General features: G+C 38.4%; 3 protein-coding genes across 8 annotated transcripts in view; 1 reads left to right on the top strand and 2 right to left on the bottom strand.

Moving 5' to 3' along the window:
• Positions 1-44966: 44966 nt before the first annotated feature.
• On the bottom strand, positions 44967-105619 carry LOC145987097 (uncharacterized). Of its 3 annotated transcripts, XM_083121573.1 has the most exons (10): positions 96674-96764; positions 93897-93991; positions 89841-89945; positions 82365-82524; positions 75726-75868; positions 71869-72054; positions 68952-69068; positions 68360-68458; positions 64351-64477; positions 44967-45389 (listed from the first exon to the last, which is right to left on the bottom strand). In XM_083121573.1, the coding sequence occupies exons 3-10, from the start codon at positions 89934-89936 to the stop codon at positions 45307-45309; spliced, it is 1011 nt and encodes a 336-aa protein (XP_082977699.1). In that variant the 5' UTR covers positions 89937-89945; positions 93897-93991; positions 96674-96764; the 3' UTR covers positions 44967-45306. The 3 variants fall into 3 exon arrangements, with proteins under 3 accessions (XP_082977699.1, XP_082977698.1, XP_082977697.1); XM_083121572.1 differs by lacking the exons at positions 93897-93991; positions 96674-96764 and adding an exon at positions 105504-105619; XM_083121571.1 differs by lacking the exon at positions 93897-93991 and having other exon boundaries at positions 96674-96765.
• Positions 105620-105908: 289 nt separating this feature from the next.
• On the top strand, positions 105909-121745 carry Coa8 (Cytochrome c oxidase assembly factor 8). 4 transcript variants are annotated; one of them, XM_083121568.1, is made up of 5 exons: positions 105963-105988; positions 109827-110014; positions 113811-113889; positions 120176-120415; positions 121473-121745. In XM_083121568.1, the coding sequence occupies exons 3-5, from the start codon at positions 113824-113826 to the stop codon at positions 121698-121700; spliced, it is 534 nt and encodes a 177-aa protein (XP_082977694.1). In that variant the 5' UTR covers positions 105963-105988; positions 109827-110014; positions 113811-113823; the 3' UTR covers positions 121701-121745. The 4 variants fall into 4 exon arrangements, with proteins under 4 accessions (XP_082977693.1, XP_082977694.1, XP_082977696.1 ...); XM_083121567.1 differs by lacking the exon at positions 109827-110014 and having other exon boundaries at positions 105909-105988; XM_083121570.1 differs by lacking the exons at positions 105963-105988; positions 109827-110014 and adding an exon at positions 106040-106146.
• A 12498-nt stretch (positions 121746-134243) lies between these two features.
• LOC145986386 (ATP-dependent translocase ABCB1-like) overlaps positions 134244-144179 on the bottom strand; it is a 91053-nt gene continuing 81117 nt past the window's right edge. Inside the window, exons 22-26 of the mRNA XM_083120332.1 lie at positions 143012-143168; positions 140793-140987; positions 138771-138977; positions 135455-135601; positions 134244-134781 (exon numbers count right to left, since the gene is read on the bottom strand). Coding sequence (XP_082976458.1) covers positions 134581-134781; positions 135455-135601; positions 138771-138977; positions 140793-140987; positions 143012-143168 — 907 coding nt within the window. The 3' untranslated portion in view covers positions 134244-134580. The remainder of the gene's footprint in view (positions 134782-135454; positions 135602-138770; positions 138978-140792; positions 140988-143011; positions 143169-144179) is intronic.

Here is a 144179-nt window from a genome sequence, read left to right as displayed (position 1 = left end):
AGTAAGTGGAACAGGAAGTAGGTGTACACTATTTTTAGGTACGAAAAATATAAGTGGAAAAGAAAGTAGGTGTACACCATTTTAAGGTACGACAAAAGTAAGTGGGACAGGAAGTGGGAGTACACCATTTTTAGGTACGACAAATGTAAGTGGGACAGGAAGTAAGTGTACACCATTTTTAGGTACGACAAAAATAAGTGGAAAAGAAAGTAGGTGTACACCATTTTCAGGTACGACAAAAGTAAGTGGGACAGGAAGTGGGAGTACACCATTTTTACGTACGACAAACGTAAGTGGGACAGGAAGTAGGTGTACACCATTTTTAGGTACGACAAACGTAAGTGGGACAGGAAGTAGGTGTACACTATTTTTAGGTACGACAAACGTAAGTGGGACAGGAAGTAGGTGTACATTATTTTTAGGTTCGACAAACGTAAGTGGGACAGGAAGTAGTAGGCGTACACTATTTTTAGGTACAACAAAAATAAGTGGAAAAGAAAGTAGGTGTGCACCATTTTTACGTACGACAAACGTAAGTGGGACAGGAAGTAGGTGTACACTATTTTTAAATACGACAAACGTAAATGTGACAGGAAGTAGGTTTACACTATTTTTAGGTACGACAAACGTAAGTGGGACAGGAAGTAGGTGTACACTATTTTTAGGTACGACAAACTTAAGTGGCACAGGAAGTAGGTGTACACTATTTTTAGGTACGACAAACGTAAGTGGGACAGGAAGTAGGTGTACACCATTTTTAGGTACGACAAACGTAAGTGGGACAGGAAGTAGGTGTACACTATTTTCAGGTACGACAAACGTAAGTGGGACAGGAAGTAGTAGGCGTACACTATTTTTAGGTACAACAAAAATAAGTGGAAAAGAAAATAGGTGTGCATCATTTTTAGGTACGACAAACGTAAGTGGGACAGGAAGTAGGTGTACACTATTTTTAGGTACGACAAAAGTAAATGGGACAGGAAGTAGGTGTACACTATTTTTAGGTACGACAAAAATAAGTGGAAAAGAAAGTAGGTGTACACCATTTTTAGGTACGACAAAAGTAAGTGGGACAGGAAGTGGGAGTACACCATTTTTAGGTACGACAAACGTAAGTGGGACAGGAAGTAGGTGTACACCATTTTTAGGTACGACAAACGTAAGTGGGACAGGAAGTAGGTGTACACTATTTTTAGGTACGACAAACGTAAGTGGGACAGGAAGTAGGTGTACACTATTTTTAGGTACGACAAACGTAAGTGGCACAGGAAGTGGTAGGCGTACACTATTTTTAGGTACAACAAAAATAAGTGGAAAAGAAAGTAGGTGTGCACCATTTTTACGTACGACAAACGTAAGTGGGACAGGAAGCAGGTGTACACTATTTTTAGGTACGACAAACGTAAATGGGACAGGAAGTAGGTGTACACTATTTTCAGGTACGACAAACGTAAGTGGGACAGGAAGTAGTAGGCGTATACTATTTTTAGGTACAACAAAAATAAGTGGAAAAGAAAGTAGGTGTGCACCATTTTTAGGTACGACAAACGTAAGTGGGACAGGAAGTAGGTGTACACTATTTTTAGGTACGACAAACGTAAATGGGACAGGAAGTAGGTGTACACTATTTTTAGGTACGACAAACGTAAATGGGACAGGAAGTAGGGGTACACTATTTTTAGGTACGACAAACGTAAGTGGCACAGGAAGTAGGTGTACACTATTTTTAGGTACGACAAACGTAAGTGGGACAGGAAGTAGGTGTACACCATTTTAAGGTACGACAAACGTAAGTGGGACAGGAAGTAGGTGTACACTATTTTTAGGTACGAAAAAAGTAAGTGCGACAGGAAGTAGGTGTACACCATTTTTAGGTACGACAAAAATAAGTGAAAAAGATATTAGATGTACACCATTTTTAGGTACGACAAAAGTAAGTGGGACAGGAAGTGGGAGTACACCATTTTTAGGTACGACAAACGTAAGTGGGACAGGAGGTAGGTGAACACCATTTTTAGGTACGACAAAAGTAAGTGGGACAGCAAGTAGGTGTACACTATTTTTAGGTACGACAAACGTAAGTGGGGCAGGAAGTAGGTGTACACTATTCTTAGGTACGACAAACGTAAGTGGGACAGGAAGTAGTAGGCGTACACTATTTTTAGGTAAAACAAAAATAAGTGGAAAACAAAGTAGGTGTGCACCATTTTTAGGTACGACAAACGTAAGTGGGACAGGAAGTAGGTGTACACTATTTTTAGGTACGACAAACGTAAATGGGACAGGAAGTAGGTGTACACTATTTTTAGGTACGACAAACGTAAGTGGAACAGGAAGTAGGTGTACACTATTTTTAGGTACGACAAACGTAAGTGGCACAGGAAGTAGGTGTACACTATTTTTAGGTACGATAAACGTAAGTGGGACAGGAAGTAGGTGTACACCATTTTTAGGTACGACAAACGTAAGTGGGACAGGAAGTAGGTGTACACCATTTTTAGGTACGACAAACGTAAGTGGGACAGGAAGTAGGTGTACACTATTTTTAGGTACGAAAAAAGTAAGTGCGACAGGAAGTAGGGGTACACTATTTTTAGGTACGACAAAAATAAGTGGAAAAGAAAGTAGGTGTACACAATTTTCGGTACGACAAAAGTAAGTGGGACAGGAAGTGGGAGTACATCATTTTTAGGTACGACAAACGTAAGTGGAACAGGAAGTAGTTTTACACCATTTTAGGTACGACAAACGTAAGTGGGACAGAAAGTAGGTGTACACTATTTTTAGGCACGACAAAAGTAAGTGGAACAGGAAGTAGGCGTACACCATTTTTAGTTACGACAAAGGTAAGTGGGAAACGAAGTAGGTGTACACCATTTTTAGGTATGCGAAAAGTAAGTGGGAAAGGAAGTAGGTGTACACTATTTTTAGGCACGACAAAAGTAAGTGGAACAGGAAGTAGGCGTACACCATTTTTAGGTACGACAAACGTGGGACAGGAAGTAGGTGTACACTATTTTAGGTACGACAAACGTAGGTGGGACAGGAAGTAGTAGGCGTACAATATTTTTAGGTACGCGAAAAGTAAGTGGGACAGGAAGTAGGTGTACACTATTTTTAGGTTCGACAAACGTAAGTGGGACAGGAAGTAGGTGTACACTATTTTAGGTACGACAAACGTAAGTGGGACAGGAAGTAGGCGTACACTATTTTTAGGTACGACAAAAATAAGTGGGACAGGAAGTAGGTGTACACTATTTTTAGGTACGCCGAAAATATGTGGGACAGGAAGTAGGTGTACACTATTTTTAGGTACGACAAACGTAAGTGGGACAGGAAGTAGGTGTACACTATTTTTAGTTACGACAAAGTAAGTGGGAATGGAAGTTGTCGTACACCATTTTTAGGTACGCGAAAAGTAAGTGGGACAGAAAGTAGGTGTACACTATTTTTAGGCACGAGAAAAGTAAGTGGAACAGGAAGTAGGCGTACACCATTTTTAGTTACGAGAAAAGTAAGTGGGACAAGAAGTAGGTGTACACTATTTTTAGGTACGACAAACGTAAGTGGGACAGGAAGTAGGTGTAAACTATTTTTAGGTACGACAAACGTAAGTGGGACAGGAATTAGTAGGCTTACACTATTTTTAGGTACAACAAAAATAAGTGGAAAAGAAGGTAGGTGTGCACCATTTTTAGGTACGACAAACGTAAGTGGGACAGGAAGTAGGTGTACACTATTTTTAGGTACGACAAATGTAAATGGGACAGGAAACAGGTGTACACTATTTTTAGGTACTACAAACGTAAGTGGGACAGGAAGTAGGTGTACACTATTTTTAGGTACGACAAAAGTAAGTGGGACAGTTAGTAGGTGTACACTATTTTTAGGTACGACAAACGTAAGTGGGACAGGAAGTAGGTGTACACCATTTTTAGATACGACAAACGTAAGTGGGACAGGAAGTAGGTGTACACTATTTTTAGGTACGAAAAAAGTAAGTGCGACAGGAAGTAGGTGTACACCATTTTTAGGTACGACAAAAATAAGTGAAACAGATATTAGATGTACACCATTTTTAGGTACGACAAAAGTAAGTGGGACAGGAAGTGGGAGTACACCATTTTTAGGTACGACAAACGTAAGTGGGACAGGAGGTAGGTGTACACCATTTTTAGGTACGACAAAAGTAAGTGGGACAGCAAGTAGGTGTACACTATTTTTAGGTACGACAAACGTAAGTGGGGCAGGATGTAGGTGTACACTATTCTTAGGTACGACAAACGTAAGTGGGACAGGAAGTAGTAGGCGTACACTATTTTTAGGTAAAACAAAAATAAGTGGAAAACAAAGTAGGTTTGCACCATTTTTAGGTACGACAAACGTAAGTGGGACAGGAAGTAGGTGTACACTATTTTTAGGTACGACAAACGTAAATGGGACAGGAAGTAGGTGTACACTATTTTTAGGTACGACAAACGTAAGTGGGACAGGAAGTAGGTGTACACTATTTTTAGGTACGACAAACGTAAGTGGCACAGGAAGTAGGTGTACACTAATTTTAGGTACGATAAACGTAAGTGGGACAGGAAGTAGGTGTACACCATTTTTAGGTACGACAAACGTAAGTGGGACAGGAAGTAGGTGTACACCATTTTTAGGTACGACAAACGTAAGTGGGACAGGAAGTAGGTGTACACTATTTTTAGGTACGAAAAAAGTAAGTGCGACAGGAAATAGGTGTACACTATTTTTAGGTACGACAAAAATAAGTGGAAAAGAAAGTAGGTGTACACCATTTTTAGGTACGACAAAAGTAAGTGGGACAGGAAGTGGGAGTACATCAATTTTAGGTACGACAAACGTAAGTGGAACAGGAACTAGTTTTACACCATTTTAGGTACGACAAACGTAAGTGGGACAGAAAGTAGGTGTACACTATTTTTAGGCACGACAAAAGTAAGTGGAACAGGAAGTAGGCGTACACCATTTTTAGTTACGACAAAAGTAAGTGGGAAACGAAGTAGGTGTACACCATTTTTAGGTACGCGAAAAGTAAGTGGGAAAGGAAGTAGGTGTACACTATTTTTAGGCACGACAAAAGTAAGTGGAACAGGAAGTAGGCGTACACCATTTTTAGGTACGACAAACGTGGGACAGGAAGTAGGTGTACTCTATTTTAGGTACGACAAACGTAGGTGGGACAGGAAGTAGTAGGCGTACACCATTTTTAGGTAGGCGAAAAGTAAGTGGGACAGGAAGTAGGTGTACACTATTTTTAGGTTCGACAAACGTAAGTGGGACAGGAAGTAGGTGTACACTATTTTTAGGTACGACAAACGTAAGTGGGACAGGAAGTAGGCGTACACTATTTTTAGGTACGACAAAAATAAGTGGGACAGAAGTAGGTGTACACTATTTTTAGGTACGCCGAAAATAAGTGGGACAGGAAGTAGGTGTACACTATTTTTAGGTACGACAAACGTAAGTGGGACAGGAAGTAGGTGTACACTATTTTTAGTTACGACAAAGTAAGTGGGAATGGAAGTTGTCGTACACCATTTTTAGGTACGCGAAAAGTAAGTGGGACAGAAAGTAGGTGTACACTATTTTTAGGCACGACAAAAGTAAGTGGAACAGGAAGTAGGCGTACACCACTTTTAGTTACGAGAAAAGTAAGTGGGACAAGAAGTAGGTGTACACTATTTTTAGGTACGACAAACGTAAGTGGGACAGGAAGTAGGTGTACACTATTTTTAGGTACGACAAACGGAAGTGGGACAGGAATTAGTAGGCTTACACTATTTTTAGGTAAAACAAAAATAAGTGGAAAAGAAGGTAGGTGTGCACCATTTTTAGGTACGACAAACGTAAGTGGGACAGGAAGTAGGTGTACACTATTTTTAGGTACGACAAATGTAAATGGGACAGGAAACAGGTGTACACTATTTTAGGTACTACAAACGTAAGTGGGACAAGAAGTAGGTGTACACTATTTTTAGGTACGACAAAAGTAAGTGGGACAGCAAGTAGGTGTACACTATTTTTAGGTACGACAAACGTAAGTGGGACAGGAAGTAGGTGTACACCATTTTTAGGTACGACAAACGTAAGTGGGACAGGAAGTAGGTGTACACTATTTTTAGGTACGAAAAAGTAAGTGCGACAGGAAGTAGGTGTACACCATTTTTATGTACGACAAAAATAAGTGAAAAAGATATTAGATGTACACCATTTTTAGGTACGACAAAAGTAAGTGGGACAGGAAGTGGGAGTACACCATTTTTAGGTACGACAAACGTAAGTGGGACAGGAGGTAGGTGTACACCATTTTTAGGTACGACAAAAGTAAGTGGGACATCAAGTAGGTGTACACTATTTTTAGGTACGACAAACGTAACTTTGGCAGGAAGTAGGTGTACACTATTCTTAGGTACGACAAACGTAAGTGGGACAGGAAGTAGTAGGCGTACACTATTTTTAGGTAAAACAAAAATAAGTGGAAAACAAAGTAGGTGTGCACCATTTTTAGGTACGACAAACGTAAGTGGGACAGGAAGTAGGTGTACACTATTTTTAGGTACGACAAACGTAAATGGGACAGGAAGTAGGTGTACACTATTTTTAGGTACGACAAACGTAAGTGGGACAGGAAGTAGGTGTACACTATTTTTAGGTACGACAAACGTTGTAAGTGGCACAGGAAGTAGGTGTACACTAATTTTAGGTACGATAAACGTATGTGGGACAGGAAGTAGGTGTACACCATTTTTAGGTACGACAAACGTAAGTGGGACAGGAAGAAGGTGTACACTATTTTTAGGCACGACAAAAGTAAGTGGAACAGGAAGTAGGCGTACACCATTTTTAGTTACGACAAAAGTAAGTGGGAAACGAAGTAGGTGTACACCATTTTTAGGTACGCGAAAAGTAAGTGGGAAAGGAAGTAGGTGTACACTATTTTTAGGCACGACAAAAGTAAGTGGAACAGGAAGTAGGCGTACACCATTTTTAGGTACGACAAACGTGGGACAGGAAGTAGGTGTACTCTATTTTTGGTACGACAAACGTAGGTGGGACAGGAAGTAGTAGGCGTACACCATTTTTAGGTACGCGAAAAGTAAGTGGGACAGGAAGTAGGTGTACACTATTTTTAGGTTCGACAAACGTAAGTGGGACAGGAAGTAGGTGTACACTATTTTTAGGTACGACAAACGTAAGTGGGACAGGAAGTAGGCGTACACTATTTTTAGGTACGACAAAAATAAGTGGGACAGGAAGTAGGTGTACACTATTTTTAGGTACGCCGAAAATAAGTGGGACAGGAAGTAGGTGTACACTATTTTTAGGTACGACAAACGTAAGTGGGACAGGAAGTAGGTGTACACTATTTTTAGTTACGACAAAATAAGTGGGAATGGAAGTTGTCGTACACCATTTTTAGGTACGCGAAAAGTAAGTGGGACAGAAAGTAGGTGTACACTATTTTTAGGCGCGACAAAAGTAAGTGGAACAGGAAGTAGGCGTACACCACTTTTAGTTACGAGAAAAGTAAGTGGGACAAGAAGTAGGTGTACACTATTTTTAGGTACGACAAACGTAAGTGGGACAGGAAGTAGGTGTACACTATTTTTAGGTACGACAAACGGAAGTGGGACAGGAATTAGTAGGCTTACACTATTTTTAGGTACAACAAAAATAAGTGGAAAAGAAGGTAGGTGTGCACCATTTTTAGGTACGACAAACGTAAGTGGGACAGGAAGTAGGTGTACACTATTTTTAACTACGACAAATGTAAATGGGACAGGAAACAGGTGTACACTATTTTTAGGTACTACAAACGTAAGTGGGACAGGAAGTAGGTGTACACTATTTTTAGGTACGACAAAAGTAAGTGGGACAGCAAGTAGGTGTACACTATTTTTAGGTACGACAAACGTAAGTGGGACAGGAAGTAGGTGTACACCATTTTTAGGTACGACAAACGTAATTGGGACAGGAAGTAGGTGTACACTATTTTTAGGTACGAAAAAAGTAAGTGCGACAGGAAGTAGGTGTACACCATTTTTAGGTACGACAAAAATAAGTGAAAAAGATATTAGATGTACACCATTTTAAGGTACGACAAAAGTAAGTGGGACAGGAAGTGGGAGTACACCATTTTTAGGTACGACAAACGTAAGTGGGACAGGAGGTAGGTGTACACCATTTTTAGGTACGACAAAAGTAAGTGGGACAGCAAGTAGGTGTACACTATTTTTAGGTACGACAAACGTAAGTTTGGCAGGAAGTAGGTGTACACTATTCTTAGGTACGACAAACGTAAGTGGGACAGGAAGTAGCAGGCGTACACTATTTTTAGGTAAAACAAAAATAAGTGGAAAACAAAGTAGGTGTGCACCATTTTTAGGTACGACAAACGTAAGTGGGACAGGAAGTAGGTGTACACTATTTTTAGGTACGACAAACGTAAATGGGACAGGAAGTAGGTGTACACTATTTTTAGGTACGACAAACGTTGTAAGTGGCACAGGAAGTAGGTGTACACTAATTTTAGGTACGATAAACGTATGTGGGACAGGAAGTAGGTGTACACCATTTTTAGGTACGACAAACGTAAGTGGGACAGGAAGAAGGTGTACACCATTTTTAGGTACGACAAACGTAAGTGGGACAGGAAGTAGGTGTACACTATTTTTAGGTACGAAAAAAGTAAGTGCGACAGGAAGTAGGTGTACACTATTTTTAGGTACGACAAAAATAAGTGGAAAAGAAAGTAGGTGTACACCATTTTTAGGTACGACAAAAGTAAGTGGGACAGGAAGTGGGAGTACATCATTTTTAGGTACGACAAACGTAAGTGGAACAGGAAGTAGTTTTACACCATTTTACGTACGACAAACGTAAGTGGGACAGAAAGTAGGTGTACACTATTTTTAGGCACGACAAAAGTAAGTGGAACAGGAAGTAGGCGTACACCATTTTTAGTTACGACAAAAGTAAGTGGGAAACGAAGTAGGTGTACACCTTTTTTAGGTACGCGAAAAGTAAGTGGGAAAGGAAGTAGGTGTACACCATTTTTAGGTACGACAAACGTAAGTGGGACAGGAAGTAGGTATACACTATTTTTAGGTACGACAAACGTAACTTTGGCAGGAAGTAGGTGTACACTATTCTTAGGTACGACAAACGTAAGTGGGACAGGAAGTAGTAGGCGTACACTATTTTTAGGTAAAACAAAAATAAGTGGAAAACAAAGTAGGTGTGCACCATTTTTAGGTACGACAAACGTAAGTGGGACAGGAAGTAGGTGTACACTATTTTTAGGTACGACAAACGTAAATGGGACAGGAAGTAGGTGTACACTATTTTTAGGTACGACAAACGTAAGTGGGACAGGAAGTAGGTGTACACTATTTTTAGGTACGACAAACGTTGTAAGTGGCACAGGAAGTAGGTGTACACTAATTTTAGGTACGATAAACGTATGTGGGACAGGAAGTAGGTGTACACCATTTTTAGGTACGACAAACGTAAGTGGGACAGGAAGAAGGTGTACACCATTTTTAGGTACGACAAACGTAAGTGGGACAGGAAGTAGGTATACACTATTTTTAGGAACGAAAAAAGTAAGTGCGACAGGAAATAGGTGTACACTATTTTTAGGTACGACAAAAATAAGTGGAAAAGAAAGTAGGTGTACACCATTTTTAGGTACGATAAAAGTAAGTGGGACAGGAAGTGGGAGTACATCATTTTTAGGTACGAGAAACGTAAGTGGAACAGGAAGTAGGTGTACACCATTTTAGGTACGACAAACGTAAGTGGGACAGAAAGTAGGTGTACACTATTTTTAGGCACGACAAAAGTAAGTGGAACAGGAAGTAGGCGTACACCATTTTTAGTTACGACAAAAGTAAGTGGGAAACGAAGTAGGTGTACACCATTTTTAGGTACGCGAAAAGTAAGTGGGAAAGGAAGTAGGTGTACACTATTTTTAGGCACGACAAAAGTAAGTGGAACAGGAAGTAGGCGTACACCATTTTTAGGTACGACAAACGTGGGACAGGAAGAAGGTGTACTCTATTTTTGGTACGACAAACGTAGGTGGGACAGGAAGTAGTAGGCGTACACCATTTTTAGGTACGCGAAAAGTAAGTGGGACAGGAAGTAGGTGTACACTATTTTTAGGTTCGACAAACGTAAGTGGGACAGGAAGTAGGTGTACACTATTTTTAGGTACGACAAACGTAAGTGGGACAGGAAGTAGGCGTACACTATTTTTAGGTACGACAAAAATAAGTGGGACAGGAAGTAGGTGTACACTATTTTTAGGTACGCCGAAAATAAGTGGGACAGGAAGTAGGTGTACACTATTTTTAGGTACGACAAACGTAAGTGGGACAGGAAGTAGGTGTACACTATTTTTAGTTACGACAAAATAAGTGGGAATGGAAGTTGTCGTACACCATTTTTAGGTACGCGAAAAGTAAGTGGGACAGAAAGTAGGTGTACACTATTTTTAGGCACGACAAAAGTAAGTGGAACAGGAAGTAGGCGTACACCACTTTTAGTTACGAGAAAAGTAAGTGGGACAAGAAGTAGGTGTACACTATTTTTAGGTACGACAAACGTAAGTGGGACAGGAAGTAGGTGTACACTATTTTTAGGTACGACAAACGGAAGTGGGACAGGAATTAGTAGGCTTACACTATTTTTAGGTACAACAAAAATAAGTGGAAAAGAAGGTAGGTGTGCACCATTTTTAGGTACGACAAACGTAAGTGGGACAGGAAGTAGGTGTACACTATTTTTAACTACGACAAATGTAAATGGGACAGGAAACAGGTGTACACTATTTTTAGGTACTACAAACGTAAGTGGGACAGGAAGTAGGTGTACACTATTTTTAGGTACGACAAAAGTAAGTGGGACAGCAAGTAGGTGTACACTATTTTTAGGTACGACAAACGTAAGTGGGACAGGAAGTAGGTGTACACCATTTTTAGGTACGACAAACGTAATTGGGACAGGAAGTAGGTGTACACTATTTTTAGGTACGAAAAAAGTAAGTGCGACAGGAAGTAGGTGTACACCATTTTTAGGTACGACAAAAATAAGTGAAAAAGATATTAGATGTACACCATTTTTAGGTACGACAAAAGTAAGTGGGACAGGAAGTGGGAGTACACCATTTTTAGGTACGACAAACGTAAGTGGGACAGGAGGTAGGTGTACACCATTTTTAGGTACGACAAAAGTAAGTGGGACAGCAAGTAGGTGTACACTATTTTTAGGTACGACAAACGTAAGTTTGGCAGGAAGTAGGTGTACACTATTCTTAGGTACGACAAACGTAAGTGGGACAGGAAGTAGCAGGCGTACACTATTTTTAGGTAAAACAAAAATAAGTGGAAAACAAAGTAGGTGTGCACCATTTTTAGGTACGACAAACGTAAGTGGGACAGGAAGTAGGTGTACACTATTTTTAGGTACGACAAACGTAAATGGGACAGGAAGTAGGTGTACACTATTTTTAGGTACGACAAACGTTGTAAGTGGCACAGGAAGTAGGTGTACACTAATTTTAGGTACGATAAACGTATGTGGGACAGGAAGTAGGTGTACACCATTTTTAGGTACGACAAACGTAATTGGGACAGGAAGAAGGTGTACACCATTTTTAGGTACGACAAACGTAAGTGGGACAGGAAGTAGGTGTACACTATTTTTAGGTACGAAAAAAGTAAGTGCGACAGGAAGTAGGTGTACACTATTTTTAGGTACGACAAAAATAAGTGGAAAAGAAAGTAGGTGTACACCATTTTTAGGTACGACAAAAGTAAGTGGGACAGGAAGTGGGAGTACATCATTTTTAGGTACGACAAACGTAAGTGGAACAGGAAGTAGTTTTACACCATTTTAGGTACGACAAACGTAAGTGGGACAGAAAGTAGGTGTACACTATTTTTAGGCACGACAAAAGTAAGTGGAACAGGAAGTAGGCGTACACCATTTTTAGTTACGACAAAAGTAAGTGGGAAACGAAGTAGGTGTACACCTTTTTTAGGTACGCGAAAAGTAAGTGGGAAAGGAAGTAGGTATACACTATTTTTAGGCACGACAAAAGTAAGTGGAACAGGAAGTAGGCGTACACCATTTTTAGGTACGACAAACGTGGGACAGGAAGTAGGTGTACTCTATTTTAGGTACGACAAACGTAGGTGGGACAGGAAGTAGTAGGCGTACACCATTTTTAGGTACGCGAAAAGTAAGTGGGACAGGAAGTAGGTGTACACTATTTTTAGGTACGACAAACGTAAGTGGGACAGGAAGTAGGCGTACACTATTTTTAGGTACGACAAAAATAAGTGGGACAGGAAGTAGGTGTACACTATTTTTAGGTACGCCGAAAATAAGTGGGACAGGAAGTAGGTGTACACTATTTTTAGGTACGACAAACGTAAGTGGGACAGGAAGTAGGTGTACACTATTTTTAGTTACGACAAAGTAAGTGGGAATGGAAGTTGTCGTACACCATTTTTAGGTACGCGAAAAGTAAGTGGGACAGAAAGTAGGTGTACACTATTTTTAGGCACGACAAAAGTAAGTGGAACAGGAAGTAGGCGTACACCATTTTTAGTTACGAGAAAAGTAAGTGGGACAAGAAGTAGGTGTACACTATTTTTAGGTACGACAAAAATAAGTGGGACAGGAAGTAGGTGTACACTATTTTTAGGTACGCCGAAAATAAGTGGGACAGGAAGTAGGTGTACACTATTTTTAGGTACGACAAACGTAAATGGGACAGGAAGTAGGTGTACACTATTTTTAGGTACGACAAACGTTGTAAGTGGCACAGGAAGTAGGTGTACACTAATTTTAGGTACGATAAACGTATGTGGGACAGGAAGTAGGTGTACACCATTTTTAGGTACGACAAACGTAAGTGGGACAGGAAGAAGGTGTACACCATTTTTAGGTACGACAAACGTAAGTGGGACAGGAAGTAGGTGTACACTATTTTTAGGTACGAAAAAAGTAAGTGCGACAGGAAGTAGGTGTACACTATTTTTAGGTACGACAAAAATAAGTGGAAAAGAAAGTAGGTGTACACCATTTTTAGGTACGACAAAAGTAAGTGGGACAGGAAGTGGGAGTACATCATTTTTAGGTACGACAAACGTAAGTGGAACAGGAAGTAGTTTTACACCATTTTAGGTACGACAAACGTAAGTGGGACAGAAAGTAGGTGTACACTATTTTTAGGCACGACAAAAGTAAGTGGAACAGGAAGTAGGTGTACATTATTTTTAGTTACGAGAAAAGTAAGTGGGAAAGGAAGTAGGTGTACACTATTTTTAGGTACTCGAAAAGTAAGTGGGACAGAAAATAGGTGTACACTATTTTAGGTACGACAAAAGTAAGTGGGACAGGAAGTAGGTGTACACCATTTTTAGGTACGACAAAAGTAAGTGGGACAGGAAGTAGGCGTACACTATTTTTAGGTACGACAAACGTAAGTGGGACAGGAAGTAGGTGTACACTATTTTTAGGTACGAAAAAAGTAAGTGCGACATGAAGTAGGTGTACACTATTTTTAGGTACGAAAAAAATAAGTGGAAAAGAAAGTAGGTGTACACCATTTTTAGGTACGACAAAAGTATGTGGGACAGGAAGTGGGAGTACACCATTTTTAGGTACGACAAACGTAAGTGGGACAGGAAGTAGGTGTACACCATTTTTAGGTACGACAAACGTAAGTGGGACAGGAAGTAGGTGTACACTATTTTAGGTACGACAAACGTAAGTGGGACAGGAAGTAGTAGGCGTACTCCATTTTTAAAATACGCGAAAAGTAAGTGGGACAAAAAGTAGGTGTACACTATTTTTAGGCACGACAAAAGTAAGTGGAACAGGAAGTAGGCGTACACCATTTTTAGTTACGACAAAAGTAAGTGGGAAAGGAAGTAGGTGTACACCATTTTTAGGTACGCGAAAAGAAAGTGGGACAGGAAGTAGGTGTACACTATTTTTAGGTTCGACAAACGTAAGTGGGACAGGAAGTAGGTGTACACTATTTTTAGGTACGACAAACGAAAGTGGGACAGGAAGTAGGTGTACACTATATTTAGGTACGACAAACGTAAGTGGGACAGGAAGTAGGTGTACACTATTTTTAGGTACGACAAACGAAAGTGGGACAGGAAGTAGGTGTACACTATTTTTAGGTACGAAAAAAGTAAGTGCGACAGGAAGTAGGTGTACACTATTTTAGGTACGACAAACGTAAGTGGGACAGGAAGTAGTAGGTGTACACCATTTTTAGGTACGCGAAAAGAAAGTGGGACAGGAAGTAGGTGTACACTATTTTTAGATTCGACAAAGGTAAGTGGGACAGGAAGTAGGTGTACACTATTTTTAGGTACGACAAACGTAAGTGGGACAGGAAGTAGGTGTACACTATTTTTAGGTACGACAAACGAAAGTGGGAGAGGAAGTAGGTGTACACTATTTTTATGTTCGACAAACGTAAGTGGGACAGGAAGTAGGTGTACACTATTTTGGGTACTACAAACGTAAGTGGGACAGGAAGTAGGCGTACACTATTTTTAGGTACGACAAAAATAAGTGGGACAGGAAGTAGGTGTACGTCATTTTTAGGTACGACAAAAATAAGTGGGACTGGAAGTAGGTGTACACTATTTTTAGGTACGACAAACGTAAGTGGGACAGGAAGTAGGTGTACACTATTTTTAGGTTCGACAAAAGTAAGTGGGACAGAAAGTAGGTGTACACTATTTTTAGGTACGACAAAAGTAAGTGGGAATGGAAGTTGGCGTTCACCATTTTTAGGTACGCGAAAAGTAAGTGGGACAGAAAGTAGGTGTACACTATTTTTAGGCACGACAAAAGTAAGTGGAACAGGAAGAAGGCGTACACCATTTTTAGTTACGACAAAAGTAAGTGGGAAAGGAAGTAGGTGTACAATATTTTTTTGGTGGCATACGTCTTGAATTGCAGCCATGTTGTTTTATTCTTCCCATAACTTTAGTTTCTTACTCGTCTGTAACGAGGTAATGAAAAAATTGTAAGGCTGTATTAGGTATATGGACTCGTTTACTTTAGACGTGGCCTTTGGCCAGGTCTTTTGCACTTGCCGACGTGACTTTTGGCCACGTCCATTGTGCTCGCTTGTTAGAGATACGGTTCCTTAATGCTCTTAATGTCCTTCAAAATGTCGGCATCCACTATTGAAAGAAGGGAAGCAGGTGAGTACACCCAAGGTAATGTGTGAACGTGCTCTAATACTCTAAAAATAATGAAAATATTGTTGTATATTTTCTTAGTAATAAAATGGGTAAAAACTCTCCGTTTAAAGATAGTTAGTTAGATGTTTTATGTACACGAATTCAATAGTTTCAGCTAATTATGAAAGTAATAAAATTAAATGTTTTTAATAATTCTCTTAAAATTCCTATCCTGCCTCTATAAATAATCCTGAGGCTCATATTTTGAAATACTAAAATTTAAATATTACTTACTTACCGTAGATTTTATGGGACACAATAACCTTTATTACTTTTTCCTAACGACGCCCGTTTCCATGGCCACCAACAAACATAGCACACACGAAAGTAGTATTGTTACATTTCTAAGTTAAAACGGGGTGAAAGAAAAGGGGGCAAGTGCGTGATTTTTTAATTTTCTCGGTATTTTGGAGCTATTTCGGGGCAGTGGAGCATTTTTTGCCTCCGGGACTTCAGGGAGAACATTTGTCAGTGAGTGGTGAGATTGGGCTTATATACAGTGTATCCTAAAAGAAACTTCATCAGCGGTTGGGTGGTGGTAGATATCATAAAAGCAAATAACTGTTCCTCATAAACATTATCTCGAAAGCGCTGAGTTTCTGCGCTATAAACCATAAGCTTAAAATATAACCTGGGCCTCCCCGATGTTTTAAATCCACTTTATGCACAGTAAGGCTAATCGGGACTGGATCTTCAGTTTAAAGTTGGATCCGAAGTACTATGTGCTTCCACCGGGTATCGAACACGGGACCCTTATTACCATTGCCCCAGCGGGGAGGTCTTTAAGAGAGAAGACTTGAAAACAACAACTTCGGAGTCATACCTGAGCAAAATCAAAAGAATAATTATACTTGCAATGTTGTAAGAAGTATTTACAGTATTTACAAACTGACAATGGCAAAGAGTTTACAATAAATGCGGAATGAAATTCAAGAATGTTCATTCAAAAATGTTTCCATCGTGTTTTGGGTGTTATGCAATATCAATAATCGCGAGACACACATGAGACAGATGTTGATTATATAGACAAACGAACAAATGCGAACAGAATTTGTTCATCACTTCGTTTCGAACATGCTTACAGTTATGTTATAACAATTTATTTATTTGGAAATTACATCTGCTAGTTGTAAACTGGTTTTCTCGGGATATCAGCCAGGTGACTTTTTGATAACTTCCGAGCTTTCGAGAGCTAACGTCACTCTCATCTTCAAGGATTGAAGTTGAATGCACAATGACAAAACCATGCAGAAGAATATCTCCGAGCCGCCTCGGTGACTGACTACATTCAGTGATCAACACACCACCTCGCTTCCAAAGGTTTCGGACACGAGTTCCGGCTTGGATAAAGGTGTTACTGCATCATGCGTGCATTCCGAGCGCCCTATGCAGTTCAGCGCTTGACAGAAGTATGGTTTATTTGGCTTTAGTTTTAATGTAGGTGGTGCTGATTACATCACCCCCGCCTTCGGCCGTGATCAAGAAAGTGTGGGGCCCTGACTCCACACCCCCAATACGCCTTCATGGCGTGGTGCAGAGCACAGGGAAGCACTTCTTTATTAATTAACGTTTAAAATACGTTTTTCATTTTTTTTGCAAGAGCCCTTACCATTCTTTTATTTTCAGTAAGAGGTTCGCCCCCGTATTAATATACCTAGTCATATCATAAATTCTGTTACAAAGTTTAGACAGGGATGGCAACACTGGTTGGCAAGGTAACCCCGCAATGTTGGATCAAACAACAACCAGTATCATTGTGTGTTTGGCTGTGGTAGCGGAGAGGTGAATTTCACTGCGAGTCGAATGGAGTGGGCTGTATACGAGAACCGTGTGGCAGTAATCGCACAAAGTTGGCAAATCACCATCGGACATTTTCAACACCCTGAAAAAGCTGAATATCAGCACCATGTTCGTGCATCGGACCATCAACAGATACTGTGGCACAGGGACAATTGAGGACCGCCCAAGGAAAGGTAGACCTCGCAGCGTGAGGAGCCAGAAGCTCGTGAAAGCAGTGGCGACGCGGAATCGACGAAATCCTGTCAGGAAACAAGCAGTGATGGCTCGAGAGCTGAACATTTAAAAAATGTCGATGTCACGTGTGCTACTAAGTGACCTAGGACTCCGCGCTTATCGGCAAAGTACTGGTCACTTCCTCACTCCACAGCTTAAGGTTCAGAGGGAGCAGAAAACAAAAAGACTCCTTCAACATTATGCAATTGGTGGCCACAGGAGGATCCTTTTCACGGACGAAAAAATCTTCACGATCGAAGAGACTTACAATCGTCAAAACGACCGTGTTTATGCCTTGATATTCCAGGAAGCTCGTGGAAAAATGCCACGGATCCTCAGAGGCCATAACCCGCCTCAGTGATGGTTTGGTGGGGGGTTTCGTACGATGGCACAACTGACCTCCACTTCTGTGAACATGGTGTGAAAACATCTGCAAAAGTGTACCAAGCGACAGTGTTGGAGCCACTTGTGAAATCGTTGACCTGCACCATGTTCAACAATGAGCCGTGGAGCTTCCAGCAGGACTCAGCACCGGCCCACAAGGCAAAGACCACACAGGAGTGGCTTCAGAGGAATGTGCCTAATTTCATTGCTCCGGCTGAGCCCATTGGACTACAGGTTGTGGTCCGTTTTGGAGGGCATGGTCTGTAGGAAGAGGCATCCAAATCTTGCAAGTCTCAAGAGTGCTCTTGTGAAGGCAGTGGAGGGCTTTTCCCTCGAAACCGTGCGTGCTGCGATCGATGACTGGCCATAGAGACTTCGGGCCTGTATGAAGGCCAGAGGTGGCAATTTTGAACAGTGAACGGTGCTGTGTGTTGGCAAGACCTGTACCTTTGTAACATCCAAATATTAATACATTAGCTTGCTCACTGTGCCTGTAGTTCATTATTAACTTTGTAACAGAATTTATGATATGACTAGGTATGACGCACTCGATCGGCAATTGTGTTATCGTCGATGTCATCAACATCTGTCGCACGTGTTCTCGCAATTATTGATATTGCATGACACTCGAAACACTACATGGCCTCCGCGATGGCGTAGTAGTAACGTCGTCGTCTTGTAATCAAGGGGTCCCGGGTTCGATACCTGGTGGAGGCTTAAAACTGTAGGTCCAGTCCCGATTAGCCTTAATGTGCATAAAGTGGACTTAAAACAACAATTCAATCAATTCGAAACACTATGGAAATATTTTAGAATGAACAGTCTTACTTTTCAGTCAGCATTTATTGAAAAATTGTTTGCCATGGTCAGTTTGTAAATACTGTAACTAGTAAACTAGTAAATACAACATTGCAAGTTTCATTATTCTTTTGTATTTTGCTCAGGTAAGACTCCCAAGTTGTTGCTTTCCAGTCGTCTCTCTTAAGAAGAGACGCTAGTAGCAACCCTGCCACGCGTCTCTGGATGTTACGTCAGAGCGATTGTTTGCTGTATTGGGTTGCATACATACAGGTTAGATTTTAAACGCTTAAAGCGCAGAAAGTAAACACTTTCGATGTAAAGTTATTTGTTTTTAGATATCTATCACCAGTCAACCGTTGTTGAAGTTATTTTAGGACACCCTGTATATTGTGGAGTCGTGCACTTGTAACTCTCGGCCACGTTTTTTGAGTTCCTCAATGTTCTTAATGTCTTTGAAAATATCGACATGTATTATTGGAGGAAGGGTACGAGTAAAAGTACGTTCGCTTATTTGAAAAGTTTAGAACATAACGGTATTTGTGCACAGGCTCTATTATTGTACAAATATTCCAAATAATATTTTATAATCGTTTATTTTAAGTGTTGAGCACAGTATGAAACCTTATATTGTATATTTCCTTAATAATAAACTAGGTAAGTATTATCTCTTTCAAAATAGTCAGTTGTTTTATCTAAACAAATTGAATAGCGAAACTAAATTGGAAAGTAATATTTACTTCTTTTGTCATTTTTACATTTTTGAAACTTAAATGAAAAATAATTGTTTTTCCGTCATTCCTGCAAATTCCTACCTTGCCTCTGTAATAAATTTTGTCGCCCATATTTTGAAATACGAAAATTCACTTACCATAGTTTTCGGGGTGAAAATAACATTTTTTTACGTTCCCTAGCAACGCCCGTTTCCATGGTCAACAACAAACATATGAAACTCAAATAATTGTTATACATCTAAACATTTTATTAAAACGGTCACGGTGTAGATGTTTTAATATTGAGTACTAATATTTATATCTGAACAGAATTTTCGTATGTAGATATCACTCTTGTTTGAAGCATATTATCTAATAATTGATTCATCTGTGTGTTATTGATCTGTGAGAAACAATGTAGGATTTCTTTACCCCTACAATTTCTAAGGATGTCAAGAAAGTGCATTTTCACCCTTAAAAATGGGGCGAGTGAGTGATTTTTTAAATTTTGTCGGTGTTTCCAGACAATTTCATGCGGGGTCGTAACGAAACACTTTTTGCCTCCGGGGCTTCCTTCATGGAGCGAGTAAATTGTTGGGTTGGCGGAGAGGTGAAAAAGCGCATCCGTACCCTAAAACGTTTTTGATATGGCAACGATCGAAAGGCTGTTTCCTGGGACACTAAGTATTGTTTACGAGAAATTTCGAAAACATTATCTTCTCGCATTATTGGTTCGCAATAATGCTCTATGCTGCGAGACTTTACATATTCGTGCTCAGCAGGAGCTGTTGACCACACCACATCCCATGTGAACCAACCGAAAGCGTCCGCCGAGCTGAAAGAGAAGCGTTTCAGCGAACCGGCAAAGCTGTGAGTGACAAGTCATGACTCTCCTCCAGAAAGCGACCTTCAGAATAAGGGCTCTCTTCCTGAAGTCTCGGATGCCATGGCAGCAGCCAGTGGCGGCTCGTGGTCTGGCTCTATGGGTGTGCACTTTAGTCTCGCGTCCACCCCTGTCAAATACTCGCACCTGTTTTTGCGTATATAATGATGCTTAATATATTGGAAACCCAAGTTTGGATCACCTTTCACTGAAAAAGAGGCTATGACAGAGTTATATTTCAATTTTTTTTAACACGGATTTTATAAAAATTTCAAATATTTCGGAAATTATCCAGCCAATCACGAGAAGAGCGATGTTATTGTGAAATATGTAATTCGACATTAGATAATCTTTTAAAATCACTCAAAACATAGAGACACCGATCTACAATATCAATACTATTGTCGATTTGCAAAACATTTCATAAAAACTTCCTCCTCCGCTCTCCTGATAATCATGAACAAGGAGAATAATAACATTGGCGTACACCAAAGAAGCCGATCCAACTACCACATGAAGGAAATCAGTTGTAATCTATCTAGCCGTTGTTTATTTCTAATAACAAACTGATCGAACCAAGCAAATCAAGCGAAATCAAGAGAATAATAAATGTTAAAGAAAATTACAGTACTCACTCAGTCCATACTGTCCTGCTTCGTACTTCAGAATTTTTCCTTCCCTTCCACCGTATCCATATATTGCTGCAGTTGCTACAGGCTTGTAGCTGAGCTCCCTCCAAAAATTCAACAACGTTAAATATTAAGTCTCTGCTTTCGCTATGTACAGTTTCCCTATTCATCATGAAATCCAACAGTTTGCACTGAAACAGGTACGAGCTTTTGACAGCGCTAAATAATTTTGCAACTCAGTAACAGAAACACACAATGCACAACAGCTGACTGATTGATGTACGCTCCCTCTGCGAGGGTTGATAATTCGGCTACCGTGCCACAGAGGCCGTTTATTTTGGCCATGATGCACTAAGCAAAGGCAATACCAGGCATGTTTAAAACACCCGTCTCGCTTTATGTTGCCTCCCTCCCCTTCACCTTTTCTTACCCTTCATGCTTGGGACAGAATCGGAGGGACAATATACCATCGAAATTTCCCTTTTAAAAAAAAATCCCTCACTTTGCAATGATGTATGGGTTGCCTCGACTCTGTCACACTATCTCTAATGGAATGGGTATGCAACACTACATTGCTAGCTCACTGATCGCTGTGTTTGCTGCGTTCCTAAGGGTAAAAACACAGTGAAGCACATCCGTCATCGCTAATTGCCAGAAACTCGCAGGGACAAGTTTCCGGTAATTCAAAACCATGGAGTTAAATGGGGAAAAACATAGTGGAGCCCCGCTCATCGCGAGAGGTTCCCAAGATCAAACACGGTTTGATTTTGAGTCTGTTGTTTCAAGTGGAAGGTCCTGTGATCCTGTGATTGGTCCACTCAAGGTCACTTCTCCCCTTTGTGGAAGACACCCTCCTCATTTTCCCAGTTTCTTTTGACAGAGTTCCGCTCAATGGAAAGAATGGGGACCAGTTTGAGTGGGAGAGGCTTGTTCAAGGTGCCTGTCCGACATCTGGTTCATTCATTATATCCTGACATTTTTATGGCTTGACCGGGCTTCTTTCGATTAGCAAGGGTCCTTGTCCCGCACTGTGTTTTTACCCTAATGATGCAACCTCCCCTCACACGGTGCTCAAGCCAAAAGACCCAATCAGCATCCTCTGCGCGACTGCTGCAACAGCGTCATAGGGAGCGAAACTCACATTACGTTCAAGCCAAGCCCCTAGCGCGGCTCGGTCTATGCGGGTTGATATCACTCATCGCAGGCTTCTCCACCACCTCTCTTGGTGAAGCGGCGTGGGAACACTTGATGTTTCGAAGGAGACAGAGTTCAATGAATAAATATAATAATAATGTTTTGCATTACAGATTTATTTGGGTGTGCACGTGCGAACAGGCAGAAGCCACTACTGGCAGCAGCCCAAAGAAGGAAGAAAGGAGCATTCTGATGTTTCTCTTCCCTCTGTTTCTTCTGTGTCATTGTGATGCCCCATCTCCTCTCCCGAGATCTGGACTTCGCTAGCATTCATGTGGTGATATCAGTGGCATAAACATTCTTTACCCATTGGCAAATTTATAGTGATAATTACCCTCTCGTTTCAGCACCAACGTGTAACCCATTAAATGCCCCAAGAAGTTCAAGTAGTGTCAAAAGTTTGGCTTAAATCAAGCCTTAATGGTTATATTGTTTCAGTAATTATCAAAAGTGATGAATCACACCCCGATTCGGTTGTGGTGCAAGATAAGAACGTGTCAGTTGCACTAAATCTTGTAACGACCCTGCGTGGTTGCCATTCACTTATTATTAGACCTTGCGTGGTAGCTATATTCTTTTTAATTTTGGATAAAAGAGTTAAGCGGAATGTCCCTGCGAGGCGTACGCTTTTAGTTTAAATGTATTCTGTAAACGTTAACGGATCCACCTCTACGTTTATTAGCTTCACTTATTATTAGACCCTGTGTGGTCACTGTATTCTGTAAACGTTATCAATTATTGTCATTTACACTGTTCAACTCTTTGTTTAGAATTGCAGAGTCCTGCGTGGCTCATTATTAATTGTATTGTCTGAATGCACACAGTTTTAGTTTATTATGACACGTGCATCTAGTGATTTTCCCACTAGTGATTTCTCAATGTCCAACCTTGACAATTCTCAGTACGGAGTTTGCAATATGTAAAAAAATGAGTTAGCAACGCATTCTTGTAGTTAAAATTTTCACCGCCCATGCGCCACCGCGAGTATAAAGCCAGCGCAGCGAGGCCCAGACCTTAGTTGGCTCCCTGAAGACTAGAAGCCATTCCAGAAGGAAGGAAGGAGAAAGAAGAAGAAGAGCCTAGCCGCAACCTACCTAACTGGTCCGCTCGCTTCGGCTGATAGGTGCTCAGGTTCTACCTGCCCGGCTTGACTGGGAGTACCCGGACCTTCCTTTCTAACCTGCTGTCCCTGCATAGGAGACACTGGTTGGCTCACCAATTCCCCCGCTAACGCAGGGGGGGGGGGGGGGGGCTGTCGTGGCATCCTTTAATCCTTTTATCCAGCGCCTGCTATTCGGGAGTACCGATTGGTTTCGGCCAATTCCCGGCTGTTGTTGGGGGTACTACGCGCAACCTACTCTCTTTTACAGGGGAACCTGTGTCGTCGGCAGCGATCACGAATTCACGAAGGAGAAGATATAGTGTTGTGTAGTGCAAGAAACCATAGACGGTGTGTCAAAATGGAAAGGAACATGTCAAGTATGAACTTAAGAAGCAGGGGGAGTAAAACCGTAGATGAAGAGACTGGGTTCGGATGCTGTGAGGATACTGGAGAAGAGATGGAGTCTTTCCAGTGTTGCCAATGTCTCCAGAAGTTCCGTTGGAGATGTGAGGGGCAAGAAGAGACCTCAGTGTCCACTGCAGAGTCCAGATGCAAGACTTGCTCATCAGTGCCCTTGATGGCTTTCGGGCAACAACCAAGTGCTCCTAGTACGACCCCATCAGACCATTGGTTATTAGAATGGCTGACGAGAGATAAGGAAGATAGAAAGTGGAGGAAGAAGAACATAGACGAAAGGAAAGAATAGAGGAAGAGAAGCAGAGAAAGAAAAATATGGCTAAAATATAAGAGAGAGCTAGAAAGAAAGAGGTAATGGAGCTAAGACAAGTAGTGGAGTCCATGGAGGATAGAAGGCTTCATGAAAAAGCAGAAGAAGAAGCTAAAAAGGCACTTGAAAAAGCATAAGAAGAAGCTAAAAAGGCACTTGAGAAAGCAGAAGAAGAAGCTAAAAGAAAACTAGACACACAAGAATTTAGGTTGCTAATAGAGTCTCTAGAAGAGAAAAGAGAAATGGAAAAACGACAAGCAGAAGAGAAAAGAGAAATAGAAAAACAAAAAGCAAAAGAGAAGAGAAAAAGAATTAGAAACTCTCCATTGAAGGTCAAGAAGAGAGGAGAGAGCAAGAAGCTGATAGAAGCAGAACAGAGATGCGAACACTCTTCTCCCAACATCAGACCAGTTAGAAAGTCTTAGGGAGGAATTAGATAAAATTAGAATCTCTTGTCAGCAGGAAGTAGTGAGAATAGTAGAGGAACAATTACAACCTTTAGCTGTCTGGCGTGGTGAAATGGAGCAAGAGCAGGAATAAATGAAGAAAAATTTAGATGTATGTCTACAATTGGTAGCCCAGTCTACGACGGAAGGTGGAAGTGAAGAACCAGAGACAGTTAAGCAGATAGAGGCATCAGTAGCAGATAGAGGCATCAGTATAAACCATAAGTTCAGCAGTAAAGACTCTGAGTGAGCAGGCCGTAGTTATGGAGAAGACGGTCCAAGAACAGAAAGTAGCTGCAGAAACAATGGCTAAAGCAACCGGCAAAAAGGTGAATTCTCATTGCGAAGAGACACAGAAACTGGAAGTATCTCTTCGGTGAGAAATACATGAGCAGACTGGGTCTATAGTCAGAAGAGTAGGCGAACTGTAAGATAAGATTGAACGGTTACAGATACAACTGGGAGCCCATTCTGATGTTCTCCCAGATTCCATTGAACGGGATAGAAATTTGAATCCTGAAGCAGCCTCTTATGAACCTCCTAGAGTGGTGCAGAATCCTTTCTATCTGGGAACCATTCAATCGGATAAGCGTAACCAGCATAGAGAAGCAGATAGTTCCGATGGGTCACCTCCTCGGCGAAGAACCAAATTTAAGATGCCTAGAATGGCTGACATCACACACATCCCCAAGTTCAAGGGTGATATCGAAGCTCAGTTAGCATAGAAATATCTTCGTGAGCTCAATGTAAGCTTCGAGCTCATGCAAGTGCCTGACAATTATAGACTCGAATTGCTACCTAGAGTATTCACCGGTAAAGCTGAACATTGGCTGGCAGGTAACATAGACAGTTTTGTTAGCTATGCTGATTTCAGCATAAAGTTTAAAGAAGAGTTTGCCTCCGAGAAGGCTAAGCAGAGACAATTAACTGCAGTAAGAAATAGATATTCCCGTCCAGTACATGAAAATATGGAGAGCTTCGCTTGGAGCATTTACGCCGCCTATAGGAATTTAAGCAACAACTTCAGCGAGAGCGAGGTGCTGAATTTAATCATAGGTCAGTTACCTTATAGAACCCGAAATCTCTGCCTTGCGCACGCTCCCAGATCAGTTGACAAATTGACCAGCTTTCTCAAGGACTTTGAAATATACGATGATCCCGACTTTTGGAGAAATAAAGAGGACTTGAAAGGTAAATAACTTCCCAATAAGAGTTTCAAAGTGCGAAGCATTGAGACCAAGAGTGACACTAGACCAGAAAACTCTTGGAGAACTCGAAATTTTAATAGAGGTGAAGATAACCGAGGACTGAACCGTAACCAGAATGATCCATGGGAACCTTATCGACCAAATCAAGGGCAAGATCGTAGATTTCCCGATATGAGGAGGAACAATCAGGAATGCAGTAGTCCTAATCCACCTAGGCAACCCTCACCTAGAAACATGGGGCCAAGTGGAAGACAGTCACCCTCCAGAGAAGTTTTGACCTCTGAGCAGGAAACAACCCGGGACTTCCTGCGTAATCAAAGGTCTCAATCCTGCCAAACAAACTAGATCCTTGTCTAGGTGCTTCGTTCCCATTCAGGCAAGGTGCCTCGGAGGAGCGACCTGATACAGCTATCCAAGAACTGAAGGTAAACTTTCAACTATCTGAAACAGAAGAAGTAAAATTACAGAGTGAACTGAAATCCGCAAGGGAATCAAGGACTAGATACAAATCACCAGCAGAGGCGGCAAAGTTAATAGATATACCAGTGACTTGTGTAATAGATACTGGGAGCGAATGCTCTATTTCAAGTTATGAAATTTGGGATAAATTAAAGGAACAAATTCCAGGTATTCAAGTGCAGAAGGTTCAAGAGATAAGATTGGTGGATTTTTCTGGGAGTCATAGGAAGCATGTCTTTGGCAGCAGACGTGTGGAACTGGAGATTGAAGGTATGGTGTTCAGTACTGAAGTTTTTATATTGAGAGGTTTTTGTACAGATCTTCTTTTGGGCATGCCATTCTTGAAGCAGCACGAGGCCGAGATAAATTTCAGAAGAGACTCGGTAAAATTGTATTTTGTAAAAACTCCGGATCAAGATGTAGGGAATCCACTGGATGTTGAAATTGTGCGGTACATCCAAAGGGTCCAAGAAAGAGACGAAGAGTGGATGCATAAACCGGCAGACCTCAGGGAGAAGGTCGAAACTATAGACATTCTGAATGATTCCCAGAAACAGGAGTTGCTGTATGTGCTGAATCTATATATAGCTGTGTTCTCAGAGAAGCCCGGTACCATGGAAAGTGCAGAATGTGAGATCCTTTTAAAAAGTACCGAACCAGTTCATCGCCCGCCATATCCAGTGCCACTTTCGAAAAGGGCCACTCTAGAAAAAGAACTTAGCTTGTGGAAAAGCTGGAACGTTATTCAACCATCGCTATCACTCTATCTAAATCCATTACTAGTAGTAGACAAGCCCGATGATATTGTAAGACCATGCCTGGATTTTCGACAATTAAATGCTATTATGATTGTCCCTAAAAGCTCAGTGCCACCTATTGATGAGTCATTGCAGAGATTTAAACAAGCCCAGTATTTTTCAAGTTTAGATCTAGCTTCAGGCTATTTACAGATTCCTTTGAAACCAGAATGCCAAAAATACACTACTTTTTCATACAAAGGTTGCCAGTACGAATTCTTGAAGATGCCTTACGGCTTATCTAATGCTGTGTCTACCTTTGTGTCAGTTATGCATACAGTTTTTGGACCTGAAACTGAAAGTTATCTGACAGTGTACATAGACGATCTTCTGATTTTTGATGTGGATTTCGACAGCCATATCCAACATATAGAAGCGGTGCTCCATAGATTAGAAGAGGTTGGACTTAAGGTGAAACTTCACAAAAGGTAAATTGGTTTATTTAGGCCATTTAATTTCAGGAGATAAGATTAACATAGACCCGAAAAAGATCGAAGCCATCCTGAAGTTTCCACAACCTAAAACTAAGAAAGATGTCAGGAAATTTTTGGGACTCGCAAATTGGAGACGGAAATTCATAAAAGATTTTTCGGTTGAGACAGAACCATTGCTGAAGTTACTCTCTAAAATTGGGGTTCAATGCAACAATCCACCTTCGACCAGCTTAAACAAGAACTGGTAACCGCTCCTACCCTGGCTCAACTGGATTTAGACCAGGAGTTCTGCATACAATGTGACGCTTCGACCAAAGGCTTAGGATGTGTCTTATTTCAGAAGCAGAACGGACAGAAAGCTGTAATCCAGTATGCTAGCAGGAAGCTAAAGAACAATGAAGTACACTACTCCATTCACGAACTGGAATACCTGGCCATACTTTTTGGAGTAAGCAAGTTTGAGATTTATCTTCGCGGGAGACATTTCAAAATCTACACTGATCACAGAGGGTTAGTTTGGCTCCAAAATTCCAGGAACTGGAACTGTCGGCTCACCAGATGGTCCCTGAAACTACAATCTTACTCTTTTGAAATTATTTATATAGAAGGAAAAGAAAACACGGTTCCCGATATACTCAGCCGTTATCCAGCCGAATCCAGGATGAAAAGATTGTATCAAGTGTATGGAAACCTCTTATTTAGGAAAACATCTGGGGATGAGTCTCCTGGAAATTGTGTGTCCCCGAGAAGCTGAAAGAGAGGGTCCTAAAGAAGAACCACGACGAACTAGGTCACTTCGGCATGGCTAAAACCCTTAAGAGAATTAAGAGTAGATATTTTTGGCCTAAATTGAAGGTGGATATAGCCAAACATGTTAGGAATTGTCTCTCCTGCGCTAAAACGAAAATGGACAAATTAGGTATTTTGAAGGATGGACAAATTAGGTATTTTGAAGGATAAGCTACACATTAATCAGAAAAGTTCTCATGAACTTTTATCAGTTGACCTAATCGGAAAGTTGCCTATGTCTCATGGGTACCAGTATTTTTGACCATGGTAGATGTAGGGAACAAATTTGTCTCCTCTTACCCTCTGAGACGAGGAACGGCCAGGGAAATCGTTCATGTAATGGAAAGAGGATATTTCTCCCATTTTCCAAAGGTGAGAGCAATTCTATCTGATAGAGGAACACAGTTTACTTCTGGATTGAGGAAGGAGTATTTAGATAAGAAAGGGATTAAGTATTACTTCACCACCACTTATCACCCCAGCAGTAATACCATCGAAAGAATTAACCAAGTTAATAGTGCGGTTACTCAGATTGTTCTGTCATCGTGAGCACCAGTCTTGGTCAAAGTATCTAACCAAAATTTCATGGCTCCTAAACAACTCTGTTTCAGACATTACAGGATATGCACCTTCAAAGTTATTCTTTAACAGGCCTGTGCCTAATGAAGTTCTGGACCACTTCAACTGGCCCATTGACGAAGCCGATTCCAAAATAGACAACTGGTATCAAAAGTTATTCATGGCAAGAACTAGAGAACGCTCCAAAAGTGAGAAAAGAAAGTTTAAAGTAAAAGGAAATGCATTTCAGTTGCAAGAAGGTGACTTGGTTCTGGTCAAGAACCATAAGCTGAGTTCCAGAAAGAATAAGACACTCGCCAAGCTATTCGAAGTGTTTATTGGCCCCTATGTCGCCACGGATGTTTGAAGCAACACTGCCCTGCTGTTGAACCAGAAGACCAAGAACCCAGTCGACCAAGTCAACTTAGACAACCTTCGCCTCTACAGATGTTCTCCGGAGCAAAGAAGAGAAGTGGTAGGGGAAGAAGATGACCTAGTGACTAAAGTGTAGAAAAAAACAGAGACTCTTACTACTGTCTTATTTTCTATTGAATTTTAAATTAATATTTAATGAAAACTTTTCATAAATTGTAAGATTTAAATTTCATCAAAATTTTCGCCCAAGGAAGGGGCATATAACAACCCTGCATGGTCGCCATTCACTTATTATTAGACCTTGCGTGGTCGCTATATTCTTTTTAATTTTGGATAAAAGAGTTAAGCGGAATGTCCCTGTGAGACACACGCTTTTAGTTTAAATGTATTCTGTAAACGTTAACGGATCCACCTCTACGTTTATTAGCATCACTTATTATTAGACCCTGTGTGGCCGCTGTATTCTGTAAACATTATCAATTATTGTCATTTACACTGTTGAACTCTTTGTTTAGAATTGCAGCGTCCTGTGTGGCTCATTATTAATTGTATTGTTTGAATGCACACAGTTTTAGTTTATTATGACACGTGCATCTAGTGATTTTCCCACTAGTGATTTCTCAATGTCCAACCTTGACAATTCTCAATACGGAGTTTGCAATATGTAAAAAAATGAGTTAGCAATGCATACTCGTTAAAACTTTCACCGCCCATGCACCACCGCGAGGCCCAGATCTTAGTTGACTCCCTGATGTCAACAGGCAAACATCCAGGGTTAACTGGCCTCCCAGCCTGAAAACTAGAAGCCATCCCAGAAGGAAGGAAGGAAGGAGGAAGAAGAAGAAAGAAGAAGAGGAGCCTAGCAGCAACCTACCTACCTGGTCCGCTCGCTTCGGCTGATAGGTGCTCAGGTTCTACCTGCCAAGCTTGACTTGGAGTACCTGGACCTTCCTTTCTAACCTGGCATCTCTGCATAGGAGGGGGGGAGGTGTAAGTGTCGTGGCATCCTTTAATCCTTTTACCCAGCGCCCGCTATTCGGGAGTACCGATTGGTTTCGGCCAATTCCCGGCTGTGGTTGGGGCTACTACGCGCAACCTACTCTCTTTTACAGGGGAACCCGTGACGTCGGCAGCAATCCAAGGCCCTAAATAAAATTAGGTCCTCTTACCCCCCTGGCACCTCACTGCGAGGAATAAATTGGATGATCCCTGGCCCCCTTTATCTCTTCGAGACCAAAAGTTGTGCCCCTAATGAACTGCCCCTAAGACACATTTTTGAGAAAATTGGCGGCAAGATATCCGGCCCGAAGGGATTTCATGGCGACGTAGGAAAGAGCTTGTCTACCTGTAAAGACAGCCCATCGTCCAGTTCGAAAAAATTGAAGCAGTTTTTCCTGATATTGACGTTGATGTTCTCAGCAAAGACCAGGTTTACCTCTACAAAATGTGCCAGGCTGCAAACAGTGGAGTGTGTCCAAATGATCTTGCAATGTGTCTTTCTGGGTCCATTCACCATGCTCGATGGCTGACTCTTGCAGGGCACATCCTTTGACTGTATATAGCAACGTCAAATCCATCACGTGCTCTTAAGACATTGACAGAATTTGTCGTTAAAGTTTACGCTCCCATGTGGTATTAAATCAAATGCAATGGAACTATTAAGGACGCGTCAAAAAACCTGTGGCTAACATTACAGAAAATGGAGTACTTACCAAACGATTTAAAGACTTTTCTCTATGAACGTCTTCAAAATCATGCTTTCTGGGGGCATCCAGAAAACATACTTGTTGGTATGTTGGCAGACAGTCACCCAAATGTGCGTCAAAACGCAGTGAAGAAGATCCTGGAAGCAAGAAAAAGCCAACCAAACAACACCATAAGAAAATTTGCACCCCCAGTGATTAACTTTAATGCCAAAGATTACACAGATTTAGTGCACTGGGGAAAAGAAGAAATAACATCGCCTCCAGTAGCACACTTACTTACAAATGAAGACTTAGAAGAGATCGCAGCAGAAAGAGACGATTCCCTAGGAAAACTGCACTTTTTTTACCTGCCGTGCCATAGCCAGGCAGTGGAACTGTGCGTCAAAGATGTAACTGCTGCATCAATTGCTTTATGTGGTTATGACTGCCTAGATGGCTATATTAGAACTCAATTGGAGGACAGGAAAATATTACCAAAGTTTGAAACCAAAGCGGACTTTAAAACCTAAATAGGCCAGTCTACCTGGGTGGGTGGGCAGGCGGCACTCGATTGCAGCCACCTCCTCGTGGTGAGTGCTAGATAGTCGATGAACTAAGAGCTGCAGTTAACTTCCTTTCCTATTACCTTATCGTTTTTGGTAAATTTAAGTCGGTGGGGTTGAGTAATTATAGCGGGTTATTGCCTTCCCAACATCCGTAACATTTCTGTATATTTGGCGTTTTTTGACGAATTTTGGCGAACTAAGAAACCATTTTCCCTGATTCAAACACACTAAATCCTTAATATTAAGCAACATACAAGTAATATATGTAATTTTTTGCCATTAAATCACTCCAGGAACTTCGAGAAACCATCAGGAAAAATTCCAATTTTTTTACATTTTTTCATAAAAATTTTAAATTTTGACTAAAAAGCGCAGCCTGAAGATATTATCCGATCAAGTTGGATACTACAACATAACCATTTCTTAAATAACTTTAATGACATATATTTAGAGAAGTTAACAATAAAGAAAATAACAATTACTTCAAATTTCTTTTTAATTATGAAACCAACTTCTAAGTATGGACAATTGTCTTCATCACTGACATATTCACTGAGTGTAAGGGACGAGCCTTTGTGAAGACACCCAAATATCAATCTCTCTTCCACATAATACACCCTGGGCTGCATTTTGCAGACTGGCAAAACTCTCAGGCATCTGGTATAATCCCTTGTGAGGCTTGTGCTTCTGCTTGTCGTCCCTATATGTTTATGATTGTTTCTTCATCCATCTTACATAATCATCATTAACCTCATCTTCGCAATTAGCCAAAAGTTTCAGAAAAGCAAAGTAATGAATGAATCAATCAACATTCACTTTTTGCAGTGGGATACTTGTTATTGCATCCACTGATTTGGCAGTTACCGGAAGCTTTTGAACAGGACAATCCGTTACGCTTGCATCGACATCTATCATGAATTCATTTCGTCCTGCTGGCATGCCACTGGGTATGGGGTAAAGGAATTCTTTACTGCCAAAACTCCACCTTTCTGACTTGATCCTCTCTTCTGTGTGGTTCCAGATTCTTATTTAGAAGTATGTACTAAAGTTGTGGTATTTTGTAAATGAATCAGTAGATAGAAAAAGCCCAGGTGTAACAAATCTCAGGATTCAGAAGTTTTGAAAGCTGTAAATTTTAATAAACCTGGAAATTTTGAAGGGGAAAGTGCCCTTGCCAATCAAATTACACCATGTTGTCCATTATGTTTGTAATTGTTCTTTCATCAATTTTATCTTATCAATTTTCATCCCCAAATTTTTTCACATTTTCCTTATTATTTTTTCAAAATTGGAGATGAGCATCACATGTCCTCAAAGAGTGGTCTTTTGTCTTGCTGTCAAACTGCATTTCTTTTGCAGGTTATGTGAAGCAATGCTAACAGTAGAAGGAAGATCAGCTGTTGTTTGTACTCGTCTACGTAGAAAGACGTATGAACAGGTGCAGACAGACTTCACCCAGAAACCCAGTCCCAACAAGGCTGGCTCTAAAGAACCTAGTCAACAAATTCAGGTGAACTGGTAGTGTTGTGGATGAAGAGTATCCTGGCAGGCCAGCCATAACACCACAAATTGTGCAAAGTGTACAGGATGCGATCACACATAGCCCCACCGCATCGATCAGGAGACTCAGTAGGGAGCTTGGTGTCCGCAAATCCACCATATGCAAAACCCTGTGCTACAAATTGCACAAAGGTCCATACCACATAAGCTTGTGCATAAGCTTGAAGCTGAGGATCATGTGGGTCCGGGAACCTATGTGCCATGACCAAGGTGGATTGCCACAAGATTTAAGATTTAAATCAGGTGATTTTTAAAAAAAAAAAATCACTGATTGAAATCACCTTAAAGAAATGATTTATAGAATAATGTACATAAGGATTTTGCAGATATCAGAATCACTTTTGGTGAAAGTACATTAATCTCGAAATCATTTAATGGTATTTATAGGCTCTAAGAAAGGAAAAGATGGGATGCAAAATATACTGGGTGGCCAGAATTAAAGTTACCCAACTCAGAGCCCTCTGTAGCCTGTTTGAGGCATCTTAGAACTCTGAAATTTGGTGAATTCACTATGCAGACCATGCGGAAAAAGGATGGCGATAAAGAAAATAAAAAAAAGATCAAATTTCTGCCACCAGGTTGAAATGTGGTGCTGTACTTCCATGATGGGTTGTAATAATGACGTAAACTGGTCCAATTGGTTATGGATTTGCCTTTATCTTGCAATAAATGAGAGATTATTTTCTCGCAACTTCCAGCCACTTTCTAATTAATAACCAATTGGACGCGTGTATTTACACAATTTTTTAATTGCTTTAATCAAACTGTTCAAAAATTTACATTTCTGAAAACAAAAAGAAACTTGTATCTGTAAGTATGGTGTCAAAAACCATACAAGCAATTTTAAGCATGTTTTCTTAAAAATCGATTTAAATAAAAAAAAAAAAAAAAAAATTTTTTAAAAGAAAAATCAAGCCACCCTGGCCACGACCTACCCAAATGAGAATTTGATGCAGAAAGTGTTGTTCAGTTACAAGAACAATTTCACACCTAAACAAAGTGTTTCCCGGTCGATGGATTGGTCGTGCCTCGCAACAGCTTTGGATCCCTTTCTTACCAGACCTGACAACCTTAGACTTTTTGATCTGGGGGTTTATCAAGTCTAAGGTTTATGAGGTGAAGATCCAGCATTACCCAGTTGAAACAACTCACTACAGCTGCTGAGATTATCAACTATGTTGGTAAAGGTGCTTCAGGCAGAGGAGGATCGCTGGCATCTGTGTCTAGACTTGAGGGGTGGTAACATTGAGTTACACTGATCTTGTGTCCTACTGTGATATATGTTTCAGTACATATTGCATTTAATGCAATAAATCCGGTTCATACAGAAATAGTGACTTTATAATCGCCATGTATATGTGTGGTTTTACATCCATGATTTCAGAAAAAGTTACTTCAGTGACTTCATCCTGTTGACGTCTCTGTTGGCATGATACCATTTGCTACTGCTGTATCACTTTTAATATGCTTTCAAATGGAAAAAAATATATACACCAGTGGAAATCCTGAATTTGTTCTGCATGGATGCGTATATACAGGCCTCGCGCATTTTCGACGTGACCATTGGCCACGTCTTGTGCTCTCACATACATGTGTACCTTTGGCCACATTGTGGGCACAATCATGTTATAGATGGGGTTCCTCAATGATCTTAATGATTTTGAAAAGGCCTGCATGTTGTATTGGATGAAGGCAAACAAGTGTATTAGTTCGGTTATTTGAAAAGATTAGAAAGTAATGTTGTGTGTGAATGTGCTCTAATATTGTACAAATATTCAACATATTTTTGTCTATTTTCATAATAATATACTAAGTAAATATTGTTCATTACATGATTATATAAACAAATTCAATAGGGACACCAAATTTGAAAGACAATACTTACTTTTATTGTAATTTTTACATTTTTAAAAATAATTGAAACAAAATTGTTTTTCTTCATTCCCCGCAAATTCCTACCTTGCCTCTGAAATTAATTGTATTTTGAAATACGAAAAATTAAGTATAACTCATTTACAGTACTTTTGGAAATAACATACCTTAAGGCGATCTCCTACTCCGGCGAAGGTTTGAGCAATTTTCAACAGAACATTTTCAAATTTTAACTGAACACTGAGAAAGAATGTCTCTAGCGAACCGATATTTTCATTTTCTGCATCAACGTCCCCATAATTAATTCATTCATTTTACTTGTGAAATATTGTACTTTTTTCACTTTTCTTGACAGGGCAACCCTGTTGCCGGCCTGAGGGCTCACTGCAGGTGCTCACCGTCGTCGTGGTTGCCTAATGATCTTGTAGAAAGAGGGTTTGGAACACGACGGGTGGTTTCGCCCTAATACACAACAGGCTTAGAAGATGAACAGAGAGCAACATGTCTTTTGGCTTTTAACTGGGTAGCTCTTAAATTATGGACAGGAAATGGTGGCATGAAATTGTGTTCTGCACCAACAAAAATATGAAGTTGGAATATGGTTGGAGAGCGAGTCTAAAAGCCAATTATGTTTTTAAAGCAGTGGCATTTCCGTAATGGGGCTGGCTATGGCATTATTATTATTAACTCTATTGTACATTCTTCCATTATGGATGTAGATAACGGACCATACTTTATATGTATAAATAAATGTTAATGCTAGCCAGGACTGGACCTACAGTTTAATTGATTGATTGATTCAATTGTTATTTTACTTCACTTTTTGTGACAATTTTGGCTAATTTACAAAGATGAGGATGAGTGATGATACGATGAAATTGTTGAACGGCAACTCACAAAAAACTTCTATGCCTTGGCCGGGATTCGAACCCAGGACACCTGGCATTTTTGCATGCTATGCTAACCACTTCACACGCAGGTCGGCCCGAGTGTCTGGAGTTGGGGTTGTGGATGTATGAATTTTACATAATGGCTACATTAACACCAATTAACTATTAAATCGAAAGCTCGTATCACTAATGTAATGAAACATTTCATGCACAAAATAGAAGTATTTATGCCAATATAATATTTTAATATTTGAATTCCATTGCAAACACTATAAAAAGATAAAGTCCCCTGTGCCATGAAGGCACATTTAAAGAATGGGGATAGGGCCACACACATTCTCGAACTGGAGGTGGTGATCAGCACCATACTCCTGCAGCCTTTACCCCCGACCTCCAGGTACCCATTGATTTGAGGCTGGGGCAGCCCCAGAGCCACTTTATGCGGGGACAAGGCCGGAAGAACTCAGACCTTATATCACCTACCCAGGAATCAAACCCGGGTCTTTCGCATGGCAGTCAGATCATACTGTTTTTTTTTTATTATTATTTTTATTAAAGTGAAGCCCCTAAGCGGGCTTCCTACACAAACCTCATCTCAATTAAGGTCAAATCTCGACTTGTTCATTGAGGACAAACAATCACAAACATCCATGTCCGAACTGGGATTTGAACCCGGGATCCTGGCATCATAACATGCTGCGTTCATTGCTTCGTGACGGGGGTAGACAAATTGGCCACTTTGGCTCTCGCAAACACTATAAAACATTAGAAATCCTTTCTCTCAACCTTGATCTGTTTTCTGCAGTTATTATTGCTTACTCCTGGCATTTCCCCTCCTGCGGTGGAGAAAGAAACTGGAATGGGTCTGCAGCTAGGGTCAAATTTCGAGAATCACCATCGAAATATCATGTTTCGCGTGCCGAGTGCTTTCCAAACGTTTGGAAGATTTTAGCTGGTTTGTCGCAGCGGGTTGCAGTCCGGGCTTCGGAGAAATTCGTCACCATTCGTAAACCTTGACGGATGACATTGGCATAACATGAGACTTTCATCGGGGGGGGGGGGCAGGTGTGAACTTTTGTGGGGGACAGAGTCGAAAAGTTTTTTCATCCAATAAAAATAGTGTCCAGGATTATTTGCTAAATAACTGATAACTAATCTAATCTAATGTGCAAATTAGTTTCACTATATTCGAAACTTGTATCAGGGCTGGTGACTGACTGTACCCTTGAAAATTTGGAATACCAGCACCCTTTGGGGGAGGGAGGGGGCGATCTCCTACCTCGGCAAAGGTTTGAGCATTTCCCATGTAACCTAATGGGTTTTTGGGGGTATTTTTTAATTGCTTTAATCAAACTGTTCAAAAATTTACATTTCTGAAAACAAAAAGAAACTTGTATCTGTAAGTATGGTGCCAAAAACCATACAAGCAATTTTAAGCATGTTTTCTTAAAAATCGATTTAAATAAAAAAAAAAAAAATATATATTTTTTAAAAGAAAAATCAAGCCACCCTGGCCACGACCTACCCAAATGAGAATTTGATGCAGAAAGTGTTGTTCAGTTACAAGAACAATTTCACACCTAAACAAAGTGTTTCCCGGTCGATGGATTGGTCGTGCCTCGCAACAGCTTTGGATCCCTTTCTTACCAGACCTGACAACCTTAGACTTTTTGATCTGGGGGTTTATCAAGTCTAAGGTTTATGAGGTGAAGATCCAGCATTACCCAGTTGAAACAACTCACTACAGCTGCTGAGATTATCAACTATGTTGGTAAAGGTGCTTCAGGCAGAGGAGGATCGCTGGCATCTGTGTCTAGACTTGAGGGGTGGTAACATTGAGTTACACTGATCTTGTGTCCTACTGTGATATATGTTTCAGTACATATTGCATTTAATGCAATAAATCCGGTTCATACAGAAATAGTGACTTTATAATCGCCATGTATATGTGTGGTTTTACATCCATGATTTCAGAAAAAGTTACTTCAGTGACTTCATCCTGTTGACGTCTCTGTTGGCATGATACCATTTGCTACTGCTGTATCACTTTTAATATGCTTTCAAATGGAAAAAAATATATACACCAGTGGAAATCCTGAATTTGTTCTGCATGGATGCGTATATACAGGCCTCGCGCATTTTCGACGTGACCATTGGCCACGTCTTGTGCTCTCACATACATGTGTACCTTTGGCCACATTGTGGGCACAATCATGTTATAGATGGGGTTCCTCAATGATCTTAATGATTTTGAAAAGGCCTGCATGTTGTATTGGATGAAGGCAAACAAGTGTATTAGTTCGGTTATTTGAAAAGATTAGAAAGTAATGTTGTGTGTGAATGTGCTCTAATATTGTACAAATATTCAACATATTTTTGTCTATTTTCATAATAATATACTAAGTAAATATTGTTCATTACATGATTATATAAACAAATTCAATAGGGACACCAAATTTGAAAGACAATACTTACTTTTATTGTAATTTTTACATTTTTAAAAATAATTGAAACAAAATTGTTTTTCTTCATTCCCCGCAAATTCCTACCTTGCCTCTGAAATTAATTGTATTTTGAAATACGAAAAATTAAGTATAACTCATTTACAGTACTTTTGGAAATAACATACCTTAAGGCGATCTCCTACTCCGGCGAAGGTTTGAGCAATTTTCAACAGAACATTTTCAAATTTTAACTGAACACTGAGAAAGAATGTCTCTAGCGAACCGATATTTTCATTTTCTGCATCAACGTCCCCATAATTAATTCATTCATTTTACTTGTGAAATATTGTACTTTTTTCACTTTTCTTGACAGGGCAACCCTGTTGCCGGCCTGAGGGCTCACTGCAGGTGCTCACCGTCGTCGTGGTTGCCTAATGATCTTGTAGAAAGAGGGTTTGGAACACGACGGGTGGTTTCGCCCTAATACACAACAGGCTTAGAAGATGAACAGAGAGCAACATGTCTTTTGGCTTTTAACTGGGTAGCTCTTAAATTATGGACAGGAAATGGTGGCATGAAATTGTGTTCTGCACCAACAAAAATATGAAGTTGGAATATGGTTGGAGAGTGAGTCTAAAACCAAATTATGTTTTTAAAGCAGTGGCATTTCCGTAATGGGGCTGGCTATGGCATTATTATTATTAACTCTATTGTACATTCTTCCATTATGGATGTAGATAACGGACCATACTTTATATGTATAAATAAATGTTGATGCTAGCCAGGACTGGACCTACAGTTTAATTGATTGATTGATTGAATTGTGTTATTTTACTTCGCTTTTTGTGACAATTTTGGCTAATTTACAAAGATGAGGATGAGTGATGATACGATGAAATTGTTGAACGGCAACTCACAAAAAACTTCTATGCCTTGGCCGGGATTTGAACCCAGGACACCCGGCATTTTTGCATGCTATGCTAACCACTTCACACGCAGGTCGGCCCGAGTGTCTGGAGTTGGGGTTGTGGATGTATGAATTTTACATAATGGCTACATTAACACCAATTAACTATTAAATCGAAAGCTCGTATCACTAATGTAATGAAACATTTTATGCACAAAATAGAAGTATTTATGCCAATATAATATTTTAATATTTGAATTCCATTGCAAACACTATAAAAAGATAAAGTCCCCTGTGCCATGAAGGCACATTTAAAGAATGGGGATAGGGCCACACACATTCTCGAACTGGAGGTGGTGATCAGCACCATACTCCTGCAGCCTTTACCCCCGACCTCCAGGTACCCATTGATTTGAGGCTGGGGCAGCCCCAGAGCCACTTTATGCGGGGACAAGGCCGGAAGAACTCAGACCTTATATCACCTACCCAGGAATCAAACCCGGGTCTTTCGCATGGCAGTCAGATCATACTGTTTTTTTTTTATTATTATTTTTATTAAAGTGAAGCCCCTAAGCGGGCTTCCTACACAAACCTCATCTCAATTAAGGTCAAATCTCGACTTGTTCATTGAGGACAAACAATCACAAACATCCATGTCCGAACTGGGATTTGAACCCGGGATCCTGGCATCATAACATGCTGCGTTCATTGCTTCGTGACGGGGGTAGACAAATTGGCCACTTTGGCTCTCGCAAACACTATAAAACATTAGAAATCCTTTCTCTCAACCTTGATCTGTTTTCTGCAGTTATTATTGCTTACTCCTGGCATTTCCCCTCCTGCGGTGGAGAAAGAAACTGGAATGGGTCTGCAGCTAGGGTCAAATTTCGAGAATCACCATCGAAATATCATGTTTCGCGCGCCGAGTGCTTTCCAAACGTTTGGAAGATTTTAGCTGGTTTGTCGCAGCGGGTTGCAGTCTGGGCTTCGGAGAAATTCGTCACCATTCGTAAACCTTGACGGATGACATGGGCATAACATGAGACTTTAATTGGGGGGGGGGGGGGGGGGCAGGTGTGAACTTTTGTGGGGGACAGAGTCGAAAAGTTTTTCATCCAATAAAAATAGTGTCCAGGATTATTTGCTAAATAACTGATACATTTGTGAAATCATAAATATTACTATTTATTACTTAGCTCCTCATGTTTTAGGATGTTAACAAAAGTATCCTTGACTTGTAAATTTCACAAACGTGAAAATTTGGGGGAGGGAGGGGGCGATCTCCTACCTCGGCAAAGGTTTGAGCATTTCCCATGTAAGCTAATGGGGTTTTGGGGGTATTTGCCCCCTCCTTTGCCCCATCCAAGTTACCCCTATGATGTTAGTCACAGGACATCTCGAGAATGAAGCACCATCAACCAGCCACAGAAATTCTCATACACATACACACACACACATACACACACACACTATATACATATATATATATATATATATATATATATATATATATATATATATATATATATATATATATATATATATTTTACAGACGAGCGTTATTGTCAGGTAGATCATCTGGCGACTAAACAGTGGAAACGAGAGAGAAAATACGCCACCAGGCAGTGTTTCAATTGAAGAAAATGTAGAAGGGGGTGGGGATGTCACAGCTTCATATCTTCACATTTGGAGATTTTTCTTTTGCAAGGCAAGGCAGTAGACAGATATTTTACCGAGGGGTGACTTTTTCAGAAAATGGAATATTTGGGGCATGAAAATGTGCTTTTGAACAAATTGTTTAGTGTTCCTCTTTTGCGAGTAATTTTTTAACTTGGAAAAAATATTTAGACCTCTTATACAGTATATAACAATGCTGCGAAATGATGCTAACAACTTCCTCAGTTTTTGGCATAGAGTTACAATGTTTAACGAAACCATGCATATTCTGAGAAGGTAACACTGTTAATCCAAGCGAGATGTTATATTCTATGTGACTGAGATGTTTTACACTCTTGCCACCACGGAACATTGATTGAATTGGTGTTTAAAGTCCATTTTATGCATAGTAAGGCTAATCGGGACTGGACCTACAGCTTAAAATGGGATCCGAACTACTATGTGCCTCCACAGGTTATCGAACCAGGGACGCCTTGATTACAAAGCAACGAAGCTAACAATGTGCCATTGCGGACAGTGCGCAGACCGCGCCAACAAAATTCTTGGGGAGGGATAGTTTTCCTTTCGACATCAAAAAATTCAACATATTTTTCTAAAATATATGTAGAAAAAGGACATCGTGCTGCAATGTGTGCGATGAGGCAGAGAGGAACATATTTGATTTGTAATTAATTCACTATAATTTGTTCCATGATGAAGAAAAGGAATAATTTGGAGAAGGGGTAGATCAAGTAAATTGTTCAGTAAAGCTTAAAAAATGACTTTCAGTAATAGGACAGTGTCGTAATACTTTATGGGAATTATGGCATGATCTGGGGGGATGCTCTATTGGCCATGGGGGGGATGGGGAGGCTGATCCGGACAATTGTTAGAAGTTCATTCTCCAGATATTCATGAACTATTTAACCTGCGCTTTATTTTATTTTCTCAAAATGTCGAGAGGAGCTGTAGCCCTGAATCTACGACAATTGCGGTGGCAGACAATTGTGATGAAGCCAAAATCACGGACAATTGCGATGATTTTGACGGTGAAGGTCATTTTAAAAATTAATGGTGGGACAATTGCGATGATCAAGATGACTAACTAACAGGTGCACCTAACCTAGTCTAAAAGTGGTGGTAATGAAAGTATGCTTACAAGCTACTTTGCCAGTCTCAAGCCTGGAGAAAGTGCGAGAGGATTCAGTGTTCTATTCGAAAATATCAATATTTCACATAATTCTCTTTTAAGAGGTATTGATTTTATTGATTTGCTTTATTTTACTTCGCTTTTTGTGCCACTTTTGACTAATTTGAAGATGGGGATGAGTGATGACATCTGAGATACTGGGGAATATGTCGCCCTCAACCCCTCCTTGAGAACAGCAATGTTTTACAGCATACTTTCGCCATCCCGCTACTTTGAGAAATTTCATACTCCAGACTAAGCGAATATACAAGTATATCTGTGCTGATTCTGTTCGCATTCCTGAACACTTTCATCTGCCAATTTTCAATTTAGCACTATAATTTCAAAAATACCCAGTTAAATCTTCACAGACCTTTCCTCCCCAGATATTTATACCCGAAGCCGGTTTCTGCAGCTCTAACACATCTGGTGAGCTTTCCTCGGGTCTCCCTCCCCTCCTACCGGCCCATTAGATGTGAACGAGGGTCCATGAAGAGCCTACTGGGCTCTGCAGGGTTGCTCTGTCAAGAAAAGTTAAAAAAAAGAGTAAAATTAATTAATTAATTTTCGGGACATTGATGCAGAAAATGAAAATATTAATCAGTGGTTTTCTAGAAACATCCTTTCTCAGTGTTGTTAAAATTTGAAAATTTTTTGTCGACTGGTTCGAGATAATCGTGACCAAAATATCCACAAAACCCCATAAGCTTACATGGAAAATGCTCAGACCTTCGCCGGGGTAGGAGATCGCCTTAATGCTCCCTAGCAATGTCCGTTTACATGGTCAACAACAAACATTGCAAACACAACAGTATTACATCTCTAAAACATTAAAACAGCCATGATGTAGCTATTTTTGTATTTTGAGTAAGGAGTTGTATATAACTGTTCATGTAATCTCTGGACTGAATCTTCTTATGTACAGCAGCCAGGCATCAACGCTTGTCTTTCCCGGTGAACAGGGTCCGTGACAGTCGCACGCTACAGTCTGTTTTTTTCACTCTCCCTGCCTTCGCTCTCTTTCCCTTTCTGTTGACGTTGCAGACTGACACCAGTATAATCCTCCCTCGCAAGTTGTGTTGTGTCGTGCCAGTGTGTTGAAGATTGTGGCCTTATATGGCACTACAAAAGTTTACAATACAACAAAGGATTTATCTTGTCGAGTGTTACTTCGGAAAGAGGAATTGTGGAGAAGTTCGACGACGTTTTGCAACTAAATTTCCTGGTGTTCCCGTTCCACATAGGACCACTATATTAAACCTCGTAAAAAAGTTTAGAGTAACAAGGTCAGTTCTGAATAAAAGTTGAAAGAAAAACCCACGTGTACTTACTGACGAAAAACTCGATGAGATAGGACAAAAGTTAGAACAGTCTCCTCGGAAATCAATCTGCCGCCACTCACAAGAAACGGGTGTTTCAAAAACCACAGCATTTAGAGCCACTAAAATTCTTAAATGTTAAAATAATAACGTCACGGGGAAAAAGTGTAAAAATCTAAAAAATAAAGTATAAAAAGACAATCCGCACACCATCCGTGAGTTAAGAGAGAGTATTGTACGAGAAATCGAGAGAATTACAGTAGATGAACTTGCACGTGTAAATGCCAATTTCCTTCGGAGATGCCAGGAATGTTTTGCAGCCGAGGGACATCATTTTCAACACCTTCTGTAGTCAAGGTTAGTACAAAATATGAAAACTGTAATTTTAATAGCCGACTCTAGCGACTGTCGCGGACCCCGTTCACTGGGAAATACAAGTGCTGACACCGGGCAGCTTGCCGCAGAGTCTTGTAGCGAATGTCAGGGAATGCTCTGTAGATGTCGCTTTTGTCTGATTCATGTTTTCTAACTTCGAATTGAATCATCTGCGTCATTGGTGATCTCTACGGTAAGAACAATATCTCAAGTCACTAAAAACTCTCAACTAAGCACCGAAAGATACAAAACTAGCAATAAAATTGATGTAGATCGTGGTAATAATGTTATGTTAATGATGACAATTGTCTTGTACTGTGTTAATTTATCTTAATTTTTATTATGTCAAACCTGATTGTGTACTTTCGTAATCTGGCATTGTAACATCTGTGCGTACATTAATCAGTGCCATTCACAAAAATCGAAGCACCCGAAAAAGATTTATTGTTATTTTAGAAATCATTTAGTAGTTGTAAAATACTTGAAAAAAAAAAAAAGTCTGATTTTTAGTCCCTGGAAATTGACGTTGATAAGTTTTGCAAATTGATCAGTGCTGTATGGCTGTTGAGTTTCTTTTGAAGTCCACTTTATTCACAGAAAGGCTAATCAGGACTGGAGCTACAGTTTAAAGTGGAATCCGAACTACTCTGTGCCTCCACCTGGTATCGAACCCACGACCCCTTGATTACAAAGCAATGACATTACCACTAGACCATCGGGAGGCCAAACTGTCATATGGCATCAACCTCTACATATACAGGATGTCTATACAAGAACTCCAGGATTTTAAACAATGATAGTGTGCAAACATTATTAGGTAACTCAGGTTAGTTAATTACAGTACTTTGAAATCAGTAGCTCATGAAGTTTAATTCACGGCGTTTGGAGTTTATTCCAACAAAGGTTGGCAACGCTGAGCAGCGTTGACCTTGAAGTGGCCGAGCCGAGCCAAACACAGTCAGTGCAGTTCAATGCAACGGCGACGTCACAACAGAAGGTGCAGTGTGTAATATGGCTTGTAGAAACTGGATCTGTTATTACTGTACAGCGGAACCTTCAACGCGAATATGGTGGTGTTTAGCCTTCGGACAAGACCATCCGTCAATGGCTTAAGGCATTTAAAAAAACTGGAAGTGTGGATTGGAAGGAAACGGCCTATTCCATGGCCTCCAAGAAGTCCAGACCTTACTCCCTTAGACTTTTTCCTATGGGGACATGTGAAGAACATGGTTTATGTGGAGAAAATACAAGATGTCAACCATCTAAGGCAAGGAATTATCGCACTTGTGGCAACAATCACCCCAGACATGCTGGCCAGGACGTGGCAAGAAGTTGATTATAGTTTGGATGTGTGCCGTGCTACAAACAGGGCACACATTGGAATTTACTAAATTGTAAACAAAACTTGATAACATTACCTTCAAAAATATGTATTTACTTTTTCCTGAGTTTCAGTTATTAATAAAATATTTAGCTTCAAAACCCAGGAGTTCTTTTATAGATACCCTGTATATGGGTGTGGTTTTGTGTGTGTGTGCATGCATGTGTATTGTAGTGTAATGTACACATAAAAGAAAAAAATATAGGATCTATGATGATATAATACTTACATTTTACGTATAAATATTACAATATTCTATTATTAAATATTGTTAAAAAACTTGAATACTTGTGGTTGGATATTAATGTAAAATTTATTATTCATGCTGCAAAAGCATAGCTGTCACAATAAATATATTCTTTTAATTATAACACACAGAGCTAGTTAACATTACACTTCATATAAAAAATATACATAGTTGCCAATAACATTCTGGAACATAAAGGCATACATTCTATTCAATAAGAACATCCTCTTGTACAAAAAAATAGACAATGGATAAAATTTGCATACAATATATGTATTACTTCAAGGTGACACCTTTAATACAACTATAAAATCTTCCATTCTTTACATTACATTGCTGTAATAATTATATCATGAGCATTAAAATGTCTTATGCATGTTTAAATTCTCAGAATCCTAAGTCTGCTGTCCCTCTCTTTGCAATGTTGAGTCTGTGGAACCATATCTTCTGTGTAAACTCCTTCCAGATTCCGCATACACTAGAACAAAATGGTATTGGTTGTATTTTATTATTAATATTTAGTGTTGTTCAAAATGTAAAATTTAGTATCCAAGTGAATAACATTAATACTAGAGCTGAACCGGTGCCGATGTATCGGTGCCAGAAAGTATTGGTTGAATTTATTTACTGCTAAGGGCCGATATTTTCCCAACATTTTGGTCTCTTTCACGGGATCATCGATATTTTTAAGGAGTCTATATATCCTGCAAATTATGCAAAATTTGAAGTTTATTTTTTCTTGCACCAGTTTTGTGTGAAAAAACTGAATTTTGTGATAACATAGCATGTAATTTTTAATATTCTGGTATAATTCTTGAATATTTTAAAGCAAATATCTTGGTAAATTGTTGCATATAATTAAAGTGAAATACTTGCACACTAATGATAATCTATATTTTGAAGAAAATCTTAATATATAATTTTCAAGCATCGGTATCAGTAATAGTGAGGATCGGTGAGAGTATCGGTATCAGTTCAAAGTGATATTCGCTCAGCCCTAATTAATACATTAAGGGGCCTCCCCAATGGAGCAGTGGTAACGCCGTCTCCTTGTAATCAAGTTGTCCCGGGTTCGATACCCGGTGGAGACACACAGTGGTTCGGATCCCACTTTAAACTTGATTCAGTCCCGATTATCCTTAGTATGCATAAGTGGACTTTAAACACCAAATCAACCAACCAACTAATACATTAAGAACTATCCTTTCTCCCTAATTGCAGTTTTAAATACACACACATACCCACACAAAGACTTGGTTTATAATTTAAATGTAAAGTTCATTCAAATAAATCTGTGAAGACTTGTTTATATCTTTGTGCACTTACTTACACGTCCCTTATCTGTTAATCATTCCTTCAAAGCCCTCTTGTAGTAGTCAGTTCTTTCCGAGCCACTGTTCCAACCAACTTCCTTTCTCCTTTCTTGAACATGCCCACCATTGCATGCTCCACTCTTCACCATAGCCACATTTCTAAAGCTTCTAGTCACTTCTTCGTAGTATCCAGGTCTCTGCACCACGGACTCCACATTAAACACTTCATTAGCCTCTTACTTAGCAGTTTATCCAAAGGTCCAAAAAAAAAACACTTCTTCAATTGAAAGATTTATCTTGCTCTTGCTATTCTCATGTTTCATTCCTCCCTGCAGCCTACGTCACTGCTTACAATACATTCCAAAAACACTAAGTTGCTGACCAAGGCAGATTTATTAACCCTTTCGAGGCGGATGACGAAATATTCGTCACGCATGGAAATTCCACAAGGATGGGGCTCATTTTAAGCAAAATGTAACATGTTGGAAAATGTTTATTTAAAAAAGTTGTAATAACACGATAAATGCCAATGAGGGCTCATTTTATTCAGAATTTCCAAGGCTTTCGTTTGGTAAGGTAAACATGTCGATGTGTACCCATTTTTGGAAGAAACAGACAGAGGAATTTCAAATTATTATTATTTTTTTTTTTTTCGCGAAGTTTGGCTAGCTCCCATTCGGTAGTACTTGTCGCTGATTGCCCCAAGTTATGTAATGGCAAATACATAGTATCAAAATGATAATACAAATAGTAATATTTTTAAAAAAAGAAGAAAAAGAAAACTCAAAGTCAAGGAGAATGTTTATCACAACTGACCGGAAACTCCATCAGAAATTTGCCCATTGATCTGGACAAATCGCCACTAGTCGCTGATTGCCCCCAAGTTATATAATAAAGGCGATCCGGACTTTGGGGCTGAGTGGTTAGCAAAAAGCGCTGCAACTCAAGGAGTCCCGGGTTCGAATCCCGCTACAACATGGTTGTTTGTGAATGCCCATTATCATTTCATCACTTATCCCCATCTTCACAAATTAGCCAAGAGGCACAAAACATGACATAAAATAATATCAATCAATCAATCAATTATATAATGACGAATATGTAGTATCAAAATGATGGTACAAATTGTAAATATATATATAAAAAAGAAATATCAAATATCTCGCTGGTAAATACCGTACCAAACAGAAAGTTTGAAAAGGAGTAGGATTGTTTGCAAGGGCACGAACTCTTACACCTGGCTGTCCAGAGAAAGGAAGAACATTTGCCCCCTCGCTGATGTCTATCCCCCCCTCTTCACTTCTTCCCACTGCACTGCACTCGCATCACCACTATCTTCATTCTCCTCTAATTCTTCTTCATCTTCCTCCCCTTCCTCTTCTGGTTCTTCTCAATCATCTTCTGGCACACCCTGTATATCATCTTCTGAAACCACCCTGTATATCTTCAACTTCTGTTTCATACCCTATGTCAAACCCCTCCTACAACAAGTCACGAATTTCTCCTGGGCGAAGAGATGCCATGACAAAAGACTCTTTCTTCTCAAGACAAGGTTTCAAAAGCACTCACGTTCATAGCACGATAACGAGAGAATGATTTGTGCAGCCAAACTCCTTGTCTGCAAGTGTGTATTACATTTCACCCATGCCTCTCCCCTCCCCCGAAGACGGTAGCCACCTCTGTGGCACAGATGCCACGAAAAGCACTCTCGAATAACACTATACAGAAAGGCTTCCTCCCCCTCCAACTTCCCTGCCTGTTGCTAAGTAGAAAACACAGGACAAACAAAGCTCTAACCCCTTTCTTCCTTCCAGAGCCAAATTTACTGCGTAGACATAACACTTGTTTAGAACTTGAAAGACTGAGCCCTTTAACTTATAAAGCCTTGAAAAACACATGGGCTTTCGTTGTGTCTTTTAACAATCTGCCTAGCGAAACGACAATGACATCAGAGTCTACCAGGCGATGATGGCAGATGTGAGGTGGATGCTTGGAGATTAAAGCCAAACAGATTCCGTGGTTTCCTTTTATTCAGTTTCCTGTTTATTGAACATTTATTATGAAGATGTGTTTGCCGAAATATTTGTCAACCGTCCTTCAATTACTTTTGTCATCTGGAGGCTCCGCCTCGAAAGGGTTAAGAAATAAAAACACTTAACAAGTAATGTTTCAACCCTGTATCAGGGTCTTCCTCAGACAAATAACTAAACTTCTTCGTCTGAGGAAGACCCTGATACAGGGTTGAAACATTACTTGTTAAGTGTTTTCATTTCTTAATAAATCTGCCTTGGTAAGCAACTTAGTGTTTTTAATATAGAAACAAGGCTTAATTATATTACTAGGGACATTGAATTTTCCCGATGCGCGAAATCGCCAAATGTGAAAAAAAGATGCAATTTTGAACATCCTGCACGTAACTACACCCCCAAATATGAAATATGCATGAGTTTTATTCGAAAAGTAATGCAAAATGTGTGCTTTTCCACGAAATGAACGCTTTTTGGCGAAATAACCGTGAAATATCATCAAATTAAGTAGAAAACACGCAAAAACCAGCAATCGAAGTTGTGCGCTCAAAATGTCAATTTGTAACGAAACGTTTGCCTAAAGTTTCCTACCACTTGCAGCTGCAGAACATTTTATCTTCAATCACATCAGGAAGATGCTGCAAATTGGGATTTCCCTTGCACATAATCTGTTCGAAAACTTCGCTCCCTGTAAATCTGCATTCCTTTCTTCTGCCGAATGTCTACTTAAATTCCAGTTTCATTGAACTTGCTAGCTGTAGCAGCGATAAGATAAGTCTGTTCCCGCACATCAAGGGAAACAATGGTGTCATTTGTGTTCAGTCATGAATGAATTTTGTTTATCGTCATGTGATTTTCAACATGTGTTTGTGTATGTGCAGTAGTGATTATTTTATTTGTTGGACAGCCAGGATATGATTTAAATACACACAATGAATAAATCACTTGAGATATGCAATTTAGAAATGAAGTGATTTTGTGTTGATGTGTTATTTTTGGTTGGACAGCTAAGTACTTGTGTATGTGTACAGTATATAAAAATGAAGTAGTTTATCAATTTATAGCTCTTTTGTATGTTGTTTCCTCTCATAATGAAAAAGTGTGCCATTTTTTTTCCACCGCTGGTATATACCACTGATGTACATTTTATTTACCGCACTCCTCAGTTTTTATTTAACATAAATTTGTCTCCCTATATACTACTAACACATTCCAAGTATATGGAGCTGTAAACTACTTCAATAGTTTGGCCCCGAATTCTCATACTAATTTTCTTTAGGTGCCATGGCAACTGAGCACCCTGTATTTTTCTACCTGTGATTCAGATATCCAAACAATACCTATAATCCAGATAATGTGAATATCCAGATAATCCAAATATCTGAATAGTATGGATTTCTGATAATCTGAACATCAAACTAGCACAGTTATTCCTGACATCCGAGTTTTCAGGTCGCTATTTACTTTTTCAAGTTCAGTAAGTTATTCTGGCAATAATTTTTGTATGTACGGATTGCTTGCATTGTAGAATTATTTCTCTTGTAGCCTACGGTTGTTACAAGCATAAAAACACAGTTTCTGTTGTGGCATTTTAGAACACACGCTCCCTTCATCAGACATTTAATTTTAGTTTGATTAAAGATACAGTTATAACAATGGTTAAAAAAATTTAATAACAGAAGAAAAAAACAAGTTTCATGCATAAAGTGAGTATACTAGTTTCTTCATATTTAAAAAAGAACCAATTATACAATGGACCTTGTTAATGTTACATTTTTGTAACATAGCAACTTAACTGTGAAACAAGCAGTCTGTTTTTATCAGTTTCTTAAATGAAGATTTTTATCTTAGATGAATATTTTATCAAATTTTTAATTATGGATCACCTGGTAACTCAAAATTATCACCTCTTTTACAGAGATTCTTGATGTCTTCCATTAAAGATGGTAGCTTAGCCCCACTTGTAAAAAAGAAAACTCCATAGTGGGTCTATGTTGCCATTTTCATTATTTAATTTCTTCCAGTGTTCTGCTATGTTCATCCCACACATTCAAATCTATGTTTTCCTCACTCTTAAAGCCTTCTCTTTTTAATCATATGCTTCTCCTCGGTGATGTGAGTTAACAAACCTCGTATTTAAATTTATAATGACCAAATTGTGTTTGTGTCATCTTATTCACATTTTTCTTGATGTTTGTCCTACATAATCTTTTGAACATGAACGTTATATTATATATTCCTGTGGATTCCACATCTGGTACAGATTTTCTCAATGTACATTCCAAATTTATTGGTGATCTAAAAACAATTTTGAAGTTAAATCTTCTAAAAAAAATGTAATTTGATGTGAGAATCCCTTGTGGAATGGAATACAAATAAATTTCTTTGCAACAGATTTTTCATCTTGGTCTGTTTTTTCCCCTTTAGTTTTGTTGTAACTTGTCTTTTGATTTGGTTCATTCCTACAGTTGTTAAAAGCCTAAAAACACAAATTTTGTTGCGACATTTCTGGAGAACACACGCTCCCTTCATCAGACATTTATTTTTAGGTTGAACTACAGCACCTTGAATAAGGTAGTGTGGAAAACGACCCAAGAAACTGGTTCCCGAGACGGGTGAGAACATAGATGGCAGTGCGATCAGTATCGGTGCTAATTTTCTTATGAAAGTAATGCGACTTTGTTAGTTTTTGGAATATATTATGTAGATTTGTTTGTCTTGAAAGGCGGTACGTAAATTGATGGAAACAGTTATATTTGTGGAGTGATTTGCAGTCACGAAATGGCATTAATTTGGAAAGAAAAGTAAAATAAAATGCATAAATAAATAGCATGCATGCGTAACACAAGAAGAAACATCGCAATGTGATTCCGGACGTCAGGTCTTGGACTGTGTATTAGAGTTTATTTTTCTATGTTATTAGAATATAAATACTATCCTGAGAGATATTTCATACCGAGGCGACAAACCACAAGTGTCGCTCGAAAGCGAGCAGTCGGTAATCAATGCAGCCTTTCGAACCGTAGGGACACAAGCTCTGACTGCACAGTTTCCTCAAGGAGATTTTTAGACCAAAGCGACATGTGACAAACGATACAAGGATTTCACACCAAAGCGACACGGGTCCTTCCGTCCAAGGCAACTTTCATACCGAAGCGAGACGTGACACATGTCGCTTGGGAACGAGCCAATCAAGAGCAACATTTCTCATTGTAAAGGCATGACGGGCAGCACAGGCCAGCGCTCGGTTCGTGAAATCCTCAAGCGATAAGTGTCGCGTGCCGCTTTGGTGAGCTATATCCCTAAAGCAAGACACTCATTGCATCGCGCATGCGTGAACAACAAACTACGGCAACACCTTCCAAGCTATTGAGGAAATGGCCCAGTTTGAGCGACACACAAGCGTGTCGTATCAATCATGTCGCCTAGATCTGTCGCTGCTAATAGACTGAAGTGCCGCTTCAAGGCTGTCGCTTGTAAATTAGTTGGGAACTCCCCCTGTAGTGCATTTCTTCGGTCTGAGCACCCTTCCTTTAAGGAGCTTTCCGACCAAAGTAACAAGTAGCATGCGAATACAACATATGAACGTGTCGTTTGCTGTTTCAACCCTTGTGCGCAATGAATGCTATTTTACAGTCTGGAAGTGTCTGTGTCACTAGTCACATCAGTGTAAACATCCCGTGTTGCTTGTCCCATTGGTCTGAAAGTTTCCTTACACTGATGGCAATGGCATTAAGGATATTTTGTGGGTTTCCCCTTGTCATTTCATGCAATCATCATTGCCGCGATTAGTTTAAAGCGAAAGAAAAGAGACAGTAAATATAAAAAATATTAATGCTTCAGTGTGCATATCTTCAAAAGAAATAATGATAATATTAATAATTATGAATCTAATTCATACACAAAAATTTAGTTACCAAGAACATTCCACGTGTATTTTTTCTCCCGTATTATTAATGAAAGTATAACGATAACAGGACGTGGTCGACTGTATAGAATGTTCATTAATATCTTCACGACCACTGTACTAAATATCATATCAATTATCACATTCGTAGAAATGCTTCATGTAAAAGAATCAGACATTGCAGCGAAAACTCCATTTACTTCCATTATAAGCAGACAAATACCATGCACCGAGAAAAATACCAGCGGCTCTAGCGGTATCATATTCGAGTGGAACCAGCCAGAGAGCCCAGAACCGTGCCGTTTTCCACACTACGTTATTCAAGGTGCTGTAGTTTGAACCAAAGGAAACTAACGAAGGACTAAAATTAAATGGACTGATTCAGCATATGCAGATGATGTAAACTTATTAGGGGATGATATAAATACAATTGAGGGTTAAGAATTCATAGCATAAATTTTGTAACATTGATGAGTGTCAGTTTCCAGAAAGCCCCGCACTACATTGGCTAACTGGCTGAACTCCACCCTGGCCCGAATTATCCTAAATGCGTCGGTTCCCGCACGGTGTCTGGTTAAGTAACAGACGCACAAAGACGATATATACATACATTTAATGTCTATATTACACATATACGAAGGACTATACAATAACTAAACAATATACACGAAGGACTGTCTATTCGGCTGTAGAATGTCTCTACAGCGCACTTGTAACCGCGCGCGTGTGACACGGTTCCTTTCACGACGACTCTCTGATGACGACTGTTCTTTTCTTGTGGCAACGCCCAAGCTAAGCACCTGGCTCAACTCTCGGGACGTTCCCGAATTTACTTGTGGGTGTAAGTTCCCGTAATCAAGAATGCGGGAGGTTCCGCAGTTTCTTACTCCCACACATTTCACACATGAATAACTCCCACATACACATTATATATAAAAATGGAAAACAAGATAAAAACACTAATTATATACATTGTTCACCGAACACACTCCCCCCATTGAAATATTAATTTCAACCACAATCAATAATTTCAATGTAGTACACTTATGTCTCCTTAGAATAGGGGAGAGGAGCAAGTTTCACAATTGGATGTCTGTATTGCCCATCAGCTGTTCGCACTGTCACTGATCGTACTAACTTGTCTGGTCCTGGATGAACTTTCACTACTCTTCCTAGCTTCCATTGCTGTGGAGAGGTAGGTTCTTTCAACAACACCAGATCTCCTATCTGTAGATTTTCCTTCTTCTCCATCCACTTGGGCCGCTGCTGGAGTCTGGACAAGTACTCTGTTGCCCACCGTTTCCAAAAATGTTGCGTCATTTTTTGGATCAATTGCCACTTAGACAAACAATTCGACGTGGATGACGTAAAGTCTGCTTGTGGTACAGACAGTAACGAATCACCGGTTAAGATGTGTCCTGGCGTGAGTGCCGTTAGGTCATTTGGATCACTACTCAACTCCGTTAAGGCGATCTCCTACCCCGGCGAAGGTCTGAGCATTTTCTATGTAAGCTTATGGGATGTTTTCGGTATTTTGGTCACGATTATCTTGAGAACCAGTCGACAAAAATTTTCCAAATTTTGATTGAACACTGAGAAAGGATGTTTCTAGAGACCCACTGATTAATATTTTCATTTTTTGCATCAACGTCCCGAAAATTAATTAATTCATTTTACTCTATTTTCACTTTTCTTGACACAGCAACCCTGCAGAGCCCAGTCGCCTGGCTCTTCACGGACCCTCGTTCACGACTATATGGCGTACGCTTTTAGAAGGAACATGAGTTCAGCCAATACGCAGCCAGTGCTGTCGCGCTGCTGCCAAACCAACTTCTAGCGGAAAGGAAACGCAGAGATTTCGCCGTGTCCAATATTCAGCTTTTAATATATAATGCATGCTCGTGATATTTGAGTAGAATGAAATACATAGTAAAGAATTCTACACAGGATTATATCATATCACTGCAGCATATAAGAGAAACTCGTACCTCAAAGAAGTTTGAAGATATTTATTATATAGGAACTGCAAGACCATCATCATCACTCTCGTTTCTGTTTTCTGGCATGTTTCCCAGAAGATCTGAATAGGGGTTCACCGATTTCTATGTAGATACGTTACCCTGTTTTATAATACGCAACACAGTATGCACACAGACAGCACACGCTTTAGCCGTAAGTTCTCGACTCGGAGAAAACACTGTTTCAGCATGCACTTCTGCCAACGCCAATTCCTTGAAGCAAGAATACACTAGATTTCTGTCTTGTGAACGCAATATTTTACCCTTGGTGCCTGTACTACTTGTAATAGGTTTCGAGAGCGACATTATTAATTTGATTTGATTTACTTTATTTTATTTAACTTTTCTGTCACTTTTGGTTAATTGCGAAGATGGGAATGAGTGATGATATGATGAAATTGATGGATGGACATTCACAAAATCCATGTCCAGGCCGGAATTTGAACCCGGGATCCCTGGCGTCGTAGCGCGATATGCTAACCACTCCACCATGGGAGCCGTCGCGAAATTATGAAATAACACTCGAGGAACACACACTATTGCATAACGCTGGACTTCACAGCGCGCTACGACGCCAGGGGTCCCGGGTTCGAATCCCGGCCCGGGCAAAGGTGTTTGTAAGTGTCCCTTCATCAATTTTATCATAGCATCATCCATCCTCATCTTTGCGATTAGCCAAAGGTAGCAGAAAAGCGAAGTAAAATAAACCAACATTTAATCAATCAATAAGGGCCATATTGAATCGTCTCACAACTGTTCTTCGTGGCGTACGAGTACAATTATCTTACACCGCCCTTGTTACGAAAACGCTGAACTGAAAGTGACTCAGACTCGCAATGTTCGTAAACGCTCAAGACAATGAAGGGCCATTGTTCATATTCAGCCGAATTTGACACCCATAGCTTTACCAAGACCCAACTCAGCGGCATTCAAAACAAGTTGGCAAATAAAAAAAACAGACGGAACACTGAAGGAAAACGAAGGGTCATGGTGTGTGTGCAGAGACGCGCTGTTTCCCTTGTTTCTTCGAGAAACGATATCTTCGGCTGTAGGCGACGGAAATGCATGGGACTTGGACAGTCAGGTCCATAATGTCGTGTCCCATGCAATGATGAACCTTAAAGTGGTAAGTTTTATAAAGAACTTCTTGCCTGCAAAAAAAGTTACAGAACACGGCGCTTAACTTGCTCGCCGCAGTTTCCTAACTGTACAACGTTGCACTCCTGCTATTGGCTAGTCGCCAAGGACACGCTCTCCGTAACTCCGCCCGATATCGCTTCTAAAACCGTGCGTCGTATAATGAGCCGGGAGAAGAAGGGAGGGAGGCCCGAGGATAACTCACCAGATGTTTTCGAGCTGTAGAAATCTGCTTCAGGTATAAATATCCGGGGAGGAAAGCTCTCGGAAGATTTAACTGAATATTTTTGAAATTATAGGGCTAACTTGAAAATGGACAAAAGAAAGTGTTCAGGAATGCGAATAGAATCAGAACAGATATATATTCACTTAGTCTGGAGTATGAAATTTCTCGAAGTACCGGGATGGCGAAAGTATGCTGTAAAGCATTGCTGTTCTCAAGGAGGGGTTGAGGACAGCATATTCCCCAGTATCTCAGATGTCAAGAAGAGAAATAAATTACACAATGTCCATTTCAAGAATATTTCGGCAAAAATAAAGCGCAGGTTAAGTAGTTCATGAATATCTGGATAATGAACTTCTAACAATTGTATAGATCAGTCTCCCACCCCATCCATGACCAATAGCGCGTCCCCCCCTTAGATCATGCCATAATTCCCATAAAATATTTTATTGCGACACTCTCCTATTACTGAAAGTCATTTTTTAAGATTTACTGAATAATTTACTTGATCTGCCCCTTCTCCAAATTATTCCTTTTCTTCATCTTGGAACCAATTATAGTGAGTTGAATTAATGACTAATCAAGTATGTTCCCCTCCGCCTCATCGCACACATTGCACAACGATGTCCTTTTTATACATATATTTTAGAAAAATATATTGAATTTTATGATAGTGAAAGGAAAAATATTCCTCACCAAGAATTTAGATGGGGCGGTCTGCGTCATTATCCCCTCACGCGCGAAGCGCCTAATAATCCGGGAGGAGGGGGAGACCCAAGAGAATAAAACCCAGATGCACTTGACCTGCATGCAACCGGTTTCGGGTATATGTAACAGGGGAAAGACCCCTCAAGATCAATCTTGGTATTTCTTTTTCTAAATTGTGGACGGGAAGTTTCGGAGCAAACGTTTGATGAATAGAAACAGAATAATCGCAGATAGTGTATATTCGTTTAGTATGGAATATGAAATTACTGTGCTTCAAACAGTGCTTCCGGCAAGGAGGGGCTGCGGGCGGCGGCATATTCCCAAGAATACAGATCAATTGCGCTAAATCAATTTCAATTTCAAAAATATTTCAACAACGACCAATATATTGTTTTGTTCCGTGGTGGAGGATTCTCCCCGATGGCACATTGTTAGCTTCATCGCCTTGTAATCAAGGCGTCCCTGGTTTAATAACCGGTGGAGACACATAGTAGTTCGGATCCCACTTTAAGCTGTAGGCCCAGTCCCGATTAGCTTTACTATGCATAAAATGCAATTAAATCAATGTTTCATGGTCGCAAAAGTGTAAAACATCTGAGTCACATAAAATATAACGTATATAAAATATATAATGCATGGTTTCGTTACACATTCCAACTTTAGGCCAAAACCTAAATAGTTTTACTAAATTAAAAAAAAATTACTCTCAAAAGAGGAACACTGAAAAATTTGTTTAAAAGCAGATTTTCATGCCCCAAATATCGTACTAACAATAATATTACATACGCGTGTATGCATAATCACACAATAGCAGTAAAGTGGAAAATAAAATACGAAAATTGTATTTATTTTAACTCCACATACATACATGCACCTCCATAAGTGTGTTATGTATTATGTATCTGCATGTCTGTGTTAACTTATATTTCTGTTATTGGCCTGCAACCGTGGCGGAGTGGTTGGCACAGCGCTCTACGATGCCATGGGTCCTGGGTTCGAATCCCGGCCTGAGCATGGATGTTCTTTGTGATTGTGCCTTCACAATTGACGTCTCGTCACTTCTCGGCAGCGAGGGCTGAGAAGCTGAATTGCTTTAACTCGGTGCAGGCTTCATCCTACATTCGTTCGGATGAGCCGGAGCCTCATTTTCGCGATTAGCCAAAACTGGATTAAAAGCGACGCGAAATAACAAGAAATCAAAATGATCCGTAAATATGTTTCATGCTTCAGGACGTACTGGTAACCTTCATTTTTCACCCCCTGGAAGTTTTTTTGCCCTAGTCCATGTCTATGCAAGAATACGTTTATCTACGAATACGACAATTCTATTTATTACGTAAGGCATTATACAATATACCCCGAGGAAATATCATTATTTACGAGATTTTCTTCTCTCAGAAGATGTAAAATTGGGTTTTCATGTTGTTGTGTTGAAATATTAAAATATTATACTGGCATAAATAGGCTACTTGTATTTTGTGCATGAAATGTTTCATTGCATTAGTGATAAGAGCTTTCGAAATGATTGATTTAATAGTTAATTGGTTCTAATGTAGCCATTATGTAAAATTCATACATCCACAACCCGAAATCCGGACAGTCGGGCCGACCTGCGTGCGAAGTGATTAGCATAGCATGCTAAAACGCCGGGTGTCCTGGGTTCGAATCCCGGCCACGGCGTAGAAGTTTTTTTTGTGAGTTGCCGTTCAACAATTTCATCTAATACGCATTCTTCATTATTGTTGCAATTATCCAAGTATCAGAAAGCAACGAATAATAACAAAATTAATCAGTCAATCAACGGACACTCGGTTCTAGGATCAGATCCAGGTACCCGGTTCCGCCGAACTTTATATTGTTTGCCATCTCTAGTATATACGTATGTAATCATGTATTATTTATAAGCGGATCTTCCCAATGCCGTAGTGGTTACGTCGTCGTCTTGTAATCAAGGAATCCCGAGGTCGATACCCGGTGCAGGCACATTGTGGTTCGGACTCCACTTTAAACTGTAGGTCCAGCCCTGGATAGCCTTTCTGTGCATAAAACAAATTTAAAAACAAACTCTACATTTATTTATGCATATATAGTATGGTCCGTTATCTACATTTATAATGGAAGAATAGTGTGTTTTACAATAATAAAAATAATGTAGTAACCAGCCCTGTTACGGAAACGCCACTGCTTTAGAAACATATTTGTCTCTCAGACTCAAACTCTCGGACCAAATTCCAACTTCATATTTTTCTTGGTCCGGAACACACTTCACCAATTTCATGCCACCACTTCCAGTCCATAATTTAAAAGCTACCCAGTTAAAAGCCAAAAGACATGTTGCTTTCTTTTCATCTTCTAAACCTGTTGTGTGTTGGGGCGAAACCACCCGCCGTGTTCCAAACCCTCTTTCTACAAGGTCATTAGGCGACACCGAGCAGCTGCAGTGAACCTGCCGGCCGGCAACAGGGTTGCCCTGTCAAGAAAAGTGAAAAAAAGTCTGATATTTCACAAATAAAATGAATTAATTAATTATGGGGACGTTGATGCAGAAAATTAAAATATCGATCAGTGGTTCTCTAGAAACATCCTTTCTCAGCGTTCAGTTAAAATTTGAAAATTATCTGTCTACTGGTTCTCGAGATAATAGTGACTAAAGTTACGCCCATAAGCTTACATGGAAAATTGCTCAAACCTTCGCCGGGGTAGGAGATCGCCTTAAGGGCCTCGAGTTAAGACACGCCTCTATTTGTGTCAAGAACGTGATGAATTGCTCATAAGTGAGTAATGTTGAGCCCATAACTCTTTTCAAGTGATATTTCACTGCCTTCACTGAAATTTCCCATACACCACCCCAATGAGCTGCTCCCGGTGGATTGAAATTCCATTGTATGCCTTGCGAGGCCGTAACATCTGACACCGATTGGACGTGCTCTTTTTGTCGCATGAATTAAAGTAGCTTTTTCAATTCTCTGTTTGCCCCTACGAAGTTCATTCCGCAATCGCTGAAGATCTGGTTAGGTTTACCACGCCTGGCCACAAACCTACAAAATGCGGCAATGAATGTAGGCGTTGATGCATCATTTACCGCTTCCAAGTGAATTGCTTTGGTTGCAAGACACACGAAAAGAGTGACGTATCCTTTGGTGATTTTTGAAGACCTGAGTTGGCAACTCTTTATTGAAAATGGGCCGCAGTAATCTACATCTGTATTTGCAAATACTCGGCCTGGATTGACGCGAGGGGCTGGCAAACTACCCATGAGTTGAGTTGCTGTCAACTGTTTTTCCTTAAAACATTCTTTGCACTTAAACACAATTTTTCGAATTAAGTCCCTCCCTCGTATAATCCAAAAACGTTGCTGTAGGACAGCGAGAAGCAATTGTGATCCCGCATGCAAATGTTTCAAATGTTCATGTTTCACGATGAGCTCTGTAAGTTTATGTTCACGAGGTAACAGAATGGGATGTTTCTTATCAATTGTCATTTGTGCATTGTGTAAACGTCCACCTACTCTCAGAATTCCCTCCTGGTCCAGGAAAGGAGTCAAATTGAGTAATGGGTTGTTCGAAGGCAAAGGATTCCCTTCCTTCAAATGCTTCATTTCTGTAGGGAATGCTGTAATTTGTGCTTGTTTCACTAACACAAGCAACGTGTGATTAAGTTCGCGTGCTGAGAGGGGTCCAAACTGACGTTCATTAGTACCTCGCTTGGTGTTATGCATAAATCTGAAGCACCAAGTCGCTACTCCTTGGAGCTTTGATAAGTTTGAATACTTGTTTACTAATAACTCCTCCACCTCGACCGAAGACTGTAACACGAGAAGACCCTTTTTTCTCTCTCTCTCAACCTCAGCTGTTGCTGCTGCGTTGAGCGTGCGTGTAGGATTGAAGGACTGATTACGTAACCACTGTGGACCGAAGAACCAAATATCACGTTCGAGCAGGGTTGAGGGAGAAATTCCTCTTGTCGCCAAATCAGCTGGATTCTCTTCACTGCACACGTGGAACCAATTCTCTGCAGGGAGAACGTCGTGTATTTTAGCAACTCTGTTGGCAATAAATGTACGCCAATTAGAAGGAGAAGAGTTTATCCAACACAAAACTATTGTAGAGTCAGTAAATGCACGGATCTCTGTAATGTTCAAATGAAGAGCTTCCTTTATTGTCTGCAGCAAACGTATGAGTAACACTGCAGCACAGAGTTCGAGTCTCGGGAGAATCACTTTCTTCAGAGGCGCGACTCTCGTTTTGCTTGCTACAAGATGCACTTCAACACTGCCGTCGCTGTATGTAGAACGTAAATAGGCAGTGGCCGCATAGGCCCGCTCGGAACTGTCACAAAAGCCTATCAGTTCGCACGTTACCGGTTTTGAAGACACGATGCGCCTAGGCACCTTAATATCCTGCAATGTATGCAACTCCGCCCGAAAACTTTGCCATGCAATTTCTAGTTCTGGTGGAAGTACATCGTCCCAATCAAGCTTAACTTGCCAAAGTGTTTGCATGAAGATCTTTGCTTTGACAGTTACTGGAGATATCCACCCGAGGGGGTCAAATATTTTCGCGATGTCTGATAACAAAATGCGCTTGGTCAATTGCTCACGAATTGCGGGTTGTGTCACTGATACCGCGAATTCGTCACTCGCTGGATGCCATTCGATCCCGAGTGCCTTTATATGTTCATTTATGCTCACATCCAATGCAAAGTTCGTTTCTCGCAAATGTACAGGGATTTCATTCAATACTTCTGAATTATTCGAGCAGTATTTCCGCAATTCGAAACCACCTCTTTGTAGAAGTTCACTTATTTGTTTTTGTAACGCGATAGCTTGTTTTACTGTATCACTGCCAGTCACTAGATTGTCTACAAAGAAGTCTCTTAATGTAATTGCCGCTGCTTCAGGAAAGTCTGCCTCTTCGTTGCGGGCCAGCTGTTGTAAACACCTGGTGGCTAAGAAAGGAGCACTAGCCGTACCAAACGTCAGTCTCTCTAATCTGAAGTCTCGTATCTCTTCTTTCGGTGACTTCCTCCACACAATGCGATGATATTCTGCATCATCTTGGTGTAATTTCACCTGTCGAAACATTTTGACAACGTCCGAAGTAAGGGCTATTTGATACGTACGAAAACGTAGCAACAAAGGCATTATGTTGTCTTGTATCTTAGGTCCTACAAGCAACTTATCGTTGAGGGAAACTCCTGTCGTCGTCTTCGCACTGGCGTCGTACACGATCCGTAAAGCCGTTGTGGAACTGTCCCTTTTGATGACACTATGGTGTGGGAGGTAGCAACTGCTTTCTTGGGACACAGGTAATTCTGAATTCGGAATGACGCTCATGTGACCCAGGTCTAGGTATTCCTGCATACACTCAGCATACTTTTCTTGACATTGTGGATTCTTGACGAGTTGTTTCTCCACTTGTTTGAGACGCTGCACCGCTAGGGGACGTGAAGCTCCCAGAACACCGCTTTGTTCTCGGAAGGGCAATCTCACAACATAACGACCATCGATGTCACGTTCGTGTGTGTTTCGAAAATGTTGTTCACAAAAGTTTTCTTCTTCGTTGTACAGTTTTACCGATGGCACAGTCTCTATTTCCCAGAAGCGCTGTAGGGTAGCGTCCAGATCACTACATGACGCATGATGTGATGACACTGCGCGTTTATTGCGCGGAACGTTAATTCTGCCCATAAGAATCCACCCAAGTGAAGTACTTATGGCCGTTGGTGTACCTACTGGACCTGCGACTTTCTCAGGTCTTAAAAGTAAGGGAACAATATCTGCACCAAATAAAATGTCTATTTTCCCTGGTTTGTTGAAGGACAGGTCGGCAAGATCAAGGTTATGTAGGTGTGTCCACTGTTGATCAAAAGTGAATTGCTGCTTGGGCAAATCATTTGTAATCTTCTTCACAACGATGGCTTTGGTGGTGTACGTTTCGTTGCCCGCTTTTGACCTAAACTGTAGGTCCACCATGGAACGAGAAGTACCGATACCGGTTGCCGAAATACCGGATATGGCAACACTGATGTGTTTCTTTCGAAGGCCTAATTGCTGACTACAGTCTTCCGTGACAAATGTACACTCGGAGCCCGTATCTAAGAGTGCACGAAAATGCCGAACGTTGTTGTGTCTATCCCTAACGACCACGGTGGCTGTAGACAAGAGAACTTCCTGCAATGGAATGGCTTTCTTCTTGTTGGCGATGTGGGACGTTACTTGCTGCGTAGAACTGGGATTTTCACGAGAGAAGTGAAGGGATGTGTGGTGCTTTCTAAAGCACACCATACACGTGCCTGAAGTACACTTTCCGACGTTACAATTCGATTTTAAACAGTTGTAGCACAGATCATGGGTTTTCACAAAATAGTACCGTTCTTGCACCGACATTTGTTGATACTTCTGACAAGTATGCAACCTGTGGTGTCCGCGGCATTTAGGACACACAGTTTCAGCACCTGTATGATACGAATTCACATTCTTTTTCACTTGACGATCAGTGGCCCTGGGAGGGGGTTTGCTGGACATTGGGAGGCTAGAGGTCACCGTAGATGCTGCAAGAGCTCTGGTACGCACATCTAGGAACGTAGTCAGGTCCTCGAACTTAGGAACTTCTGCATTCTTTAGTGAAAGTTCCCACTGTTGCCTAGATTCTGCATCCAACTTGTCGGTGGTGTGAAAGACTAATATTGCATCCCAAGCCTCTACAGGGATGTCCAAAACCTTCAGCACACGCACACACTCAGAAGTGACGTCAATGAGCTTGCGTAACCCTGTAGCCGAGCGTGATGGCACACAAGGTTGATTAACCAAGCGATTAATTGTGCTGTTCACAATCTCTCTCTTGTTTTGGTACCGCGAAACTAGCAGATTCCACGCCTCCTCGTAGTTTGCATCTGTTATTGCGATGGACTGGATTAATAATGACGGTTCACCCTTTAATGCCGAATTCAAGTACTGCAACTTCTGAGCGCCACTGAGGTATTTGTTGTCATGAACCGATGCCACGAATAAGTCCCGAAATGACAACCATTGATGAATGTCACCACTGAATTCTGGTAATGTTAGTTTTGGTAACCGAACGTCACTTTTCGCATCACTGTTCACCGCGACCGCGACAACGGGGGAAACGGCTTCCTTCTGTTTTTGGTACAGGGAGCCCAACAAGAACTCTAATCTGTCTTGCACCGCACTCAGTTCATCGTAGTACTCGGAAAACATTGTTTCTTCGCACTGTTTAGCGAGATTCACAAGTAATGCACTACAGTCTGCACTTAGCTGAAGGACCTTGTCTATGTAGACTTTAATTGTCGCACTTTCCAGCGTTGTTGAAGCTGACTTGTTTTCAATCCGAGTAACTTCCCGCTTGAGGACTGTCTTTGACGCCAGTAACTGCTCCATGTTGACTCGTCGTACAAGAGACGCTAAACGCATATGGCGGACCGAGGGTGTGGCACGTTGACTCTTCTTCTGGCTCGTTGATTTCCCGACGAACTACCGGAATACGGCACGAATACTACAATTGCGACGCATCCGTCCCGGAGGACCATTTGATGAGTGTCAGTTTTCAGAAAGCCCCGCACTACATTGGCTAACTGGCTGAACTCCACCCTGGCCCTAATTATCCTAAATGCATCGGTTCCCGCACGGTGTCTGGTTAAGTAACAGACGCACAAAGACGATATATACATATATTTAATGTCTATATTACACATATACGAAGGACTATACAATAACTAAACAACATACACAAAGGACTGTCTATTCGGCTGTAGAATGTCTCTACAGCGCACTTGTAACCGCGTGCATGTGACACGGTTCCTTTCACGACGACTCTCTGATGATGACTGTTCTTTTCTTGTGGCAACGCCCAAGCTAAGCGCCTGGCTCAACTCTCGGAACGTTCCCGAATTTACTTGTGGGTGTAAGTTCCCGTAATCAAGAATGCGGGAGGTTCCGCAGTTTCTTACTCCCACACACTTCACACATGAATAACTCCCACATACACATTACATACAAAAATGGAAAACAAGATAAAAACACTAATTATATACATTGTTCATCGAACAAACATTATTAGGAAACAAATTCATGTTATTTACACTCACCTTTTTCTCTCAGTCCTTTGCCAAAGTTCTTATATACTTGTACAGTGTTCACAATAAGATAAAAGTGAACAACAAGCAACAATCCTCCAGCCACATAGCTTACAGAAAACATAAATGTATCCTTCTCCTGTGGGATGTAACACATGAAATGGCATTAGTGAGATAACATACTTCTATACATAAATTTTAACATTCAAATTTAACTTACTTTTTACAATTTTTTCATGTTAATATTCACGGTAATATAACATATGTATTATGTCTACAATTATGCATGTTAATCAAAACAACTTGGTTCATTTAACATTCAAAACAACTTGGTTCATTTAACATTGTTGAAAATAAATTATGAAAAATATAATGAGAACATTTTCATATAAAATTATTCCAATGAAAGAAACCAGTTGGAACCAGAAAATTATAATCCTGGCAATGCAAGCAAAACAAAAAAATCCTGATTATTCCACATTTTCAATATTTTTACGAAATTCCCCGACTTTTTCACACAAATTGAATTTGCAGATTTCTAAGTCAATGAGAAACTGGACAGAGCAGCTCCTTATCAAAAACTAGAAACAAAACTACTAGAACAAAACACAGGCCAGCATACACCAGCGTAGAGGACTATCCTTATTGTAGGATCAGGTGCTAGAGCCTTGTTAGACTGCATGCATGCAGTTTTCAGGTTGTACTATGTGCAAGAGAGGTTGACATTCGAATGCCTTCTAAAAGGGTTGTTTCTTACAACCTACAATGTAAAATTGTTCGAATCTTGTTCAAACTACATATTTACGAGTAACTCAACAAATCCCTACGATTATACAATGTAACCCCGATTTTACATCCCCTGGTATTACATTTCCCCACATTATATAGGGTGTTACATGTTAGGATGCCGAATTAGAAAATTAAATAAAAATAGGGAAAATATCATGAAAATAGTTATATTTCACATATATGTAAGCTGTAACATCTCCCATCATCAGGCATATGTCCACCCCAACTGAGTCTGAATGCATTTATACGCTCCACAAAATTATTGATAACCTTCTCGCAGATGTCTGTCACGATGCCTCCAATCACCCGTATGATTTCTGCCTTCAGTTCCAAAAGGGTTCGTGGTTTATTGGCGTACACCTGTGATTTCACAAACCCCCATAAGAAGAAATCACAGGGTGTATGATCACACACCCTGTGTGTACACCTGCCAAAACCTACACCCCACAGTCGTTCTCAGTGAATGGATAGATTTCACACTTCTGGATTATTCGAGGATTTTCGGAAGGAAACCACAACAAACGAGTCAAAACAATTGAGGCTACATTAATCGGCATGACAACAGATGCCAACATTGGTAAGAACACGTCTGCCAATCTCGAAACAAAACAATAGCACTAGATTCAAATTCGACATTCTATACGGAACACCCTTTAGATTCAATTTCAGCATTTTAAGTTCTTTCAACTTGGTCCCCTGATAAATGTAAAATCAAGGTTTTTATTGTATCTACTGTTAACTTTTGATAACTTAATTATATATTTGTTAAAGGTTTAATTACATGAGGCTGGATTTGCTACTTCGACTTGGATTTGTGATGTGGTACTTTCTCCCATGCTAGTATTCATCTCACACAATACTAGTTACCATACTTACTGGTAGACGTACTGGTAGACGTTTGTTCCCACATGGCATTGTACAGAGAGCAGAAAAGTTAAAATGATGGACGATTGACTTGAGGAAGAACGTCGAAGCGGAGTAGCTACTGCTAATATTTTCAATTTCCAATATTTCCAATAGCCAAAATTAAAGTCTTATGAAGAAAAAGATAAGTAAGGGCTAGGCATTTGCTCAAAATAAGAAATGGTAATCAAGGTGTACTCAACATGCATTTTAATGAACTCACGAGGTACTTAATATCGTTCTGGTTTCCAGAACGGCAAAAGCAAACAATTTACTATAAATTAAGTACCAATCAATATTTTATTCTATTTTTATTTAATTATATGTGTATTATTCTATCATGTTTATTTTCACATGTATCCAATAAATGAGATAAATTAAATGGTGGGGGGGTGTAAGGGGTGACCTTCCACGTAGTACACCCAAATGTCAACCTCACTTCCACGTCAGTACACCCTGGACTTCAGACTAACGAGGCTCTGGCGACTGGCCCCATGGCCAGTATAATTTTGTTTGTATTGTCCTGTTCTTTTGTCCTTATGTGTGCTGAGTGCCCCTTTACAGCCTCAGCTTTTAACGAAAGTCAGAACATTTTAATATTTTATGATTTTAGTTCTGCAACGATAGAGTTGTTATTTGTAACGATAAGGGGCTGGACCCCGTATAATGTGACGGGTGCAAAATAGCCTTAGTGCTGACGCACCCACAATTTAAAATTAAAATAAAAAATAAAATAAAAAAAAATAAAATTAAATGGTGGGGAACTGTTAAATTCATGCAACTGACGTCCCGTTATATTTTAAGGCACTAAGCACATACCCTCGAATGTGTGTGGGTGGAGGTGGGCTTACATAGAATTCACACACAATTCCCATCATTCAAGGAATTCCCCGTGAGTAGACACCCTGGAGTAAAAAGCAACATTTTAAGCAATACCGGACGATTAAGGATTCAGGGGGATGCAGGTGTAAAGGATGATTGTCGAAATTCACTCTGACAAAGTGTAGCACATGGCAGCAATTAACGTGCCATTTCTTGAAAACCACACGCGATATTTCAGTTCTGTCTTTTTTTGTTCAATAGTATAGTTCTAAACATATTATATACTATAATTACAAAACAATATATCCATTGTTACTATAATTGACAACCACTGTTTGAAAAACCACTTTGTTTCCCTTTTGTTACTATGGGATAAATTGCAGATACTCAACCACTGCATCTTTTTGAAAAAATTAAATTCCAAATGTCAGAATGAGTAAAAAGTAACATTTTAAGTAACATCCAACAAATAAGGATTCAGGGGGGGAAGTGAGGGCAAAGGCCCAAGGTTCGAAATTTTCCAAAATTACGTAAAATTTTCGAACGCCATAATTTCTGTTTTTTTCTTATGTTGTTGCAGCACGAGCATTACATATCCTCAAAGAGTGGTCTTCTGTCATGCTTCCATCCAGCATCCATAGGGCCGACGCCAGAAGTGAAATTGCAGGCACTGTCCTGAAGCTGGCAACACTACCACTTTATATAAAGTTATTATTTTTTACTCAAGAAGTATCAGTTTGATTTCAACAAAACTGTGCATGGTTGTAGGAATGTACTGCCGCTACATACTACATATTTCTTATTCACTTTGATCTTTTGAGCGGTAGCACAGGGGCACATTTTTTTTTAAAAAAATATTTTCTTCTTCTTCCTTTATGCAATCTATAAAGTTTACCTCTGCTCCAAGCCCTGTCTTTAAGAATGAAAACAAAATCAATTTCATCTGTCTGCAACAATTAGTTCTTGAGCTACGATTTTTTGTACTTCGAGGCAAGTTTGAAATACACGCACTTGAAAAGGAGAGATAAAGGTTAAGAGATAAGGTTAAGGATTGTTTCCACATATTGCTTGTCACTTCTGTCTGGAAGCTGGCTTGTACACTCCTAGACAGTTTTCAGCGTAAAATTTGAACTTCCTGGGAGCTTCCCCCCAACTTCTAGTATGCCATTTGGCCACAGTTACAATGAATCTACAGCAATGAGCCACAGCATGTTCTGAAAGTCACATATCAATTACATCATCCACCACAAATATGTCGTCGGGAGAGTTTCTGTCCTGGATTGTCATTTCACGGTTAAACCTTAGGTAAGTCAAGCATTTAACTTCTAATAATTTTGATCATAGACAGTTAAATACATACCTACAAGATGATGTTTTTACTTTTCTTTACTAGATCATTAAAATGAAAGAAGAGTTTAAAATATTTAATGAGCCATGATATGCTTTAAAATAATAAGTCAATGACTATAAATATTTGGTACAAATTACTTTTTGATGCAACACTTACATGTAATCCAGTGTGCACGAATCTCCAAATAACATATGCTGGCTGGGATAGGCTCACAAACAAGAATCCCCAGACACCATTTCTATTTTCAAATCTAATCTGGAAGTAATAAAATAAATTCATTTGGTTACATGTAAAACTTAATAACAAATATGTGCCTCTTTCAAAAAAAAAAAAAAAAGAATCACTTATTAATTTCTCCAACTAATTACCAATGTCCTGAAGTTAAGTAATTTTTAGTAATTTAAGTTAACTTTTATATATAAATGGTATTTGTGAGATGAAGTTTTGATAGTGGTAGTGCAACAGTCAGCAATTATTGTTACATTTGCTACCATAAGTTTTTTTTAAAAAAATGAGTACCACATGCATGTCAAGAAAACTAAATTAAACTCAAGTTGTTTCACAACTTCGACAATGCTTAGTAGTTGTGAAGAAAACTGATACGTTAATAGATAAAGAATATGACATGAAAGAAAATAAATTAATATTAAGAATCTCTTGTTTTTATTAAAATTTATCAGTTTTACAGATGTTCAATAAAAAACAATGAATAAAACTTGGCTACAACTAATACAGAAAATATACCTACCGAAAAATATCCCAAAATCATCCATATTATGGTAAATGCAACACCCCCACTAAGTACTCCAATTTCCAATGGATCAAGTTTTCCATCAGCTTCTATTATTAATACAAGGCAGCTGCACTGTAATGTAATGTAACCAAAATTAGAAAATATATCATATGTGCCTACTAATTAAAATTATAACAATAATAATAAAAATTTTAAATCAGACCTACATATGTATTATATGCCATGTTATCAATTGAAGGGCTCGGATGTAAAACATGGTGAGTGACATTTTGGTCATTTCTGAGTTCATTAAGAAAAAAGGTTATTAGAAGCTATACTGTAGATACATTGTTTCTTTGTGTTGCGTTTACCAATTTCAGAAGGCCTCACAAGAGTCCACTGCAAATTCTCGAACTTACCATGTTTTACACCACAGCCCTTCAAATGATGTCAACAAATATGAGAAAATAATACAATATGCACCAGAATAATTCTTGTGTGTCCATATAAAAGTTTGGAAGCGTGCTTCTAAACATTCAGTACAGTTCCCATGCTTCTAAGTTACTTGTTTTCATCCCAATATACTTTGATTGCATGGTAAAGAAAACTAATCACTTGACTATTGCAGAGGCTCAATTTTACCCTGCAACTATATCCCACAAACAAAAATGTGACAGACCTGGAAATGGGTTAATATCATACACCTGATTAATGAAATAAATTGGTTTCAAGAAATCAGCAGTCTTTGTGAACAGAAGAAATGGTTCTGCCTAATGCAGTGGCATGCCCAGGATTTTCGAATGGGAGGGATTACGTATTCTTTTTCTTGGTAATCCCTCGTTTTGTCATATTTTCCTACCTTTGATGTTCTTTTTTCTTTTAGGAATACTGGGCCAAAGAGGGTGTTATAACCCCCCCCCCTCCCCTTGGGCATGCCACTGGCCTAATGTAACCATTACATTAAATATATACCACTAATACGAAGAATAAAAGTCAAGGTACTTACGAACAGAATCTTCTTCTCAGGATTTAAATATAGCTAGCTCTTTGTCAATATCTTTTGTAAGTACACTGACTTTTATTCTTATTATTATATTTATTACCTAATATTAATTTAGGACATTTATGTAAACTTTGATCACAACTATGCCATATAAATCTACCAAGAGTTTTAATTAAAGCATATCTTACGGCCTGTGCCAAAATAATTAAGAATAAATAATATAAGTGATTTTTTACACTTCATTTGGTGAGATAACAAGAATAAGTCTGGTGTTATTTTCTTATCGGTACAAGAAATTTAAATATTACTCTCATGATATTGTATGTACAAAATGTAAAATCAGTGGATTATTATGGAAAAACAAGAATAGATTCACACACTATTTATATTGCCCTTATGGATGCAGGTGCTATCATTGTTAACCCATTATTGGCCAGCGTTCTCATTTGATGACACTTTGTTCCATATTTTTTTGACACATTACCTTCTCCATTTTTGCAATTATTTTTCGCTCAGTAATATTAATTAGACTATTCTTTAATAAATACGTATATGTATGTGTTACAGAATATTAATATATCTATATATATAAAAATGGATGTGTGTATGTGTATTTGTTCAGGCATTACTCTAACGCCTGGAGCAATTTCAACCAAACTTGGTACACATATCACTTGCAATCTGGAAAGAAATACTGTGGGGGTAAGACACCCCTGGTACTCCTAGGGATGGGGGAGGGAAGGGGTGGCATGTAAAAATAATCTAAAACTACCAATATTAGTGTGGAATCCATAGCATTCGGGGTCGCTAAGATGAATAGTGACACTCTGAATGCAGTTTAACTCAAAGTTCATCACCTAACGGGATAGGGGGTGAGAGGGGGTGAAAAATAAAATGTCAAAAATGACTTAGATTAGTGTCAAATCCATAGTTTTCAGAGTCGCTAAGCTAATTGGTAACATTCACGATGATGAAACTTGCTACACATGACTTACAATCTGGAAAGAAATATGGTGGGGGTAAGACACCCCTGGCACCCCTAGGGGTGGAGGTGGGAAGAGGGTGACATGTAAAAATAATCGAAAATGACAGATATTAAGGTGAAATCCATAGTTTACGGGGTCGTTAAGATGAATAGTGAAGCTCCCAATGCCGTTCAACTCCAAGTTCATTTTACACTATAGTTAGAATTCATTATTTTCCTGTCTAATAGAAGATTGGTATAAATAAATACCCGAGCAATGCCAGGCAATCAGCTAGTTATTAATAATTTGAACTGGCAATATACAACATATTATTTATTAGATTTTAAATGTAAAATTTGAACTTGCTATTTACAGCATATTATATACCAAATTTAATATGCAAAATTTTTAACAAATTAAGTATAAAAACAAACTGGATTTACAAAGAACAGTACAAAACATGATTTAATTGTTTTCTGTAAAAAACATGATTTAATTGTTTTCTATCTGATATAACACTATTTTGTATATTTTATATAAGAGTAAATTGATGGGTCCTCAAATGAGGATGCTGGGCAGAATTGGTATAAAAATATGTCTGAAGCCATTTCTTACTGTCTCGTATATCATGATTTTTTTTTCAACATTGGGGTCAAACTTTGTAATTTCACTCCAAGGAAGTGACTGCCACCATCTGCCATTTTCAGACACTGGATGACTCTATAGGTATTAATGATTTTACATTCAAACTGATATTTCTACTATCAGCCGGCACTGATATATCGGTATGGACTCACCCCTATATATAAAAACTATCATTGTAAGATTTGCTATCAATATTCAGAGCAAACAGGACTAACAAGAAAATATTTCATTTGCATCAAACAACAAATAATGCTGCCTAACAGCATATTACATGTACTGAAACACTTGAAGCATGAACAAGGTCAAATACAAATCTTACCAAGGCTTGAGCATCAAACGCGAGTAATACTAAATTCCTCTGCAATTTCCGACACATAGATTGCATTGTTGGATCTGCACCTACAGTTCGGAAAACCAGATTCCCAGAAGTCAAATAGTCCATACTAATGCAATATCCCATAACAACAATTACTGGTCCAGCAAAAATGGTTATAATCAGCCGTACCTTTAAAGAAGAAGCAATTTAAAATTATGTTAGGTCACTGTAGCAAACAAAACACTATAACATGACATACCATATTTACTCATGTAATGTGCATTTTTTCCAAAACTTTTGCCCCGAAAAACTGTGGTGTGTATTATGCACGGAATAATTCAGACAGCCAACATGAAACCATGCATGTTTTCCCTACGTCACTGCGTACAACATGTATATAACAACAGATGCAAATACAAATTATCAGGTTGGGTTTCTTTAGTAATAATAATATTAAAAATATGTATAAAAGTGAAATGGTTGTTTTCCATGTATCAGAGCATTTTGAGATGTCGAGAAAAGTAGTGAAATTCTGGCAGGATTTGATCGTGCACATCCCCATAAACAGGATGCGTAACGCCTGCATTTGCTGCGTGAGAAAAATATAAAATTTCTTCCTGGGCATCGTAAATCCACAACGTTTCCGAAAGTGTTTCTTGGATGGAGCTGCCTTCAAGTGTTCTTGCTTCCGTCATTCTCTTACACTTGCCTCATCATGTTGAAGCCACAGGCCTGTTGTTTTCCGGCATATAACATAAAACTTGCAATTTGAAAACAGCACTATAACTCTATCTCTTTCACATTTTGATCTCACTTTCTTCTACTGCATAATAAACAAGGTGGTTACAGAAGTGAAAGTTTTGGGATGCAAAGTAGAGGGAGAGGAAAGGGTGGGGTGGATTGGTGACTCATTGTGTACACCAGACAATATTCTCCCCTAGGTCCACATAGCAGGAAGTGACTCATTGAATAGGTATGATGTCATACACTTTTGATCAGCATAGCAACAGCTTCATGACCTACAACTAAAAAAGCTATTTATTGAACATGAATTATACTGTGCATTACTAACAAGATATAATTTTTTGTTGCTTTCCCCATCAAAAACCAAGGGTGCACATTGTACATGCATAAATATGGTATTAATTTTCTTCCTTAATGATGCTCACATCACCTCTTGAATTAAAAGGATGTTGAAGTAGGAATGGATGGACTGAAAGTAAATACCTTTTTTAATGTAACATTTTGGTAGAACATCAGAACCATCAGGCATTTTCCTGTAATTTGATCGATGTTATAGTTATAACAATATGAGAAATTTATCAAAAAGAAACAGGAAAAAGAACACTGATCAAATTGCATATAAATGTCTGATAAAAGGAACATGTGTTAACCAAAAAAGTTATGTGAAAAAAGGTGTTTACTTGTAACCATCAAAAATTTAAAGAGAGATCTACAGTGTGAACAATGCATAAAACAAGAACAAAAATCAGGAGTTTTGGTGTTGAATTCTGAATAAGGATGTTTGTGGTTGTACTTTCACTCATTATATTTGCCAATCAATTGGGCATTTACTATTTAGCAAATCCATTCATAAAGTAAGAAAGAAGATGTAAAGTTTGGCAAAGTAGTTCAGACTGAACCTAGAGTTTAAAGTGGGTAAAGCACTGGGTGCAATGTACTTCCACTTGTGATTGTTCCCAGGACTCCTTCATTACAAGCCAACAACCTTAGCCACTTAACTATTGGGAAGTTGCTCGAAATAACTCACAATGATCACTCATAATATGGTGAAACCCAGTGTGTATCCTTCAGTGGCTTATGGCTAATGAGTAGAAAAAGTGGGAAAATGTAACAGAGAAATAATCATTGTCATATTGGGATTACAAATGTGGCCATTGTACATGTACCATTGGATATTCTGAACCATTTCTCTTTCAGAAATGTATATTTGTATTTTCCTTATTTTAGGTTTCTTTTCTGTATTTTTTATACAAATCATCACAATGAAGATGAATGATGATCAGATGAAATTGATGAAGAGACTTGAACACTCATGGCAATGTCAGGACTTGAACTTAGAACCGTTGGAGGCAAGCCAACTAGTTCAACACTCAATATACTCACCATGGTTAAGTTTGCAGCTGGTGTTATGTATCAATCCGCACAAGATCTTAGCTCAGAATCTTCCGTGCCAGTCTTGCCAACCACACAACACATCAAAACCCTCTCATGCATGTAAAGCGGAATGTATTTTTGCCTCTTTTTGTCTCCTCAACCATACAATTTTTAAAGTACATTCTGCACACAGACTATGTAATAAATGTGCCATTACTTAATGTAAATCGCGAAATATCTTAGAAACACGAGGGCATGTGCGTATATTTCGAGCACGCAGAAAATAAAAACACAAAGGTAAAAGTAAATGACAGGCCTCTTTTGAATTTAATGACGAGTTATTGTTTTTGGTTTCGAAAGAAATAAATTATGAAAAACTTGGTTGCATCGTTCGCAATAGATCAGTTTCTATCAGACACACGCACTTCAAGTTTATACCACCAAATATAGCATGATTTGTTATTGGTGATATATACAATGTATTGCATTGTCTGCTACTATTACTCTGTTTGGTTTCAATTTATGAATCACTTCACTAAACCAGGATTCAAATCTTCATCTGTCCATTCCTTGGTGATAATCACCCTTCCCTTTCTTTGCACAGAATAAACAATAAACATGAGTCTTCATTGACCCCAGTGGGTGAAACAATAAGCCTCCCCTCCCCCTTTTCCATCAGTTGCTTTCAGCCCTGGCGGTGGTTTGCAAGGTGGTTTCCTCCCACATTTGATTCAATGTACGCATGCCTCGCCCAAATAATAAATGTGTTTCTTCTCACGGCAATATATTTTAATACTGCGTAAATTATTTTGTCGTCAAACAACAAACAAACGTTTCCTCCTCCTAAACTCAAACCGCAAATCATTCAACACCCGAGACACAGTTCGTATGCATATTGGCAGAAAATCACCTCACGCCCTGTTTTAATTTGATCTTGTTGTCTTAAGGAAGAATATGCATTTAAAACAACTTGCTTGACTTTGAAGAGCTTTTCCCTTTGGATGATGACCATAACAACATTCGGACAAAACCACGCCCTGGACAGGAGACTCCATTCGGTTCAGCCATTCTCGCCGCTGTATAGCACGATTAGCAATGAATCACGATAAAAGTGTTAAAATAGTGGGATGAGCAACACTGGTATCACAGATTCCATGTGCTCTGCAACGTATTAAGTCTCGCTTAACTTGCTCTGGAGTTTCAGTGTCACTACAACGCAATAGACATCCCAGTTGGCGAATCTGCAGTTCTAAGTTTGCCTGCACAGTGATTGCAACCGATCAAGTCCATACCTGCTAATGGATGTATCATTTTGTCTATATATTACAAATGAAATAACTTTTGTGGCAAGTATGTAGTTGTGTAGAAATAGAACACGTCTCAGCGGACCTATATTCTGCTGCAAAGTTAACTTAACGCGCAGCTTATGTACGTAATCTTTCTTATACATATTTCAAAGTAAATGTGAATTTGAATAAGTCACACACAATACTGCTCATAAAAATAACAAACCGACTGATGGAACTGTTTAAGGTAATGCATAATGACCTTCAAAATTCGCATTACTGAGAATGACAATATGAAAGCATAGCTTCTGTTCATGTAAATATTTACTTCATTAAGTCATTTTGAACTTTGTATCTTTATACTGTATTTTCAACAAACATTAAAAAAAATTACACACATTTCCTATCACCCTGTACAAAGTCTCACTGCCAAAAAAACAATAAAAAAATACTTACTAATTTTACAATATCCCTTATATCTGATGTCCAGAAATTGATAACAACATATACCAATAAAATAGCGGTCGTGATAACTAAAACAAATATTTCATATGGCTGCTCATATAAAACTCCATGGAATATATAAAAATAACAGAATGCTGAAAAATAAAGAATACGTGTATAGAATTTAAAAGAAGCTAAGATCAACTTACACATTTAGAATAAATAGTAATACTTAGAAAGTCTAAAACTTTTGGCTTATATTTTCACCAACAGCATACTCTAAAATTACTTGTTGATAGAAAAATATGTTGCAAGCACACTATAGTGAAAACTTCTACATAGTTCTGACCTAGGAAGCAAGGGTTCTGATGACAGGATGGAGATGGATAAATGGGGCTAGGAAAGAACATTTGACTGTCAAAAATGTGTAATTTTGTCTTGTATGGTCACATTCTACTTTCTCTTCTTGAAAATCTTTACTCTTAATATCAAGTATCTCTCACCACCATGCATCACTTCAGACATTTACATGCTTGAAAAAACATGATTAAAAAAAAAACACACCAAATCATAAATAGAAGTAAAACGTTTCTAAAATTAGCATTATTGTGACAAAGTAGAATTGATTTTATATGAAAGGCATTTGTCCTAACAGTGCTAGTGTAAACATTAGCAAAGAAAAGAACCACTTAGCATGATTTGTCAGCTACAAAACTTCATGTACTACATACAGTACATATTGCTCCTTCAATTATGGCTTATGGTGGGTAATGACTAGTAATATTGTACTAGGACTAATATACAGGGTGTACCAAAAGTCCCATTACCCCCCCCCCTTTGAATTGTAGACAAACCTGCAAAATGTTATTTTAACAGCATGCATATGATGAGAGGATGGTATACCATTAAATCAGACCAATGACCACTATTTTCTCCAGAAGATCTGTGTGCACACCGCCATTTTCATGGCACAGTATTATTTGCCTCCAGTTGCGATGTGAAATTGTCTCTAACATAAGATGTCAGATCTAGATTTCGGGTTGGCCATTTTAAGAGAATTCCTCAATGATGTGTTTAGAGACAAACGAATTGGACGAGGATCGCCAAATTTACAAGCACCTTTAAAATGGCCACCCCGAAGTCCAAATCTGACATCTTGTGATAATGCGCTATGGGGATACATCAAACAGAAAGTCACCCATAATCGTTATCAGACAACTGAGGAACTTCAAGAAGCTGTTCGCAGTGCGTTTGCTTCCTTCACATCAGCCAGGTTGCACATTGCATCGACCCTGGAGGGGAATAATACTGTGCTATGAAAATGACAGTGTGCACACAGAGTAAATGGTGGCCATTGGTCTGATTTAATGGTATACCATCCTCTCATCATACACATGCAGTTAAAATAACATTTTGCAGGTTTGTCTACAATTCAAAGAGGGGGGTAATGGGACTTTTGGTACACCCTGTACAAAATTAACTTCAGAAGCACTTCATCAACATTCAAACCATTTTATTAATATGTTACACAGGTTCAATGTTCAATATACAGTAAAACCTTGTTAATCCGGACCCCGATAAGCCGGACTTCACTTAATCTGGACAGGCAAAAGGTAAAAAAATGTGTGATGCACAGAAAGGTCCATCGGGCACATCATCATAATATGGGTATTGCGTATGAACATATGTACTGCATTGTATGCACAGTATTGATTTACATTTTACTGTACTGTATAGTATATTGCCTATGCCCTTTAAATACACCATAATAAATGTGTTCTGTTGCTATAAACATAGTGTTATTGCCCATTCTACTGTTCATTTAGGTTATTTCAGTTAATCCGGACTTTCGTTAAACCGGCCAACTTATCCCCCATATTAGTCCGGATTAACGAGGTTTTACTGTATTTACCTTGAAATAAACCAGGTATGTCTCTATGAATCTGCATCAACAGAGTATGTATACATGCATTAATGTTATTCTTACAATAACTTGATACACAACCATACTACATAATCAAATTACATATCAATAATAATATACTTAAGAGATTTACTGATTACAGTGGAATTTACTGATAACAATGTTACATTTTTCAAGAGACCAAGATTAAAACTTTAAATACAGATAGTATAAGGTTCTCTAAGTTCCCCATGCATATAGCACTGTGAGATGAAGGCACATTTAAGGGAAAAGGGGGGGGGGGGCACACATTCTTGATCTCGACCACTTTGGAGGTGATGTGATCAGCACCATGCTCCAGCTGCCTTTACCAACAAGGCACCCATTGATTTGAGGCTGGATGAGCCCCAGAGTGACTTTAACTGGGGACAAGGCTAGAAAATTTCCAACCTCAGATCACCCACCCTGGGAATCAAACCAGGTCTCTCACGTGACAGTCAGATACCCTATTGACTAGACCACTGTGGCTATGGAAAGCATAAAATCCCAGATTTTTTTTTTCATTTAACCTTACTGGCAACATGTAAGATTGAATGTATAATGCAGGAGAATATAAAAATATGTGAAAGTAAAATCGGAGTTCTATCGTACTTTGATATAACCAACCTGCTTTTTATGCATGTATCTCAGCCAACAGCCATTTTCTGACTGTTGCCTGGAATATAGACCACTGGCACCATCTCAACAATATTTCATGTTTGGTGCACAGTGGTATGCTCACTTCTTACTTATAAATGATCTGTATTAGAATGCTGCAGCAAAAGGTTTTCACTTGAGCACCCAATAGTTTGGACGAACAGAACTCATGATGTCACATTATGAGCGATTAAAACTCAACCAGGTAAAATGAGTGGCATATCCTCAAAGCCAGGTAGTACCACATATAATAGTCATTCATAGGGGCCCTACTGAAAATTCTGTGTACTGTTTTCAGTAGATCAATGGGTGTTTTGAAACATCTACTATTTTCAGTAGATGAACTGTAATGCTACTGTCTTATACTGTTTTTAATAGATGAACTGTAATGCTACTGACTTCTACTGTTTTTAGTAGGCTACTGTTTTCAGTAGCTGAACTGTACTGCTAATGTTTTCTACTGTTTTTGGTAGTTTAACTGTTTCCTCTATCTTAAGTGGTTGAACCACGTTGAACTGTACTCTTAACTTTTTTTAGTAATATAATTGTACAACTAACATATTTTATTGTGTTCAGTATATTGCTGTCTGAAAAGAGTACTCTTGTCAGTAATGAAAATTTTCTTATCTATACAACTGAAAATGCAATGGAAAAATTGTATAAACAACTAAAATAAATGTATGGTAAAGCATGTGGAATTTGCTACTTAGGAACACGTTCACACAACAAAGAAACCAAATAAAGTGAACACGTTTTTAAGTGTGGAGCTTCATTGTAGTACTTTTCTAAGGATGGAAGCAGCCTCGGTGCCCACCCAGCATTGAATAACATGGGTACCTGTAGGAAACCCTGGGGGGTAAAGGCGGTCAGGGGCGTGATGCTGATCACATCACCCCCACTCACGACCGGATCAAGAAAGTGTGGGGCGTTACCCCCACACCCCCTATACGCCTTCATGGCATGGTGCTATGCACAGGGGAGCACTTTACCTTTTTTAGCTTCATTGTAGTTAACAAACTTGTAGAAAATGAAAAACCATTTTCTTTTATACATAAATTGACATATTTTTCTTCCTATATTCACACGAAAACAGCAAAAAATTAGATTAAATGAAGACCTGACCCTCAATGCTTGAAAAATCAAAACAAGCAAACACGTTGATCAAAGAATGGATCCTTTCTGCAATTGCATTACACATATATAATAATAACCAGAGTTAGGATTTTTAGGTGCGCACCTTAATTTCGTAGTGAAAGTGAGACCTCTCTGGAAGTACTCAGTGTGAGAAATGTTGCCTCAATGTGAAAATGGAGCTAATTTTCCAGCACCTTTTTTCCCCTTTTTTGATAACCTTTCCCCTTCCCTCCCTTTTCTGGGACATTTATATATTTTCTTTTTTCGCGACACTTTTCTCTTTAAGATGATTGTATTTAAACTGTGCTTGATTGTTGCCTATTTGAAATCAACAATGGAAAGACCGCTACTGATATGCACCAGATCGCCGTTATTTTTTTAAGATAGAAGGAAGAAGGAAATGCAGTTTGGTCTTGGAAGCAGTGAAGCAACAATGTGTTGTTGAAGTGGTGGGTTTCACGTTTCATGTGTGCGCAGTGGACAGATATTGTTTGTGGATGTAAGTTCCTTACCTGCTTTTCCACTCTCTTAGATCCTGTTAGTGCATGTACTTTACCATGCCCAGATCCCGATTTCTCAGTCTGGCTCAAGAATTTAAGCACGAGTTCATAGAAAGTGATGGAACTGTTATTCGATGCACGGTTTGTGATATGGGAATCACATTAGATGAAAAACACCAGAGATATCGCATCCAGCAACATATTTCCAGCTCTAAGCATCAAAAGAACAAGAATCTGCAAGGAAGTAAATCTCGGCAGCCTCTCTTACGCAATGCATTTGAGCAGTGTTCTTCCAAGAACCAAAATTTAAAGGAATTTAATGTTCCAATCAACAAGGTGAACCATCCGGCCTTGAAAGGGTTCCTTGAAAAGTGCACACGGTTGTCAGTGCCCGATGAGAGTATGTTAAGGAAAAACTATATTGAACCTGCGTATGAAGAAACTGTTCGTAAAATTAAGGTGAAAGTGTCAGATTGCGATATAGGTGTCATTCTGGATGAGACGACAGACTCAATGCAACGATATGTTTTGAACATTTTGTTTTTTCCTCTGACAGGTGAGAAAGTTAAGCCCATGTTACTAAACATGTATGACTTGCAGAAAACCAATGCCAGTACAGTGATGCAGTCATTTATGGATTTCTGTCAAAAACTGTGGCCCGGTGGAATTCAGTTCGAAAAAGTAGTAGTTGTAGTTACTGACCAGGCTCCCTACATGCTTTCGGCATTTAACCAATTGAAGCCGTTGTTCCCTAAGTTAAAGCATGTAACCTGTTTGGCTCATGCCCTTCACAGAGTTTCTGAATCTATTAGGAACGAATACAACATTGTAAATGAGTTCATATCTGATCTGAAGAAAATACTCCTTAAGGCCCCGAGTCGCATTCTTGCCTACACAGAAACTACCTGCCTGCCCCTGCCACATTTCCCCATCATTACTCGCTGGGGATCATGGATTGAGTGTGCTGCATTTCTGTGTGAAAATTTTGAAAAAATTAAGGAGTTTGTGCTTTCCCTGGATTCAACCGACGCAAGTGCAATTTCCAAGGCACAGCAACTTCTCCTCCCAGACAATATAGATGATTTGCAAAAAGAACTATTTTGTGTACATTCCTACAAGTACCTGTCGACAGCCATCAAAAGCTTAGAAGAACAAGGCGTCGAAAAGGAAAAACAATGGGATATCTTTACTACTGTGAGGGGGCAGTTAGATGATTTTGCCAGAGACAAACTTGAGGCCAGTCTTGACAAGAATCCGGATGTTGTGGAATTTGCCACTTCCACTTGAGATGTAGCGACTTTCATCTGTTCTTACATCTCAAGTCTTTCCTTGGCGGTCAACACTTCAACAATGACGACGAGCTGAAAGAAACTGTTTCCAACAGGTTGAAGACACAGGCGGCAAATTTCTATGAAGAAGGTATACAAAAACTTGTGCCACGCTATGACAAATGCCTGCAAAATTTCGGCAGTTATGTGGAAAAGTAGTTTAAGAGTTGTAGAATTTTGTGCAATAAATAACTTTTCTGTATCTGTACACAATTTAATTTTATTACCAAACGGAACTTACTTTCTGGACGTGCCTTGTATTACTGTACCTTATTATTTTATGAATTTTATTTAAATCTATTTTTTTAAAAAAACATGCTTAAGATTGTTTGTATGTTTATTTTGCACCATTCATGTAGATATATGTTTTCCTTTTATAGAATTGGCTTTTTCTGGTAAACGACCCTGTAAAATATTTGTAGTTTGATTAAAGCAAATAAAAAATTATATGAAAATACTGTATATATGAACCTACGTACTATGGAAATGTTTGCTGAGTGTGTTAATGAAACCATAAAAATTTCAGTAACTTTTCTTCCAGTGAAAATAAAACATTGTGGATGTACCACATAACTGTAACTTAAAATATTTTTATAGTCTTTGTAGCTGAATTTTGGTGATTTTTAATGATAGTTTGCAAAATATCAGCTGCATGTTTATATACAGCTTAATGAGAATGACACTATTTACGGTTTAACATGTGTAGTATATTGTATATTATTCTACACAATATTTTTGCTATTTTTCCCTGTAAAAATTATTGAATTTTAAATCAAGATAAATTTAAGTATGATTACAGTTTACATATTACACTTCCATTCATATGAGCTTCAACACCTCAGTACATATATTTTGTTTCCTTTCTTACAGCCTAAAAAAAAATCATTCAATGATTGCGAGGTTGATGTACTTCCACCAAAAGTGATTCTGATATCTAATTATTCCTTATGTACATTATTCTATAAATTATTTCTTCAAAGTGATTTAAATCGGTGATTTTTTTATAAAAATCAGCCGATTTAAATCAAACACCCTTGCTTTATACAGCTATATCTATGTGTTCAAATAGTTCATATTTTCAATGACTCACCAAAATTCACAAGCAGCAGAATTGCATAACTGTAATCACTTGATGTTGTTGATATAGTAAATAGCCGATATGTAGTGAAGCCAAGGGAGAGGCTCAATGACACAAGTACTACTGTCAGGAAAATCCATTCACTAGTGGAAACATTTCCGCACGTTCGCCTCTGCATAAGAAAACAGATAACATTAAATTTATGAAAAGATGCTAAAGCATCATCAAGGTGGCCACTCTGGGACCATGATAAAATTCAAGTATAATTCCTGATTTTCAAGGCAAACTTTCCAAAAGCAAGGGTACAAGTAGATGTTTTCTCTATTTTAACCTTACATATTACTGCCTCTCACAACACACACAAACATAGAAATATATTAACAATATAAAGGGTAAATTAACAATATATACATATTTAAAATATTTAGTTTAAGGTGCAGAGTTTACATTTGCCATTTCATATACTCAAGACTTGTAATACATTTCCAAATACCAGTCACAAACGTGACAAGATATACTGATCTATGAAAAATTGTTATTTGTATCAATAATCTTTCACGTGTTACATTGCAATTTTTCACGTCTACATAGAATTCCCGGAGCCAATAATTCACGCATAATTCCAGGATTTTAAGGAATTCCCTGCTAGTAGCCACCCTGATCATAAAATGTCTCTCATGTCCAGGGATATACAAAACTAAAAATTATTCAGGCACCAGCCCACTTTTCTCAGGAGCCAGCATTTTTTTTTTAAATATAGGCCAAGATAATTAATTCTTGCATGGAGTAGCCTTCCACAATACATTCTAATATGTAGCAGTCTCTACCATATCACTGCAAATTTTAAAATTCGGCTAGCAAGAGTACAAAAATTTATAATTACATGTTAAATATTTTGGTTTAATGATACATGTGATGCAGACAACAAAACAAAACATTAAAAATACATACGGTACTTACATGAAGATTTTGCACACAAAGGAGATGTACTACATAGAACTTTCAGCGAAAAATGCAGGCTCGACCAGGACTCTCAGCCTGGGTCTCAGGCATAACGTGCCATTGCTTTAGCAGTGAGCTACAGATCCGGCTTCACCTGATTTTTTTGTTGTCGCTGTTTTACCTGTGTAATTCTCTCTCCCAGTGCTACCGTAACAGAATCTGTTGCCTTTGAAACACTGTAGACAGTGTTTAATTACATAGTTTACATCTATGCTCGGAGAAACCAGGCAACATCAATGTCTACAGTGTTTCAAAGAGACGTTTCCACACATACTGTACTTGTTATTAAAAAAGGTAACGGAAATTTCCATAACCAAACTCAAAGTATTTAAAAATAAATAAATAAAACTGAATTTAAATTTTCAGGTGCCAGATCAGGGTGGCTACAAACAAGCAGAAATGAAATTCCCTGACTTTTCCAGGTTTTCCAGGACAAAATTTACATTTTTCCCTGACAATTACAAACCAAACTAAATCGATGTTTTTGAAAAATGGAAATAATAAACTCATACAGATCCACGTATGGTTTTGTTAAGTACCAATATCATCTTCTATGAAATTGACTTAATTTCTCCATGATTTGAATTCAAACTGCAAAATAGTGAATTTGGAAAATTATTACAATTCACAAGCAGGGAATACGCAGTAAGTTTAAAATAAAATACTTGATTATTTTTAAAGTTACGACTAAATGAGAGAAGAGTGATTGATTAAGAAATACAATTTGTAATTTATCAGTCTCCTTATACATTCTCGGTATTATATGTTGATATTTCCACTGAGGTTTGGAACCCTCTGCTTGCAAGAACCATGAGTGCAGACTCATCTTTCAATGCATAAAGCTACTTCTCTCTTCTCTGTAAAGCAAACAACTTAACTCTTGCATATAAGTGAAACAATTGAATCGAACAAAATAAAGTGTCATATTTCCTTACATTATCAATTATCAATGGGATTTCTGCTTCAGTACAGTATATCCAAGTGAAGTACTGTGAAACTGACAACATGCAGTTATACCATTAATGCTGACGAATACGGTATGTAGGTTGCCTATTAGAAATTAATGCAAGGAATTTATGGAATAGCATTGTATAGGTACCTGATTTAGCTAACCACACATTAAAACAGGAACACTAATAATATAAGCTTCTGAAAGTTCATATACGAGGGGTGTTTTGAAAAAAGCTCCAATGGTGCCTATACCCAGCACTAGTGGTCGGAGAGCGACACACACACATGCAGGCAGGAAGAAGTGGCATGTAGCTGTAATCTGGTACAGTTGCAATGCAGCCGTTTTAGGACAGTTCTAGGTTAAAGATTGCAGCTCTCATACAGTCTCCCACCGACTGCGATGTAGCCTACATTGCACGCTCAGAATTTGACACAGAGCCACCAGCAATTGTGTGAGGTGTGCAGACCGGATAGTATGGTCAGACGATGGTGCAGACAATTCAGGAAGGCCAGTCGAATGTGCACAACCCCATACAGCTGAGTACATACGGGCCCTTTGTATCACTTCAGGTGAGATATCTTGAACCACTCCCTACATCCCTGACATTAAATGTACAGACTTTCATCTCTTTGTTTAACTGAAGAGGTTTCTGGCAGGGCAAGGATTTGACACCTACACTTGCGGTAGATAGTTCCAGTCTTTGCCGTGAGACACATATGGCATGGGCATACAAAATTTAGTGCCATGCTACAACGAATGCTAGAACAACGATGGTAATTATGCCGAAAATAAGATTAGGACTCACTGTTACTAATACAATAACTTACAACTGATATTCTTGTTTTATTTATGCCTAATCGGTAGGGACCTTGATATTTTTATTCTTTTCAAATTGGTGTATTTTCTTATTTTTTATTTTTTACTATATGGTGTTATATTATCCAAAATTAACATTTTCATTTTAGCTCATTTTCTGGCAAATATCTGAAATTATACCTTCATGGTGTTTTTAAGCTACTGCTTCAAATTGCAAGTCACATGGCTTACGCCTCTTCGTGAGAGTTTGATATCTTGAAAGTTATTTTGGGAAAGTTATTTTCCATCCCCCTTTTTTAATTTTAAGGTAAGGATTTTAGATAATGGAATTTTCCCCGTATATACTGAAGGGTGCATAATGACCATAAGTGGTGACGCACCCAAAAAATTAAAATCAATCAATCTCACGTGACAGATACAGATATATATTATGGCACCAAAAATTGGCATTATCTTTTTTTGACTTGTTACTGTTAAGTTTCCCAAAATTCGCATTTTTATTTTAGAACATTTATCTGCCAAATATATATATATGTGCTTTTAAACTATTATTTTAATTGTAGGTCACATGGTCTACGTATTTTTGTGACAGTTTGATATGTTGGAACAGATTTTTGAGGAAGTAAAAGTAAAGTGCTCCCCTGCACTTTTCCATGACGGTGTATAGGGGTGTGGAGTTAGGGCCCCGCACTTTCTTGATCACGGCTGAAGGTGGGGGTGATGTGATCAGCACCACACTCCTGGCTACCTTTATCCCTCCAAGTTTCCTCAAGGTACCAGCTTCATATGATGCTGGGTGGGTGCCGGAGCAGTTTGAATAGGTGGAAAACATCCCGGTCCTCCCCCGCAGGGAATCAACTGTGGGTCTCTCGCACAGTAGTCAGACGCCCTAACGACTGAGCTCCATTATTACTCGCACGACAAATGCCGATGGTGCACACTTAGCTTGGTAATTCAAAACATATCTCGTGCGACAAATACAAAGATGTGGCACCCGTGTGACGGTAGATATGCACTCGATCTCCTGTTAGAACCCTGTCACTTTGCTCTGTGATGCAAAGGTTTTGATAAAAGTTGAAAAAATCGTGTGAAATACATGATTTAATGTAGCTGTCGGAATTATTCAATGTACGTATAACTCTATAGTTTAATTAATCTTGAGTAAAATGTTGGAAAACTTGCATGTTCTATGTACACAAACATGGCCTAGAAAAGACAAGAACGTTGGATTTCATGGAATTTTTTCGTTGTTTTAGGACATTTCTTTACAAAAATGCTAAAAACGCCAACAATTTGCATTTTATGCCAAATACGCATTATTTTGATATTTCTAACGGGCGAACAATGTGTCCAGACATCACTGCACATTCATAAACACAACTTCGCAGCAATTACCATTTTTCACAGTTTTGGCGTTTGTGAAAAATCAATGTCCCTACTAATTGGAAATTACTTTCTGGCCACCCCTCGTATAAATCAGTAGATGGAAAGTGAAAATTTAGCAGGGCTGGCACAGAAAAGTTAATTCTATGATTGAATGTTTCGAGTAAATACGAGTATGATATTAAAATATTTACGTATTTATTATTAGTATTTTATTTCATAATATTGGACATTAACCTTACTCAGTGAGAGATTAGTGACCATCTCTCACGAGTTTAAAGAGACAGGACAGAGAGTGGCGTTAATTTCATTGCAATACTAGTGTTGCAGTAAATTTGAGGTTGGGAGCATTCACTTGCCAATTTTTATAACGTTCATCAATGCAGATTTATGTTTCACTTTTTCCTGATAGTATTCAATATATATCCCGTTTGGTTGGATTCTTCTTGATATCTAAGAATAGTGCAATGTCATTGTAAACATATGTTAACTTGTGCAAAACCAGTAATACGTCAGGATGATGAAAGAAAACCTTTGTAAGCACTGCTACATTAAATAAGGCGAAGTGAGCCAGAAGAGTAATAAAATTCCAGCAACATATTTGCAGTCTAAAGCTCTTCTTGTTTATGCATGTGATTTTTGTTGTATGTTGCAGTCTATGAAATTTCTGTCGCATGTTGTAGTGAGATACTCTGTCAGGTGGCGATATTCGACAAAAATCGTATGTATCAATGGAACCTATTTGTTTCCATGTTCCTTCAGTTTGCCCAACAAAATGCCTTACTACGACGTCCGACAACTATCGGACGGCCCCACCCGCTCGTATCCCCTCCATCTGTTGACAAGTCTCCTTACTACTCCCATACGGACAAGAAAAAATGATAATTCAATGCATTTTCCACATAATATTTAGAGGCTTAACCTTTACTCCCCCGATGATACCATATGGTATCATGGTGCTGATTATGAAATGAATGTGCTTTTTAGACCTTCATACTCTTGTGTTTGGGTGGAAACTCTGACACAGGTCTGGAGCAAGCCTGGGAAATTCATATTGATGACCAACCTCTCCCCTCTCCACAACATATCCATGCCACATATCCGAAAAGAGTTTCAAATTTTGGCTCATTATTCAACTTGTATGGTACCCAGGAATATGAAACATGTTTCAATCTCTTTGGAAACGTCCATTCTTTGAAGAGAATACTAAGGTTTGCGCCCTCTTCCCAAAATAGCGTGAGAAGAGGGGGCAAATTCAAGATTTTTTTTTTAAAATTCGGTGGTCGCGCCCCCAAACCCCCCTTCCTCAGTTCGGCATTCTGAATTGTACACGGTTGCATGCTATGATGTTTTAGCTTCAAAACAAAACTTATCCGAAGTAGATTGCTCTCATAGTGCGCGAGTTATAACAAATTTCCTCCAAAAATGCAAATTACCTATTTTTCATAAAAAAATTAAATTTTGGCTTATTATTCAACTTGTATGGAGCCCAAGAACATGAAACATGTTTCATTCTCTTGAAAAATGTCCACTCTTTGAAAGGAATACTAAATTGCGTGCCATCTTAACAAATAGCGGGAGAAGAAGGGGCAAACTCAAGATTTTTATGTTTTTTTCATTGAAATTCGGGGGTCCCGCCCCCCAAAACCCCCTTCCTCGGTTCAGAGTTCTAAATTGTATACGGTTGCATGATCTGATGTTTTAGCTGCAAAACAAAACTTATCCGAAGTAGATTGCTTTCATAGTGGCCGAGTTATAACAATTTTCCTCCAAAAATGCAAATTACCTATTTTTCGTAAAAAATAATAATCACGTTTTGGCTTATTATTCAACTTGTATGGCACCCAAGAACATGAAACATGTTTCATTCTCTTGAGAAAGATCAATTCTTTGAAAATAATACTAAAGTTCGTGCCATCTTAACAAATAGCGGGAGAAGAAGGGGCAAACTCAAAATTTTTATGTTTTTTCATTGAAATTCGGGGGTCGCGAACCCCAAAACCCCCTTCCTCGGTTCAGAGTTCTAAATTGTATACGGTTGCATGCTCTGATGTTTTAGCTGCAAAACAAAACTTATCCGAAGTAGATTGCTCCCATTGTGCCCGAGTTATAAACAATTTTCTGAGCAATATGCAAATTACCTATTTTTCGTAAAAAATAGAGTTTCACATATTGGCTTATTATTCAACTTGTATGGCACCCAAGAACATGAACCATGTTTCATTCTCTTCAGAAATGTCCATTCTTTGAAAAGAATACTAAAGTTCGCGCCTTCTCCCCAAAATAGCGGGAGAAGAGGGAGCAAACTTCTGATTTTTATGTTTTTCCATTGAAATTCGGGGTACGGCCCCCCCCCAAGCCCCCCTTCCTCGGTCCGGTTTTCTTAATTGTACACGGTTGCATGCGCTGATGTTTTAGCTGCAAAACAAAAGTTATCTGAAGTAGATTGCTCACATAGTGCCGGAGTTATAATAATTTTCCTCCAAAGAGTGTTCGAATTTAAAATTCCCGCCAAGAATCCCGGGCGAGAGAAATTTCTCTCTCTGTCTCTCTCTCCTCCTGTCATCACTGGTTTCTGGCGCCGTGGCTGTGTTGCGCATAAAAGGGGCCTAAAAGTTGAGGCCGAAACTTACGAACGAGATTTCCTGTTCCCGTGCAGAGTTCCATAACGATATCTTTCATGAAAAAAAAAAAAGGACGACATTCCCTGACATTTCCCTGACTTTTTTTGACACCTCAAATTCCCTGACTTTTCCCGGTTTTCCAGGTCTGTCGCCACCCTGCAGATGCAAAATTTTAGGCACCATGGCAACAAGGCACACTGTATTTTTCTACAACTGCTCATATCTAAAGTTTGGCTTTAATTACTATAGAGCTCTGTGTCTGCAGCATATGCATTATTCATGTAACAAAAGCAGAACATCTGTCTTAGCAAGTTTTTTCTACTATAAGCAATGTGTGTTCCTAAATTTACAATATGTAGGAAATACTTTTGGTGGATGCTAATTTCGTTGAAACATCTCCAATGTTTAACACTGTTTAGTGAAGGTCAAAGTTTGCTTCAAGTCCAATTTATGCTTCTACAGACTACATGTAAATGGGATTGGACCTTGAGACTCGAACCAGTGCACATTCTGTAACCCGAGCCCAAGGCCTGGTACCTCAGACTGTATGACCATGGTGCATAATTAAATTATTTTTACCTCTGTAATTACACTCCAAAAACTTATGGGAAAATTCTTGTAAGATTGGCTTCTCTTTGTAGAATAGATTCACACAATGCTTTACAAAATAGATATACTGATTATCTGACCACAAAAAAACTGTTGACATACCTTTCCCAAAATTGAACTTCGTGTCTGTTCTGTTCTTGTTATTCCAAGGTCTGCAATTGTTATCAAAGGATCCTGTCCCTGGCTTGAGGATTCCATTGTTTCTACCTGTTTAAATAATAATAATTTATAGAATCCAAATTTCAGGAAACTCGTGAATATTACAAGTTATACAAATTAATGTAAACAAATACTTTTTTTTATGGAAGGCAAAAATCATTTTCCAGAAAACACATCGTTAAGTAATCACTAAGCCTCTGACATATGTTTTAACAGACATAAATAGAAATTACACCATATAAACAATGCATGTGTACAACGATTTCTTCGGAATTAAACAATTGAAACTTGCTCCATTTTAACTCTTAACCCCTTTACCGCAGCAGCCTTGAAGAGAAGTTCGACAAAAAAAAGATCGTCTACATATAGACGCCACCGCAAAATAAATTCATCATAAATAATAACTATATTTAGACTCTCCGCAAAATGAAGTTAATCAAAACAATCTATATAGACTCTGCCGCAATTTACCATTATATATTAATTTTTGGAATCATAAATTATTTTTATATTTATATTTTTAAAATGCACATATTTTTAATCTGTACTTTTAATTATTTTCATAGGGTAAAATGTGTAATAGTTTTTTTTGTTTATTGAAATTTTTGTTTATTTCTTCAATAACAAAAAATACACGTAATTACAAAATTAATATTAGTGATTTTTTTAAATATATTTTGATTACAATAATGCCACAAAAACTTTTGTTGCTATAGAGTAAGTATATACCTAACTTACAATAAGAAAAACTAATAATTGCAATTGTGATCTATATTCAATATATAATGTCACTTTCAATAGTCCTTCTTTTTTTTTCAGACTCATATTTACTTTGGTAAGTTTAAAACATGGTATGATGCACAATGGCAACTCGCATACATCACAGCAATAGATACTTCTTCTAACTTTGTTTTGTAGTGTGCAATACACGCATCTTCTTTGAAGCTTCTTCTTCGAACCAGGTGCATCACCTGTAAGAATTTCGACTGGGAAATGTCTTCCTGTAAGCCTTGTGGGACATGTTCCTAAGTTGAGGGGACCTGTTGGTTTTCTAATCCAGTACACATCTTTTCCATAAGCACTGATGAGCTGCTCAACGAGATCCATTTTGAAATCAAGAAATTTCTTTCCACCTCCATTGCGCCTGTAAATGATGTGGCTGTTGAGAAGAGTTATCTCAAGCAATCTGAAAAATATCTTCTTGTAGTATTTCTTAACTCCTTTTCTTGTAGGCGAGGAAGCAGATGTAATTTGGTCCATTAGATCTATTCCTCCCATGTGACACCTTTTATACTGTACACATACTGTGGGTTTGCTAATGGGTTTTCCTGCAACCTGGACTTCTTCCTTTGTGTCATCATAAATTGTACTCAGCATATGTACATATTTCTTGTCTCTCCACTTCATGTGCATGAGCAGCTTACTCGAACCTAACAATAGTTTCGCCTTTTTTCAACACTTTGTCATTTACTTCCTTGCAAAGGTTCTTCCTCGTAAAATGCACTGTTCCTATGGCATCTGTTTTGTTAGTGACAAGAATCTCATAAAGCTCAGGAGAGGCATAGAAATTGTCTATTCCAAGAGCGTATCCTTTATTCAATAATGGTTCAATAAGACTCAAAACTATCTTCGTTGGTTTGGTGAATCCTTGGCTAATTTCTTCAGATATTCCTGGAATATTACAGGGATAAGTCGTTTTTTTTACCCGTGTAAACTAGAAAATTCCAAACATAGCCAGTTTCTGCTTCTGCTAATATGTAACATTCAATGCCAAACCTGGCTCTCTTGAGAGGGATGTATCTTTTCCACCTGAGTCTTCCTTTCCACAAGAGCAATGATTCATCAATACTTATATTTTTAGCTGGAATGTAATGGGATTTGAACTTTCTGAGAAGAAAGTCTAGCACATCTCGAAATTTTATGGTTGGCACATCTTGTTCTACTTTATCAGACAAGTGCAAATATTTCATAAGTAAGCTGAACCTGTCCCTACTAATGCACTTGGAGAAGAAAGGAGTGGATATCAGAGGATTGGTAGAGTGGTAAGATTCAATTGTCGGCTTTCTGACAATCCCTTGCTGAATAATGATAGCTAGGAAGACGTACATCTCACCAACACTTGTGTCCTTCCATAAAAGGTCTCTGCTTTTCCGTCTCATTTTACCTGATCTTCTTTTGTCATCTCCTACTTTACTAGCATATTTATTTCTTTCGCTCACAATATATTCCATCAGAACTTTATCAAAAAAAGACTGAAATATATCCAATGGACTTTGTGGATTCGAAAGCACTAACTTCACACCACTGTCACCTGTGAATGGGAAAGGGTCTCTGCTTACCATTGAAGATTCAGTCCATGTATCAGATGCAGTTTAATCTTCCAACTCACTGCCGCTATAGCCTGACAAGTTAAGTCCCAATATGCGCAGATCGCTGCGGAGTACTTCCTATTACGTCATCCTCCCCACCACTCTTCTACTCACTGGTCTGGCGTTGAGAATACCAGTGGTGCGAACTCAGCAAAATTAAGCTAAAACAAATATGACAAACAATTTTCACTGTTTAGCGTGACGGTGCATGCAGGTTCCTATTATATCAGTGGTTCATTTAATTTAATCCGGCCTTTGAAAATTCGTGTGGTGCGCCGATCGTAAACTGTAGTATTATGCACGTGCGTTAAGGTTTATAACGAAGAGAAACTACAGGGCGAATGACTTCATTTTCTGAATGCGACATCGAGCAGTGGCCAGTTTTTTTAACTAGTGGGGTGGTGGGTCGTTTGTTTATCCTACAACAATCACTACGAGAACGCAATCTGATAACACGCTTGCCTGTGTTCTTTTCTAAAGCATTGAAATGTTCATGCACTTTATTCTTGGCTGCAAGATTCTTACTTTGAAAGAGATGGACTTATGGACGAGCATGTAGTGGAACTGAATTAGACTTGGTGAAGCCGATTCAGACACAGACTCGGATGAGTGGGAGAGTGAAACTGAAGAAGGAGAACTGGAAAACATTTAGAAGGTGAGCTCAGTTCTATTGTTTATATATTTTTCATTTTTCTATCGTTTTATTTCATACATTTCTTATGCTGGTAAGAAATATCCCTAACATAACTTAATTCATTTAAGGTTTAAAGGGAAAATATCAAAATGTATTTAGAATTTAGCGTAATCAATAGGTAGCGTAGGTGACGGGATACTAATTCATGCCTTTCACATTCAAATTTCTTTGCAAATTCTCAGACAATTCTGCTCCCTCCAGGTGCAACACTGCGAACAAACGTCGCAGCAGACAATGGAGTGGGGAAATGTGATGTGAGGTGCGCAAACAATGGATTGCAGCATCTTGTTTTTAAACTTGTCAAGTTATAGTTTCACCATCTTCTTCTTCAATTCCTGTCCTATCGTTTTAAACATCTTCATCACTTGAAACAATATTTTCACTGCAAGTACCTTCACTTTCAACATCAGAGATTTCATCCAGAAAATCATCACCTAAGTCATGCTCCAGTAGATGCTGAATATCAGTACGTCTGAGGTTTCTCCCCGCCATTGCAAAAATTCTGTGTGCAATACACAAAATAAATATGTACCATTGCACAATGCACACCACTAGCTAACGAAACTTCCTCTTGGGAAGCAGCTCTCGAACTAAAAGAAAAGCCACCTAACACAAAGCAGTATACGATAATCAATAGAGTCCATATAGTAACAATGGTAAACACACAATACAAAGTTGTTGTTTTTTTCAGTACCAACAATGCATAAAAATGGACTGTTTGCTTGCAAACTTCTTGCACAGAGCTGTAAAAGCATTAAAAAGAGGGGCCTATAAATATGACTTGCCGCAATACAACAGCTGTTAATTTTCAAACACAGTATATGTATAGTCGCGCCGCAAAATAGTCCCGTTTTTCAAGAGTCTATATATAGTTCCGCCGCGGTTAAGGGGTTAAATTTACCCTTGCACTCCACAAAATATGAACGTAACTCACACCCTCTTTCAGGTGGACAATTCTGAAGGGAAGATATCATGACAGCATTGAGCTATGAATAGGTTTGCCAACCTTCCCGGAATTGAACTCACTCACCCTATTCCCCCCCCCCCAAAAAAAAAATGTTAATGGTAACGGTTCCGAACGTTTTATGATTTTTTCAAATTCTCCTAGCATGAAGACTTATTATCATACAATTTTGGCAATCACTGTCACATGAAATTTGAACCTTCCTTAAAGTAATGAGAATTGTTTAGGTTTTGAAAAAAGTTATATATGTTGAAAAAAAACAACTTAAAAATACAAGCATGCATGCTTCCCATGGACAATGTATTTTCCGTTGACATGCGAATGTAAGTATCGTAGACTAGTGAGAATTAATGTAGAAGTAAATAGGAACCTTAGTAGAATGCATTTAGGGACTTTATTTTAATACTAAGAGAACCAAACCTGGCCTGCCTCACCTAACTACGAAAGCATATATTGAACAAAATCTTAAGTAATCACCAAAACTTCGTAGCATGTGCTAACAGAAGTAAATGGAAATCGAACCATGTTAAAATTGCATTCGTAGCATGATGAAATCACAATAAAACAAAAGAAACTTGGGCCATTTCTCACTGCAAACCAAACAATTAACTTCACAATAATATTTTGAATACTCATGAAAAATGAGTCACTGTTTAATTAAGTGGGAGGAGGTAGAAATACAAAGTTTAAACATGTTGTCGCACACAGTACGGTATTTAAGAAATTTTCAGAAGGGGAGGGGGGATTCTACTGAACGTCTAGAGACAGCATGAAATGATGCTTTATATACATATATTGTATATATACATACAGGCGAATGTAAAAAAAAAGGGCCGATATTTTTTTAAAAAACAAGAAAATTATTGGAGAAGAAATTTATTGTGATTGATAAACAAGTACATACCTTGGTTATTTTTCGACGTAGTCACCATTAACCTCCAGACATTAATGATAGCATGGCACAAGCTTCCGTATACCCTCTGCATAAAAATCTGCCGCCTGAGAGTGCAGCTAGTCCAGAACTGATGTCTTGAGCACGTCACTGTCATTGAAACGCTTCGATGCAAGCCACTTTTACAGGTGAAGAAAAAGAAAGAAATCGCTGGGGGCATGATTGAATAGTTCCCATCGAAATCTTTGCATTATTTCAACAATACGAGCAGCTGGATGTTTGGCGGGCGTTGTCATGGATCAGGAAAATTCCAGACCGTACCATTCCTCTCCGCCGATTTTGGATGGCACGTCGCAGATTATTCAGTGTTTCACAATACACCTCTGCTGTAATTGTTCATCCTGGTTCCAAGAATTCCACAAAAATCACACCCTTTTTTGGTCCCAAAACACGGTTGCCATGATTTTGTGAACTGATGGTGTTTCTTTGAATTTCTTCGCTTTAGGAGAACCATTGACTGCTGCTTCAACCAGTGACGTACAATATCCACGTTTCAACCCCCGTCACTATGTGCGAAAAGAGATCATCCCCATCCTCCCCCCAGCGGGCCAAAAAATCACGTGCAGCTGTCCTTCTTTGCTCTTTGTGAGCATCTCTCAGCATTTTTGGTACCCACCTCGAACACAGTTTGTGATACCCTAGGTAGTCAGTCACAATTCGATGCATTGTTTTCGCAGACACTTCTGGAAACTGTTTGGCGAGTTCAGATATTGTGAACTGGCGATTGGAACGTACTTTCTTGTTAATGCATTCCACCAGATCGTCCGTCTGAACATTAGGCCTTCCGCTATGCTCATCATCGTGGACATTTGAACGCCCTTCCCGAAACTCTCTGCACCATTGCCTGACCTTCCCTTCACTCATCACTGTCGGTCCATAAATGGCATACAATTCCTGATGGATGTGAGCGCATTCTGTCCTTTGGCTTTCAGAAATAGTATGACAGATCTCACTTCACACTTGGCGGGATTTTGTATTACGGCAGCCATTTCACCTTACTGCTACTTGTACATATGCAACCCCACTCTGACGATTCGATCTCTGTTGCAAGCACAGAATACTTCAACTTCATCAGTGTTGCCAACCTTGCGTAAAAAAATATCGGCCCTTTTTATTTTTTTACATGCACCTCGTACATACATACATATACACGTATGTTTGTGGCCGCTAGATGAGAGAGGTTGTGGGGATGTAGGGTATCTCGACAATTTTAAATGGTACAAGGAGTCATTCCACACTTCATTTTATGTCACTCAACTTAAATAATAAAATAAAAAAGGGGGTTAGAATCAAAAAGTTTTGTATGCCTAATAGCCCCCAAGACTACATTGCTAAGTTACAGTTTCATTTGCGAAATCATAAAAATTACTCATTAACTTGGTTTTCAGGTTCCAGGATGTTAACATTATCTTATTAATTCTGTAAATGTGTTAGGTCGGCGAGTGGCCCCCCCCCCACCCCCTGCCAAGTTACACCTAATCAATCTGGGGCTCCTTGAATATAAGACAATAGTGATTACATATACCGGGTGAGGCACCTAAACTTACGAGAGTGAATAGTTCCATGTACAGTCTATGAGAAACGGCCCTATGTGGTGATCACCCACGATACCACACCACACATTCACACTCCACGGACGTTGGTGTTCCATCTGTCGAAGCCAATATGGATTTTTTATGGACCAATAGTGCATGCACCTAAGGTTGACATGACCATGATTTGTAACATACTGGTAATGTGCTAATTGCTCAATCGAATATCAACTAAAGGTTAAAAGATTAAAAATCAGTAACTTACGTGTGTGAGCATGAGATTTGTCGAACTACGTTTCGAAGGTTATACTACCTCCTTCTTCAGGTTGAAGCGATGTTTTCAGACACCTGACATGGTACCTCGTTGAAATAGTGTTGGTTGAGGATTTAGGTCAAAACGTATAGGAAAATACACTTTCTAAAAAGATGAAGTAAAATACACATACTAAAACCGCGCAATACTCTATTAAAACAAAAGAACGTTCAAAGCTTATGAAGGAGAACTGCAGATCGGTGCTCAGGGTAGGCGAATGCACGGTGTCAGCTCATACTTGGAGAAGGAAAACTCCTCCCCTCTGATCTTTCCCGAACTGTGGCTCGTGACTCACCAATCCAAGGTGAATTCAACTTCCACCTCGGTGGCTTTCCTAACCTCAGGGGTAAAATGGAAGTCCATCTCGTCTATTTCTGGTGGCTATATCCAATTTTTAAAAAAAGTTTATCCAGCCTTCTTCCAAGTTTCCATCATCCCTATTGAGTTCATTCCTATTATCCGCACATATATAGGCTGCCTCATATACATTCCTATCCAATTTATTGTTAATTTTCCTGATGACTTCTCTTTTGGCGATCTTATGCCGGTTAACTACCAGGTAACCAAGAAAGTTCATGCAGTTTTTACAACTGCCCGTAGTTTTCGTGGGGTAGTACGCAGTTCAGCCGCCAGGGGTTCATGTATGTGTGATTGGCGGAAAGCTCATTCCTTGGCACGTCGGCTAACGTAGATAACACGTCGCAGTCCATAGTTCGGGAGCAAGTATTCGCAGTGAACCATGGCTGTGTTGAATGCAGTAATCAGGGCGTGTTTACTGTATGAGTACAAGTTGGGCACGAAAGGAGCGGAAGCAGCAAGAAAAATATGTGCAGTGTTTGGAGAAGGTACAATTAATGAACAGACAGCGCAAAAGTGGTTTCAGACCTTCTCGAGTGGCGATGAAACACTGGCAGACAAACCTCGATTGGGCAGACCGAAATCTCTCGATGTGGACCAACTGAAGGCAGCAATTGAAGAGGATTCAAGTCAAACGTGTCAAGAACTCGCTCAATGATTTGCGGTAAGTGCTGAAACAATTCGTGTGCACTTGCATGAGCGTGGCAAATCATGGAAACTGAGTAAGTGGGTCCCGCACGAGCTGACTACTTACTCTTGCTTAGATAAGCGAGTTGCCACAGGCTATCGTAGTCTGTAGTAAAGATCCCCCAAATCCTAAGACTTTGTACGTGGTGGAGGATGCTCGGCCTTTTTCTTTCATCCATTTCCCCTCGCGAAATGGATGACCAATTTTTCATGGTTATTTGTGCCCCCTGAGCTTTAATCCGTTCACTCTGCTTACGAGCTAACTTAAACTTATTTTATTTTTACCACTACCCCTAAACTACAATTTTATTTTTGCATTTTTCCCACTGTCCCTAACATCAGCACGGGAGCTATTGTGTGTTTCCACAGCAACAGCAGCTAGCACGTTGGTTTCACCCACTTCTCCAGTCACCACCTTGTATCGAGTATGTTTGTGAGGCGTTACACTGCCGGTTTCCCTCAGTTGAGTGAAGAGCCTGACAAACGGTCTTCACGACGGTTGACTTCTGTCTGGATATCTATATACACACGACACGATAGCAAAAATTTTTCGCATTCTCCATACACTAGGATCATGTTGGCCTTTTCTTTGATCGTGTACACCATCTTCTCCAGAGTACCTATTTAGCATGGCTCACTTGTCTGCACTACTATGGTTGTTTCGGAAATGGCCACATGGTATGTTAGCAGGACTGGTGGAAGCGAGCCCGGAAACTTTGCGTTTCACAACTATTCGCAGTGATACTTTTAGATGCCCCCCGAAATATCTAACGCCCATCACTGTGTACGTAATTTCAAAATAAATTGTTGTTACATAACTGATCAATATAGAATTCAATATTGATTCTTCTGTACTTCTAGTCATGATATTTTATAAATGTCTTTAGCTTAATGCAGCATTACAAAACTACCAACTCGACAACACACACTCAAACTGAAAAATATTTCCAACAAAGGATACCACATTCCAACTAGTTCAAACACCTATAATTTCTTTGTTTCGTCAATTTTTTACATTCGTACTTACCAATCTGCTTCGCGGAACATTCCTTAAGATGTATCGACTTTTTTTGATCAAAGTAATTGCAATTTTTCACATTACGAGTACTTCTTTCTCATAGTCTTCTCGCTTTGCCTCAGACATAATATGGCACGTACACCTTCCTACATAATCGCACGTCGTGTTTGTGTTTTGTCGATTTTCATTCGTTATGCAGTGTTTCAACTTTCGGAACCCAAGAAATACCCGTGAACAAAGCTCATCTGATGTACATTTTTATATAAAACTTTTTCGCATTTTTTTACGAAGGAAATTGTAATGTTTCGTGGCGCTATCCGTGAATGTTTTTTGGGGCTATTCGTCCCGGAATCGGTGGGAAATTTAAAGTAAAATATTTTTTTTGTTTGAAATTTTTGAGTACACATATCCCACCGATTCCGGGCTCCGCCCTTGGGGTAATTAACCTACCGCCCACAACCGATACCGCAGCCCCGCCTCTGCTCCAGTTAACCGGTTTTCTCTAGAGTCCCTGTTAAAGGCATCTTACAAATTGGCCGGAGTCACCTGCCTCCAAATGAGCCCCAAACTTTTAAATTTGAAGAAATCAGTTTCCAGGATATGGAAAACTTATCTGAATTTCACCACGCATCCACAACACGTCATATTAGGCAATAGGCATATACCCACAGCCCATTCCTTCTAACAAGTAGCTTACATTCACTGCCACATTTTGGACATTCCTTTCCTTTCTTCACGATCCAGTGTTCAATTAAATTGGATCTTCCACACCCAGTACGAATTTCACCACGCATCCACGACACGTCATGTTTCCGTTGCAAACACAGACAGTTTGAAACACTGGATACCCAATGAACATGAACAAAACAATCTCGACGCATGATGACGTACGAAGGTGTATGCGCGAAAGGCTATTCTCTGTCATTGTTCTAAAAAAGAGCATTGCTCTTTAAAAAATGACTTCGTAAAGAGCTATCGTGCTCATGTCACAAATTCCATGCAGGCTATCTACGTGTACTATTGTTTCACTCACACAAATGCCGAGGTTCTGTGGTGACAAGTTCAAGTCAAGTGACAACTCATTTGTAACTTTCACATTGATTGGGGTGGCATTTTCTTACCAAATTTCATGGACAAAGAAAAGGGAAGAGGGGAGGTGGTCTTCAACCCTGGCCACTTGTTTGACAGTTCCAGGAATAGAACAGCGCTTGAGGGCACATCTGTGTTCACCTATTAGCTTCCAGTTGGCTGACAGAAAATGTTGCAATTGAATGGCGAAGTGGGAAAAAGTAAGTAAATTGCCAATAATTTCATGTTTCCCCCAAATATCATCCCCATCCCCCAGGGATAGAATTTATCAAGCAGAGGGGGGGACAAGTATCCAGAGGGAGGGAATTCCCCCATCGCCCCCTACAAATACCACACTGGCTACAAGAGCTGTAAAGGATAACTACAATGGCAGTGTTGTGTGAAAAGTCTTAAGACTTCTATATTTCCTTCCACACAGTTTTGCTTCATGATATATATTTAGTTTTTGTAGTATGGTATGTTACAATGGGATTAAGTACATTTCAGTGTTTGTGTTGTTATAATTACCAATTTGGAATTTCGAGAAGAGAAAAGAAAACGGTAAATTTCTCGTATCGGACAAACGGCTGAAATTTGGTAGTTCATTTAATTTGAACATTCGTACTTACGTATTCTGCATTGAGAACATTGCTGAAGGTGCATTTCGCTTATTTCACGGAAATAAGCTCTATTTGCGACATATCGAGTAAGTTTTCTTCGTTTCTTTTTGCCTTCGGTAACACGGAAAATGGCGGTCACAATTTCACTACCGTACTCGGCATGCAGTGTTTCCACCCCACTGCACCCAAAAATACCTACCTAGCCCCACAAACCATTGACGCATAGCCCCACGAACCATTTATACATAGCCCCACGAACCATTTCCAGTAAGGTTAGGTTAGGTAGGGTCACGTATAGGTTACAATAGTTCAAAATTGGTTTCAAAAAAATATGCGTAGCGCCACACACCATTCCCGCATAGCCCCACGAATCATTGACACACAGCCTCACAAACCATTTGCGGAAATGTACCTTCTTCAGTTAAAAAAACACGTGTTTGGAAACAATGACCGGGATTACGTCATCACACCCAGGCTACATCCACCTGGAAGTAAATGGATGCATGAGCTTTCGTGCATCGGTCACACATTTATATCGAGAAATAGATGATTTACCGGCAAAATTCAATGAACGATGCGAGAAAACACTTCCCCGAACTTCCACAACTATAAAGAAACTGCATTCGGTAAGTTATTTCTCCTGTAAATTCGAAGAAATCCATTTATCCGATACGAGAAATTTACCAAGAAGAGAAAGAATTATTTACTTTAAGTTAAGTAAGTACTTACTGTAATTGTGGTTGCTAAGTTGTTTTGACCAAGTGGTAAATATGCGATAACGCCCGGACACCTTTAATTCATTTATTTCCTTAATTTTACCACTGGTACTTACCTTTTCTGCATTGCGGAACATTCTTTAAGGTGAAGTTATGCCTTTTTCAATAAAATAGTGTCAACTTTTCATATTACGGATGATTATTTGTCTTCCTTGTTCCGCTTGGGTAACAGACAATATGGCATGCACTCGTCATGGATCATCGCGCCGTTCGTTTTGGAGTGGGTATGCAGTGTTTCAACCTTCTTAACCAAAAAATACCTACTTTCATGTTCATAATGTCCTCACAAACCAATGACTGATAGCCCCAAACCACCATTCACGATAGTGCCCGACCCTGTGGCCGAGTGGTTAGCACATCGTGCTGCGACGCCAAGGGTCCCGGGTTTGAATCCCGGTCGGGCTTGGTTGTTTGTGAATGTCCATTCATCAATTTCATCATTTCATCACTCATCCCCATCTTCGCAAATTAGCCAAGAGGCACAAAACGCGAAGTAAAATAAACTAAATCAAATCAAAAATCAAACGATAGCCCCACAAACCACTGCCGGATAGCCCCAAAAACCATTTCTGGCAAGGTTAGATTAGGTTGGGTTAGGTTAGGTAAAAAAAAGGTAAAGTGCTCCCCTGTGCTTAGCACCACGTCATGAAGGCGTATTGGGGGTGTGGGTCTTGATCGGGTCATGAGTGGGGGTGATGTGATCAGCATCACGCTCCTGACCACCTTTACCCCCCAGGGTTTCCCCTAGGTACCCATTTCATTGGACGCTGGGTGGGTGCCGGGGCCGCTTCCATCGTTACAAAAGTTCCCGGATTTGAACCAGCCAGAGATCGAACCCGGAACCTTGAGCATGGTAGTCAGATGCGTTACCGACTGAGCCACCGCGGCCACTTAGGTTAGGTAAGCATAGTTATATATATATATATATATATATATATATATAAAAATGCACGTTTGGAAACACTGACGAGACCCTGTGACTTTCGACTGTCTCGCCATCTGCACGCACACAATGGAAACAATGGCATAATATGGCAGGCAATGCAAGTTTCTTACGTAAAAAAAATGATTAATTCTTGTTCGGCAGCTTTCAAATACGAAGTTTTTAGTTTCCCGTGAAAGAAAATACCTCCAAGAACGTCCAGAATGCTAAAGATAAGATAAGATAAGATAAGATTTATTTCCATCCACTTGATCATATGAGTACAAATAGCACTATGATATGAGATTACATGTATAATTTTGACTACAAAGGAATTAACACATACTTAAGCATATTAAAAAGTATAAGGAGTAAAAAATAAAATTACATGTATGATTTTGAGTACAAAGGAATTAACACATACTTATGCATATTAAAAAATATAAGAGAGTATGGAATAACATACAAAATAGAAGAAAAATCAAAGGTTATGACTATTAGTGAACATAAAAATAGAAGAAAAGCCAAAGGTTATGTCTATTAAAGAAAAATATGATCTAAGTACTCCTCTGTGCTATAAAACAAATACTTCATAAGCAAGCTTTTTACTGTTATCTTAAATTTGGTTGGATTATGATTCTTGAATTCCTCTGGCAGCTTGTTATAGTTTTACACCTTGAAATCCTAGACCACTATGTGTTTTGGATGTACGGACAGTAGAAAGGTGGACGGAGTTATGCATACGAGTGCTGTACTTGTGTATGTCCAGATTCTTTGAGAAGATTTTAGAATTTGTATGAATAAAGTACAACGTTTCTAATATGTACAAACATGGAAGAGGTAATATTTGAAATTCATTGAAAATTGTTTTGTTGGGTTTGAGAGGGATACATTCTTCATAATTTTTAATATGCGTTTTTGCCAAATAAAAATTTTCTGCATTTTGGGTGAACTGCCCCAGAAAGAGATACCATATGTGAGTACAGGTTCAATCTGTCCAAAATATACTGTCCTTAAATCATTCAAAGTTAAAACATTTCTCAAAATTCTCATCATGTAGCAGAGCCTGCTTAACTTTTAAGTTAAATTAGTAATTTGCATGTCCCAAGACAGGTTTGTGTCTATCCATACTCCTAAGAATTTTATTGCATTGCATTCTTTGACAACTTCATTGTTAATAATTACATTTAAGTTTTTTATTTGTTTTGCTGGATTAAAATTTATTAGAACTGTTTTATTAACATTCAGGGAAAGCTTGTTGTTGTTTAACCAGGTGTTTAGTTGTGTTGTTGTTGAAATGGAATTCTTTTGAAGTTGCTCATATTCCAGGCTTTTTACTATGATATTTGTATCATCCGCAAAAAGTATTATTTGAGACTCTGATAAGGTTTCTGGAAGATCATTTATATAGAGTAAAAATAAAACTGGTCCTAGATTTGAGCCTTGCGGTACACCTGTATTGAGGAACAGTTGGTCTGATTTGATTTTGTTAAAGAAACTCATTTCAGTAAGTACTTTCTCCTGTAAATTTGAAGAAATCTGTCCAGGCTATATCGCATATTTACCGATCAAGTTGATTCAATTTTGAATTCAGAGTACCAATTGCAAGCACTTGAAGAGGGAATTGCTAGCTGGAAGGGGGGGGGGGGGAGAAGGGATGTTTGGTTGATCCTTGTGTCTAGCCGGGGATGCTCCTATGTTTTAAGGCGAAGAGGGACAATTACGCACCAGACATGCATTTATTCCAATATCGTCGGAATGAGCAAAGCTACTAAAAAGATCTTCGCCAGAAATGAAGAGTATGAATTTCTCCCCATGTGGCAAGGGGAAGCAGTTTCCTAAGTTGATTATTAAGCCTTATACGATTTTTGAAAAATATGATGAATTAGTATTTACAGAATCCCATGTATTCCTTATGGGACATCAACTTCAACTTCAAGTTACGGCTCATCAAATGGGAGTTTCGACTTTTCCTACTACTATCACATAATTCAATGTGTCCTTTTTCCGTCCATGTACGTTTCTACGTCATCGGATGTTTGATATTCCCGAGAGAACGATTAAAATAATGGTCCTATAAGCCTAGTGCATTTCTCCTTGCCTCCTACGGCCATCCTGGCAGTGTTGCCAAACCTGATGTGCATAATAGACCTAATTTCACCATTAACATAGCTAAAGAGGACTTTCAAGGAGCTAGATTAACGAAGGCTGCATAAAGTGCCTACTAGGGTAATTTTAGTTGTCAGAGGGGTGGGGGTGCTGCTATTACCGTTAGATTTAAAGTGATGGCAATTTATTCTTAGTTTTCACCACCTAGATTTGGTGGCATCACACATCTCAATAATCCAATGATGTTCATATGAAATCGAAAATAAAGGGTTCCCGGATAACAAAATTGTCATCTTCATCTTAGCCACAGCGCTATATATAAAAATACATGGGAAGGAAAGAAGAGGTGGGTGACGCAGCCTATAGCTATACGAATATCACGTCACATGCAAAATGTACACTCATGGCAAAAGTTGGTATTTATGGGCCGGAGCCAGTGGTGGCATCATAGTGGGGCAGAGGGCGGTTGCCACAGTTCACAGTCAAACGAGTGCACGAAAGAGCCAGATCTGGCTCCAAAAGAGCGAAGTTGGCAACAGTGATCAGCAGCTGCCCAGCGAGAAAGACCTATGGGAAATTGTCCCTCCTCGACTTAACATGGTGGCAGTGAGGCAGCTGATGAGATGCTTTGCGAAAATTGAGCGAATTTACAATATAGAGAATATCTCAAATTTCGTAAATATTTGGTATACTAACTAACTTTGGCCTTCTAATCACAAATCTGTTGTTAAAATGCGGGGATCACATGTGCAAATCGGGTAAAAAGCCGATGTTAGTGCACACCCCTACTTGCACTATAGCATGTAATTGCCTACCAAGAGAAAGTAAACTATCCTGCCCACCCCGTTTTGGCAGCCAATCGCTACTACTGCCTGTGAAAGATACGCAAGACTTTGGAAATTCGACAGTAGTAGTCAGAATATCCATAAAGAAAAAGGACGACATGCAACTACTGTGTGCAGACCACCGGGCCAAGTATGCTACATTGTAAAGCACTATACCGTTGAAAGAAAAGCATGATAGTTTTCTGTTCTCTATAGCTAATACCAATGCATAACATTTTGACGGTATTTTTCTGTAAAACATTTGAGTAGTAAACTTTACGAACGCTTAGTAAGAACGCATATTTCCCCGTAGAATCAAAGAACACACCACTTCCTTATTATTTTATCAAAGAACAAAATAATTGCTTATTATTTTAATTTCTATACTTGAAGGACTTTACCTCAACATCGCACGGAAAAAAGTGGAATGTAAGTAGAATCCTCAAGAGTACGGAATGAGTAAAATATTACTGATATACCACCTGCCGATTCTTTCTTTCGGTTACTGTCAGTTAAAAAAAAGTAATATTATTTTTTTTATAGCCGTCATGACATATACGAAATTTACCACGACTAGAATACAAGTAAATCCAAGAGCAAGAAAAGATAGAAAATCAATATATTATAAGTTCCTTCACTAGAATGACTACCCTAGTTTTAAAATACCTGCTTTTTCTTTCTAAATACATTTTTTAGAATGTATTTTTATTTTTGTCGTTTATTTGTTTTCGAACAGTTACAAAAGCAGAAAAGAATAATAAAATGTATGATCAGCATCACTGTGCTGGCTTCGTCCTGTAACCATAGCAACCAATGGTAACTATTTTAGGTGTCTAGAAAAGGAATTATATTTCAATAAACCCAATGAATTATTCTAACTCTAAAGGTATGTATTGTACAAAATTAACATATACAAGCTCACACAAACATATACCGAACCTTGATCTCTCCTGCAATTATATTACGGTGTTGGATTGTGACGTACTTTGTAAGGAAATCAGAGAGAGAAAAACTTGGCGAACAAAAGGGATTTGTTTGTATTAGGTACAGATAAAATTTGGAATGAAAAAAGTCGGTAACAGTAGTATAAGCCGGAGACACGTTAAACTCGTTTATTTTCAAATAAAAATTATTGCTACTTACCTCATATGCATACCGGAACATTTTTCAAGCTGGGGATCACTTTTTTTTCCATGAAAAAAGCGTTATTTTTAACATTATAATCATTTATTGGTCGTTGCTAATTCGGCGGGCAAATCTTGACTCACGTTGTCTGTCGTCAGCTGATGTGCAGTGTTTCTCGTATTTTCTTTCACGGAAAGTAAAAACTTCGTAGTTTAATGCTGCCGAACAAGAATTAATCACTTTTTACGTAAAAAATTGGCATTCCTGCCACATTATGCCGTTGTTTCCATTGTGTGCATGCAGATGGCGAGAGCGTTGAAAGTCACGCGATCTCTGCAGTGTTTCCAAACGTGCCTTCTTTTTACGAAAATCTCTAACCTAACTTTTTGCGGATGATACAAATATGTACAAACAACTAAACACCTGGCTAAACAACAACAAGCTTTCCCTGAATGTTAATAAAACAGTTCTAATAAATTTTAATCCAGCAAAACAAATAAAAAACTTAAATGTAATTATTAACAATGAAGTTGTCAAAGAATGCAATGCAATAAAATTCTTAGGAGTATGGATAGACACAAACCTGTCTTGGGACATGCAAATTACTAATTTAACTCAAAAGTTAAGCAGGCTCTGCTACATGATGAGAATTTTGAGAAATGTTTTAACTTTGAATGATTTAAGGACAGTATATTTTGGACAGATTGAACCTGTACTCACATATGGTATATCTTTCTGGGGCAGTTCACCCAAAATGCAGAAAATTTTTATTTGGCAAAAACGCATATTAAAAATTATGAAGAATGTATCCCTCTCAAACCCAACAAAACAAATTTTCAATGAATTTCAAATATTACCTCTTCCATGTTTGTACATATTAGAAACGTTGTACTTTATTCATACAAATTCTAAAATCTTCTCAAAGAATCTGGACATACACAAGTACAGCACTCGTATGCATAACTCCGTCCACCTTTCTACTGTCCGTACATCCAAAACACATAGTGGTCTAGGATTTCAAGGTGTAAAACTATAACAAGCTGACAGAGGAATTCAAGAATCATAATCCAACCAAATTTAAGATAACAGTAAAAAGCTTGCTTATGAAGTATTTGTTTTATAGCACAGAGGAGTACTTAGATCATATTTTTCATTAATAGACATAACCTTTGACTTTTCTTCTATTTTTATGTTCACTAATAGTCATAACCTTTGATTTTTCTTCTATTTTGTATGTTATTCCATACTCTCTTATATTTTTTAATTTGCATAAGTATGTGTTAATTCCTTTGTACTCAAAATCATACATGTAATTTTATTTTATACTCTTTATACTTTTTAATATGCTTAAGTATGTGTTAATTCCTTTGTACTCAAAATTAGTTTAGTTTAGTTTAGTTTATTTGCGTCCAAGGACTACCGGTGTGTACAAATTACAGTACATGGTAATATAGGACATGTCAATACTTACATTACAATACAATACTACATTAATAGATTTTTCAAATACAAAATATATAGCCAAAAATTGTAAAAAAAATAGGTCTTACTCTCGTATTATGTCAAAATCACAAAAAAAATATAACATGAGAAGATATAGAACATTGCAGCCTACTTCTAGGTGATACTAATTATCCACTTTCATTTGACATTTAATTTTACAAGAAAAATATGTGATTATACTACATTATGTACATTTGTCTTATGTAAAAGTTGCTTCCATGTATTCAGCTATAGAATAAAAAACATGCTTCAGAAGCATTGATTTTATCTTGTGCTTGAATATCATCAATTTTGGTTCTTTCTTCACATATTGTGGTAGTTTATTGTAGAGGTCTATGGAAGAGTTTAAGGGACCTTTCTTACATAAGTTAAGGCAGCAGTGTTTTATGTGAAGTTTGTCTTTATTTCTTGTGTTTAGGCCATGTATTTCCTCATTTGTGGCAAAGTTGGAAATATTTTGCTTAACATAAATTAAGCATTCATAAATGTATATGCAGGGAAGAGTTAACACATTAAGTTTACGGAAAAGAGTTCTACATGAATAAGTTTTCTTTACTCCAGCTATGATTCTTATAGCTCTTTTTTGAAGCATAAAAAGGACATTGGAGTGGCCATTGTTACCCCAAACCATAATCCCGTATCTTAGTAAAGCATCAAAGTTTGCCATATAAAGGCACTTGACAGTTTGGGTGCTTGAGATGTCTACCATTTCTCGAAGGGCATAGCACACACTACTTAATTTTGATTGTAGCGTGTTTATGTGTTCTGTATAGCTAAGGTGTTCATCCAGAATGATACCCAGAAATATTGATTTTTTTTTTAGGCTCTAGTTGTGTATTCCCAGATATTAGATTGAGGCTTATTTGGTTTGTGGTTTGGATTGTAGAAAATGTAATGTAATTTGTTTTTTTGCTGTTGAGGAGTAGATTATTATTTAAAAACCAGTCATCTAATTTGTTTAATACGTTATTAGCCTTAGATTGTAGAACATCTTTGGAAGTGTCTGTTACTATAATATTTGTATCATCAGCATATAATATTGCATTTGCCTCGGGTATAACATTTGGTAAATCATTTATGTACATAAGAAACAAAAGAGGGTCAAGAATACTTCCCTGAGGCACCCCACATGTTACACTTTTCATGGTGGAGTGCTGATGTGTTACATATCCTTTTGCTGTGGTGTGAGCGATTTCTATAATTTGCTTTCTATTGGTAAGGTAAGATTGAAACCACTTTTGTGGTAGTCCACGAATACCAAGTTTTTGAAGTTTCCACAGCAATATCTCGTGATTTACAGAATCGAAAGCTTTTGATAGGTCACAAAAGACTCCTACCATGTGATTACAATTATTCAGCGATTGTCTGACACATTCTACTAAGTCTGCTAATGCTGTTTTCGTGCTTCGTTCAGACCTAAAACCATGCTGCGAATAGCTTAAGATTGAGTGTTTACTACAGAAATTTTCTACTCTCATCATTATTGCATGTTCAATAATTTTTGAGAAGACTGAGAGTTCCGAAATGGGCCTGTAATTTGATAAATCCTTTGGGTCATTTTTCTTCAGTAATGGTTTAACAACAGCTATCTTTAGCCTGTCTGGGAAAATACCCTGTTCAATGGAATTGTTTATTATATGTAGTAATGGTTCACATAGGGAACTATAACATTTCTTAATTAGGAAGTCTGGTATTTCATCAATGCCGGAAGATCGTTTGTTTTTTATACGCCTGAAGATTATCTTTAATTCCTGTTCAGTAATGGGGGAAATGAACAAGGACTTGTCATTTACTGTTATGTGTGTAGAACATTCTTCTGGAGCAGCCATAAGCCCATTCCTTTTATTTGGAACTGCATTTACAAACTACTCATTGAAAGCATTCGCAACATTAGGGGGATGTTGGACTTCTTTTCCATTAATGCATATCACCATATTATTATGTAAAGAGTGGTGTTTTGTTGATGCATTTCTTATAATTTCCCACATTGTTTTACATTTATTGTTTGAATTATTGATTTTACGGTCATTATGATTAATTTTTGATTGGTGGAGTACATTTTTATATATTTGCTTATACCTCTTCTTATATTTCAGAAAAGGTGGATTGGGATTCACCTTACTTTCAGAATGGAGCATTTTTAGTTTTCTACTTGAGATTCTGATTCCGTTTGTGACCCATGGTTTACACTCAGTGGATATGATAACTTGTTTAGGTGGAAAACATTCATTGTGTAACAAGATAATTTTGTTCAGAAAGAGATTAAATTTTTCGTTTGTGGAAGGTAAATTATAAATATCTTCCCAATTTTCACTGTTTAGTTTTCCAATTATACATGTAATTGACCTATCTCATATCATAGTGCTATTTGTACTCATATGATCAAGTGGATGGAAATAAATCTTATCTTATCTTATAAATAAAGAATACAATTTCGAACATACGGTATTGGTACTAGACAAAATAAAATTACAAAAACAGAAATTTTAATAGTAAATATATACAGAATATCAGATGGAGATATGCATGTGTTGCTAGAAAAATTAGAAATTATGCTCTCCTTGTTACCTTTAAACATATCATAATTTGTGGTGATCTGAATATATATATTTTCCTAACAAATAATCCCCATAAAAATAATCTTGCAGCAAGAAAAAATACACGGACAAGAATCACACCCACTTCTAAATCCTGTGTTGATCAAATTATAGTGAACATAGATTTCTTTCAATACACGCACATAATTCAATTCCAATAGTTTATCTGACCATATATATCAGTTTTCAGATATTTTGTTCCACCAGCTGTAAAGGATATTAAAAGAGAATGTGTAATTCCAATAGAAAAGAGAACCCTCAATGAAGAAAACATTGGGTACTTTATGTGTTCAATAATGAGTGAAAATTGGGATGATGTAATAAATGAACAAGATGTAAACAAGAAGGTAAATCTCTTTATGAAAGTCAAATATTATTTCAATGCAGCTTTTTCAAAAAGGACTTATAAACACAATTTTAGTAAAGATAGAACTTCATTGAACATTAGGCACACACAGGAGATGTACTACATAGAAATTTTCAGCGAAAAATGCAGTCCAGAATGCTTTAATAGATAAAGCAAGTCTAATTCTCTTGTTAACTACAGCTTCAGTTTTCATCTTAACTGGCCTTTTGGTAGGGGGTTTTCATTAAATAAATATTTATTTTCTTAACCCATTAATGCATAAAGTTTACAAACCCCTTTCATGAAATTTTTTTCATGGTTTTGGTATCAGTACAATTCAAATAAGACACAATATACGATACATTTTAATTTTTACAATGTATGTAAGAGATACAGTGAGTCCGATAAATCGGACACTGTGCACTACGATCACTTCCGTGTGTCCAATAAATCGGACACTGTGCACAATGACCACTTTCATGTTTTGTCTATAAGTAGCTGTCCCAAGGAAAAAGTATTGCTGTGGAAAATATGTAACCAAAACAAAATGAAACGCTTAAGATCAGTCATGTCCAGTGGCGGATATTGGGTTCCAAAAGGTGGGGGGGGGGGGGGGGGGCAAGGTGCCAATGCCAAATGTAGGAGGCAAAGACAGTATATATTTCCCTTTGTAGAGAAGATCTATCATAGTGCGGGTGCAAAAGTGACGAAAATCGCTGCCACTGATCATGTATATGTTTGCATACATACATAAATACATACACATATTTCGAAGAAACAATACAAAAGGAAACGTTTGGAATAGAAATCAACTAATTACACAAAATTATTATTATTATAGTACAGAACACAATCGTCCGTTATCAGTTTGTATCTGTGTACAACTGGAAATCTACCATGTAACCACTACTAGAGCTTTTTTGCCCAGTTCTTGAACCCAAAACGGATCAGCTTTCCTCTAATGAACTGTTTTGCGTAGTGCCTCCCGTAGTACGGAATCATACTCTCATCGATGGAAAGCCTTTCGTCCACACCCCCATGCTGTTTGAAAGATGAGGAAAGTTTCTCCAAATATGACCGTATCTTGTACAGATGATAGGACCCTCATCTATTTGTGTATTGTCATTCAAATGAATATTATGCAGAATAGTCTCAAACCGACCACAAGGAATGCTTTCAGAAAGTATCGAGGGAGTATCTTTTTCTTTTGACCAAAACATACATTTGTTTGAATATTTTGTATAACCTGACAACAAGAGACCACCAAGAACAACAAGAAGTTCTTCTTTCGTCAAATCAAGATCAATATTTTTGTGCGAAGCATACAATTTGGATTGATTTGTTATAAGATTTAGCATGTCCTCATCAAAAAATAAATTACAAAAGTCAAATGGTGATTCACAGTTTCCTGCTTCTTCAGATGGTTCAATAGGGCAGCACTCAGTTTGTAATTAGAATGAAGGTACACTTTTCTTCCACAAGGGTCTAGATTTAGTCTGAAGACGTATTCTTTTTTTGAAGCACCAGTGTTATGTGTAGTGGTAGATGTAGACTCTACATTACTGGATGAACCTTAGTTTGCACCTCACAAACGCTCATTAGCGTATTTTGCCAAAAATTGTTTAATGCACACATACACACACTAATGCACAAACACACAGACACATACATACACATATATACATTGACAATGTCTAAACATCAAAGGTATCGAAAATTTTACAGAAAATGGAAAATATGCATAAAGTGCTCAATGTGCATAGAGTCCGATATATCGGACACTATATTTTCTCTCGCAATAGCAGCTCAGGGATGAAACTAATGCACAAATTATTGTTACATATCTGATTACTAATGTTTCTTACGCATATTTGTCAAAACACATCTCGGATAAATGTCAACTACTACATATGAATTGAAATTAGCTTTCCCGTTACGCAGACACGCAGTACAGCTCTCTCTCCATGTTTCACTCCCTTACAATTTGGCGGGAAATTTACAATGTTTCCAAGCTCGTGGGGTAACATATGCATCACAGAGGTGCCAAAGAACTAGATTTGATAAACATAACCAATTAAAGTAAAACAGTGTTACAGAAAATGCAAATATGTCAACGTCCGATTAATCGGACACCATGCATTAATGGGTTAATTGCTAATGCCCAACTTTACCTAAGTAGGGGTCGAATAAATAAAGGTTGAACGGTAAATGTCTGTTATATTGGAGACACATTTCTATCGGATATTTTCAGTTTCAAATGGTTCGTACTTAGCAATTGTGTATTGCGGAACATAGTTGAAGGTGCCGTTGAAGGTGCCATTATGCTTTTTACATGAAAATAACTTCGATTTTGCACATTACAAGTAATTCTTTTCGGTCCTTTCTTCCGTTGCGGAACATACAATATGGCACGCACAGCTGTGGATCATCACGTGTCGTGCTTGTGTTTTGTCGATTTGGAGTGGGTATGCAGTGTTTCAACCTTCTTAACCGAAAAATACCTACTTTCGTGTTCATTATGTCATCACAAACCATTGACGGAAAGCCCCAAAAAACATTCACAATAGCTCCCAAAAACATTCATGATAACACCAAAAACCATTCACGATAGCCCAAAAGACCATTCACGATAACGCCACGGACCATTTCCGGCAAGGTTAGGTAAGCGTAGCTAAAAAAATTCTCATAAAAAAGAGGCACGTTTGGAAACACTGGCAAGATCGTGTGACTTTCGACGCTCGCACAAAATGCAAGTTTATTATATCAAAAGTGCTAATTTGTTGTTGTGCAGCATTCTACAGTGAGAAAATACCTTCACGAACTTTCAAAATGCTACAGAAACTCATTTCCATAAGTAGTTTCTTTTGTAAAATTGAAGAAATGTGTCTCGGATATAACAGACATTTATAAAAAACCAAAAAAGGTTGTGAAAAAGTCAAGAATTTTGGATTTGTTATATTGGTAGACACCCTGAATTCTCAATTGCTATTTGCTGAAATCCAATTATTATAATTGTTTTATTGACATTAGCAGTTGTCATTAGCAACTGAATTAGAATTTTATTAGAAGTAATAAATATCCCAGTTTTTTACACAAATAATACCATTTTTGTTTTGTCTTGTTTTCTGTGATTGCAGTATGATGTAAAGAATGGAGTTAATGTACAAAAAAGTTATATATTGTAACTTCAGGCGAGTGATTCAAAATGGCTTCCAGGTACGTAGCTATTTTAAAACATATTTTTGTAGCTACTTGAAATTGATTTATCAATTAGAACTGTAAGTCTTTTCAGGCTCAGTAGTGAATTTATGTTGACAATTCAACTCTAGTACATGTAAATAAAAAATTGCTGAAGTGTTTCTTATGTGTAATGTTAGTGTCATAATATCAGTAGTCTTATAATTCCAAAGATGAATTTTTTTTAGATCATTTAATTGTCCTAAAGTAACAAAAAGTGTTTGGTCCAACGTTGGGCCAACCGTACTGAAAATGGTTGGCCCAACACAAAAACATACAGTTGACCAACGTTAATTTTGGCCGTGGTTCAAACGTCGGGCCAACGTGTGGTTATTATGTTGGGCCAATGTATGGTTTTACTACGTTGGCCCAACGTATGGTTTTACTACATTTGCCCAAAGTAATGAAAACTAAAGAATGGATTGGTGTGTTTTCTGATATATACATAATTTATAGTCAGGCCAAATGTAAACAATAGTTCAAGTTATTTATAAAAATAAAAAAAAATACACAGTATTTTCTCAGTCACATGGTATTATTGTTTTCAAGGCACCATACCTTCAAGTGGTAGCACAAAAACCTCCTAGAGTTTACTTAGTTTTTCACCTTTCACGGAATATAGTCTTCACATAACATTGCTTCACCACCTTCACAATAATACCTGTAAGAATGTTCTTGTTCTACTACAACTAAAGAGACAAATAATAAGCAATTCCCAACACATCTTTCATCCATGGCAGCTGACAAAGGACTGGTGAGTGACTGCAAGTTAAAAATAGCTTCTACTTTCATAAAAAAATATATTATATTTCCAGTATGTGCTGTGACTGAAATAATCGAAAAAAAAACACTGTTGCATGTCACTTATCTAAAATTAAGAGTCTAGGGTGTAATATAAGTTAATTTTACGCATATTTCTTCAGAATTGATTTATCTTTTGATTTTTTCATGCCTGGAGATTTTAACCCATCCGCATACCATTTAAATGACAATTTTTTTGCCATGAAATACCATTTAAATTTGGCTATCTCCTGTGAAAGTTGCACAGCAAGACAAGATGTGAAATATTGTGAAAACTATTCAAGCAATTTTATATATTGAAGTGGAAGTACAGTAATAAGTTTGCACATATGCAGTTTACTTGAAAGATAATTAGAAACTCACCTAATAAATTTGATCACACACACCTTTGCATTCCATTTCCATTCCTCAACCTTTTTATATTTTTCCTGCCACAGCCACCTCTTCCTCACTTTCACTACATTCTTCAGTTTCACTAACACAAAATAAACCCCCGTGTTCACCTCCACTTTCAAAATCCACATTTTCCTCTTCATCGCTATCGAAAAGCAACTTTTCAATCGCAGAATCTTCTACAACATTCTTATGCAACATATTTGCAAGACGTAACAAATGAAGGTTTGTTTACATGAGAAATTACTGAACAAAACACACTTGAAATAGTATGAAAAACTTAGCAGCCCAAACATACACGTCATAGATTTGAAAGCTCATACAACCTCTGCCATCTATTGAATGAAAAAGAAACTACGTGATAAAAATCGGGAACCCGTCAATTCGACGAGTAGGTAAGCGGATGGGTTAACTCTATGATGATCCTTATATCAGTTTCCACAATGAACTACTGGTATAAAATTTCTTTAAAATGGCATTTTGGTGTTAAATTGGACATTATTCAAAATTTGATCTTTAAAATTTTAAAACGATACATACTTTCGACACAAAATGAACATTTACTTTGTAGTATTACCTTTGAATAGTAATCAGAGTATTTATTTCTGTTTAAAGGATTTCATTTTTGTTTCTCATTTTTACAACAGAATTAATCAATTTTCTGTTATTTTGCATAAGTTACAGAACAATTCTGACTTCAGAAATTATCATGTCAGTAAATGAACTCTAAATTTGGTAAATAGGAATTGTAGCTTTCCTGATGATGTGATTCAAACAAGGGGCATTTCACATTGCATGTGTGACATTTCACACATAAAATGTAAGGTTATAGACATGAGATTGAATTAAATATTCATAATGAATTAATTTTTATATAATTATGAAGTACTTTGTGGTGTCTGCTAACAAATGCAAAATACTTGAGTATCATGACATAGCCTGAATGCATGAAAAGCATGACTGAAAATGAGCCGCTTGAAAAATGTAGCAAAATTTGACTTTATTTGTCTGTGAAGCTTATAGGCTACAGATGCTAGTATTTTTTTGTTGTTGAAATATGCAAATTACATGCATTCACAAACATTTAAGCCTTTATACAATTAAAATATTAATAATGTTCAGATTGATTGATTTTGTTATTTGCATGGAGTAGGGCCACTTTTTGCGGAATACTCCACAACTGTTCTCGGGTTAGCAGCCAATTTAAATCAACGTTAGCATTCAACTTTTTGAGCACATACATTGCTCTCAACTTTAGACAATTCCCCTTCAGATATGGCGCTTGTACACTAACATTGATATAACCTGCTTAGTAACCCGAGAACATTTGTTCAAATGTAAATTTCATGTTTAAGGGTTTATTTTGCACTTCATTTTGCATCATTTCATGACAAAACCTGCTAGAAAAATGTACCCCACACCTTTCAAAAATGTGAAAAATCAACATTGCAGCATGTTGAGTTTTTTTAAGTCCACTTTATGCATAGATAGGCTAATCGGGACTGGACCTACAGTTTAAAGTGAGATCCGAACCACAATGTGCTTCCATCGGATATTGTACCCGGAACCACTTGATTATAAGGTGACTAAGTTACTGCTATGCCTTTCGGGGAGGCATTATTCATATAAAATAGGGCTGAGCTGATACCACTTTGAACCGATACCAATACTGATGCCGATACTCTCATCTATACCGATGCTGATACCGATACTTGTATAATTCCAATTGAAATAACAAAGGATATATATATATATATATATATATATATATATATATGATAAAAGGAAGGAGGGCCACAAGGGCTAAATAAAAAGTGAAAGAGGAGAGAGGAAACACTCACCGGACAAAGAAAAAATTCAAATTTTCGTGATGGTATGTCACATCTTCAGGAGTAGAGAGACGTAGAACTAGTGACATACCATACCTGCAGATGTGACATACCATCATGTAAATTTGAAAATTTGAATTTTTTCTTTGTCCTGTGAGTGTTTCCTCTCTCCTCTTTCACTTTATATATATATATATATATATATATATATATATATATATATATATATGTGTGTGTGTGTGTGTGTGTGTGTGTGTGTGTGTGTGTATATACAGTGCGTCCATTTCGATCTTCAGCCGAGAGATCGGGAGAAGCGTGGCGGGCGGCGCTGGCGGAGATGCCGACATTTGCTGCCTGTAATGCTCGCTTATTTTTATACACATATGCAGACATTTATATAAATATTGCAAAACGAGCACTAACCTGTGTTATAATTTATCATCTGTAATTCATCCAAGTTCTGCCCTTATATACACAAAAAAAAATACGCTTTAGAAACTATGTTAAGAGCCATAGATAATAAAACATTTTAATCATAGTTTTGACCAGTAACGTCCTGCTTAAGTTTATATCCTTGAAAGAGTTTTGTGCCGATGGGGATCGTTTGGAGGTTTCAAATGTGCAACACTGTATCAAGATTACGCTGTAGACGAAACCGTCAAAAAAGTCAATGGTGTTCGTGAGCTTCCTTGCAATCCGAAATCTCCGAGCTCGAGTTTTTTGTTCCTGCGCGGCAGAGCTGTGAATATAGTGGCGAGCAGACGTAAACCAAGAGCGTGTTAATTTCGTACTGTGAGCAAGAGTGTTATTATTGGTTACTTGCCGTTACTTGTTTGTGTTATTGCAGTGTGTGTGTGTGTTGTGTCAGTGAGAGGATTGGAATGCCAGCCGCAAGGTTCACGTTACGAGGGGGGCTGATAAGTTCTCGGCCCGACCCAGGAGGACTTTAACTACAGGCACGAAAGTTTCAGGCTATTCAACGTATTCTCCCCGAAAGTCTACACACTTGACACTAGGTGGATATCAGTTTGAACAACTCTTATAACACAGGTTAGTGCTCGTTTTGCAATATTTATATAAATGTCTGCATATGTCCATAAAAGTAAGTGGCCATTATGGGCCGCAAATGTCGGCATCTCCGTCAGCGCCGCCCGCCACGCTTCTCCCGATCTCTCGGCTGAAGATCGAAATAGACGCACGGTATATATGAGGAGACAGGTGAGTGGAGAAGGTTACATAATTTAGAACTACATAATTTGTATTCATGTCCAGATATTATCAGAATAATTAAATCAAGAAGACTTTGGTGGGCAGGCCATGTGGCACGAATGGGAGAGGAAAGAGGAGTTCACAGGATTCTTGTTGGAAAACCTGATGGTAAGAGACCTGTAGGAAGGCCAAGACGAAGATGGAAGGACAACGTTGAGATGGACGTAAGGGAAATCGGTAGGGATATATATATATATATCTGTGCGTGTGCTCTGTTGCAACGATGCATCTCAAATGTACAGTCTTTTTTTTTTTTTTTTAGATCAGTGACAATCGATCAGATGTTTCAAATATGAAAGAAATATTATTAGAAGCTAAGAGCGAAATAATCGTGTCGTCGTCCCCCCCCCCCTCCCACCCCCAATGTTGAAAAATGAGACCATGCCTCTTCAACCTCCTCTAAAACTAATAGGGATCAATCTTCCCAAACTAACATTAAATCATCCGTAAACACAAGAATAATTGGCGGTTTACCAGCCCCGGCCAGATATGATGTCTAAAACTAACAGTAAAGCTGTAATGTAAAACCAATCATGTGTCTTTTTTGTCCTTTAACAAAAAGAATACAAATTGGTAAACGAAATGTAAGGAGAGAATGATAACTAACGAGTCTCTTGCTTCTATATCAGTCGATTGACTTCAGTATCGTGGTATTCTGACGTGACTTTGCTTTCGACATATATATTTTAGGCAAATGTCGTTTTTTTTTTAAAAAAAAAAAAAAGGTAAATTGCATAGTTCTAGCCATTGGCGTGGAGGAATATCCAAACCCATCACTACACATTCCAGAAAGTGCCTGCGATCATCTGTCGTTCAAAGAACTTTATTCCCCTGCCACGTCCCTGTGTCAAAAAATGCCTGCTGAAACCCAGTTATCCAGGTCTGGACAAACAAAAGTCTAAGTTGGAAAGGAAAAGGGGATTACCCCAGGTATTTGAATTTCCAGGAATGTGTTACGTACTATGTCTGAGATATGTCCACCATGTGGGCAATGACTGTTTTGACTGGGGAGGTCTCTAAGGAGAGAGATGTGCAGAATACTCCAGGTGCCTTGTTGTCACCGGGACCTTATTGGGATTATTGTTACACGAATAATTTCACGTTATTCTTGACTTGCAAGATACTTGACCGTTAGTCTTATCTGCGTATGGAGTATTTTTTTACGTACTTGTTGTTCACGGAACTTGAGTCCACATCCAACTAACAAATGCACAAATACGTATTTTTCAGTTTTTTCAAAGCCAAAGGTAAGTTGGAAAGGTGAATCAACCTTTGAAAAGGAACAAATTTTGGTTTTGGCTACACTTCTACTGACTCAAAGACAAAGGTATCGGCTAGTATCAGTGCAAAAATATCAACTGATACTTGCCAATACCGATACCCTTGGTAGCGGCCGATACCAATACATGGTATCAGTATCAGCTCAGCCCTAATATATAATGTACGTATTTCTAATATCACACAAAATTGATATACTGAATATTACATTAGATATGTTAAATGACTTTGCGTTCTCTAAACATTTAGCCAAGACACAGTATCCTTTTTGAATTGATTGTACCCACATTTTGGTTGGAACCAAAAGTTCATCAAATTTTCAAAACAGCGTATGATCTTCAAAAGAAATTTAAATGGAACTGAACTATTGAGCTACCTATGATTTTACTGTTTTTACCCAATGTTGAATTGTGCATAATATCTTGCAGCGTGGAGCTGTTTTATATCCTATAATTTGGTACACACAGCTGCGAAATAGAAATTCTATGTATTATATGTGGTATGTATAAAGCATATGTTTTTCTTTCATAACAATGCTTGTATGAAACCAGTGAGATATCCAACTTTTAAAGTAATTTCTATTTGGTTTTGTGATTTTTATATTTTTCATGTTCTTGGACCAGAGGTAAGGTCATGATATATCAAATACATCATTGTATTCCTTTGCATTGCCAACATAGTACATTTATTTTTAGTGTGTGCAAGTATTGCAATCTAGCACCAAAGCTTCTCCAGAAAAGGGAAAGAATGATGTTCACTGGAAAGGTAACAGAGATGTCATAGGACCACCAGATTCTGTTTCAAATCTTCGCCCCATTCGATTCCATATTCCAGTCAATGAATCACCTATTGAAAAACAATACCGTTTCAAGAGAGAGGAAGTGCAGCAGTGGAGTCAGGAATTTTGGAAAAAACACAATAGCAGTTTTATCAAGGTATTGGTCATACTCTAATTTATTGCAAGGTGTCACTTTGATTTTGAACATATTCAATAGTTTTCTCAGTTTCTACATTATTGCTAACACCAGGAAATTATTGGGTTGAAAGATTGCTTTTGTATTTGAATTGAGCATATTCATGTAGAGATTTTCTTCCTGTCTGAGTGCAAATGGAAGTAAAAGGTAATAGTGAACTTCTGACACAATATAAACCCTTTGCATAACAGTCCGTGAGGACCAGTGCCTACCTACCGACTTAAGGTCACACTCGCCCAAGAGAAATCATCCAACCACTTTCGAGGTAATGTGTGGTCATCACGATGAATCCCCAGTCATTGCTGTAGGTTTCTATGACTGGGTTACGCTACTCGTTCGTAGCTCCGTAATTTCTTCAGGTTGGTTGATGACACCAGTCCCATTCACAGGCTGAAATCTCGGAAATAAAGTTATGCTTCTCCCAGGAGACTCGAACCTGCAGGTGTCCAACAGCCAGAACACTAAACTTGTGTCTTAGACTGCACAGCCACAGTGCTGGAGGACACAATATTAGGGAAGTGTTGTTAAAGATATTTATAAATGTTATCAGATACTTTCAATGTAGATATGTTCCTATATATCTGTAGCTCATAAAGCATCCTTATTAAAGTGAATTATTGCCCATTAGAACAGCATGAGAAATATACATAAATGATAGGCATAATGATGGCAATAATTCTAATTTTTTTCTGTACGAACCATAAATGAAGAAGAATATGATATTAATTTTCAGCCTCTCGTGCAACTCTTACACCAACCCTTGTCAATGAGAGAGAGAAACAAATGCATGAGTAATAAAAGACAGTAATATAAAAATGAAATAATAAAAAGTTACTAAGAATTCCTTGGCATTCATAGAATAATAACAATGACAAAAAATTAACAAAATTAATTGACAAGTTTTCATCTTGTTGCTCTCCCAAGACAGAACTTTATATTTATGTAATAGTGTGTATAATTTTGAATGCATAGTATTTAAATATTATTGATTTGCATAATGTTTATATTATTTTTACAGGAAAAAGAAATGTTTGTAAAGGGCATCACTCAAAATCAGGGCCAGAGTGAAGGGGATAAGAAGCCCATATCAGCAGATGAAATGTCTGTATTTTACAAAGCTTTTCTAGATAAGAACTGGATGTTTCACGTTAACTACAATAAGGGATGGTATACACGAAATGTGCAGCTGCTGTGGCTTTCTCTGAAAGTGTTGTTATATAAAACCAGAACTAAGTTATTTTCATGAAAATATTAAATATAGTTTAATTTGTGCATTCTTATGTATTTAGTATGGAAATAAACTGTTAATCTAAGTTTCTTTTTTCTTTTGAGCTGATTTGTGAATTGTTACCATCATCCTCATTCTTTGCTGTTTACAGTCCCTGATCAGACACCTTTTTTTTTATTCCACTCCTTTTACCATCTCATCCACACTCTATACCCTCATTTCCTTCCATCTTCATTTTATGTGCATCCCTTCATACAGCGATGAAGTGACGTTGGATAATACCACATCATTTCTGTCCTCTGTATTCTGTCTTTCAGTTTTGGGTGACCTTCTGGTAACCCAAAAGTCATCTGGGCAATTCTATATGTGATGCACGGGACATTCACACATAGTTAAATGAGTCTGGTATGCTGGTTAATTGATCTTTTAATTGCACTGATCTTTCATATTCATTGTTTTCAGTACTGTGTGGTTGCTTACCATATGCCAAGAAATAAAACCCTTTCTCAGATTAACAATGCAAAATTAAATAAAAAAGCTGTGTGATGCACAGGACTCAGAAAAACGTGTGAGAAGCACATAGTTGTTTTTAAATGATTCTTTCTGTGATTTGAAGAAGTTTCAGGGTACCATATTTAGACACAGTTTGCTAAAGACTTTGTACTACAATATGCAATGAACAATATTTTTATAAAAAATTTAAAAAACTCATTTTTAATATTTTTTTTCCTTGTGTGACGCATGGAACATTTAATATGTGATGCACGGGACATTTCTCTCCCTTATGTTGTCACTCCACTGCAGGTGATGTCTGTCTCCATAAACTCTCTCAAAAGGTGGCATCACTATTTTTAAAGTATATCAAGAACAAAAGATTTGTTATTTTAAGCCTTTAAGGAAAATTACCTCAGAAATATATTCAAGTATATGTTATTTAATTCTGCATAATGGTATTGAAGATTTGCAGATAACAGTGTAGGACTAAACTCCTGTATCCTAAGGGCTTTCCCGATGGCGCAGTGGTAGCGTCGTGGCCTTGTAATCAAGGGACTCCGGGTTCGATACCTGGTGGAGGTACATGGTTCGCATCCCACTTTAAACTGTACATCCAGTCCTAATTAGCCTTACTCTGCATTAAGTGGACTTAAAGCACCAACTCAATCAATCAATCCTATATCCTGTACATTGTTTACAGTTGCTTCAACATTCCATGGTGAATGTCAGATATATATTTTCTGCTAAGATACATGCTTTAAGGTAAAATACTGTTACTTGCTTTGTTGGTACTCTGTATGAAGCAATTGATCCTAAATCAGAGACCGTCACCAATATTGATTAATTTACATGATCGAATGAACGAACATCTTCAGAATTCAAAAGTAAAAGGCCTTGTTTTTGCAAGAACTTTGATGCAAATACAGAAAAACATTAATGCGGAAGTATTTTGCAACTTCACATGGGAAGGGAGTAGTAGATGAAATCAACTGACAAGCAAAATTACTCATTCATACTCATGTAATGAGCAAAAGTAAATCTGCACCAATTGAATAGACCACTTCAGATTTCAGACGTAATTAGAAATCTCATGCCCAAAACTAAACTTATTATGATAAATGAAGAAGCATTTCACGAGAGAGAAGATGGGATGATGCTGAGCCGATTGTACGCACCAAATCTATACATACCATAAAAGCTCTTCAAGGTAGATATTTACATGCCCCTGAGAACGCTCCACCTCATGAATTAGAAATTCATGTGAATGCGAGTACAGGCTACAGCACTGGTGAGTGGAACATAGTAAGATATGACGACGAACACTATCGCAGTGCAGTTGCGAGAAAGGTTGCTGATGATTATGAGATATCTGTAATGGTGAAGGCTGGTGATACCAACCACTTGGCCGGCCCCTGTGGTGAAGTGGTTAGCACATCGCGCTACGACGCCAAGGGTTCCAAATTCGAATCCCAGCCTGGGCCTTGATGTTTGTGAGTGTCCTTTCATCATATCATCACTCGTCTCCATCTTCGCAATTAGCCCAAGGTTGCACAAAAGCGAAGTAAAATGAACAAAAAACAATAAAAATCCATAAAGGAGGAAACATCAATCTGCCGACACTCGCATGTATTGTCATCATCTTGCACATCTTCATCTGAAAAATAAATGTAGACAAGTTTATAAGTACAAGGGTCGTTCAAGGTTGACTGGGACTTTTATTTCTGCAGAGGAAATAGGTAGCAGAAGAAACACCAAACTATGTCAGTTTTTCAAAGTATTCTCCGTGTGCGCCGAGGCACCGTTGCCATCGTTCTGGCAGCTCCCGAATTCCTTTGGCATAGAAAGAACTTGGTTGTTATCGTAGCCACTGGAGGACATCGCTCCGCAGTGCTTCGTCTGTCGTGAATTTCTTTCCTCCCAGATGGTCTTTAAGGGGTGCAAACAAATGATAATCACTGGGGGCTAAATCCGGACTGTAGGGGAGATGGGGCAGAACTTCCCAGCGCATGTCGGCCAGAGTTGTTGTTGTCACATTGGCCGTGTGAGGGCGGGCATTGTCATGGAGAAGAATGACATTTCCAGACAACATCCCAGGTCTTTTCTTGCGAATGGACTTTCGTACAGCACCACTCAACAATGTGGAGTAATACTGGGCATTAATCGTGCTCCCTTTGTCCAGAAAATCCACATGGATAACGCCCTTGATGTCCCAGAAGATACTTGCCATGATCTTTCCAGCGGACGGCTGCGTTTTGCTTTTCTTGGGGTGCAGGGAACCTTTATGCCGCCACTCCATGCTGCATCTTTTGGTCTCTGGGGTTGAATTGTGCAACCATGTTTCATCACACGTGATGATGGATTGCAACAATTCACCTTCTGCTCAAAACCGATTCAGAAGCTGTTCACAGACCGTCCTGCGTGTCCACTTCTGATCGAATGTCAGCTGGTGGGGAACCCACCTTGCACAGATTTTGCGGAAGCGTAAGTGGTCGTGAATGATTGTCTCAACACTCCCGACACTTGATATTCACCTCGGCAGCAATATCCCGCACTGTTACTAGCCGGTTCTCAAGAATCATTTGCTCAACACGTGCGATATTCACTGGTGTGACTGCAGTCGGGCGAATGTGTCCATGCGCTTCATTTGTCACCAGCTCCCGTCCTTCGCGAAACTGCTCACACAATTCGTACATTCTTGTCCACGACATCGTTTGTTCACCATACTGTGCTTGCAATCGTCTGAAAATCTCAGCTGGTTTCACTTTCTCCTTCACGAGAAATTTGATTACACACCGCTGCTCCACAGCCACAGACACACTGCTTGCCGCCATGTTCGCTGCAACTGCTGCGCATGCGCGAAATACGTCATGCTGAGTGCTAGTTACTCGCGAAGGAATAGATTACGTCACCTGCACGTTTCATCATGATCCGGCTATTCATCGATTTTTTACGTGCGAAAATCCCAGTCAACCTTGAACGACCCTTGTAGTATGCAACGAACATCTTTTTATCTACGTAAGAACTGTACCCGTCAAAATGACGGGTGATCGTACTTATAGTAGTAATCCAATGTAGTAGCCTTCACACTTAAGATAAAAGTTTAACTTTTTACACAAGAGTAGAGCACTAATATTTGTTAAAAGTCACAGAACATGGAAACTGTGGAGTAAAATTAACATTGTCAAAATTACAACAAAAATAGGGTCACCCGTCAAAATGACGGGTCCCGTCCTTCTAGTGTTAATTCCAGAGGACAGTTCAAGTTTCAAGATGTTATGCTTTGAAGTGTGATGCACGGGACACGAAAACGATTTGCAATGGTGTCTCAGTGGCTTGAATGAAATTGTAATAATTGCATTTCCAGTACTTCATGCTGTGTATTGAAAGTATATTTTAGTTTCGAAATGTTTTTCTACAAAAAATTCTTTCTCCACAAGAAAAATTTAATATTTTGCGTGATGCACGGGACAAGGCCACGGAGTACTTTAAAAATGCCAGTTTTGCAGTGTATTAAAAGACTAATTTGTTTCTTTCCATATTCAATATGCAGCTAAGTAACCCTTTATTTGATAAATAAAAATAATTCAAATATGTTAATTATATACAGCGTGTCATTTTAATGGCACCCACGGACCACAGATTCATATAGAGGACATCAAAACAAACAACTTTTCTCAGTAACATTTCTCTCGTTCGTGAGTCAATTCGACGCTACAGCCATTCAAAAAAGACCATTTTGCCGCCTGGATGTTGGCAACCAAACACAACATTTGATCGTATCTGTGACGTCATTTCTTGCGGCGAAACAGCACACGGCAGGGTTGCAAGTAACACACAAATTTTGTGAAAAATGACACACTACCAACCATATTATTAGCTGTAAAACGAAGCGAGAAACACGTCCAGAAGACCAAACATCATAGCCTACCAGCCAGAAGATCAGCAGTCATCTCCGGGGAAGGGGGAAGTGAACCAACGATATGAGAATGGTAAAAAAAGTATTCAAAATGAAGTGGCAATATCGAATTTTGTCTCTGCCTACATATCAAATATCAACAACAATAAATTTTATTGGACTTACAGCTTACATGTGGCTGTTTACGCCCAGCTACATGTCAAATATTTGCGAATCTCGTTGCAAGGTTGATATCTGCAGGTTTGTGTCCAGATGCCTTGTGGTACTTTAGTGCTGATAACGGAAGTATCCGAGGTTCACGTTGTTACATTATGACTAAAAGACGTACAACCACATTAACAATGTAATGATGAATCAGTAGCGAATATACTGCCCTGTTCAGAGTTGCAAACTATTACATGTGTATCCGGTGCATAGATAAACACTGTCGGTGGAGAGCTTATATTACTACTACTTATATCCCTGTATTTTCAACCTTTTTTGCCACTTGCCTCATAATGCCCTGATTATACATTATATTATGTGTTACTTACCTTTGGAATTTTGAGTGCTTTCATTTCTATTTTGTTATCTGTTCAGTGTGTCACAGACAACTAGTATCAGAAGGAAAAAGTGGATAGACTAAATTGTAGGTACCAACTTAGTAACTAGATTTGCAAATATTTGACATCTAAGTCGAGACAAAATTAAATATGGCCATTTCCATTTCCATTCTATTTCCTTTGTACCATTTTTAGCATCGTTTGTTTACTTTCTGTTAGGTTGCAGAACGTGTTTTCTCGTTTTGTTTTACGGCACATAATATGGCTGATTGTAGGTAGCTATGTCATTTTTCATAGAATATGTGTGTTCCTGGCAACCCTGGAGTGCATCGCTTTACGACGGGATATGACGTCACAAATGCAATCAAATGTTGTGTGTAGTTGCCAGCATTCAGGTGGCAAAACGATCTTTTTTGAACGGCTGTAGCGTCAAATCGATGCACCAACGAGAAAAATGTTACTGAGAAAAGTTGTTTGTTTTGAAGTCCTCTATACGTTTCCGTGGTCCGTGGGCACCATTAAAATGACACCCTGTATATCTATAAAAATATATCCGTACCTGAGGTAAAGTTTTAGCGTTTTTCACTTGTAAATTGACCTTCAACTTTACAGATGTTTATTTTTTAATATTTTCTAATTATTTACCTGTTTTTATTGTTTTTCATGATGGTTTGGATTCTACTCTACCTAAATACCATGAATATAAAATTAATAATGCAACTTCGTTATTTGATATTCTGGTTTCACTTTTCAGAGAATTGCCCATCTTCACTTCCACATTGTACACTCTGGTAAATGCTTCTTGCAGGCCAAAATTTAAATATGTAAGTTATGCTAGCAAATGCATTTAAAATTCACAAAACAACAAGGAAGGAAAAAATAAACCTAAAAAAATGAAGAAAAATGGCAAGAAAAAGAGATACTGAAAAATGACATGAAATGACAAAAAAAAAAATAACAAATGCAAAATTCTTGGTTCTAAGTGAAGGGAAATGTATTCCCAGGCCAACGAGGCTCTTGCGTCTGGACTCTCAGCCAGTAAAATCCTTTGTGGAGTTGTGTTGTTCTGTGCTTGTCCTTCTGTGTACTGAAAGTGTCTTTCTACAGCCTGAGCTTTTAACCTAGGCAAGGATTTTAGTCTTCTGAGGTAGTATGGTTTTTATTCTTGTTAAGTAATGAGTGAATGAATTAGTTTTAAAAATTGCCTAAGGAAGTTTTTGTCAGACACATTGTTAAGGGCTTGTTCTCAATTTTGTTTTAGTTAACCTGCTCTGGACGGATGGGAGATATATATATACAGGTATTGGACAAAATAATGGAAACACGAGTCAGAAGTGGGACATATTTTCAATGTGCCTGGTAATACTGAGCACGGCGGAAATCAACCTTCTCTTGTTTGTTGCAGGTAGTATGGACTGTGCACTGACAGTAGAGTGAGGCAGTGTGGTAGTGCACGTTGTTCAGGTGTAGTGAGTGACCAGTATAGCCGACCTGACGGAGTTTGAAAGAGGTCGATTTGTTGGTGTCCGTTTCACTGGAGCATCTGTGAGCAAAACAACGAAGTTATGCGGTGTAACACGAGGCACAGTCTCAAAAGTCATGACCGCATACACAGTGCACGGTGAAACAGGGTCTGCTAAGCACAATAGTGGTTGAAAGACGAAGCTGCAGGAAAGGGACCGCCGGGCCTTGAAGCATATTGTGACGTTGCAGAAGAAAACAATGGCCTCCAAAGTGACTACAGAACTTAATCAGCACCTAAACACCCCGTGTAATGCAAAACAGTGATGCGGGAACTACATCAAATGGGTATCCATGGGCGTGTTGCTATTGCCAAGTCCCTAATAACTGAGACGAGTGCTCGACAGTGACGTGCATGATGCAATGACCACAAAACTTGGACGTTGGAGGACTGGAAACATGTCATTTAGTCAGACTAGTCAACCTTTACCCTCTTCCCCACTACTGGACGCATGTTTGTATGGCGAACACCCTCGGCAGCATACGATGTGGACTGTCACCGCCAGAGTGTCAAACATGGTGGCGGCTTTATGATGGTCTGTGGCATTATATCATGGTATTCGGCAGCCCCCTTGTCACATTACACACTCGGGTCTTATAAGCAGTGTATAGAGAACTCTTGGGTAACCAGATCCACCTAATGGTGCAAGCCTTATTTCCAAACCGGAATGCCATCTTCCAGGATGATAATACTGCTGGCACTGTTCAACAGTGGTTTCCAGAGCATGCTGATGAAGTTCAACATCTTCCCTGGCCCACCCAGTCCCCAGACCTGAATATCATCGAGCCTCTGTGGGCTGTTTTGGAATCCAGGGTTCGGCTTCGATTTCCACCTCCTTCGTCTCTACCTGAGCGGGAGGCTGTGCTGCATGAAGAATGGCTTCAAATTCCACTCACCACCATTCAGGACTTGTATCGGTCTATTCCGTCCCGAATCCAAGTTGTATTGCATGCTAAAGGTGGCCCAACACCGTATTAATACATGATGTTCCGACTTCCACAGGTGTTTCCATTATTTTGTCCAATACCTGTATACGAGGGGTGACTGAAAAGTTCTCGGCCTACCCATGAAGGGTTGCCAGGAGCTCAATCGTTCATGGCTATTTTTCAACATAGTCCTCTTTCAGCGCACCACACTTTTGCCACCGGTGCTGCAGGCCCATGATACCTTCCTTGTAGAACGTTTCATCCTGCACTGCAAGAAAGTCCTCCACCGCAGCCATGACGTCATCATCTGATGGAAAATGGATTCCACCGAGGTGTTGCTTGAGTTTAGGGAACAGATGAAAGTCTGAGGGAGCCAAGTCTGGCGAATAGGGATGGTGTCGAAGCAGTTCGAAGCCGCAGGACTCGATGGCGGACATTGCAATGGTAGACGTGTGCACGGGTGCATTGTCGTGGTTGAAAAGGACGCGCTTCTTCAACATTCCACGACGTTTCATCTTGATGGCCTCCCTCAAACGCTTCAGTTGAGCAGCATAATACGCACCGTTCACCGTTTCACCTTTTTTTAGATACTCAGCCAGGATGACACCCCTCGCATCCCAAAAAACAGAGACCATCACCTTGCGAGCTGATTTCACTGACTTGAACTTTTTGGGGGTGGGGGAGGAGGGGTGTTTCCACTGTTTTGATTGAACCTTGGACTCTGGCTGAAAGTGGTGGACCCATGCTTCATCCATGGTTACAAAACGTTGGAGAAATGTCTCAGGATCAGCCTGAAGGAGGGTCAAGTTTGCTGCAGACAAGAGGTGTCTCGGATGTTTGTTCTCAGCACTCAACATTTTCGGGACCCACCGACATGACACCTTGTGCATGTCCAGCACAACTGTTAGTATGTGTCCAATGCGTTCCCGGGACATCGCCACTTTCTCTGCGATGTAACGTTCTGTCACTCGCCGGTCTGCCATAAAAAGATCCTGTATTGCTGTGATGTTTTCTTCAGTACAGGCCGTTGCCGGCCCTCCACTGCGAGGTGCATCTTGGACAGAGGTGCTCCCCCCTTGAATTCCGCCACCCACTTTTTCACAGTAGAATATGATGGGGCATCCTCCCCCAATGTTTCCATCATGTCTTTGTGGATGTCCTGTCCACTCATGCCTTTTTTCAGGAGGTATTGGATAACCGCACGAATGCTCACTTTATCCATTTTTCAGAAAATGCTCACCGTCTTCACTTCAAATATCAAAATCTGAAAAACGAAAAAAGATAGTACTATGAAATTTGGTATGGGGCTTTGCAAAGGCATATATTATGATTAGCTAAAGTAACATTCAGCTACGATAAATGCATCATGGGTAGGCCGAGAACTTTTCAGTCACCCCTCGTATATACCTCCCAGCACTGTGTGGCAGCAATTAATGTGCTATTTTTTTAAAACCACACACGATATTTCAGTTCTGTCTTTTTTTTTTGTTCATTATTATACATATGAAGGTATGACATACTCAAATTACAAAACAATAAATCCATTGTTACCATTATTAACAAGCAGAGATTGCAAAAGTCCTTTGTTACTCCTCAATAATATGGTATAGATTTATAAAAAGAGCTATAGTTCCTAAATCACAACTTTTTTTCTGAAAAATTTCAATTGTGTACATGATACAAGGTTTGACAATTATGTTTCTTAACTCATCCTAGAAAAAGTACTGCATACCTCATTAATGACTATGGTCACCTTTGAAGTACTCCCCTGGTGAAGCTATGCACCGAGCCAGTACATAGTCCATCCTTCAAATCAATTTTGTAACTCTCTTTCTGGAAATGCCATCAAAGCTGTTGTTGTATTGCCCTTTATGTAGTGACTCCTGAATGTCATCAACATGTCTTCCTTTTAATATTTCCTTTACCTTCTGTTAAAGAAAAAAACCTTTGGGGAGCCTTGACTTTTTCATCACGAGTGATAATGTGACCCAAAACATCGTCTTACCTTTCTAAAAGGTCTTGGCAAACTTCGACTATCCTTTACCTTTGGTCATCGATGAGCTCCTTCAGGACCGTTTTTCAACATGATGTAAATTACTAATAGATAGATATATAGCTACAAATAACAAAGCAAATCCTCCACTGAGGACTCTGAAGACCACAGTTGACAGGTGATGTTATTATCTCGTGATCATCAAGTACAGATTCAGTCGATGCACTTGGAACAGCCATTATAATGTCTCATGATTTTCACAGCTTCTTCATAATTTCTGACACTGACTACATTTGTACCAGGTGTGCCGGTTAATAATTCTTAATTTCGTCGCTGGATGGCGCTGGAAGGAAGGGTTGGTGCACAGTCTCAACTGTTACGTCAGTGTGTTGCCAGGACAGTACCTGTCAAAATGTCGTGGATAGGCAACCGAGTGCGAGTGATCATGATATTGGGTTTGTGTGGGAAACATGTTGACCTTCAAACCAAATAAGGAGCATGTGCGACACGTCCTGCTTTTTTCTTTTGTTCAATCAAAAGAAAAACGCGAGTGAAAGCCACCGTATCCTTGTGGAAACGTACGGTGACAATGTCCTAACTCAAGAAGTGTGTGTGCGTTGGTTTCGATGATTCAAAAGACTTCGACTTGAAAGACAAAGATCGCCCGGGCCAGCTGAAAAAATTCCAAGATGGCGAATTGCAAGCACTGTTGGATGAAGACGATATGCAAACGCAACAACAACTGGCAGAGAAGTTAAATGTTGGTCGCCAAACGATATCTGATTGTCTTCATGCCATGGGAAAGATCCAGAAGGCAGGAAAATGGGTGCAACATCATCTGAGCGACAGACAAATGAAAAAGTGAAAAACAGTGTGTGAAGTGTTGCTTTCTCGGCATGAAAGAAAGTCTTTCTTGCATCGGATAGTGACTGGGGACAAAAAATGGATCTACTTCGAGAACCCAAAATGCAAAGAGTCATGGGTTTACCCAGGACAACCTTCAACATCGACCGCAAAACCGAATCGCTTCGGAAGAGAGACAATGCTGTGCATTTGGTGGAATCAGAAGGGTGTAGTGTGCCATGAGCTTCTGAAACCAGGTGAAACAGTGAATGCCATTTGCTACCATCAACAACTCATCAATTTGAACAATGCATTGATCGAAAAGCACCCAGATTGGGTGTCAAGACAAAGTGATTTTGCAGCATGAAAACGCCTCATCACACACAGCAAAAGACGTCAGAGACACCATTTCTGCACTTGGCTGGGAATTCTTGCCCCACCCGCCATACTCAACAGACTTAGCCCCTTCGGACTACCACTTGTTTTCATCGATGTCTCACTCACTTTCCCAGCAACACTTCAACAATTACGAAGATGTCGAACAATGTCTTGCTGACTGGAGCACCTCAAAATGTGAACGATTTTTCTGGAAGGACATCCACAATTTGACGGACAGATGGGCACAATGTATAGTTAGCGATGGCACATACTTTGAATAAAGCATTTGTTACCTTTCTCCCCAGATACACTTGTTTTCTTTCAGATCAATTAAGAATTATTAACCGGCACACCTGGTAATAACAAAAATAATATCCTGAAAAGGCATTGTGCAATGTTCAACTTGAAGTGTAATGAAAATATTCTTTCCATTTGTTAATGTGACTTTTAGAACACCCTGTATGAGGAAAAATGAATATCAGGTTTGCTTCTTTTTCCTTTGTCTATAAGAATTACGTTATTGCTTAATATATTCTTCTCCAAATATTATGAGGAGTCAAAAATATACAATCTCATTTGTATTGTTATTTTGACTTTCTAATCACCCTGTACAAGGCAATTGACCATGCTAATACAACAAACTTTATGTACTGAATTTTCACTTGTAGTTGTGTGTCTTGCATATCATTTTGTTTGAAAACTACACTCCCATATACGTACAACAAAAGTCAATAAATGTTGCATGTATGTGTTAATGTTATTTTTGGGACACCCTGTAGACAAAAAGTGTGACGTGACACATTTTTTTACCTGGATTTTTCGATCCAGTGGGTTGGAATTGTTTAAGAATACCCATCAGCATAACATGTACCAAAAGTGTGTTTGCTAGTGATCTCTCCCTATGTAAGTCCAGCTAGTTATTTGCCTAACTTCCAGTAATTGAGAATCATTTGTTGTCACACTCTTTATATGTAGAAAATAGCTTATTGGATTTATGTGTTGGATAGGTAAAATAACAGATTTGTACAATTGACTCCAGTATTAGAGATTAACCACTACTGATAAATTGATACTGTGTTGAAGTTTGGATAACTTGCAAGGTAAGCAAAATACTTAAATATTCATCACATATCAAAGTCAAATTAAATAAATTAATTAAATACTAGGGATCATTGGGAAAAAGATAATACAAAGCCTACAAATTTCAGTAATTATTTTTTAGATGAATACAAACGAACTCACATGAAGGGATACTTCATACACTACTTCTCAACTTTGTCCCTCCCCAGTTCAGGCATTTATCCCAGTGCTACACGAGGTTCATGATGCCTGTCTCATAGAACTCGGGATCCTGTTGTCGGAGCCCAAATCTTTCTTTGTGCTTGACATCATCCGAGTAAAATCGGCGTCCTCTGGGATGCTTCTTCAAAGGAGCGAAGAGATGTTAATCGCTCGGTGCAAGCTGCAGGAAGTATGCTGGATGATGGAGCACATGCTACCCAAAACCCACCAGACCACGGCATAAGGGTCGTGCTATGACAACAGGACCCCGAGTTCTATGAGGTAGGCATGATGAACCTAGTGTAGCGCTGGGATAAATGCCTGAACTGGGGAGAGACTATGTTGAGAAGTAGCATATGAAGTGTCCTTTCACGTGAATCCATTTGTATTTGTCTAATAAATACCTACTGGAATTTACAGGATTTGTATTCTTTTTTCGATCATCCCTCGTATAATCTTGCAACAATGGACTAAGGACATTTATGTCTTTATTGTGAACTTAAACTAGAACTTAACCAATATTTGTTTCTTCATGAAATAATTGACTTACTAGTTTGATTGTATTACCAGTTTTCTATATATTTTAACTTTTTATGAGTTATACAAGAAGAAATTATGTAAATTGTAAATGTAAGAATATCATTTTCAAAATTAGAGTAATGGGAGTGTTGAAACAACTGAGGTTCTATCGAGTTCTATGCATGTGCAGTGAGTATTCTGTATATTGTTTAGGTATGATGGCATGCCTAAATGAATCTCTGACATTGTCCACATTTTTACATTCACGGCACAAATATTACTTTGGTAGCTTTCTTTTAGTCATTAATAAATGTTGTGCCTTTTATTAAATTTCTTGCTGGTGTGTTACTTGATCCAGAATCAAAATAAACCCATGACTTATTTCACTCTTTTAACTGAATATTCTCAGTTTGTTACCAATGGATAAGAAGTGTGTCTCTTTGACCTCAATAGAATAACCATTCCAGTGTTACTTTGTCAATATCAATGGTGAACTTTTTGTCTTTTAATAAGTTGATAGTAGAGTCCTCTTTTCTCGTAGAGAATATCATGCGTTCCTTGCTCCACAATTTTTCCCTTGTTGATCACTGCAATGCAATCTGCATTTTGAATAGTTGATAAGCGGTGGGCAATGATAACACACGTACGTCCTTCTCTAGCTCTGTCTAGTGCTTCCTGGACTACCTGTTAATATATTTGGAAATATAAAGTTGGTTAATTACTGGTTCTTATTTGTTCGTAATTACTTTTGTTTATTTATTCTCTTATGTTAACCACAATAGGGAAGGTAAAAGGAAAGGGACAATGGAGAGGGAAGAAGTACCCGTGACCTTTGCTCAAGATATTGTCCCACCATTATTCATCTGGAATGCCATTAAAAAAACCTGGAAAGATCAGTAAGGATGGGCAGTTGCAGGTTTGAGACTATGACCTCCTTAACTTGGATATAAAGTAAAGAAAGCAAATGCATATTCATGTCAAATGAAAAATACACACACCAAATATGGTAGAACATTGAGGAAAATTACATTATTCTTGGCACTATAAGCACAGTGTTTGCATTTATATTAATAGCTCTAGAATAAATTAGGTTGCATGAATAATGTGTAGGTATTAAGTCTCACAATTTTTCTACGAAGATTGTATTAGCTAATGTGTGTATTGAAGGAAATATTCAGAATGAAATTTTGTACATGTAATACAGACAATGAAGCATTATTAAATTTCAATAATTTGATTATGACATCTCTTAATGTTACCTGTATTAGATTGAGTAATTCATCAATGACACCCAAAGCATCAGAACTCATTCTCTCAAATATCAAAGAATGTATGCTAAAAAATTCACATTTCATACCTTTTCGCTTTGTGTGTCAAGTGCGGAGGTAGCTTCATCAAGCAGCAAAATCTTAGGATCCCTTATCAATGCTCTAGCTATTGCAACCCTCTGTTTCTGCCCACCAGAGAGCTGAGTTCCTCTTTCTCCAACAATTGTGTCATAGCCCTGCAAAGACATGATAGATGCATGCAAATAGTTCTTTAATAATATATGCAAATTGTTTATCATGTGTTTGTAAGAAATCCTCACCTTATATAATTTTTTAATGCTGAATTTCAAGTCCCTGTCATCATGAATAACCAGGCAGTATGTGTAATTGTCAGATGCTTTATTCTTCAGCATATGCATTTGTATTTTTGAATATTTTACATTGTTTTTGTACTGCTGTAGGTTAATTTCAATGATAAAAATGAATGTCAAATTTATGAAATAGATGAGGAAACACACATAATAAAATGAAAAACTCAATATGCTGACCAAGGCAGAAATTTATTTTATTATATCATGGAAACAAGGCTTAATGTAAAATGCTGAATAGGATAGAGCAGCAGATGACATAATCTATTGTTGAGGCAAATCTAAAGCAAAGTTCTGCTAAATGAATTCTATTAGAAGGTGAAACAGATCATGCCCCTCAATGAGGCAGCTGCAACAAATCACAAGTTGCACCTCATGCTTGTAAGTTGTTGCAAGCAAGGTTGACAAGAGACTTATTTGTCTTGTGAGTTTTTATGGGGTTAAATGAAATGCAATGCTTCTTAAGGCCACATAAACTACATTGATTTCAATTTAGGAGGAAGGTATTTAAGTTATTTTATGCTCCTTCTCACCCATGTTACATTGACAGTTGTGAATTAACCTTGGATGGATTGAGGGATCAAGGTGCAGTGACTTGCTCTGTAGCATGGTGTGGTTTGTGATCAAAGTTTTGTGTGGTTTTGTATTTTACTATGTATGCTTGCAATTGAAAGAAATGTGAATGCTTTATTGCATTTCCACATTTTAGGATATTTTTAGTATTCAACGAAAATGAACACTTGCTAACAGAATCAGTATTTCCAGAAAGAGAGGGTGAGAAGTATTCTATTTACTGAAATACCAAACATAAGTGACCTATTAACACAAAATGTAATGGATTGGGTTGGAGTTTTAAGTCCACTTTATGCACAGTAAGGCTAATCGGGACTGGACCTACAGTTTATAGTGGGATCTAAACCACTATGTGCCTCCACCGACAAAATGTAATGTTTTGCATGAATATTCTTTTGTGTATAACAATCTATGGAAACCAACAAGCAGCGAAGCTTAAGCCAGTGAGTTTTCTGTGGAGTATTTTGTCAACTTTGTCTGTGATAAGAATGTCCACGTAAATTATGGAGATCTGGAAGATTGGTCTCCTCTCATTTTTCATTAGAGAACTGTTTCATTTTTCTAACTTCCGTATCAGAAAAAATAGCATCACTTAGATCAACTTATGCATACACAGAAGCAACTGATGATGGTGTCCAAAAAAAAAAAAAAGTATATGGATTTTACTCATCAAATGATCTCTGACGTGTGCACAATTTGTATTCTTCCAAGTACCTACATTTGCCATTATGCCCCAAAACATAATTTCCACACCTGAATTAAGAAATAAATTAGAATACCTTGTGTACTTTTACTTTCACTAATTTTATATGCAGTGGTATGTATGCGGTTCAGCATAAATAAGTTGAGTGCTAATGTTGTAACTGGTGTTCTGGGAGGTTTCTGAGAAGAAGAAGATAAAAGAGATGACCACTCCTTGTGCAAAATGGACTGCACCTCATGTATCAAAGAGCAACATTTGGTGTGGGAGAAGTTTCAGTTAGCAAAAAAATCTATGCCATTTTTGCTTTTGCAGTTCAACAGGTGAAAAAAGAAAAACAATCTTTATATAGTGCAAATCTGTTCTCCATTGACCCCAACAGAAAAAGCCAATTTTTTTGTTACAATGTTCCTTATATTTTTTTATAATGAAATTGAGGCAATATGTTAGGAATAATATTTTTCATATTGTAACATACAACGTTGCTTCAAAAAAAAAAAATACAACCATGACTACATCACCCCCTCCCCACCCCTCCTCCAAGCTCAAATGTCTGTGCCTACCTTTCCAGTGACACCACAATTTGCCATTACACACACAGAACATTTGATCAATGTTTTGTGTATTTTTGTTTTCAAATTGAAGAATGTGTATTGAATTTTGTTACCTCCATAGTTTTATAATTAAACACATGAAGTTCATTATATTTTTTAAAAAATTAAATTTGGGTATCCATCAATAAAAAAAAAGAACAATCAGATTGCACTTCATGTGTGAAACATGCTGTGCGAGTTACACAAGGGCGCCGACTTTCCAAAATTTCTGTGGGTGCATATCAATGGCGGATAGATCTGTAATTATCAAGTATTGTATACTTTAAACAACTTACATGCACAATGATTGCAAGAGGCAATGATATTTTCAACATGTTACCAAAAGAAAATACCACATTCATACAAATTACAATGAAAAAATCTGCATAAATGCAAATAATTTTAATTGTATTGCAGAATGAACTATGCAAGGATTTTGTTGTGAACAGAAACTACAAAATGACTAACTTTATGTACCAAATAATAATAATAATCATGGCATGTTAACTTTCAATATAAAACATATTCCTTCTTACGTCATTTGCACTTCTGAATTTGTTTGCAATTTTGGTAATGTCAATATTTTTAGTCATTTCTTTATGAACATGCAAAATTGCCAAATCATTCAATATTATTTGGGTCATTGTTGACCGCAAAATCATTTTCAATCGTCTAAGTACAAACTTCACAAATTCTGTGATCATTTCATGCATGGGACCACTGTTTTCTCTACTTGAAATATTTGTAATGTCTGACAAGTTGGCCACTTTTTCTTTGTTCGTTCTGCACACATCTAGAAACATGTCCCTGTCCAATGTTAGCTTGTCTTTATCAAAGTCTGTCCCATCTCAATGTTTTAATTGCTTATTATTTTTTGATAATGGCAAGTGAGAAATATTTATTTTATTTTGTTTTTATCAAACTAAAAATCTTGTGGGTGCGGCGCACCCACAAGATTATTTATGTGGGTGCTCGAGCCCCGGAGCACGTACGTAGTAGGCGCGAATGGAGTTACATCTTATTTAGAATAAAGTAACTATGTTACTTTCTGAAGCAATGGTAACTGTAACTGCATTCATTACCTTTTAAGCAAAGCAACTCTGTCACTTTTCAAAAGTAACTTTCCTGACAGTTTTAGCTAAGTATTACACAAGACATTTATTTGAATTACCTGTGGCAGATTGGAGATAAATTCATGAGCATTGGCAATCCTTGCGGCTCTGATGATATCATCATATGTGGGGTTAGCTCTCCCAGCTCCGTAAGCAATGTTTTCTCTTATAGTACAATCAAAAAGAATTGGCTCCTGGGTCACAAGCCCAATTATGCTTCTCATGTGTGCTACATTTAGTGTTCTTATGTCAAAGTCATCCAGTAGCTGTAAGAAATATAATCGAACCTTATCACCACTGTAGAAAACATATTATTTTGATTTGTATGCACTAATTTGTGTGTACCTACAGGTAAAAACATGAAAAATCAAACAAGACTAATAAATGGAAATATTAGCGTGCAATGCTAATTTAAAATTATCCACTTTCTAATGCTTTACATTATACTTATTCTAACATTATGTTTCTAGAGAGCACCTCTTCTTTCGTCTTCAGGTGGAATTTCTTTTACCAGCAGTGGGAATCGAACCTATGACAGACCTATGAGTTTTACTACAAATTCATTGCTCTAACCAACCACTCTACTACTCTACTTACTGTACAAATAATGAGAGAAAGTATTCTTGTTATTGTCCTCCTTTATTGCCAAATGAAGTTCATTTAGTTAAACTGTACATTTTGTCTTTTCAAATGTAGGGTCCAGCAATATATGTCATTTTAATGTATTTCACATAGTAATACAATACAGCAAATGTATGCCAAGATAGTGACAATTTATAGACAACATAATGCCATTTGAAACACAATAATATAAAACAGTTCACTTTGCCTTATTTTATGAAAATCACATCAGGTAGATAGCCACCAATTCGTATTATACGCTCACAGAGTCAACAAACAAAATTATCCTTTACAGACACCAGGATTGCAGGTGGAATTGCCTGGATTTCTTCCCTTTAGGGCCTCCAAGTTGGGTATATGAGTTGCTCTTGAGGTACCCCCACAGAAAATCCAGGCAGTCAAATTGGGTGATGTCGCAAGCATATGCTATGTTCCCAAAGCGAGAGCCTGTAAACACGTTACGTAAATGTGTCATTGTTTCTCGGGTGGTATGTGCAATTGCCCCATCTTGTTGGAAATAAACTGATGTTAAATCTACTCCATGTCTCAGGTGTAGGAAATTCGTCAGCATTTATACGTACCACTCTGAATTGACTGTGACTGTCTTCCCATGTTCATCCTAAAAAAGAAAGGTTCAATGATTCCAAAACTGAAATACTACACCAAATCATAACTTTTGCACTGCGAAGTGGAGTTCATGGAGTTCTTGTCGATTTTCTCTGCTCTAATATTGCATGTTTTGTTTATTGACATTGTCTGACAATTCGAAGTGTGACTCATCTGACATTATCAGGTTAGTAACAATTTCAGGATTATTATTCAGTAACTCGATAAAGTCTGTGCAAAATTGTTTCCTGGAGACATAGTCATGCTCAGATAACTTATGAACCACCTGAATTTTGTAAGGGTCGTAATCCAAAACTTCATAGAGAATGTAAGGAACACTTCTATCTTTCATGAGTAAAGAGGCAGCATATTTTAATGCTGAATGCCTGGGGCTTCTTTCAACAGCAGACCTAATTCACTCTGTGTTTTCTGAAGTTAGTATTGTCCTCAGCTTTCTGGTTGGTTTCTTATTAGTAGCACAGAATTGATCTACCCACGTCCGTATTGTGTGCCATTCTGGTACTCTTCCATGTCTCCCAATGTTAAACTGCTGTCAAAATTTATGGTGCGCAGCTACCACACAAAAATATGCCTCTAACTCAAAAGCGCATTGTTCACAGGTCCAAAGCTCCATTGTTACAGAAATGTGGTCCGTTGTGCTCTTACCTAGCATACTCAGTTTCATCCTTACAAGATATTTATAGATATATTGGATCGGTAAAATAATCGGTAATTTTACCAATAAACTGATACACTGATAAGCCTATGTCAGCTGATACCAATAGAGTACCGATTAATCTGTCTTATCACTATCATAAAGTTTCAACATTTCTCCTTCCATTCTGAATACTTACTATTTGCCCTCCGTGTGGATCATAGAATCGTTCTATTAAAGATACAACTGTGCTTTTCCCACAACCAGAGCTACCAACTAGTGCCAAAGTTTGACCTGGCTGTACAGTAAAGCTCAATCCTTTTAGCACAGAGACATCAAGGCGTGTAGGGTATCGGAAAAAGACGTCACAGAAACTTAGCTTTCCTTGTATATCCTAGAATGTAAAAAAAAAGGTTTTGCTATAATTGCAACAATATAACCAATGTATTTTCATTTGATTTGATATGTTACTTAGCATTGTTTTTCTGCCATTTTTGACTAATTGTGATGAGATGATGAGGATAAGTGATGGTGTGATGAAATTGATGAAGAACAAAGAATACCCATGCCCAGGCTGGGATTTGAACCTTGGGAACCCTTGTATCTTATTGCACTCATCTAACCACTCCATCAGGGAGGTCTATATAACCAATGGAATGAAACAATGTGTGAATGCTAAGAGAAGAATTCAGATGTATTACATCCATTTCATATATTTTTACATACATCTGTCCTTTCAATAGGTTTCAACTTAGCATTCATCCACTAAGTAGATTCATTGTAAAATATGTGGCCTTCCAGATGGTGCAGTGGTAGTGTTGTCACCTTGTAATCAAGGTGTCCTGGGTTTCATACCCAGTGGAGGCACATAGTGTTTCGGATTCCACTTTAAACTGTAGGTCCAGTCCCGATTAGCCTTACTGTGCATAAAGTGGACTTAAAACACCAACTCAATCAATCATTGTAAAATTTGCTGGTATTTTATTCAGTTCAATTCAATTGACTTTATTCCTGGGTTAAGTTCAGCAAATGTTGATTACCACCTAACTCAATAAAATATTAGTATAGTACATGATTACACGGAAAAATTATAAAACACTTCATGTACCAAATAACAAAGACAGCTAATGCGCAACACAATTGGTGCTATATTTATATAAATAGTAGGAATGAACCAATGTGAAAAATTTGCTGTTACTCATAAAGTACAGATATAAAGTTTTCTGATAATGATAGCCGAGATTCCATCAATCTTGTATAAATTTGCAAAAAGTCCCATGAAGAATTTGAATATTCAGTTACTTCCTCAATTATAGTATTAAAGTGAAACTGCATATTTAGACAGTTACATTACCAAAGCAAAGGTATATGAATTGTACTTTTATATCCATAAAAATATTTTCAAATTGACAGAACTGTGTGATAAGTTAAGTGTTATTTAGAGGAATACCGAGGTAAAATTTTACTCATAAACTAATACACCAATATGTCTATATCAGTTAATATATCAATATGATCCAATTTATGTGCCCCATTCCTAACACATAGCCTCTGACATACTTGCATAATTCTATTGTTTTGCTATTGTCCACATGAATATGATTCCCAGACTGGGTGATTTGAACCTGAAATTTTTTGAACAATGTTCCTTACTCTAATAAATGGATACCTGGGGATAACCCAGGGGGTTAAGGCAGCCAGAGCCTGGTGCTCACATCATCTCCACAAATGGTTGAGATAGTGGGGACCTTATTTCTACATCCTCCTTTATGTCTTCATGGCATGTTGCAGTGCAAGGGTAGTTTCACCTTTACCTTACCTCATGAATATAAAAATAATAAATATGTCCGTTGAATTCCCAATACGTTTGTAAAGACACAATTTCTCTTACTGAGGCAAACCTATCAATGGCATCTGGTGAATAAATCATTCGGATTCCAAGTTAAATATTGGTTGGTTTATTTTACTTCGCTCCATTAAGCAGCCCCGGAGGTGTAATATTACATAATATGGGAGTTTTATTGAGGCTTAAACTACATTCACAAATATTTTTTTAACCATGCACCTTTTCACCAATCCTTGTTTTTTTATAATAAGTGATGCGGCATGATTCCAATGCCAAGAAAAGCCTGAAGAAGGGGAAAGTAGTTACCCCAAAACGTTGCTCTAATCTACATTGGACTACTCGCTAATCGTAAGTAAGCAATTTTAGTGTTTTTAGAAAAAAATGTTTCTTTTTAATAGAGACATTATTTCGTTTACAGAATAAGAGATCTAAATTCTTTCCAAAACTGATGATGGCATGCAATAACATACAACAATATATTTATATAAAAGAATCATCTGTAAAAATATTTGAATTGTTTAATTGTTTATGGGATTTCTAAGGTATAGCAAAATAAATAGGAGTTAACTTACAGGCTTAACTCCAGCTGGAGAAGATGAATCAATTTGTGACTTTTCATCCATCAACTGGAACATAAGAGCAGCAGCCATTTTTGCCTTAGAATAGTCTTGAATGAACATAAATCCTTGGCCTACAGATGCAGCACAAAATGAAAGTGCAAAGAATACTCTGGAATGTAAAAAATACACCAGTTGGTTTACGCATTTTAAACAATGAACTCAAAATATCACAGAGTAAGGATGGGACAAACGGACATCCTAAGAACATTTTAAAAATAACTCTGAAACTTTTTAACAAAAGATGATATACAGTGTGTGAACATTCAATAAACATATAATATAGCATTTTAAAATAAGGAATGTCTATCTCAAAATAGTCTGATGAATCACATCGTGTTGCAGTGTCTGTTTGCCCCACACTTAGAATTGCACCCAGTTTTGACCCTTCTTGAACATATCTTTGCACACATGCTCATTGTGTTGTGTTTATCCTGCTTTCATTTTCTTGTCTTTGATTTGAAGCTTTCAGTTTTTTGTCTTTGAGTCAAGCGATGAAGGAAGAATCCATTAACCTTTTGACGCCCAAGACCTTTTTCACAAGTAAGCCTCTGGGTACCGAGCCGATTTTGAGCAAAATGCAGAGTTTCAATTAAATAAGTGTAGATCGGAAGCTAATTGCCCTAGAGAGATGAGTGATATACCGTTGTACGCGGAATGAACCAGAGATTCAGACTATATGAAATTTTTGCAAATTCAGCATATATGTGGCGAGGGGGAGGGGGCTAACTCTCAAAATTCCAAAATTTCGGGAAAAAAAATGTGTTCCCCCACCCTCCCCTCAAGCAAAAAGTACATCACAGTGTCGACATGCATATGGAAATGATCGCTAACATGTAAGGAACACAAAAATATTTGCATTATTATCATATGACCAATGTAACTTGAGTTATACCCCCAAAAGGAATTGTCGGCACGCCACTGATTCAAGCTTCAAAATGCAGCGGTACCTTGAAATAACTTTAGCTGAGAGACTATTTACCCTGGAGATATGAACGATATACCGTTGTACGCAGAATGAATCACAGATTCAGACGATATATAATTTATTCACATTCGGCCACATATGGAGGGTGAAAGGGGGGAAATCCCCTAAATTTTGTTTTAAAAAAAGGGGTTTCTC

The sequence above is a fragment of the Lepisma saccharinum genome, chromosome 4, assembly GCF_977018435.1.
Source record: "Lepisma saccharinum chromosome 4, izLepSacc3.1, whole genome shotgun sequence".
Lineage (NCBI taxonomy): Eukaryota > Metazoa > Arthropoda > Insecta > Zygentoma > Lepismatidae > Lepisma > Lepisma saccharinum.
The sequence above is the reverse complement of the archived record's forward strand: the minus strand, read 5'-3'. Positions and strand labels throughout refer to the sequence as shown.

Coding starts and splice junctions, on each gene's coding strand:
- LOC145987097 (XM_083121571.1), bottom strand. Junction 75,869..82,364: donor TCTGCTGCTTGTGAATTTTG/GTGAGTCATTGA, acceptor TTTATTTTTCAG/CATTCTGTTATTTTTATATA. Junction 64,478..68,359: donor TCGTGCACACTGGATTACAT/GTAAGTGTTGCA, acceptor TACATCCCACAG/GAGAAGGATACATTTATGTT.
- Coa8 (XM_083121567.1), top strand. CDS start 113,824: ATGGAGTTAATGTACAAAAAAGTTATATATTGTAACTTCAGGCGAGTG. Junction 113,890..120,175: donor TGATTCAAAATGGCTTCCAG/GTACGTAGCTAT, acceptor ATTTATTTTTAG/TGTGTGCAAGTATTGCAATC. Junction 120,416..121,472: donor ACAATAGCAGTTTTATCAAG/GTATTGGTCATA, acceptor TTATTTTTACAG/GAAAAAGAAATGTTTGTAAA.